Source organism: Globicephala melas, chromosome 9 (assembly GCF_963455315.2).
Source record: "Globicephala melas chromosome 9, mGloMel1.2, whole genome shotgun sequence".
In the NCBI taxonomy this organism is placed as follows: Eukaryota; Metazoa; Chordata; class Mammalia; order Artiodactyla; family Delphinidae; genus Globicephala; species Globicephala melas.
Genome location: NC_083322.1, coordinates 81,287,568 through 81,431,746, shown reverse-complemented (window position 1 = coordinate 81,431,746; position 144,179 = coordinate 81,287,568). Strand labels below are relative to the sequence as shown.

Here is a 144,179-nt window from a genome sequence, read left to right as displayed (position 1 = left end):
CTTATCTGTTGTTAGTAGAAAAGCTCATCTATTGGGTAAATAAAAAAAGTTCATTTTATGAGCATTAGCAATTGGCAGAACCCTGAGAAAACCATAATTCAAAAAGACATGTACCACAATGTTCATTGCAGCACTATTTACAATAGCCAGGACATGGAACCAACCTAAATGTCCATCCACAGATGAATGGTTAAAGAAGATGTGGCACATATATACAATGGAGTATTACTCAGCCATAAAAAGAAACGAAATTGAGTTATTTGTAGTGAGGTGGATAGACCTAGAGCCTGTCCTGCAGAGTGAAGTAAGTCAGAAAGAGAAAAGCAAATACCGTATGCTAATGCATATATATGGAATCTAAAAAATAAAAAATGGTACTGATGAACCTAGTTGCAGGGCAGGAATAAAGAGGTAGACATAGAGAATGGACTTGAGGACATGTGGTGGAAGGGGGAAGCTGGGGCGAAGTGAGAGTAGCATCGACATATATACACACACTACCAAATGTAAAATAGTTGGATAGTGGGAAGCAGCAGCATAGCACAGGGTGATCGGCTCCGGTGCTTTGTGATACCCTAGAGGTGTGGGAGAGGGAGGATGAGAGGGAGGCTCAAGAGGGAGGGGAAATGGGGATATATCTATGCATATGGCTGATTCGCTTTGTTGTGCAACAGAAACTAACACAGTATTATGAAGCAGTTATACTCCAATAAATGTCTTTTAAATTAAGAAATAAGACATATACATGCATGTAACCAAATTTGGAAAAAGAAGGGAAAGAGGAGAAGAGTAAGTAAAGTAAAATAACTTTAAATTCATTGAAGGATCTCATTGGATATGGGTTAAATTTAATCAACTATGGTATAATAAAAGCATGCCATTTAGAGCTATACAGTTTAACTTCAGAAGAGCTATGAATAGAAATGTTCAAGTGCTGTTACCTCTTAAGACTTAAATTTTGTGCTGGTATTTTGTATATATGTAGAGAGAGAAGAGAAAAGGCAGAGATGGATATGGTGATTTGATTTTATAAACTTAAGATTTTGTTGTTTTGTCTACATATGCACATATTTACATAAAATAAAATTATACTACACAAAACCCACAACAAAAAAGAAAACTCTTAACCAATCTTAAGGAAATAATTTTAATGATAACGAAGTGCATCAAAGCTTTTTATTGGAGTAAAAGAAAAATGAAGGCAGAATAAGGGGGCACAAGAAAAAGGGACTAGATAAATAAATGATGATATAACTGTATGATGAATTCCTTTACAATTATGAAAAATGATGTTTTAAATACAAGTTTTATTGACTGGATATCAGTTAGAATTAGGTTTGGATCATGAAACAGAAGATGCCAAAAGAGCAGTGATTTAGTTATAGAAATTAAACTTTCTTATTCATAAAAGAACCCTGAGAACAGGCAGGCCAGTACTGGTGTGGACTTCAGTTTTCTCTCTTCCTGCTGTCATTCTAGGAACATGGCTGCCAGACTCAGAACATGACTGCACCTCAGAACACAGCTGCTAGTCTCTCTTTTTAAGAATGTTTTTAAGAAAGCAGGCTCAGAAGAAACAGTGTCTCCTTCCTAGGCAGAAGGTGTTTAGGCTTACTGACTGTTAATGAAAATTTCAGCTTCACGAGTGGCGGTATTGCCTGGCCCTCTTCTTGTAGCCCTGGGGAAGGGCTTAGAATTGGCTCTCGGAAAACTAGGAAAAGAAAACTGGTATTCTGACCACTGCTATTGCTGTGAGGAATAAGATCCTTTATTTCTGACACAGAAATCTCATATCTTCAGCTAGCTTCTAAGACACTATAGTAGGCTAACTTGCTTGCTTGCAGGAAGTTTAAAATCTCAGAAACTTTGCAGTTCTTGACAGTCTCACACAATCTTTTGGCTAATATCCCTTTGTACAAAGGAGCCTGGGAAATGTTATCATTTAGCTTAGTACTAAAATTGGTGTATCATTAGCAGTGGAGGGAAGATGATAGACTTAATACTAGGACGCAAAAACTCACTGCTGTAGCCTTACAATATTTGTTCACAATTTATTTTTATGTGGAAGAAAATACATACTGACAAACAAACATAAAGAGGTCACAGATTAAAGAATTTATAACAAATGTTTACAGAAATTATGTCTGGGTGATGAAGGTACATTAGGTTGCTAGGGCTGCTGTAGAAAGTACCAAACCTAGGTGGCTTAAACAGCAGAAGTTTATTGTCTTATAGTTTTGGAGGCTAGATGTCTGAGATCAAAATGTCAGTAGTGTTGGTTCATTCTGGCAGCTATGAGGGAAGGACCTGTTTCTGCTCTCTCACCTTGGCTTATAGATGGCCGTCTTCCACGTATGCCTCTTCATGTAATATTCTCCCTGTGTGCATGCCCCTGTGTCCAAAATTTGTTTTTTTTTTAATAAGAACACCAGTCACATTGGATTAGGACCCACTCTCATGATCCCATTTTACTATAACTAACTACATCTGCAAGGAATCTATTTCCAAATAAAGTCACATTGTAAGGGACTGACAGTTAGGATTTCAACTTATGAATTTTGAGGGGACATAACCCATAAGAGAACGTATGGATGATTTTGTTTCTTTTTTTTCCTTCCAAGTAATATTATATTGCTTTTATATTATTTTGATATTTTTAAAAGACACATTTTTTTGAAAACCGAAAGTCTGGAATGTTTTATGTATTCATTATGTAAGAATATTGTTAATAATCTCAAACTGTGGTTTAATGTTACCCACATATTTTTTAATCTTTAGTGAAAAATGTTTAGTAGCTGAATCAATAAATAGATAACTCCTTCCAGATTTGTCACAACAGGTTGTTATACCTCTCTTCCAGCACATTTTTATAATATGTGTTCTATTTTGCTTTGCCTTGCCTGTTTAAATCCTCAGGGCTCCATATATTCACAACATCATTGCATGCATATATACTTAGTCCTTGAACTTGTATCCTTCAATAGAAGTGGCTGCAAGCCTGAGACTTTTAAGCCATGCATTATATTTCTGACTTTAGTGCTGAATTGGTGGGAAATCATATCAACTATGCTTCATTCCCAGTGATACAGAGATACTGAGTGGGAGTTTGTGAAGTGATGACTTTTCCAGTAGAATGTGAAGGTAATTGTAACAGTTTGACATATAAGAACAGAGTGACTGCTTCAGGCATGAGGACATAGGGAACAAACCAAGATAAAAGGAAGGCTTGAAAACAAAGACTACATTCTGAACCAGTTATTCCTAAGTACTTTACTCTGGAAGAGAACTTGTAAATGAATAACCAACATTGAATAGCTAACATGAAAGCAAACACAGAGCTATTCTACTATTAGTTACATTTTCACGCAAAGGTTACTACTCATTTGTTCCTGAAAACTCAAATATTCCATATCACCAGAAGTAGGGAGCGGAGAGGAATGCTTAGGTAACCAACTTAGACCAAAAGATGAAGTAAGAAACAGGAATAATGAAGAAGAAAAATTGATCACAAATGAGGGAGTCTAAAACCAAGGAAAAGAAAGGAATGGAGGAGAGGCAAGCCCACATTGATGTGGGGAAATGTGTGGCTCATTTTACTAAGCCCCAGAATAAAACTTTAAAGTTAACCTGATAATCAAGGTCATGGAAAGTTGGATCATTATATTCTTAGAAGTATTACTCCCAAATAGCAATATTTGTGTGTGTGTTTTTAACTCTGGTTACCATAAAAGACTAGAGATTTACATAAATATTCTTTGTTTGACATCAGCAGTATAATGGGACTCAACATCAATCTCGTTTTAACAATTTAATACTGTATTCATTGTTCTATGCCTGATTTGTTTTTTATTTAGAAACAAATCTTAATTCTTTATTTTATAATTTATTTTAATTATTTTCTTAATTTTTTATCTCTCATAAATCTGATTTAATTTCTCTTCTCCAGTCACTTTCTAGTGTTCTTTTCTGCTTCCTATAAAACTTCCAATTACATCCACCACCAACCTCCTATGTGAAGTAACCCAGAAAATCACTGGATTCCACAGACATGTCATTTTAGTTAATAACATGTTAGATAAACAAATTCCAATTAACGGTTACATTTATTGAGTTGATTTTTTTTTTAAGATGTTGGGGATAGGAGTTTATTAATTAATTAATTAATTTTTGCTGTGTTGGGTCTTCATTTCTGTGCGAGGGCTTTCTTTAGTTGTGGCAAGCGGGGGCCACTCTTCATCGCGGTGCGCGGGCCTCTCACTGTCGCGGCCTCTCCTGTTGTGGAGCACAGGCTCCAGACGTGCAGGCTCAGTAGTTGTAGCTCACGGGCCTAGTTGCTCCGTGGCATGTGGGATCGTCCCAGACCAGGGCTCGAACCCGTGTCCCCTGCATTAGCGGGCAGACTCTCAACCACTGCGCCACCAGGGAAGCCCTTGAGTTGATATTTTAAATTCATTTTTTAAATTTATTGAGTTTTTCCATAATGGATGATTCAATATCAGTTTCTTAATGGCTCCTCTCAAATTTCAAAGACAAGTCAAAAGTTCAATAGAAACTTCAGCCTCAGGGGTTCATGTATGGAAATATATAATACTATTTATATTTAAAATATAGAGTAAATTGAATTTTATATAATAAGCAAGGTTTTACATTCTGTTGGCTTCCAAAAACCACAACTTACAGACAGTCTAAAAATGTGTCCTTTGTAGTCTAGTCTAAGTGTCAATTTGAAGACATGGTTCAATGTTAATAACTCAAGCCAGGAGGAATTTATTATTTCCCAAGCCTTGAAACAAGTACATCTGAAAAAATAAAACATTTTTAATCAAGCCTCATACATAATAATTACAGTCTGAATGAGATGCTTTAATCATGAAAAAAGAGGAAAAAGAAGCAACTATTTAAAAAAATACTAAAGAAATGGAAATGTTCTGATGTGATAGAAACTGTTAGGTACTATAACACCTTCTACATTTTCCACCCCAGCTTCTTCTCCCCTTTTGATTAAACAAAAGCATACATTGCATAATTGATACCCAAGCAGATAATTTTTAAATATCTCCTATATTTCCATAACAAAAGTCTATCAATAATAATCTTGTAACAGTCACTAATAATTTTAAATCATCTTTTAATTCAAAATCAATTTTAAAGAGAATAACATTTAAGCTTTAAAAATATTATTCACATTCAATAAATATTTTATATCATTTGAAATACATACTTTATTGCTACTCCCCAAAGCACATTACCCCTTTCATGTACACAGTCTATTTTATCTAAAAAATTTAAATATAAGTAAAAACTCAAGTGGTTACATAGAAAGATAGAATTCAAGTTACTCAAGTTATTTCTTCATTTTTACAGTCATTGTGCTTTCACCATTTATTTAGAATCTGCTCTTTTAAATACAAGACTATGTAAATACTATGGGAGATGGAGACAAGATCTTTACCCAGAAAGAACTTACATGATTCAGAACCATTAGGAACTTAGTATAGGAGTAAACACATGTCACAGAGTCTGTGTGTATGTTTATGTTGAAGAATACAGATATAAAAGAGGTGCTTTAAAAATCCTTGGGAAGAATCTCAAAGTTACTTTTGCAATAAACATGATTTGTATGCTCATATGATGTGAAACATTTATATTTAAAGAGACCCTTGATTTGCTAGGACTTTTTTTTCAGATCTGTTCAACATTAAAAGCCCGGACATAAAAGATTTTTCTTTTCAACCCTGAAAAAAATGATTTACTGAATTTGTATTAGGTTAGTTGCAAAAATAGATCAGAAGATGCTAATCCATGAGAAATGTGTCTCCTCCTCCTATTTTTTCCTTCCTTTAAAACCAAGAGATGTGTATAATTTAACCATGCTTGCTTTGGGTAACAACCAGCATGGGGTTGCAGTGCATTGAGTTTACTTTCTAAGGAAGTACAATACTTTACATTTTTAATGCATCACTGAGCAGAGGTCAAACAGAGTGGTTCTAACATAACACATCACAGCACATCAAACTACCCACACTATAGTAACTCAATATGCCCTATGTATATTTCTCCCACATTAACAAGCAGGTCATCAATCTCTCAGCCAACATAAGTCCAGCTGTAAATTTATGGTGTTATGCTTCCCAACATGTTCCTGCTCAGTTTTCATGATTGTCCCTAACATATGATCACCTGACAAATTAAAAAAAAAAGACTTAAGATATTTATTTTTGATTGCCAGATTAACCTAGAATGATTAATATTCTCTAATGAGAATTTGGAGAAGCTACATAAACTATCAAAAATAATAAGTGCTTATCCAACAGAAGAGTTAGAATTATCCATCTGGTTTCCTTTTAAATTTTTTAATAACTATTTAACTAAATTAGCAGCTGGGGCCATCACCTTGAGTACAAGTAATTAATGTCAGATAGTAGAGTTTACATAATCTCTAAATTACAAATTTTAAAATTGCACAAAAGCAAATAAGATAATTAGAAATTCTGTAACTGAGAAAGTAGAAATTTCACTTAATGTGGATGATTGATAACATATATAAATATACTAACTCCCACAAGTTAATATATTTTCCTTGCTGTTTAGTACTTGTTTGTGGAAGTTTTGATATATATATATATATATATATATTTGACATATATACTTCATTTTAAGGGCAATAATGATATCACAGTTCAACTACGAATGAGAAAAATGGAAGAGTTTGTGGCTTATTTGAACAATTCTTTCTTTATACGGTTATATGATCATATTTTCATACAACGAAGTTTAAGGTTTAGAAGATTTTTATACCATCTTCCTTTCAGTAAATCTAAGCATCTAACACATGTACATATACCTTTAATTTAAAAATACCTCCACTAGGCAATTATTTAATAATATTTGAGCATTATGCATGTTTCGGGGGTATGAAGTGAGTAGGATACAAATCCTGGTTTGAAGAGCTTTTAGTCTAGTGAGGAGAATATTGTTGGACAAGGTGTTTTGTTTCTCTTCTTAGATAACACAATTAGAAAGTGTGCAATTCAGACACCTTAAAAACTCATATTCTCTTAACCAATGAGGTATAGCTCAAATTGTTTATTTATATATATAATTGAAGTATAGTTAATTTACAATGTTGTGTTTCAAGTGCCAGGAAAGTGACTCAGTTATACATATATATACATATATATGTATTCTTTTTCAGATTCTTTTCCAATATAGGCTATTACAAGATACTGAGTATAGTTCCCTGTGCTATACAGCAGGTCCTTGTTGTTTACCTATTTTATATATAGCAATGTGTATATGTTACTCCTAAACTCCTAATTTATCTCTCCCACTCCCCGATCTCCCCTTTGGTAATCATAAGTTTGTTTTCTATATCTGTGAGTCTAATTCTGTTTAGTAACTAAGTTCATTTGTACCATTGTTTAAGATTCCACATATCATGTGATATCATGTGATATTTGTCTTTCTCTGTCTGACGTACTTCACTTAATATGATAATCTCTGGGCCCATCCATGTTGCTGCAAATGGCATTATTTCATTCTTTCTTTATGGCTGAGTAATATTCCATTGTATATATGTACCACATCCTCTTTATCCATTCATTCATATGTCAATAGACATTTAGGTCGCTTCCATGTCTTGGCTATTTTAAATAGTGCTGCTATGAACATTGGTGTGCATGTATCTTTTCAAATTAGAGTTTCCTCTGGATATATGCCCAGGAGTGGGATTGCTGGATCATATGATAAGTCTATTTTTAGTTTTTTAAGGAAACTCCATACTGCTCTCCACAGTGGTTGCATCAATCTAGCTCAGATTATTTTGACATGTTCTAAAGATTCATGGTGGAAACCTGACCTGGGCCACTGCAAATAATAAAAGTCATGCTATCTCTTGGAAAAAAGAGTCCACTTTCGGAGCAGGTGACTGACTTATCCTCCATGGCTGTCTAGGCTGGGACCTGTGAATCGAAGGTGAATGAGTAGAACACAGAGCCTGAGATTGCTTTTTAAGATGAAGTTACAAATTTATTTTTCAGAGAGGGTAGAACTGGGGCAAGTTGCCTTGTTTATTTACCTTGTTTATGGTCTTGAAAACATAAATTTGTATTCTCAAAATTACTTACTACATTATCTTCTCATACTGTTTTTAAAGGTGGAATGGGAATTCTTGCTAAGGATATTTAATAACTGGCAACTACAAAATGATAGAGCTTTGATTTTTTAAAAAGATGTTGATACAATGTCTTGGGGAAGCAATAGCCAAAAGCTCCAACTTAGTAGAAAATTAATTCTATAGAGAAAAAATATGGTTTTTGAAAACCTTGAAAATGATCTAAATGTTCAGAAGTGGGGTGTCAGTTAAAAAAAATTATACAATGTCTATATGAAAAAAATCAGGCCTTTCAAAGGATGTTTTAGATACAAACTACTGAAATGGAAAGATATTCTTTTTTTTTTTTTTTTTTTTTGTGGTACGCGGACCTCTCACTGCTGCGGCCTCTCCCATTGCGGAGCACAGGCTCCAGACGCGCAGGCCCAGCGGCCATGGCTCACGGGCCCAGGTGCTCCATGGCATGTGGGATCTTCCCGGACCGAGGCATGAACCCGTGTCCCCTGTATCGGCAGGTGGACTCTCAACCACTGCGCCACCAGGGAAGCCCGGAAAGATATTCTTGATGTAGTAAGTGGAAAATGCAGACATTGGTGGATTTCATGAAAATCTGTCAACCTGGAATAATTAAGACAGAAAATTATAAGATGTAACATATTTAATAATTTCCAACATAGTATTTTCTTGATTTAAATTTGATTAAAATGTATTAAAATTATTAACTTATTAAGCATGTCTTTCAAATTCTTCCAGGTTAAACAACAATTGATGGAAGAGTATGTACTCTATAAATCTTGTGTCATTTATAATAAAAAATTGCTAATTTTCCTAGTGTATTTATGGTCCATCAAGCAATATTTTAAGTATGTAATTGCATATTAACTCATAACAAATCTATGAGGTAGAAACTATTATTATTCACACTCTACAGATGAGGATACTAACATTCAGAAAGGTTAGGCTAATTGTCCAAGATCATAGGGCTAAGTGGCAGAGCTGGAATTTGAACCCAGGTATCATTGCTCCAGTGTATATTCTTTTAACACAATATCTCATTAAGAAGTGTAATAATTTAAAATATATGTATATAATTTCCACTTTTGTCAGTTTCTTAAGATTTGTCTGCTTTTTTAATTGTTTAAAAAATTTACATACAGTAAATTTCTTTTTTTTTCGTTATGCAGTTTTATGAATTTTAACATATTCATAGATTGGTATAACCACCACCAAAGAAGGGATACAGGGCAATTCTGTTACCCCTCATACTGTCCTTCATGGTCAAACACTTCCTCCATTGCTAACCCCTGGCAACCACTGATACTTCCCTGCCCCTTTAGTTTTTATTTAAGAGAATGTCATATGAATAGCATCATACATTATATAATCTTGAGACTGACATTTTCACTTAGCATAATGCATTTGAAATTCATTCATGTTGTTTCATGTATAAATAGTTCGTTCTTTTTTATTCTAAGTAGTATTTTATTATATGGATGAATCACAATTTGTGATTCTTACAATCACCAATTGTAAGATATTTGGGTTGTTTCCTGTTTTGGAGCAATAATGAATAATGCTATTCATATGCAGGTTTTTGTATAACAAACCTTTCATTTTTCTAGGACAGGGTTTCTCAACCTCAGCACTGATATACTTTGTACTGGATAATTCTTTGTTATAGGGGACTATCCTGGGGATTGTAGGATGTTTTGCAGCATCCCTGCCCTCTACCAACTAGATGCCAGTAATACCCACAGGTATGACGAACAAAAATATCTCAAAACTGATAAATATTCCATGAACATTATTCTAGGGTAAATATCTAAAAGTGGATTGCTGAGTCATATAAGTGTATATTTAACTTAATAAAAGTGGTACAACTGTATTTACTCCAGGATGGTTGTATCAATTTGCATTCCCACCAGCAAAAGGCATCCTCAGCAGCCCATATTATTGTTAACTTTTTTCTGTTTTCTCTGTTACTTAAAAAAAAAATTTAACTATTCTAATAGGGGTGTAGTGGTTCCTCATATTTTTAAATTTGCAATTCTCTATAACTATTTTTGTTGGACATCTTTTGCATATGAGCACTTGCCATATCTATCTTTGTAAAGAATCTATTTAGGTCTCTCACCCATTTAATTTTAATTTTTTTATTTTTGAGTTTATATATTCTAGATAGAAATCCTTTGTCAGATATTTGATTTGGATACTTTTGTCCCAATACTTGGCTAGAATTTTAAATCTTTTGTGGGGAAAACACTTTAAATATCAGTGAAATCCAACTTACCAATTATTTCTTTTTACAAATCATGCTTTTGTTGTCTTATTTAGGAACTCTTTGCCTAATCCAAGGCTATAAAGATTTCTCTTATGTTTTCTTTTAAGAATTTTTAGTTTTATGTTTTATATTTAAGCTTTTGTTCCCTTTTGAAGTAAATATTTTGTACTGAATGAAATATATAGGTTGAAGTTCTTTTGTTTGGATCCATTCATATGGATATTCAATTGTTTCAGCATCATTTGTTGAAAAAGTATCCTTTCTCTATTAAATTGTCTATGCAGCTTGGTAAAAATCAATTGATTCTATTTGTGTGGGTCTAACTCAGCATTATCTGTTCTGTCCTTTCTGTGTCTATCTTTTCACTAATGGCACAATGTTTTAAGAACTGTAGGTCAGCCGTCAGTCTTAAAATGAGTAATGTGATGCCTCAGACTTTTCTATTGGAAAAATAGTTTGGCTTTTCTCATACATTTGTTTTCCCATATAAATTGTAAAATTAGTTTGATTATATTTACAAAATCTGCTGAGATTTTAATTGGGTGGTGTGAAATCTCTAGATCAATTTAGGGAAAACTGACTTTTTTTTGGGTCTTATGACACTATCTAGAGCCACTAATACAGTGTTGAGGAGCAGTAAAAAGAATAAATATCCTTGCCTTATTCCTGCTCTTGGGTAAAAAACATTCAATTTTCACCATTAAGTATGAAGATAAATTTAGTTATTTGTAGATGCCCTTTATCAGGTTCAGAATTTTCCTTCTATACATAATATCCAGGGAGTTTTTATTGTGAATGGATATTGAATTTTATCAATTTCTGTTGGGATGGTTAGGTGTCTTCTCCTTGTTTAATCTGTTAATATGGTGATTTTAATATGCTGATTTATTTTTGAATGTTTAAGCAACTTTGCATTTTTGAGATAAACCCCATATGATCATGATGTAGCATTCTTTTTATATATTGTATTCATTTGGCTAATACTTTATAGAAGATGTTTGTGTTCATGAGAGATATTGGACTGCACTATTCTCATTTACTTTCTTTATCTAGTTTTGATATTAAAGTGGTTGCCTTATAGATGGTTGCCTTATAAAATGGTTTGGGAAATATCTTTTCTGTTTTCTGGAAGATATTTTGTAGACTTGGTATCATTTTTAAATTATTGGTAGAATTTACTAATAAAACAATCTGTGCCTGGAGTTTTATTTTTTCAGAGGGTTTTAAACTATGAATTCAATTTGTTCAATAGGGGATAATTCCAGTTATTTAAATTTTCTTGAAATCATTTTTGTAATTTGTGTCTTTCAAGGAACTGGTCCAGTTTATCTAATTTGTTGAACGTATGCTCACAGGGTGGTTTATAGTATTCTTTTAGTATCCTAATAATGTCTGTAATATTCACCCTTTTGTTTCTGATGATGCTAATTGAGTCATCTTTTTTTTCCTCATTTTTACTAGAGGCCTGTCACTTTTATTGATCCTATTGATCTTTTCAATCAAGCAGCTTTTGATTTAATAGCTTTTCCCTATGATTTAATCGTTTTAAATTTCATCAATTTCTGGCCTTACAGTTATTATTTCCTTCCTTCTGCATGAATTGAGTTTTGTTTGCTCTTTATATCTAGTTTCTGAAGTTGGAAGTTTAGGTTATTAATTTGATTTCTTTCTTCTTTCTAAAATAGAGTTTACAGTATAAATTTCCCTCTATGCAATTCTTTATCTGCATCCCTCAATTTTTGATATGTTGTATTTCCATTTTTATTCAGTACAATTTTTTTTTATTTTCCTTGTGACTTATTGTTTGACTAGGGATTATTTAGAAATATATTGTTTATTATCAAAGTGTTTGAGTTTTAACATATACCTTTCTGTTTTTTAAAATTTTGTTTTTATTTCCATTATGGTCAAGGAATATAACTTCAGTCTTTTAAATTGAATAAAGTTTTTTTTCTCATCCAAAATATGGTCTTTCTTGGTGAATGTTCCATGTGTACCTGAAAAGAAAGTGTATTCTTTCTGATGTTGGGTGGAGTGTTCTACAAATGACAAGTTGCTTGATAGTTTTCTTCAGGTCTTCCATATTCTTACTGATTTTCTGTCTACCTGTTCTATTGATTACTGAGAAATGAGCATTGAAATCCCTAACTGAAGTTGTGGTTTTGCCTATTTCTCCTTTTAGATGAATGGTTACTGCTTCACATATTTTGAAGCTCTGTTGTTAGTTGTAGGCACATTTAGTATTATTAGATTTTTCTGATGAATTGTCAGTTTTATCATTACATAATATCCTTTTTTATTTCTGCTAATTTCTCTGTTTTTTGAAACCTACTTTTCAGATATTAATATAACCACTCCAGCTTCCTTTTATTAGGGCTTGCGTGATGAATCTTTTCCTATTTTTTCCCTTGAACCTCTTATCATTATATTTCAAGTACTTATATTTGAAGGCGGCATATATTCTGGTCTTTTAAAATAATTCAACATGACAATCTCTTTTAATAAAGTGTGTTAGACCACTTACATTTAATAAAATTGTTGATTTGGTTAAATGTAAGTCTACCTTTTTATTATTAATTTTCTATTTGTACTATCTGTCTTTTTTTGTTCTTTCTTGTCTTCTTTTGATTATTTAAATTACTTTAGTATTGCATTTAATTTATCTATTGAATTTTTCATTATATTTCTTCTATGGTTTTTATGCACTGCTGTAGAGGATTACAGTATACACACCTAACTTCTATATTCTACTTGAGATAATATTTTACTTCAAGTAAAATATAGCCTTACAACCAAATAGGTCCCTTACCATTCTTCCTTTATGCTGCAGTTGTGATATGTAACATTTTAGGTATAAAACTACTGAAGACCCTCTGCGAAGGCTTTCCTCACTCTTTTCCTCACAAACACATTTCAGTTTGCTTTCTTCATTGGTGCCTGGAAATGTAACACTGTTTTAAGGACTATGAAAAAATTTGCAAGAGGAAAAAGTTAACATGCTACAGAAGAAACATGGAAGGAATACTTTTTCCCTTCTGTCCTTCCTTTCTTCCTTCCTTTCTTCCTTCCTTTCTTCCTTCCTTTCTTCCTTCCTTCCTTCCTTCCTTCCTTCCTTCCTTCCCTCCCTCCTTTTTTTTCTTAATGAGAAAATCCTTTCCAGGTAGTCTCCAGTAGGTTTCCTTTTACAAATTATTGGCCAGAATTAGGACAAAGTCACTTCCAAAAATAATCATCTAACCCTCATTCTTTTAAATTATTCCATCTTGCAAACACTCCAGTTCCATATTGTTATAAAGTGAAATTATTTATTATCTTACTAAGCTGCCCTTATGCCTTTTCTTGACTCCTAAAGCATCCTACCTTCTTATAATTTAGCTAAAATCAAAGGATGATGTCATTCACTTAGGCAAAATATTAGATTGGCACTAACCAATGTATTTCTTTACATTATCAGAAAAAGTGGGATTTTGTACAATGAGATTGTTAGGAATGGAAGGATAGCTTCAGAAATTTCTCTTTAAGAGGACATATATATAAAGAGAATAATTGTGTTTGCCTTCTGTGTGTGAAAAAGTTTGGATATGTAATTATAATTCCTTTGGGGTTAGAAAGAGGTATCTTATCTAAGTATTAAACATTATTACTTTGACACCCACTGACAATACATTTGTAATTTCTAAACTCTGTTGAAAAATATTTCCTCATTTGTTTCTAATAATCTTCAAGTATTATTCTATTATATTCAGGAGCAAGTCCTCTCAATTAGACTACACCAGGGCAAACTATTGCCTGAAAACCAAATCCTGTGCACCACAGGTTTTTTCTTTTCTTTTCTTTCTTTCTTCCTTTATTTTCTTATTAGTCATCCATTTTATACACATCAGTGTATACATGTGAATCCCAATCACCCAATACATCACCCCCCATCACTTTCCCCGCGTGGTGTCCATATGTTTGTTCTCTACTTCTGTGTCTCAATTTCTGCTCTGCAAACCAGTTCATCTGTACGATTTTCTAGGTTCCACATATATGCGTTAATATACGATATTTGTTTTTCTCTTTCTGACTTACTTCACTCTGTATGACAGTCTCTAGATTCATCCACGTCTCTACAAATGACCCAATTTCTTTCCTTTTTATGGCTGAGTAATATTCCATTGTATATATGTACCACATCTTCTTTATCCATTCGTCTGTTGATGGGCATTTAGGTTGCTTCCATGACCTGGCTGTTGTAAATAGTGCTGCAGTGAACATTGGGGTGCATGTGTCTTTTTTTTCTCTGGGTATACGCCCAGTAGTGAGATTGCTGGGTCATATGGTAATTCTGTTCTTAGTTCTTTAAGGAACCTCCATACTGTTCTCCATAGTGGCTGTATCAATTTACATTCCCACCAACAGTGCAAGAGGGTTCCCTTTTCTCCACACCCTCTCCAGCATTTGTTGTGTGTAGATTTTCTGATGATGCCCATTCTAACTGGTGTGAGGTGATAACTCATTGTAGTTTTGATTTACATTTCTCTAATAATTAGTGATATTGAGCAGCTTTTCATGTGCTTCTTGGCCATCTGTATGTCTTCTATGGAGAAATGTCTATTTAACTCTACTGCTCATTTTTGGATTGGGTTGTTTGTTTTTTTGATGTTGACCTGCATGAGCTTTTTGTGTATTTTGGAGATTAATCCTTTGTCAGTTGCTTCGTTTGCAAATATTTTCTCCCATTGTGAGGGTTGACTTTTCGTCTTGTTTATGTTTCCTTTGCTGTGCAAAAGTTTTAAGTTTCATTAGGTCCCATTTGTTTATTTTTGTTTTTATTTCCACTTGCTCTAGGAGGTGGGTCAAAAAGGATCTTGCTGTGATTTATGTCAAAGTGTTCTGTCTGTGTTTTCCTCTAAGAGTTTTATAGTGTCTGGCCTTACATTTAGGTCTTTGATCCACTTTGACTTTATTTTTGTGTATGGTGTTAGGGAGTGTTCTAATTTCATTCTTTTACATGTAGCTGTCCAGTTTTCCCAGCACCACTTATTGAAGAGGCTGTCTTTTCTCTATTGTATATCTTTGCCTCCTTTGCCATAGATTAGTTGACTATAGATGCGTGGGTTTATCTCTGGGCTTTCTATCCTGTTCCATTGATCTATATTTCTGTTTTTGTACCAGTATCATATTGTCTTGATTACTGTAGCTTTGTAGCATAGTCTGAAGTCAGGGAGTCTGATTCCTCCAGCTCCGTTTTTTTCCCTCAAGACTGCCTTGGCTATTCGAGGTCATTTTTTGTTCTAGTTCTGTAAAAAATGCCATTGGTGGGGCTTCCCTGGTGGTGCAGTAGTTGAGATCTGCCTGCCAATGCAGAGGACACAGGTTCGAGCCCTGGTCTGGGAAGATCCCACATGCCGCGGAGCAACTAGGCCCGTGAGCCACAGCTACTGAGCCTGCGTGTCTGGAGCCTGTGCTCCGCAACAAGAGAGGCCACGATAGTGAGAGGCCCGAGCACCGTGATGAAGAGTGGCCCCCACTTGCCCCAACTAGAGAAAGCCCTTGCACAGAAACGAAGACCCAGCACAGCCAAAAATAAATAAATAAAAACAACACAAACAAACAAACAAAAATGCCATTAGTAATTTGATAGGGATTGCATTGAATCTATAGACTGCTTTGGGTAGTATAGTCATTTTCACAATGTTGATTCTCCCAATCCAAGAACATGGTATATCTCTTCATCTGTTGGTATCGTCTTTAATTTCTTTCATCAGTGTCTTATAGTTTTCTGCATACAGGTCTTTTGTCTCCCTAGGTAGGTTTATTCCTAGGTATTTTATTCTTTTTGTTGCAGTGGTAAATGGGAGTGTTTCCTTAATTTCTCTTTCAGATTTTTCGTCATTAGTGTATAGGAATGCAGGAGATTTCTGTGCATTAATTTTGTATCCTGCAACTTTACCAAATTCATTGATTAGCTCTAGTAGTTTTCTGGTGGCATCTTTAGGATTCTCTATGTATAGTGTCATGTCATCTGCAAACAGTGACAGTTTTACTTCTCCTTTTCCAATTTGTATTCCTTTTATTTCTTTTTATTCTCTAATTGCTGTGACTAGGACTTCCAAAACTATGTTGAATAACAGTGGTGAGAGTGGACACCCTTGTCTTGTTCCTGATATTAGAGGAAATGCTTTCAGTTTTTCACCATTCAGAATGACGTTTGCTGTGTGTTTGTCGTATATGGCCCTTAGTATGTTGAAGTAAGTTCCCTCTATGCCCACTTTCTTAAGAGTTTTTATCATAAATGGGTGTTGAGTTTTGTCAAAAGCTTTTTCTGTATCTACTGAGATGATCATACGGTTTTTCTTCTTCGGTTTGTTAATATGGTGTATCATATTGATTGATTTGTGTATATTGAAGAATCCTTGCATCTCTGGGATAAATCCCACTTCATCATGATGTATGATCCTTTCAATGTGTTGTTGGATTCTGTTTGCTAGTATTTTGTTGAGAATTTTTGCATCTATATTCATCAGTGATACCGGTGTGTAATTTTCTTTTTTTGTGGTATCTTTGTCTGGTTTTTGTATCAGGGTGATGGTGACTTCATAGAATGAGTTTGGGAGTTTTCCTTCCTCAGCAGTTTTTTGCAAGGGTTTGAGAAGGATAGGTGTTAGCTCTTCTCTAAACGTTTAATAGAATTCACCTGTGAAGCCATCTGCCCTGGAGTTTTTTTGTTGGAAGATTTTTAAGCACAGTTTCAATTTCATTCCTTGTGATGGGTCTGTTCATATTTTCTATTTCTTCCTCGTTCAGTCTTGGAAGGTTATAGCTTTCTAAGAACTTGTCCATTTCTTCCAGATGGTCCATTTTATTGGCATAGAGTTGCTTGTAGTAGTCTCTTAGGATGCTTTCTATTTCTGCGACATCTGTTGTAACTTCTCCATTTTCATTTCTAACTTTATTGATTTGAGTCCTCTCCCTCTTTTTCTTGATGAGTCTGGCTAATGGTTTATCAATTTTGTTTATCTTCTCAAAGAACCAGGTTTTAGTTTTATTGATTTTTGCTATTGTTTTCTTTGTTTCTATTTCATTTATTTCTGCTCTGATCCTTATGATTTCTTTCCTTTTGCTAACGTTGGGTTTTGTTTGTTCTTCTTTCTCTAGTTTCTTTAGGTGTACGGTTAGATTGTTTATTTGATATTTTTCTTGTTTCTTGAGGTAGGCTTGTATAGCTATAAACTTCGCTCTTAGAACTGCTTTTGCTGCATCCTATAGGTTTTGAATCGTCGTGTTTTCATTGTCATTTGTCTCTAGGTATTTTTTTTAGAATTAATTAATTTATTTATTTTTGTGGTACACGGTCCTCTCACTGTTGTGGCATCTCCCGTTGCGGAGCACAGGCTCCGTATGCGCAGGCTCAGCGGCCATGGCTCACGGGCCTAGCTGCTCCGCGGCATGTGGGATCTTCCCAGACCAGGGCACGAACCCATGTCCCCTGCATCGGCAGGCGGACTCTCAACCACTGCGCCACCAGGGAAGCCCTGTCTCTTGGTATTTTTTTATTTCCTCTTGGATTTCTTCAGTGATCTCTTGGTTATTTAGTAACATATTGTTTAGCCTCCATGTGTTTATGTGTTTTTTTACATTTTTTTCCCTGTAATTCATTTCTATTCTCATAGCCTTGTGGTGAAAAGATGCTTGATATTATTTCAGTTTTGTTAAATTTACTGAGGTTTGATTTGTGACCCAAGATGTGATCTGTCCTGGAGAATGTTCCATGTGCACTTGAGAAGAAAGTGTAATCTGCTGTTTTTGGATGGAATGTCCTATAAATATCAATTAAATCTATCTGGTCTGTTGTGTCATTTAAATCTTGTGTTTCCTTATTAATTTTCTGTTTGGATGATCTCTCCATTGGTGTAAGTGAGGTGTTAAAGTCCCCCACAATTATTGTGTTACTGTCAATTTCCTCTTGTAGAGCTGTTAGCAGTTTCTTATGTATTGAGGTGCTCCTGTGTTGGGCACATATATATTTATAATTGTTATATCTTCTTCTTGGATTGATCCCTTGATCATTATGTAGTGTCCTTCCTTGTCTCTTGTAACAGTCTTTATTTTAAAGTCTATTTTATCTGATACGAGTATTGCTACTCCAGCTTTGTTTGTATTTCCATTTGCATGGAATATCTTTTTCTATCACCTAACTTTCACCCTGTATGTGTCCCTAGGTGTGCAATGGGTCTCTTCTGGCCAGCATATATATGGGTCTTGTTTTTGTATACATTTACCAAGGCTGTGTCTTTTGGTTGGAGCATTTAATCCATTCACGTTTAAGGTAATTATCGATATGTATGTGCCTGTTACCATATTCTTATTTGTTTTGGGTTTGTTTTTGTTGGTCGTTTTCTTCTCTTGTGTTTCCCCCTTAGAGAAGTTCCTTTAGCATTGGTTGTAGAGCTGGTTTGGTGGTGCTGAATTCTCTTAGCTTTTGCTTGTCTGTAAAGCTTTTGATTTCTCTATGGAATCTGAATGAGATTTTGCTGGGTAGAGTTATCTTGGTTGTAGGTTCTTCCCTTTCATCACTTTAAGTATATCATGCCACTCCCTTCTGGCTTGTAGAGTTTCCGCTGAGAAATCAGCTGTTAAGCTTATGGGAGTTCTTGTGTATGTTATTTGTCGTTTTTCCCTTGCTGCTTTCAATAATTATTCTTTGTCTTTAATTTTTGCCAATTTGATTACTATGTGTCTCGGCATGTTTCTCCTTGGGTTTATCCTGTATGGGACTCTGTGTGCTTCCTAGACTTGGGTGGCTATTTCCTTTCCCATGATATGGAAGTTTTTGACTATAATATCTTCAGATATTTTCTCGGGTCCTTTCTCTGTCTCTTCTCCTTCTGGGACCCCTATAATGTGAATGTTGTTGCACTTAATGTTGTCCCAGAGGTCTCTTAGGCTGTCTTCATTGCTTTTCATTCTTTTTTCTTTATTCTGTTCTTCAGCACTGAATTCCACCATTCTGTCTTCCAGGTCACTTATCTGTTCGTCTGCCTCAGTTATTCTGCTATTGTTTCCTTCTAGTGCATTTCTCATTTCAGTTATTGTATTGTTCATCTCTGTTTGTTTGTTCTTTAATTCTTCTAGATCTTTGTTAAGCATTTCTTGCATCTTCTCCATCTTTGCCTCCATTGTTTTTTTCTGAGGTCCTGGATCATCTTCACTATCATTATTCTGAATTCTTTTTCTGGAAGGTTGCCTATCTCCCTTTCTTTTAGTTTTTTTTCCAGGGTTTTACCTTGTTCTGTCATCTGGTACATAACCCTCTGCCTTTTCATCTTGTCTGTCTTTCTGTGAATGTGGTTTTTGTTCCACAGGCTGCAGGATTGTCATTCTTCTTGCTTCTGCTGTCTGCCCTCTGGTGGATGAGGCTCTCTAAGAGGCTTGTGGAAGTTTCCTGATGGGAGGGACTGGTGGATGGTAGAGCTGGCTGTTGCTCTGGTGGGCCGAGCTGAGTAAAACTTTAATCCACTTGTCTGCTGATGGGTGGGGCTGGGTTCCCTCCCTGTTGGTTGTTTGGCCTGAGGCGACCCAACAGTGGAGCCTACCTGTGCTCTTTGGTGAGGCTAATGGTGGACTCTGAGAGGGCTCATGGCAAGGAGCACTTCCCAGACCTTCCGCTGCCAGTGTCCTTGTCCCTTGGTGAGCCATAGTTGCCCCCCGCCTCTGCAGGAGACCCTCCAACACTAGCAGGTAGGTCTGGTTCCGTCTCCCATGGGGTCACTGCTCCTTCCCCTGGTCCTGATGCGCACACTACTTTGTGTGTGCCCTCCGAGAGTGGAGTCTGTGTTTACCCCAGTCCTGTCGAAGTCCTGCAGTCAAATCCCACTAGCCTTCAAAGTCTGATTCTCTAGGAATTCCTCCTCCCATTGCCAGGCCCCCAGGTTGGGAAGCCTGACGTGGGGCTCAGAACGTTCACTCCAGTGGGTGGACTTCTGTGGTGTAAGTGTTCTCCAGTTTGTGAGTCACCCACCCAGCAGTTATGGGATTTGATTTTATTGTGATTGCGCCCGTCCTACCATCTCATTGTGGCTTCTCCTTTGTCTTTGCATGTGGGGTATCTTTTTTTGTGAGTTCCATTGTCTTCCTGTCGATGATTGTTCAGCAGTTAGTTGTGATTCTGGTGTTCTCAAAAGAGGGAGTGAGAGCATGTCCTTCTACTCCACCATCTTGAACCAATCTCCCACCACCTGTTTTTGTAAATAAAATACTATTCAAGTACAGCCACACCTATTCATGTACCAGTTGTCTGTGGATGCTTTCTCATTACATTGGGAGTTGAGTAGTTGCACTAATGACCGTACAGCCCACAGGACCTAAAATATTTATTGTCTGGCCTTTTATAGAAAAAGTTTGCTGACCCCTGACCTAGTGTATCCAGTTGCCATTTTCCTGTATCCTACCTTACACTTATTTGGTGATGTGATACTCTACATGAATACCATCCCTGCAGCTGGTACTCAACTTAAATTCCCAATTCAGATATTGATGTTGCTCATAGGTCTAGAAGCCACTACATAGGGACCTTTTGAGTTACATGTTTACAGCCACTGCTGTCAGGGTGCCAGATATCTCTGGTTGTCATTGGCAAGGATATTTGTGGTCCTTTGAAATCCTTGATATGATAGAGCTGAGCTGTGTTCTCATGTGCCGTAAGTGTGCATAACCATACCAAGTGTATAAGCAGAAAATATCCAAATCTCCCATTTTTGTAATACAGTTTTAAAATTACTACTTTTGTTGTCCAATATATTCAAAATCTTAATGAAACAGTTTCTTGTCAGGTTTGGATTTTGTTTTCTTTTGTACATTATTTCAGGATTTACTCGTGAGTTCATTGGCTAGGACAGAAAATAGATTTTAGTGATGAACACTCTATTGGACCCAGAATTACCTTTCCTTCTAGGAAACAGATTTTTTCTTTGCAACTTTTGTGCATTTCTCTCTCTCCCTCTTTAGCATGAGTTTCTTCTCAGAAAGCTGCTTGTGCCTTTAGGTAAATGAACAGCTTGTAGTTCATCTTCACCACTCCTTCAGAGACTTAAATGCATATGTCTGCATTTCACCTGGGCATAATTTAAGTTCTAATTGTGAATCCTTTAACCATGAGTCCACTACACTCAATCCTTAAAACAATTCTGGAGGGAGATAGTGCCCACACTACTGTGTAATGAGAAAATGAATGCTTAGAGAGGTTATATAAATTGTTCTATTTTAAGCAGTATAAACCAGGTGAAAACCAGACTTCTAACTTGTGTTCTTGCTATCAGACCAGGGTGCCAACATCTGGGATAGTCACACATTTCTTTTTATATTTAATTGTTCTATTTCTATATTTAAAAATTAAAACTACTGGAGAAAAACTGAAAAGTAGTCCCAAGTCAAGGAGACACCAGAAAAGGACAGCTTTGGAATTGGGAAACAACAGTTTCATGATTTACATTTTGTGAATTAGCATATTAATTGACTGATTTATGTGAAAGAGCTTCAGATTTTTTCTTTAAGCACCATCTGACTAGAGCTCTTTCCTTCCCCCTGAAGTCTTCTTGAATCAATGATCATGTCCCAAGAGCTTGGGCCCACAACACATAGCCTTCACTAAATGAGTGCCTTGGTCTATTACATCAGTCATTAAATTTCACTGAATTTCAACCATTTAGAGTACCTGTAATGGGCAGAAGAAGGAACAAAGCACTGTAAATGCATGATCTATTTTTCTGGTTTTTAAATATGGTATCTTCCCAGACTGGGGAGACACAAATGGGCTGACACAGGCAGTCCATCAGACCATTTGTGATTAGCCTGTCACTCTCCAAAGAAAATTAGGATTCTGCAGGTGGGGGTGAAATATTTATTTAATGTTTAAAGATCTCTAGTCTTCTGATTGAAGCTTTTGAAAAGCTATGAGCAAACAATAAAATAGCTTGTCAAGTAAGTAGTATCTTGAAATGGTATTTAAAGAATATCATTTATAGAGACATAATATTCATATAAAATAGCAATAAATCTAGAATTATTCAGAATTTCATTTTAAACACCTTGTGAGGTTTACAAATTAGTAAACTTTGCCTCTCTCCTTTATTAACACCACATGAAGCTAAATAGAAATTTATTAAGCACTGGCTGATAGTTTTTATTTTGTCTTAAATAAACTGAACACAAGATTTTAAGATTTTATATATTTTCATGAAGTACGTGAAAAACATTAACAGTGCTTCTCCAAAATCTGTTATTCTGTCCAAGAACTATTAGCTTGGTTTGTAGCATGTCACCCTTTCTTTATCTGAACTGTATTATTTATGCTTCTGCTTTGCTGCATTTTTTTTTTGTTCTTAATTCTTACTTCCCTTTTTTTAAGAAGCAAAAAACAGGATGGTTTAACTTGTAGAGTCAAGAGTTGTTTGTTCTTGATTACAGCACTCAAGATGCAAATTGCGTTCACCTCTTGGAACAGAAATGGCATCATGCCACTTTCCTGGGATATTTAATCCAGACAGACTTTTTTCCTGAGTAACCTTTATCTATGTGTCTGCCACCAATTACCTTTTCTCCCTTTTTACAGTGATCTGTAAACTGTCTCATCCAGAATACTTGAGAAATGAGGTCTTTAGCTCAGCTGAGTAACCATAGATGGTGCAGAATCATTGATTTTTCAGTGGATTGATGTATTCTCAATTCCAGCTCAAGAGCCTAGCTTATTCAACTTGTCTTTTTATGATTTTGAAGACACTTGGAAAATGAAGGTTAAGTAGTTTGCACCATTATCAGTACGCAGCAGAGCATCAACTCAAATTCAAATGTGTCTGCTTCTAAAGCTTTTATTTTATCATAATTTGAGTTGAGAATTAATTACTTGTAGCATACTTATGAATAGAACATTAATTTTACCTTTGGTTTACCCCAAATTCTTTTATATCTTTCATTGCTTTTTATTATACTGCCCCACTTTGAACTCATACAATACCACAGTCCAAATGCTCTTAGAACCCTAATAAAATTTTAAAAGAAAAATTCCAAGTCTGAGTTCACAGATTCTTACATTCCAAGTCTACCTTGTAGTCTTATATTCAACAAAAGTTAAGGTCTGTCAAACTAGAGAATCCAAATAGGAAAAATTAACTATAATGTACCTGATAAGCATTGAACAATCTAATACATGGCTTATGATTTTTGTTTTCTAATCTGCTCTAGTCATTCAGAATGTTACTCTGAAAAGAAAAACCAGTGGGTTGTATTTGGAAAGTGTATGAGTCTAGTGTTGGCTTAGATTATAGACTCATCTTCATATACCACAAATATCCTTGTAGGAGTCATATTTCATCTGTCACTTTCAGTTCCTTACTGGTTAACAATAGTGTAGACTTGTTACTGTGCTTGAGGGAACTCCCTTCCAACACTTGTTTTGTGTCAGGTTTCCTCTTTTAATTAAGTGGTTTATGATACTGTACAAAGATATTATACTGAGAGTAAGTCCACTAGTTTATGAGCTCATCCAGAGCTCATTCAGAGCTCACAGTTTCAGATACATGGTTGACAATGAACAAGTATATTAAAATATGGGGAGGGGGAATGGTAAGCTGTGACAAAGTGAGAGAGAGGCACGGACATATATACACTACCAAACGTAAGGTAGATAGCTAGTGGGAAGCAGCTGCATAGCACAGGGAGATCAGCTCGGTGCTTTGTGACCGCCTGGAGGGGTGGGATGGGGAGGGTGGGAGGGAGGGAGACGCAAGAGGGAAGAGATATGGGAACATATGTATATGTATAACTGATTCACATTGTTATAAAGCAGAAACTAACACACCATTGTAAAGCAATTATACTCCAATAAAGATGTAAAAAAAAACACCTCACTTATAAATAAGAAAGCCTCTGGGTATTACTTTAGAAGTTCACTTATGTCTTATCATTTGAGTATCATTTGTTAAATGAGTGTCCAACTTGAATTTCCTGAAGGCAATACAATGGATGAATCATTTGTCCTTAGAAAGTAGACTTATTATGGATCAGAAACTGTACTCAGAGGCATTCAATGATTAGCAAAGGAGACAGGCTCCTGTACTATCATAAAGTTTTCATTCTAATGCAGGAAACTGTGAAAAAATCAGATTAAGCAATTACAAAGTATTAATGTCACTAAGAAAACAAATAAGGGACTAGAAAAGACAATAATAGAATGAGGATTTAGTTACGTAGGGTGGTCAGAAAAGCACCACCTTTGATTAGATAACAGTTGAGCTGAAAACTTGAGGATGAGAAGGAACTCATGCATGGAACTATGGAAGGACATTACAGACACACTGAGGAAGGAATATTTTGATGTGTTCAAAAGCTGAAGAAAGACCAGTGAGGCTAGAGTGTAGTAAATACAGAGAGAGAAGGATATACAGTGAAGTTAAAGAGATAGGCAATTGCTGCATAGTGGAGGGTCTGTAGCCATGGGAAAGAATTTCAGTATTATTCTAAGTATAGGAAGAAATAAAAGGCTTTTCTCAGAGAAATGACATGACTTAATAAACTGGAGGATGTAAAGATTATAAATGGGAAACTCAGTGTGAGGTTTTGGGTCTTGTAAGAGATAGTGGTAAAAGATAGTGGTGGCCTGTGTTTGGGAGGCGGCAGTGGAGAAGAATAGAATTAGACAAATTTGAAATGTATTTTGTAACTATTATAAAAAAGATCTTATGCTGTGAGGGATGTGGAGGATGAGGGGAAGTCTGGAATTTATGATGAGTTCTGTATGTTTAGTTTTAACAGATAGATGAATAGTGATGCCATTTACCGAAGTGTGGAAAAGTGGAAGTGGGTGAACACTTGGGCAGAGGGCTCTGTGAGACTATGTGAAGATGTCTAGCAGGCAACTAGATCGATGGAATACAACTCAGATACTAGCTCTGAGCTTGAGATAAAAATCTGTGAATTAAATTTTCAGTAATTTAAAGATGTGAGTATGGATGACATCACCTTAAAACAGGATTTTGGTTTTTTCTGGTTTCTTTGGTAAGAAGAAAACCCAGAACTGAATTTTGAAGAGCATCAAAATTAAGAACTCAAGTAAAAAAAGAACAACAACAAGGAGGAAGACCAACAAGGTATATTGTTAAAGAAATTAAGAGAAAATTGAGTTTCAAGAAAGGGAAAAGGGGATAGCCATATTAATGGTAACTGAGAGGTCCATTGTATGAGGAGAAGGCAGTATTCATTGGATTTGGCAACATGGAGGTTTTTGATGATGTTGATGTGTGCTTTTGAAAAAGTGGTGGAGATAGAAGACAGATTGAAGTGCATTAAAGGTGATTGGTAAGTGAACAAATGCAACATATTTTCTACAAAAACTGTCAGAAAATTGGAGTTGAAGACAGATATAAGGCCAATGGAAGGCTTTTATAATATGGCCTAGAGTATAACATGCTTGTGTGCTTGTTGGAATGCTTCAAAAGAGAAAAAATGTGATGATGCTGGAGTGAGAGGAGGCAAACTAAGGTTCATTCATTGGGAAGGCAAGAGTAGAGTGGGTCCTGGGAATGTGTGGATAGATTGTTCTTTGATAGAAGATGGTAGGTGTGGGGTATTTCCTCCATTGTTACAGTTGGGAAGAAAATGAAATGCCTGTTAATGCCGGTGGGTCTACAAGTTTACCGGTGATAAAGTGAAGCAGTTTGAGTTTAATGTCTTCCATTTTTTGGAGAATGATGAGTATAGATAATCTGATAGAGACCCTAAAGGAGAAAATGAAGGGGGGTTAATAATTGAAAAGGAGATGTGTACTCTCTTCTTGGTATGCAGAAAAGTGAGAAACATATTAAGTTTTCTGGATAGAACTGAATATTTATTTGAAGTTTGTGACAATATCTATATCTGCCTGTCTTCACATGGCTTTATCCTCTGTGTCTTCACATAGACTTCTCCTCTGAAACTCTGGTTTGGACTTCTATCTGTGTCTTCTCCTTTTCTTTCTTATAAGGATACCTGCCATTAGATTTTAGCCCCACCTGAATAAACATGGATGATCTCATCTTGAGATCCATAACTGCATTACATGTGCAAAGACCTTTTTTTCTAAATAAGGTCACATTCACAGGTTCTGGCAGACATATATTTTGGAGGGGGCCATCATTTGACCAACTGCATTAGGGTTCACTGAAGAGCTGCTATTTTATTTACTAAACCATCTGATACATTGTGAATACTTCAGACTGAACGCTCAAGTATCAAGTGTGCGTCAAGATATAATAGATTATCAGATATGTGGCTTTATTTTTGAATACTGCACAAAAGTCAGTGGACTGAACAGTTTACTTTTTAGGCTCCTCACTTTTAATATGGAAATAATGAAATTTATCTGCTTAACTAAACAAATACAGAGAGAGAAGTATATACAGTGAAGTTAAAGAGATAGGCAATATTGCTACATAGTGGAGGGTCCATAGCCATGGGAAAGAATTTCAGTATTATTCTAAGTATAAGAAGAAATAAAAGGGCTTCCCTGGTGGCACAGTGGTTGACAGTCCGCCTGCCGATGCAGGGGACATGGGTTCGTGCCCCGGTCCGGGAAGATCCCACATGCTGTGGAGCGGCTGGGCCCGTGAGCCATGGCCGCTGAACCTGCGCGTCCGGAGCCTGTGCTCTGCAATGGGAGAGGCCACAAGAGTGAGAGTCCCGCGTACTGCAAAAAAGAAAAAAAAAAAAAAAAGAAATAAAAGGATTTTATCAGAGAAATGACATGACTTAATGAACTGGAGGATGTAAAGATTATAAATGGGAAACTCGGTTTGAAGTTTTGGGTCTTGTTCTTCCATAGTTCTATGCATGAGTTCCCTCTCCATGCATGAGTAAATAAAAATAATCCTCTGTGCTCTCTTTTGCTTGGAAGACCTCTGGTCCTATATTTAGCTAAAGCATTTTGTTTTTTTAAATGATCTTGAGACATGAAGGTGTGGTACCAAATGATAAAATAGTACACATTTTTTTCCTTCTGAATCACACTATGAAAACATGGGACGCCTCCTACTAAAACCCACATTTTCACTTACAAGTAAAGACAGGGACTTCCCTGGTGGTACAGTGGTTAAGAATCTCCCTGCCAATACAGGGGACACAGGTTCGATCCCTGGTCTGGAAAGATCTCACATGCTGCGGAGCAACTAAGCCCATGCCCCACAACTACTGAAGCCCGTGCACCACAACTACTGAAGCCCTGTACTCTGCAACAAGAGAAGCCACCGCAATGAGAAACCCGCACACCACAACAGAGTAGCTCCTGGTGCGGCAACTAGAGAAAGCCTGCACGCAGGTGCAGCAATGAAGACCCAACACAGCCAAAAAATAAATAAAATTTTAAAAAAAAGAAGTAAAGACAAAGAAGTACTCATCATTTATCACTGAAAAATTATTTTAAACCCATGTTCTAGATTACGGGGATATTTTTCTCATAGTTGTCTGTCTCAAAGGGAAAGAAGAGCCATTCTCACGTAATTCAGTTAAAATGTATTAAACTCAATTTATATTTAAAGTAATAAAAAGATCATTAAAGTTTGTGTTAAACAGTTGTAAAACATATTGCAATTCTATATTATGGTCAGCTAAGAGAGATCAAGAGCCAGGGAAAGTGAGAAATAAATGTAAATAATCAAAAGGTAAGAAAAACAGAGAAATTCATCAGAAATGAATCTTGGTGAACTAAAGTCACTCAGCACAGCTTTTTCATTGCTATGTGCATTATCAGATTACTATCACCTGTTATCTGTGTTCCTTCAGGAATTAAAAGATACCGCTATTCAGGGCACAGTAGATATTGGGAATAACAGACTCCTATTCTCAGCTATTTATTCTTCATTCTTAAGTATGTAACTCTGGTGATGGATATAAACTAGACTTAAATTGTGGTGATCATTTCACAGTATATAGAAGTATCAAATCATTATGTGGTAAAGCCAATACTAATATAATGTTATATGTCAATTATACCTCAGAAAAATTTTTGAAAAGATTATAACTCTACAACACACATTTAAGGGAGAGAGAGGGAGAATTATTTTTGTACTTTTGAGGCAGTGGCTTGGAGAAATCAAGCCTAGGACTGTATTGGACCCCAGGCTTATGTCTTTTTCCTCTTACTTACCACATATGACAGCCAAATCCAGAATAAATTTTCATGTTAACAAAGGGAATTCAGAAACCACCACCACATTTTATAACAAAGAAAACAATTGATATAACAATTTAGCAGATTTATTAGATAAATAATAACAGTCACTAACATAATCTGAATTCATACCATGTACCAAAACTCATGTTTACTACTTATATAAATAAGTAAAAAATTACTTCATTTGTTCTTCACAAAAACTCAGTGAGTTAGTACTGCTGTTTTTTTTTACAAAGGAGAAAACAGGCTAAATGAGATTAAGCCACTTGCCCAAGGTAACAGATAACAAATGGGAGACATATTCAAAATCAGATCTATTTGATACACCATCTTTTCCATGGGAACATTTTGTAGCTTATTTTTCTTACCCAACAGTCAAAACAGCTAGTAGTTCAGGACATTTTCTTACAAACTGAAAAACTTCAGTAGTCTTCTAAGGCACCATAAAAATACACCATTTGTTACAAGTCAAAAGTCATCAGATAGTTGTTGTCATCAGAAGACTGGCCAGAAATACCGCCTTCCTTATTTGTACCTTGATTTAATTGTCAGTTTCCCTTACATTAGTGTTTCCACAGTTCTTACCTGGCAGTCCTGTCATCCTCTAAATTTGGAGAGGAGGGCCACAGGTAGTGATGTCTTATACAGCCACAACCATATCTCAAACAGATAATTCACACTACCATAGACAGAAATTTACAAAGTGCAGAACCCAAGTTTGATTTTCTAATTGCTCTCTACAATTAAGTTGTTTATTCAGGGCAGAACTCTAAAACTTTGTAATACATTAATCAGATTATACCAAACAACTTCCCATTTAAATTCTTGTCTGTGCCTGTCAATGTTATTCTCACATTTTACCTTCGCAACTAGCATTGATTAACATTATGTAAATAGTTATCACTATTATTCTCAGTACGAACTGAAAACTGAGAATAAGATGAAACCTCCTGCTCAAGGTCTGAAGTAAATCAAATGGAGGTACACTGAATATCTCCGAAACCTAAAAATACAGGAGCTTTTAAATGTTACCCAAACAAGTTAAGCTGTTACAGTTAAATATACCTATATAGAGAGTTTGAGATGTATCCAAACTTAAATTAGAACCCAGCCAACATATAGTCTATTTCAGTAATGTTCCACAACATGAATAATTATATTGATTTTTGAACATAACGAGGATTCTAGAGGAAACACGTTTTAATACTTGAGCTTTGCGCTTATTCATTTTGATACTGATATCTTTATATATATTAAAAACTAAGCAAATAAGGATTATATGAAATGAGAGTTTTTATTCCTAAAGAGATCATTGGTGATTTTTATTCAGGAAACAGATGAGGCTTAAGAAACTAGTCCTGGGAAAATTAGCCGTAACTTAGTGGTTCTCCTTTCCCAGTCCCTTTAGAAGTTTGATTTGGTTTAGAACCATGTTCTAAGTCAAGCAGCAGACATTACATGAAAACTGTAACAATGGAAAGCAGATCTCTGAGACTCGCCTCCTAGAGAAGATCAAAGAGCTCTCTTTTTAAAATTCTATTAAATTCCTAGATTCTTCAAGTCTTCCTATGTCATATTTCTTAAACAATTCAATTACCAATTCAAATTTGAACAAAGAAGATATTATAAAATATCAGAACTTCGTTTCCTATAAATGATGAAGGAAGTTTACCACATGAATAGTTAATATCACAATCCAAAGCCAAGGGACAAAACCTATTGACTCCTTCCAACATACATATTTTAACAAGACACATACATATCCATGATTCACTTGTAACCAATTTGTATGTTGCCCAGGTTGTTTTGTTTTCTAAACTTATCCTGCATATGGTATAATAATGAACACCACAAATGTGCCCCCCAGCTAACCCCTATGACTTGAAATACATTGTAAAATGAACTTTCTATATAAAAATATTTACTGAATGAAAGGATAATATTAACATAAGACTTTTATTATTACATTATGAAGCTTGTGATACGGTCTTCTTTTTAATGCTCATGGATAAGTCATCTTAAAATAGTTTGGCTTTGTCTCCTTTCCCATTTTCATACCTATGTATAATAATCACACACAAAATCCATATGGGGATTTATTTTACTCTAAAGGTTCCTTTTTCATATTCCTAATTTATAATGTATTTGAAATATTTTTATTATTATTGAGGCTTTTTCACATGAGGATATGTTTTGTGATCAAGAAAAACAATTTTTTCTTTAAAACCAGTCAAACACTCTGATATCTTACTTACTTTCACATGTTACCTATTTCAATGTCAGGCTATTTCCATTGTTAGCCTTTATATCATTTTTTGGGTTCATGATTAGTTCTAGTGGTTGCTAATTTTACTTTTAATAATTTAAACAATGTAATGTGATTTATAGGGAACGCATAAACTGAGGGAAAGTTGATTAAGTCAGTTACGGATAAGCTTAACTTCCCTATCTTCCTTTCATATTCACTAATACCCATGTCTTATCAAACACTCCTGAATGAATTTTTGGACTGACTGAGGTTTTACTAAGTTTCTGGGCAAGGATCCATGTCAGATGAAGTGATGCATTCCTCTATGATGGATTTCTGCATGCATCACTGGTGAAATGCTGGAAGGACCACTTGAACTGATGGATCATGTTCTTTATGTTCAAGGTGAAGGCTGCCTAGGAACTCTTGATTTGGCTTAAACTTGCTTTGAGCCAAATAGTCCCATATACATACAAGAAAGACAAACACTACCAAGGGATTTATTTTTCACAAGAAGCTGTGCACCACCAGCCAAAGAAAACAAACATCAAGGAAAAAAATTCTTATGATGTAATTAGAACTCACTCTGAAAATTCTTTTTCTCTCTCTCCCAGAGAATAATTGAAGGCAGTTTAGTGGTCAAAGGTCAATCTATGCCTAAAAGGATTTACTGCAGAATTTCTTGACTTCCTTTTCACCATATGTTTGAGCAATAAGGTAGAAACTCCTTATTTGCCTGAAACAAAAGGAGTTCCTGCATGAGGTCAATAATCCGTCTGTCTGTCCAGACGGATTATTCTTGTCCTTCACATTCTTCCCAAAAAGGAAATAGAAAAGCTGCTTTGTCTTTGGCACTGAGATTTTTTTTCTCCCTTTGAAATAGTCTTAGATCTATAAAAATATCTCTCAGATCTATAAAAATATGTTATAATTTGTTTTTCATTTATTATCAGTTTAATTATATTACTGTTTATTAGAAAAGTAACTTTAGTCTGAACTAAAATTGATTAATATTTTACAATAAATTAGAATATGAGTAGAATATGAGTAGTATAGTTATGCTGTACAGAACTCCAAGGAGTGCAATATATGTGGACTATTCACAAGGTGAATTCCCACCAAGAAATTATGTAACTAATGTAGCACTGTAGCAAATTAAATAACATAACAAATGACACTTTCATGGAATGGAAAAGAGAAAGGGAAGGAAGAAAGGAAGGTAGGAAGAAGGAAAGAAGGAAGGACAGACAAAGCTTTAAATTCTGTGTACATGTATCATAGTATCACTTCCCTCTCCTCAGAATAAAAAGCCTGTTTTGTTCAGATCAATGTATTATTTTCAGTCTAGAAAACTTCCTTGAACTAAATGCAATGTGAGCGTCAAACTAAATTCTGTAAGATAATATATAAATTTATTTTACAAATAAATTAATTGAAAGAACAAGGTATGTATGCTGTTTTGGATGATAATTTTTTTCTGATGAAATATTTTGGTGAGTTAAAGGCAAGTTATTCAGAAACATGTGGATTAAATTTTTTTCTTCAAATACACAAGGGTTTAAAGAAATACGAGTCTGAGCATTTGGTAAAATACTTGGCAAATTTTTTGAAAAGTTATCTGGCTTAAAGTATGACCGGGTTCACCCATCCCTTTAGGAGACCAGCTGTTGATGTGTCATTAAAAGAGAAAAAAAATAAAGGTCATTTCAGCTGTGTCTGCAAGCAGGCGTGTCAGATGTAGACACATACTGTAAGAGGTCACTTTATGTGTGTGTCTGAATGGACAAAAAGAAAGAATGAAAGAAAGAAAAGTGTTCAAACTCCAGTAGCAAAGATATAAACTTGTATTGGTAGGAGAGATTTTTACAGAACATAGCACATTCTTTTCAAAGCATACATTTTTGGAATGACAACAATGAAGAATTTCATCCCCATGGAGAACGCATTTGTATGTCTCGTGGGGCGGGCAAATGTGCCAAGCCTGCCACTATGAAGTAATTGGCAGCAAGGGTGGGAAGAAGAAAAACCTCATTTTAATGGTGAATTTAAATCTCAGAAGTCCACAGACTGCTTCTTCCTTAGGGGATGTGCAAACAGTGAGCAACTTGTTGTTGAATAGGAATTTTCAATGGCTGAGATCAAAAGCAAGCCTCAGCAATGTTGCCCAAGAGGCAGGGCTGTCTGTGGGAATAGGCAGCACAGGGTTGGTTGCTTAGGTGGTGTGTTTTATGAAGCTACTGACTGATGGCTTATCAGTCAGCCACCATCATTCATTATTGTCCTGAACATTGCTTCTAAAAAGTTTGTGGCTTAAGCTGTTATGAAACAACCTTTTAATTTTCCAGTTAATGACTTAACAGGGAATAAAGTATAGGATTGCAAATGAGTGGGAGCTCCCCATAGCAAACCCTGCTCAACTGACAATTTTTCCAAGATGTGGTCTAGATACAGGGTGATAGATAGAGCCACTGATGTGCTCTGTACTCTTTCATCAAGTGGACATTCAACAACTGTCAATGTATACTCAGAAAAACCTTAGTGGAGAAAGTAGAGTCAAGTGCTGAAGTGTGAAAAGTTAAGTAAGGGTCATTAAAAGAAAAGACAGTAACAGTAGTATGCCTTTTATTTGGAGGTTTATAGTTCTCCAGAACTTTCAAATGTATTCATAGATATGATCCTTACAGCAACGCTAGATTCCTGACTGAATTGAATAGCAATAATAACAGTATCAGCGCAAGTTGTTTATATGATTTACTATGATGTTGACTTGTAGACCCTGTCTCCATTCAGATTGTAATAGTCACTCATCCTTAGAGGTTGCTTGTTTACATCAAGGGTTATGGTATCAATTTCAGTTTCGGCTAAATAAGAATTAGTTTGAGAGATAGTTTGTTTCAAACTTCAAAGAAAGATCTAAAGTTTCTCTTCCTTGTATATGCCTTCTTCACCCTTAGAAAAATAACCATCAATATTTTTACACAACTTCCAAGCCATATTCCACTAGATGGCTGATTGCTGAGCATATCTTACAAATATTCCAGGCTGCAAGAGAGTGTGAGAAACGACTGTGGAGCTGGATTGGGAATATTTTGTTCAGCCAACCTACAGCATCTGTCACAGACCCAATTCTGAAATTCACTGGGACAGTGAGGAGGACAGTTATGTCCTATCCAGACTAGTGAGGACCACCAGGAGGCTTTCAAGCCCACCTAACTTCATGATATGACTGAAAATTTTATTTCTAATGCCATCTTTTGGTCATTCAAATTAGAGGGATTAGGAAAACTGAAAAAAAAAAAAAAAACCCTGCAGGGCAACCACATAGTTTTTTAATAAGCTCACTTACTTCCAGCTGAATAGGAATAGCTCAAAGGGCAGAGGGTGAGGATTGACAGAGGATATCACTTCATGGGAAGGACAGAATCTCACCTCTTCTAGAGCTGGGGCAAAAGTTCACGGCAGAATGAGGCCTCTGAATTCTAGGAACTGCTGTCAGGCCATGTTGGTGCTCCTTCTGATCTCACCCATTTTGAACCCCTCTGAAATGCTCAGAGAAAAAAAAACTCTACAGCCTTAGGAGATAAAGGTATAGCTTGGGTGCAGTAGATAGAATTGCATCTGATGTATCTCTCCTTTCACAGTATCTAGCAAAGTGTGCCAAATAATGTAGTGAAATCTTTCTTGCTTAAGCTCTGATGTTAACACCATGTCATGTCCTTGAACCTCAGTTTCCTCTTTAGTTTCTTTCAATGACAGATATATAATGTAGATAAACTCACTTTGAAATTTTAAAATACTACATATATGTTATGAATATATTAGAAATGCTACATAATATCTCCATTGCTGTTTCTTAATTATACAGACATAATATTTAATAGCTTCAAATACTACGATTATTCTCCTTGACATCTTTCCGTACCATAAACATGTAAAAATATACTTCTGTTTTCTCTATAAGACTTAATAAAAATAATTTCACTTTTAATTAAAAAAATGAGTTTTGAACATTTATGTTTTCTTAATTGGCATTTGTAGAAATGAAGTTTATTTATCAATGGCATAGAACAAGAGAAGAGCTTACAAACCTTCCGAAATAATGATATAAAAAATACCACTAGGAAAACTAATTATTTTGATAGAGACTGATGAAGCTTCAGCTGTAATTCTTAATATAGGTACACTTTACAAGCATTTGCCTTTTTGTTTGTATCAGGCATCTGAACATTTGTTTTGTTTTGGAGCAAATACTCTCCAGCGTGAGTCTTCGTGAGAAGAAGTATTCCCTATCTAAATATGTAAGACAAGCGAGACAAATACACCCTCTTCTCTCTTGACACACTGGGGCATGGACGTGTGTCCTATACTTGGCCAGTCGATCCTTATTGGAGACTTTGGATCTTAAATTTGTGACACTAAATGTAGAAACAGTAGCAGAATCGTTCATGGAGAGTGGGGAGTGGTAGCAGCATACAGTCATGGTAGCCTTGTGAGCCCAGCAATAGCACTGCGTACCCAGTGGCAGAAATGTCACCTCTGTTGCTACTGATAGCTTAATAATTAGACTATTCCTGGGCCTGGCCTTGGCTGTACTCCCTTTTCTCTAGCCTCTATTAGTGCCTGCCTGTTTGCTAAAACATTGTCAAGTCTCTCCATCAATTTGGTGAGCTACTTATTATATTTGTTTTGTTTGTGGGTATCAGTTTCTGTTCCTCACAATAAGACTCCTGCCTGATCCTTACACAGATTTCTATATGAATGTATCTATTTGCTAGCATCTTAATGCCATATGTAAAACAAATTCATACTTTATTAATGATTACCTCCCATGTACTTTAGTATCTACTCTGTGGTTGTTTTAAAACACTAAGAAGCCCTTGAACAGATGAAGAGCTGTATCTTCCAAAGGTAAAAAAACAAACAAACAAAAACCCATGAATTATGTATCATTTAGTGAATAATCTCCGTACTTTGGCAAAATCAAGTAATATAAGTTAGCTATTTGGTTATAACTTTTGCTTTACAACAGTTAAATATTTACAAATAAATAACACCATTACCTTTAGGAAAGAATTGGTAAATCATTCAAACTGAAATATAGATAAATAGAGCCAATAGAAATATTTAGACTGGCATTTCTAACTACCTTTTTATGTTACATTACTTTTGAAATGTTCATATTTTACAGGTGCTATGTCTAGGTGGAATGCTTTCTTTTAAAAAATATACCGTTATTATTGAAATATTCATACATTTTAAATAATTTTTATATTTTGATTATTTTTCATCTTGATTTTTTTCTAACTAAGAAATACTTATATAGCAGAATATAATTTAACTGTCAGGAAATAGCTTAATGAAAGAAATAATAAACAAACACAAACAAAACAAAAATAATTTGGTCAGCAGACTTGCCTTTAAGTTCCCATTTGGCAGTTGTTTGCCTTGGTTAAACCACCTTATACATCTGAATCTGGTAATTTACCTGATAAAAACATAGAAGTTATAACCATACTCCCAGGATTTTAAAGACTAACTGAGGTAACATTCTTGAATGAACATTATAAATAGCTGAACATATATGTTACTGCTATCGTAAATCTTTGATTGAACCCAGCTTCACTTAATTATGCATTTCACACATTATCTTAAAATTATTATTTTCAAAATTTCTAATCTTTTTTTATTGAAGTGTAATTGACTTATATTAGTTTCAGATGTATAAAAGTTATTCGATATTTCTATCCATTATAAAATGATGACCACTGATAAGTCTAGTTACCATCTGTCACCATACAAAGTTGTTGCAGTATTATTGACTATATTCCCTACGCTGTACATTACATTACCTTTATTTATTTATTTTATAACTGGAAGTTTGTACCTCTTAATTTCCTTCACAAATTTCACTCATCTCCCCATCCCCTCCTCTCTGGCAACCACTAGTTTGTTCTCTATCTATGACTCTGTTTCTAATTTGTTATGTTTGTTTGTTTTGTTTTTTAGGTTACTCATGTAGGTGAAATCATATGGTATTTGTCTTTGTCTGACTTACTTTACTTAGCAAAATACTCTCTAGGTCCATCCGTGTTGTCACAGTTGGCAAGTTTTCATTCTTTTTTATGGCTGAGTAATATTGCATTGTATTTATGTACCACATCATCTTTATTCATTCATCTGTTGGTGGACACTTGAGGTTGATTCAGTATGTTGGCTGTTGTAAATAATGCTGCAATGAACATAAAGGTGCGTGCATCCTTTCAAATTAGTGTTTTGGTTTTCTTCAGAAAACTACCCATAAGTAGAATTGTTGGATTGTAAGGTTCTTCTATTTTTAATTATTTGAGGAACTTCCATACTTTTTCCAAAGTGGCTGCATCATTTTACCTTCCCACCAACAGTGCATGAGGTTTCTTTTTTCACCACATCCTGGCCAACACTTGTTATTTGTTGTCTTTTTGATGATAGCCGTCTGACTGGTGTGAGGTGATATTGTAGTTTTGATTTGCTATAATGAGAACCAGCACTAAAATTCAAGTGATCCATTTCATGTATTAACTCTGCACCTGATGCTTCCTGTTTGCTTGGGAGATGTATTTCTCTGAGTGGGCGATGGTTGTTTAATTTTAAAAAGTAGGTGGTGGATTTAAAGGTTCTTAAATTTTCTTTCAATTTGGAAATTCTATGAATGTGATATATATGTAGCAGTTACTTAGCAAAACAACTATTTCATTCTCTTCTTCGAAGGACATATATTGAAATTGATGGTATAGAAATATGTGTAGAAATGTAATTACATAGGAGTGATCCTATGTAGAAAGCCGTGATCATCACGATGGACAAGCTAGGGTGCATCAATTGCAGCATGATTTGTAAGGAATGGAACATTTCCACCTGGCCAGAATAGGTTTCTTCCCTCTATCTCCCCAACTGAACTGCTGGCTTAAAACTCTCACAATAAAACTAATGATAATAAACACATTTGAAGGAACATTTTCCCAAGAATGGGCATTATTAAAATGCAGATTTGGAATCCTATATAAGAATGAAGACAAGAATTTGGGGTTCCTCTCTTTAAAACTTGACCATTCATTAACATTACTATTCCTGTGAAAATATTATTCATATTACTAGACATTAATTATTAATAATTATAATGCCTGACATTGTGAGGCTAGAAAATAGTGCACAAAGATAAAAGAGGTGAAGTACCAGTTCTCAGGAAATGTGTAGTATCCGCTGCACGCAAAGAAGAATGTTTAGAATATTATAGAGCAATATAATTGTATGGTAAATAACTTCTAGATACAGTAGTTGGACTTTTTGCCACTAACTCAGAAATTTCCTAAATATGTACTTTGCTTTTGAAAAGAAAAAAAAAAGAAACTGTGTAATGTGATATCAACAATTCTCATTTAATTTTAAAGCAAAAAAAAAAAGGTTGTTTACCTCCTAGACTGTTAGTAACTCAGTGAAGCTGGCAGATACTGGAGGTCTTGGATCATGTAGCTCAGAGTGAAGTCAGATTTTGAATTTTTATTATCTAATTCTGGCCTTAAGGGTTGGATGCAGGAGCTGCCCCAGAAGAGGTGTTAGAGAAAACAACTTCCCTTACAGAAAATCTCCACCCTTGTTCAGTGAGTCAGGATTACTGGGCAGATCTTTGGCAAATAAACCCAGAGCCATCTGTTGAAATGAAATTAAAAAGAACTGTCCTTCCTAAATTATTATTTTTCAGCTGAAGCAATTTGAGAAAATAGAACAAAAAGTGTGTTAAAGGAAAGAAGTAGATGCTGCTCAACTTTTAAAAAAAATTTTTCTATAAATTTATTTATTTATTTATTTTTGGCTGCCTTGGGTCTGTAGCTGCACACGGGTTTTCTCTAGTTGCGGTGAGTGGGGGCTACTCTTCCTTGCGGTGGGATGGCTTCTCATTGTGGTGGTAGTGAAGTGGTATTGTGACAACTCCTGGCATGCTTCAGCTTCACATTTCCTAAGACTCTCACTTGTATTGGGTTGGAATGAGATACAGATGGAAGAAGCAGCACTGATTATATCAACTATTCTCAAAGTGTGGTTCCTGGAGCAGCAGCATTGGCATCACCTGGGAACTGCTTAGGAACACAAATTATTGTGCCCTGCCCCAAACCTGTGAACAGATTTGGGGGCTGAAGTCCAGAAGGCAGTGATTTAAGAAGGCTTCTAGGTGATTCTGATGTATGCTAAAGTTTGAGAACCACAATTCTTCTGGAATGGCTCTTTAAAATTTGGACATGATGATGTACTAGTAAAAATGAGGTGAAAATGCTGAGAGTGATTTATTAAAGTATTAAGGTACATGTCAGAAGGCCCAGAGAAGTGGGCATGTTAGAGGGGAATTATTATATGATACCAGGAACTGAGAATGTTACCCACCTGGCCCAAAGGTCATTTTCTTTCCTAAGATAATTAAAATGCATTAGTGAGAGGACGTCAGCATCTTTGAAAAGTTCAGTGTTGTCATCTACAATATAGGGTTGATAGTAAGAGGTGCTATCCTAGAACTGAACTTCTTATTAACAGTAAAGCTGATAGGTTCCCATAATAGGAAAAAACAAATGATAATACATAGCCATCAGAGACAAAGTGAATGTAATTAACCATAAGGGCAAGAAAGGTGTGGCAGTCCTGGTCCTTCAATCTGTAAGAACCTATAGTGATGACTAATAGATCATGTTATCCCCAGTAGTGAGAGAGATGGGCTGCCAACTGGAGTATTGTTTGACTTGTGCAACCAGAAAGAAATAAAAAGTAAAAAAATTGTGTAACTAGAAAAATATCTAAATAAATAAATTAAAGGCCTATATCCACTGCCACAATGGAAACTCATAATCTCTTGCCCAGTTTCTACATTTGAGCCAAGTAACAAACTCAGAACTTACTATTCTCAAAGTAACATGTGTTCTTTTGAAGAACTTTATAATCTTAGTTCAAAACTGTAAACATATACAATATTCCCATGAAACCTTTCCTAAAGGAACTAGAGTGAAGGTATCTTGAGCATGTAGAAACTCATCCTTTGAGGGTTGTGTCCTACAAGCTTTGTGCTGACACTGCCTGTGGACCTAACATACCTATATGTACCTCAGTTAGAGTGGAGTACAGTAAGTCCTCTATGTGAACGAGTTCTGTTCCAAGAGCACATTTGTCCAACAGTTAGCCTAAGAACCCAACTAACACAATTGACTATATAGTACTGTACGGTAATAGGTTTATAATACTTTTCACACAAATAATACATAAAAAACAAACACAAAAAATAAAACATTTTTAATCTTACAATATAATACCTTGAAAAATACAGTAATACAGTACAACAGCTGGCATACAGGGGCTGGCATCAAGTGAACAGTCAAGAAGAGTTAGTGACTGGAGGAGGGAGAGGAGGTGGGAGATGGTAGAGCTGAAGGATCGTCAGCATTAGGACACGGAGGGCAAGCTGCAGTGTCACTCATGCCTGATGTTGATGGAGCTCACATTTGCATTTTTGAAAGTTTGCAACTTGAAGGTTTGTGTGTAGGACACTTAATGTAGTATTATAAAGGCCAGGTGATAAATGAAGTTCTGTTCTAAATTCATTTCATAGTGGCGTCAATGGGATGGTGGACTCATCCTATGGTCATTTTCCCAGACCGAAAGTATATGTTATAATTGGGAGGGTTATGCTAAGAAGCAGGCAAAACACTCACATTGCATCTCTAGCCTGTGGAGTAGGAGCCATTAGGATAGTAAAAAAAAAATTCAACTGAAAGCCCTTAAAATTTCTCTTCTCTCCACCTCCACTCAAGATACTAAATCAGAAGCAAAAGTCGGGAGGAATTGTAAAGATTGGTGCCATCCTCAAAGAATTATAAGAGTGGTTGTTCTTACCATATTGACCAATTCACCTATTGTATCCTGGAAGAAATCAGATTGATATGAAAAATGATAATAGATTACCCTAAACTTCATAAAGTATTAGCTCCAGTTGCAGTTGCTATGCCAGATGTAATATCATTTCTGGGCTATATTAACATAGCATCTTGCACTTGGTTTATTTGATCTCATAAATCATAAAATATGATCTGAAGCAGTTTGCTTTTATATGAGAAGGGCAGCAGTACACATTTTTTGTCTTTGTCCAAGGGTTGTGTTAATCCTTGTTCTATCACTGTATCATCTAGAGAAGTTAATTAGTTTTATGTTTTGTAGAATATTATGCTGATCAACTATCTTGATGACACTAGGCTAATTTAACTTGGCAGACCAGAAATGCCAAGTACTCTGAGTATGCTAATAAGCTAATGTCACCGTGTAGGAGCTAAACCCTAGAAATATCTAAGGGCCTGCCATATCAATGAATTTTTTAGGGATCAAATGATCATGAGCATACCAAGGTAAATGACAAGTTACTATATCTTGAATGTCCTACCACTAAAAAAGAGACACAGTGCTTTTGTATCTCTTTGAGTTTTAGAGAAGTATATCCTCTAATTGAGAATCCTTCTGTGACCTATTTATTCTATGACTGAAGACTATACTGATTTTGAATGAAACTCTAAACAGGGCAGGGCTCTGCAACAGGTCCAGGATGCAGTGTAAACTTCCCTGCCACTTGACAGATCTAATAGAGCTAGAGGTATCCTTGGAAGACAGAGATAGGTTGATAAGAATCCTACAAGGGTCCATGACCAACTGCTATAGGAAATGGAAGTATAGACCTCTAGTGTTCTGGAACAAGGACAGCTGTCTGTTCCAGAGAACTACTGACCATTTGAAATTAGCTATGTGCATGCTATTGAACTCTATTAGACACTGAGTGCCTGACCATCTGACATCAAGTGACTGAAAACAGAGCAGTGCCTCATAACTTAAATATTGTCCAACCCACCAAGTTATAAAGAGCAGGAATCCATTTAATGATGGAAATAATTCATTTGAGATCAGGCCCAAGCTCTTTGGTTGAGGGCATAAGTAAATTGCATGAGTAGGTAGTCTAAAGCCTTAAATCACCTACTTTTGTTTCACCTTTGCCTCTCACTCAGCTTATAGCAATGATCTTAGGGAATAAGCCCCTTTAATAAACTGTCAGAGAGGGAAAAATCTCAGGTTTTATTTAGCGTATGGATCAGTCTACTGATACATTGGACTGCTACAGCCTTACGACCACTCATGGGGACCCCTAGAAGATGGTATACCATAAACCTTAAGGCAATGATAAAAATAACAAAATATTAGTGTTAATAAACAAACAATGGAGATAAACGGAACCAGTTGAAAATACTCATTAATACAGAAGAAAGTAGAAAAAAGGGGGGAATAGACAGCAAAAAATATGGCACAGGTAGAAAAGAAATAGTAAGATGATAGATTTAGACCATACTGTATCAATCGTTGCAATTCATATATAGTCCAAGTATTCCTATTTAGAGGCAGATATTATAGGCTGGATTAAAAATATATCAAACTTAACTATATACTGCTTACAATAAACCCACTTCAAATCACACCAATAAGTCCAAACTAAAAAAGATAGAGACAGATTTAGGCTAACAGCTAACACTATTAAAGTGTAATAATACCAAAGTAGATTTTATAGCAAAAAATATGATAGATAAAAAGGTTCCTTTTTAGTGATGAAGAGGTCAATTTTTAAAGATAATATAATTCCAAATGTTTATATACCGAATAACAGTGCTGCAAAATATACTAAGTAAAAACTGATAAAACCACAAGGAATAATGGGCAAATATACAATATAGTTGGAGATATAAACAACCTACTCTAGGGACTTTCCTGGCAATCGGGGTTAAGACTTCGCCTTCCAATGAAGTGCTGTTTGATCCCTGGTCAGGGAGCTAAGATCCTACATGCCTCCCAAAACACCAAAACGTAACACAGAAGCAACACTGTAACAAATTTGATAAAGACTTTAAAAATGGTCCAGGTCAAAAAAAACATCTTAAAAAAACCAAAACACAACAAAAAACAACCTACTCTAGGGGCTTCCCTGGTGGCGCAGTGGTTGAGAGTCCGCCTGCTGATGCAAGGGACACGGGTTCGTGCCCCGGTTTGGGAGGATCCCACGTGCCGCGGAGAGGCTGGGCCTGTGAGCCATGGCCGCTGAGCCTGCGAGTCCGGAGCCTGTGCTCCACAACGGGAGAGGCCACGGCAGTGAGAGGCCCGCGTACTGCAAAACCAAACAAACAAACAAAAGCCAACCTATTCTAAATAGGTGATAGAAAAAGTAAATAATCAGTAAGGATATAGAGACTTGAAAAACGCTATTAACTTGAATTAATTGGCATTTATTGAACTGCCATTTCAAAAAGGTTGTACATTTTTTCTCAGTTGTGCACAGAACATTTACCAGAATACACTATATTTGGGGCCATAAAACAAGTCTAAATTAATTTGAAATAACTTAAATAATAAAACATACTGTGTGATCACAATGAAATTAACTTAGAAAACAGTAACAAAGATAATCTGGAAAACCACCCAAAATTTGAAAATTAAAAAACATACTACTTAATACTTAAAGGCCAAAGAAGAATTCAAAGGGGATATTAGAAAATATTTTGAACTAAATGAAAATTAAAACACATAAAAATTTTTGGGATACAGGTAAGTAGTATTTGGAGGAAATTTTAAAGTGCCAAATGCTTATATAGAAGAAAATGAAGGTCTCAGAACAGTGACATTACCTTCTGCCTTAAAAGCCCAGAAAGAGAAGAACAAGTTAAACAAAGTGAAAGGAAGGAGATAAAGATGAGAGTAGAAAACAAATAATTAGAAAACAAAATAACAGAGAAAAATCAGTGAACCAAAAGCCATTTCTTTGAAAATATCAATAATATTGATAAACATTTAGTCAGGTAAGTAGACTAATAAAGGAGAAACGTTAGGCGGATACACAAATTACCGATATCACAAATGAGGATGGTGACATCACTACAGATTTTAGAGGTGTTAAAATAATAATAAGGGAAAGTTAGAAATAAATTTTTGCCAATAAATTTGACAACTTAGATGAAATTGACAAATTGCTAGAAATATACAAATTAAGAAAGCTCTCTGGAGAATGAATCAATAACCTGAATTAGCCCTATGTCTATTTAAGAAGTGAATCTGAACATTTATGGAGAAATAAATATATATTTTTGTTGACTGTCCTTAGAGAAGAGCTATATAGATGGATATTTACTTTGTATATGTGTGTAAGAAGATTCAACATTTTTATAATGTTAATTTTCTTTAAAATTATATATTGAGTCAATGCAGTTCCAATCAAAATTCAGATATTTTAGAAGCTTGATGAACTTATTTAAAAAACACGTGAAAAAATAACAAGTGTATAAATACATAAATTAAAAATGAAACATCTTTTTGTTTATCAAGTAGCAAAGATTTTTTTCTTTTTTTTTTTTTAAAACACTGCACTCAGTGTGGATGGTATCTACAGTGTGACAGATGCTTTTAATGCTACTGGAGTATAAACTGTTATCACCATTCTGGAAATATCCTATGAAAATCCTTTTAATATCTTTGAATAGCTAATGTTTCATTAATTTAAAGACTGTATATAACAGATACGTAAGTTATGAAACATAAAAATAAAACATACACCCATGAATCTAGTACTCTATTTTAGAACTAGTCCATTATTATTAATGTTCTAGGTACTGATTCAGTCTGCCTATATTCCATCCCCTTGTCCCCATACTGTTCCCTTCAAGAAGAATTTAAATTTTGGATTTTTCTCTATTATGTAGTTTTTAAAGATTTAGGTTTAACAGAATAGAAATATATATTGAAATTATGTTACCTATATTACTGTTTTTTATGGGAAACCGTATGCAGTATGAGTCAATAATGAGAGATATTAAGAGAGAGAAAGATTGAAACCTTTAATTCTTTAAAACTTTAAATTCTTATAGTGGATTGAATGGTGGACCCAAAAGATAGTTCTAGATCTTAATTTCCAGAATCTGTAAATGTTGCCATTTTTGGAAAAAGGATCTCTGCAGATATAATTAAGGATCTTGAGAGAGCCCCTTCCAGATTATCCTGTTGGGCCCCAAATCCAGTGCCAAGAGTCTTAATGAGAGTGAAACAGAGGGAGATTAGACACACAAGAGAGGCCATGTGACCACCAAAACAGAGATTGGAATGATGAGGTCATAGAGAAATTCCTGGAGCCAGCAAAATCTGGAAGAGGAAGGAAAGGAATTCTCTCTTAAAGCCTCTGGAGGGAGCAGTGCCTTGCCGAATTTCAGACTTCTAGCCTTCAGGACTGTGAGAGAATAAATTTCTATTGTTTTAAGCCATTACATTTGTGGTTTGTTCCAGCGGTGTTAGAAAACTAGGTGCAGTGTTCCTAATTTAAAATTTTTTTCCATATACAGTTCTTTTTTGTCCAAAGTTTCTATAATCAATTTGTTGACAATAATTTTGGTAATAATGTAAAGTAATAAAATTGTTTAAAGACATTTAAGAAGATTCCGTAATGGCAAATACAGCATGCTAGGGTACTTTTTCTTCTATCTGTGGTTCAGAATGTGAAATCATGACTACTCAGAAATTCTAATCAGGAGTGTAAGGAAGACAACCTGAAACTGTTCTGGAGATTAACACAACTCTTAGCTGTGAGGGAAGTCATATAATTCTTTTTCTTCAAGCAATGTCAGAGCCCAGTATGGAATTGGAATAGTTTACAGTCAATAAAGAGCACAAAGGCAGATGATACAACACTAAATGGAAGTTGAAATGTCGGGAAAGCAGACTAGAAACTTGATGCTAACCTGGGCTGAGATATAACAGGCTTTTCTTGACTTTAAGAATGATTTAGAGAAAGCCAGTTTTACTCAAGCCTGAGACAATCTCACAGTTAAATTACAGAGATTTAGAATAGTTGAAAAAAACTGTGAATGGAGCCTAACTTTAGCTAGTTTATACTTTTTTTCTAAATTGTTTAGCTAATATTTAAATAAGCAATCAGATACTGTACTTTGTTTTACTTTGCTGTTCTAATAGAAAATTCTGTTTGTATAGGAGAAGCCCAAGTGAGGTGGAAAGATTTGAAACCTAAAACTAAAACCAAGGCATCCCCATGCATTTGTTGGTTGCAAACGAAAATCTAGATCAATATATTTATGAAATAATAGTCTCTGGAGTGCTGTCTTTACAATTTCAAGTCTGTTGTTGGTAAACATCACCAACTCTAAGTTTGTTAACTAAGGAATGTAAGATGTGGTCACTGTCCTCTGGATGACAAGAATATAGGAAGATGGGGACTCTAACTTATTTTAAAACTACATTACTTGGTATGTTGCATATAAATGTGATTTTGATAAAGAATTTCAGAAAAGAAAATATATAGGCCACTTTATTAACTTGGCATTCATTTTACCTCATGAAAAATTCATGAAATTATAATAAGCAAGCAAATTCTAAGGTAAATTAATGTAAGCTGATTAATTTCTAGATATACGCAATTCTAAACTCTTTTCATATGAAATGTTTTTCTTATACTTTCATATTCTCTTCAAAATTAAGCTAAAATACCTTATTTATGTAAATCAGAGATGTGTTAAGTGTGATTGAGGCCATATTTTTTTTTTTCAGAGGGCTATTTTTGGCACTCATTTTTGTATACAACATTTTATTATATATGAGGTAAAGGACATGTGGTGAAAATATTTCAATTATGTCCATCTTTCCTTATTGAATTTTATACTCAGGTTCCATTTATTTGTGCAGGTATTGAATAGAACCTAATGAAAGGAAATATTCAAATGTTTCATCTCATATCAGATTTTCATATCATGCCTCCTCCTTGTTGACAATAGCCTTCAGATGAAGATGTACATGTGTAATTTGTAAATTGGCTATCATCACTAGCCCTAAAGGTTTAAATTGCTTTGTATGCATTTCTTTCCTCACATCTCTGAAAATCCCAAGAGGAACTTTAAATCACCATGGTCCCTTTGGGCTCTATTTTTCTACTTCTGCTTAATTTGTTTAGTTTATAGGTTATCTTACTTTTCCCCATATATAGTTCATATTCGGCCTCACATGGACCCAGATGTGGAACCCGGACCATTTTCTTAATGTTCACAAAGATAACCTCTTTCACTTAAAACTATGTTTCTGTGTAGACTTATGCATGATTCAGTGGAGGGAAGAAGGGAGGTATTACATCTCAGAAACACAAACAACTTAGAAATAAGGATTGAACATCCTGTCCACAGCAGTGGGAACCTTTTTTTCGCCCCATTCTTGTTATCTAGTGCCATCTAACCAGTTTCTATCTCCCTTTCTTCTTTTACAGTTCTCTTCTCCCCATTCTTCAACCCTTCCAAGCCAACCAAGTAGAAACTTGAATATTCATGTCTGGACCTAGGGGGTGACTTAATTTGGGGGCTCCAAATTTAGGAGTTTTGTAAAGTCATTGCATTGCATAAAAATGAGTAGATAGAGAATACACTGTGACAGAGGAAAATCCAGCATTTCAAAGTAGAAGAGAGAGTAGAATTAGCAAAGGGGACTGAAAAAGTAAACATTGCTGTGGGAGGAAACCCAGTAGAGTATGGAATCATAGAAATCAATTTATAAAATCATTCAGAAAAGGAGGAAATTATCAACAGTGTCAAATGGTGGTGATAGGTTAAAGAAGAAAATAATTTAGAATTGACACTCCAATAAGACAAGGAAAAGGTCATTGATAACCTTATCAAGACCAGTTTTAGTAAAATGTTTTGAATAAAACTTTAGGATTAGGCAGAGGAGAAATTTGGAGGTGAGAAATTATAGATAAGAAGCATAGACAACTCCTTTACGAGTTCTATTCTAATGCAGTTTTAACTAAAAGGAGATATAGGTTATAGGAGACTATATTATATTAAGATAGAGAAATTTCAGAATGATTGTAGCCTGATGGTAATGATAGATCAGAGAAGGAAAAATTATGATCCAAGTGAAAGAAGAATTAAATAAGAGAAGATGTGAGCTATAGAAAGGGTTGGGTTTAGATAGAAGCTGAGAGAGTTTATCTGTTTTGCCCAGAGGCAGTAGGTGCAGACAAATCTCTAGATTGTGATATGGGATACTTTTTGTTTGATCATCTACATTTTCTCAGTGAAATAAGAACAAATATTATTTGTTGAGCTGGGAGATGGGAGATACTATACTTCCCAAATTGCTTGCTATAGTGTAAATTATTTGCAGCAATATATGTGGCAGCAATTTACCTGAATATCACCCTCAACAGTGTTAGGCTTTTTGTATGATTTTTCAAAATTTAGGAAAAATTGTAACTTGCTGTCAATTAGATTTTCGTGTCTTGATAATCTGAAAGTGACCTTTTAAAAAAAACTACAGATCCTTATTGAAAAAATTAAAGAGAGATTAGAAATAGGGAAGGATCAGTTTAATCCAAGATATGACTGCTCAAGAAATTTGTGTTTAAGTTCTTTGCATTATTGGTAACTGTGTCTGCTGTGCTTTGGAATAGAATCCAAGGTTCAAAAATTACTGGATCAAAAGTAAGCATAGAGGGAACCTACCGCAACATAATAAAGGCCATATATAACAAACCTACAGCCAACATCATTCTCAGTGGTGAAAAACACAAACCATTTCCTCTAAGACCAGGAACAAGACAAGTGTGCCCACTCTCACAGCTACTATTCAATATACTTTTGGAAGTTTTAGCCATGGCAATCAGAGAAGAAAAAGAAATAAAAGGAATCCAAATGGGAAAAGAAGTAAACCTGTCACTGTTTGCACATGACATGATACTATAGATAGAGAATCCTAAAGATGCTACCAGAAGACTACTAGAGCTAATCAATGAATTTGGTAAAGTAGCAGAATACAAAATTAATGCACAGGAATCTCTTGCATTCCTATACACTAATGATGAAAAATCTGAAAGAGAAATTAAGGAAACACTCCCATTTACCATTGCAGCAAAAAGAATACAATACCTAGGAATAAACCTACCTAGGGAGACAAAAGACCTGTATGCAGAAAAGTATAAGATGCTGATGAAAGAAATTAAAGATGATACAACCAGATGGAGAGATATACCATGTTCTTGGATTGGAAGAATCAACATTGTGAAAATGACTATACTACCCAAAGCAATCTACAATTTCAGTGCAATCCCTATCAAACTACCAGTGGCATTTTTCACAAAACTAGAACAAAAAATTGCACAATTTGTATGGAAATACAAAAGACCCCAAATAGCCCGAGCAATCTTGAGAGAGAAAAACAGAGCTGGAGGAATCAGGCTCCCTGACTTCAGACTATACTACAAAGCTAGAGTAATCAAGACAGTATGGTACTGGCACAAAAACAGAAATATAAATCAGTGGAACAGGATAGAAAGCCCAGAGATAAATCCATGCACATATGGTCACCTTATCTTTGATAAAGCAGGCAAGAATATACAATGGAGAAAAGACAGCCTCTTCAATAAGTGGTGCTGGGAAAACTGGAAAGCTACATGTAAAAGAATGAAATTAGAACACTCCCTAACACCATACACAAAAATAAACTTAAAATGGATTAAAGACCTAAATGTAAGGCCAGACACTATAAAACTCTTGGACGAAAGCATAGGCAGAACACTCTATGACGTAAATCACAGCAAGATCCTTTTTGACCCACCTCCTAGAGAAATGGAAATAAAAACAAAAATAAACAAATGGGACCTAATGAAACTTAAAACTTTTGCACAGCAAAGGAAACATAAACAAGATGAAAAGACAACCCTCAGAATGGGAGAAAATATTTGCAAACGAAGCAAAGGATTAATCTCCAAAATACACAAGAAGCTCATGCAGGTCAGCATCAAAAAAACAAACAACCCAATCCAAAAATGGGCAGAACACCTAAATAGACATTTCTCCAAAGAAGATATACAAATTGCCAACAAACACATGAAAGGATGCTCAACATCACTAATCATTAGAGAAATGCAAATCAAAACTACAGTGAGGTATCACCTCACACTAGTCGGAATGACCATCATCAAAAAATCTACAAACAATAAATGCTGGAGAGGGTGTGGAGAAAAGGGAACCCTCTTAAACTGTTGGTGGGAATGTAAATTGATACAGCCACTATGGAGAACAGTATGGAGTTTCCTTAAAACACTAAAAATAGAACTACCATATGACCCAGCAATCCCACTACTGGGCATTTACCCTGAGAAAACCATAATTCAAAAGGAGACATGTACCACAATATTCATTGCAGCACTATTTACAATAGCCAGGACATGGAAGCGACATAAGTGTCCATATTAGGTTGATGGACAGATGAATGGACAAAGAAGATGTGGCACATATATACAATGGAATATTGCTCAGCCATAAAAAGAAACGAGGGACTTCCCTGATGGCGCAGTGGTTAAGAATCTGCCTGCCAACTCAGGGGACATGGGTTCAAGCCCTGGTCCAGGAAGATCCCACATGCTGCAGAGCAACTAAGCCCATGTGCCACAACTACTGAAGCCTGCACACCTAGAGCCCGTGGTCCACAACAAAAGAAGCCACCACAGTGAGCAGCCCACACACCGCAACGAAGAGTAGCCCCCTCTTGCTGCAACTAGAGAAAACCCACATGCAGCAATGAAGACCCAACACAGCCAAAAATAAATACATAAAAAATAAATAAATTTATAAAAAAAGAAAAGAAATGAAATTGAGTTATTTGTGGTGAGGTGGATGGACCTAGAGTCTGTCGTACAGAGTGAAGTAAGTCAGAAAGGCAAAAACAAATACTGTATGCTAACATATATATGGAATCTAAAAAAAAATGGTACTGACGAACCTAGTGACAGGGCAGGAATAAAGATGCAGATGTAGAGACTGGACTTGAGGACATGGGGGAGAAGGGGAGGCTGGGACATAGTGAGAGAGTAGCATTGACATACATACACTACCAAATGTAAAATAGCTAGTGGGAAGCTGCCGCATAGCACAGGGAGATCAGCTCAGTGCTTTGTGACCACCTAGAGGGGTGAGATAGGGTGGGTGGGAGGGAGTCGCCAGAGGGAGGGTATATGAGGATATGTATATATACATATAACTGATTCACTTTGTTATACAGCAGAAACTAACACAACATTGTAAAGCAATTATACTCCAAAAAAGATGTTTAAAAAAAAAAAACACTGAGCTATCATCTCACACCTCTTGGGATGACTATTATCAAAAAGAGAAAGGATAACAACTGTGGTCAACGATGTGCAGAAAAGAGAACCCTTGTACATTTTTGATGGGAATGTAAATTATTACAGACGTTATAGAAAAGAGCTTGGAGGTTCCACTGAAAATAAAACTACCATATGATACAGAAAAAAAAAAATTACTGGATCTTAAGATATTCCTCTTCCAAGAAATTCAGGATAAATAGCCATGTGGAGACAACATCAGGATAAGAGGCTGTACAGTCTGCCCTGATAAATGAACTTTTAGGACAATATTTCTGGTTTCCTTTTTTTAATTAATAAAAATACATTCTTAATATTATGATATGTTCTATCTCCACTCCATAAAATTAAAAGACTAATATAAATATTAAACCACATAACAATATACCAAGCTCATAACTAGTTTTCCAATATACAGTTATGGAAACTGGATTTATTTTTCCTCTAATTTTTGTATTGTGTTGCTTTGTTTAGACATTGAGACAAAGATCAGTAAAAGAGGGAAAATTAAAGCTGAATATATGTGCAGGTTTCTTTCTGCTTCTGTCACCATTTATTGGTTCAGTAAAGTATTTCCATGGTGACTTAAAATCACTCCCTGAAGATTAAGTTATAAAATTTAGATTGCATGAACACCACCAGAGGTTAAATCTCTCATGGGTAGGTGGGTAGCTGAGGCATATGTAGCCAAAGATAAAGTCTGTGTGTTTGAAATGAAGTGTGGTTTCCCAGAGATAATATTGCTGTAAGTAGCTTTGCCAAAATATTTTTGGAGTTAAAGTTAAGGTGTGTTCTCCTTAAAGATACAGTTACTTAGGTATATAAACTTTGTAATTCAAGATTTTAGGGTTTAGTTATGATTTACTTACTGCATAGTTACCTAGATTGCAAGGGGTGTTTAACCTTTGCACTGGGTTAAAGGGATTTAAATAAAATGACTTTAGGGAACATTGTCAACTTTATTAGGAATATATTATTAATGTATTTATTCTTTTTCAATATCCATGAATTAAAGTAATTTTCCATAATAATTTTTTAAAAACAGAACATACACACACATATATATATATTAAATGAAAACCTATATACATAGGTCCCTGAAGGAGTGTAAGGATTTGCTTTCCTTGTAGAGTTAGGGAAAGTGACTGTCTTATGCTGATTCTTGGGTCTGAGCTGTCTGTTGCTCATTGATCCATTCCTGAAAGCAATGTTGGCCTCTGATGCAGAAGTCCAAGTTGGATGAGCTAATAGTTTATTCATTTTGCTCAAGCAATGATACTAGGAAGTACTAGGCATTTCTCTCTCATTGATGTGGTTTTCACTCAATTCTTGCCAGCTGTGGACCCAGGCTCAACCACCCATCTCCACGCTCTGCCTTAAGGTCATCACACTCTTCCTTGGAGGCTCTAAAGCAGTTCTTCAGTATCCAGAGTTCATGTCACCTAGAAACTAAAAGTGGCTTAGGCAAGGTTATATGCTTCACATCCTTTATTTTTTTGGTCTGGCCAAGCTTACCAAGTTGCTGTGTGCCAGGTTGGTAATGTAATTGTTTTTTCCAGAATCCAGAAATGGATTTAAGTCCTTTTGCTTTACAGTACATATTATCCTCACTCATTTAAGAAATCTCCCCAATAAAGAACTTCAAAGACCCAGAGAAATTTCACAGATTTATTTTTCTCTCATTCTCTTTTTTTTCCTGTTTTAATCATCTCCTAGTGCTAGCAAAGGGATACCTTTTACTATGCTAGCTCCTTTCTGACTCATCGTAAGCCTTAAGTGAATGGAGATAATCCTTTTTACCCTATGAACAAATTCTAGGAGATCGGTCCTCCAGGCTTGTGCTTGATTTGATAAACAAGAAGAACAAAAAAGTTAGCAAATTTTCTCTACTTTGCCAATAGATCTAGTACCAGCCTTCTCCTGGCCTGGGTAGAGGTTGCCATGAAACCAGGAGCATGAATAAAGTATACACAACAATAGACTTATGAGCCTATTATTGGAATGTCCGTGGCAAAGAAACGTCCCGAGATAAGTACCAATCATGCATATGCTGTACTTCAACAGAAAGTCAGATGGAACAGACTTAGAGCACCATTGCCTTGAGAATAGCATCTGGTTTATTGCCTCAAGCAAAAGGATAGTGAGGCAGCCAGCTGAAAGGGGTGGTAGAGTCAGCAGCCCAAATATATGAGTGAGCATGTCTTGAGAATTTACAAAGGGCTACTAGTCTATGATTCTCAGCCTTGGCTGTACATTAGAATCTCTTGGGAGAGCTTTTAGTGATCCAGATGCCCAGGCAATTCCCTGTTATATTAGAATCTCTAGGTATAGGACTCATATTTTTAAAACTTTCTAGGTGATTCCAATGTGCAGCCAAGTTTGAGAACCATTGCACTGGAGGATGAAACCTTAAAGGAGACTGGAAGTCATGCTGTTGTAAAATTAGGGGCTATTATGCTGTCATAATCTCTTTTCAATGTGGACACACATTTTTTACAAACTTTAAGATGTTATTATGCTTATTATTTCTCTAAAGCTTGTGAGTAGTAGGAGGAATGGCCCTTTGCTAGGGTTCTCCAGTATTGTTCTAGACCCATGATTCCTTTCCATACTATTTTCCAGACTGCATTAGTGAGAAAAGAGAAACTGTCTGTTAAAAAAAAAAAATGAAAGTAAGTCTGAAGAATTAAATCACATGGTAGAGGATTCATGGTTCTTGAAAGAGTTATTTTTGACAGAACTCACAACTAAACTTTTTACCTTTATCACTTAAAGAAAACCCAAAAAACAAAACTCAGTTTCCAGATGCCAACTACCAAAGCTCTAAGTGGTGAGTTTAAGGAAATTAAATGATGTGCAAAATTTCTCCAGCCATCGATTAGCCAAAAAATTATCATTCAGAAGTTATGGAAAAGAATTTACTAATGTTTGCAAATCAAACCAGTATTTCAGTGCAAAGACAAATGTGATATAGTTCACTTAATCAGTATATTCTCCAAGGAAACTAGAAAAGCCTTTATGTTATTTGATTTCCAACACAGGCCCATACATTGTTTATCATTGCATACTCTCCTTTTTAAAATGATATTTTTATAATGCAAAATTCATGTTAGCTTATGTTAGTATTAATTCACATGTTTCACTGTTGGTGTCAGCCTGACAGTGTGCATGGTAAGAAAACATTACACATTGCCTAATGTGAATGTTAGCTCTGGAGGAGATAGCTGGAGATAAATTCCACTCTTCTGGGTCCATACCAACCATCACTAGGAAAGTGGTTATGATTAACAAACTTTGGAGAGGTTAATAAGCCTTATGTGTCTAAGAATTTTAAGAAGACATGATAAAATACAGGTGCTGTATACAAAATTAGAGGTATGAAGAGGAGAGAAGACCTCTGGTAAGGTGAATGGGTTAGCAAGCATCCAGTTTTATTACCCAAAATAATGTTTTCCAACAAATCACAGTTTATATATATATATATATATATACACATATATATACACACACACACATACATACACACACATATATCTATTATCTAATCAGGAAATATTATACTGGAATAGTACATAGCTTCTTTCAATTGTAATTTTGCCAGTTAATTCCTTTAAGACCTTAGACAAGTTACTTACACTTTCTGACTGTGCTAAAATTGTGATAATTGAACAAATAGTATATATTAAGTGTCCAACCCATACATGATGCTCCAGAAGTGTTAGTTGGGTAATTCACAGACTAAGATTTGAGTGATCAGTTCTTGGCAGCACAACTAATCATTGGCAGAGTTGAGACCAGAACCACAGGATTCTGGCTCCTCTCAAATATTTTTACTTTTCCTCCTACCTCTTAAAAAGCAGAAGAGAGGTTATGATTCTCTAGGTTTCTTAGAATTTGTATCAGGACCCCCAAGCTGTTTTAAAAAGAAGAGACTACAAGTGGCTTTTATATTAGAAGTCTGGAGATAACTATAGAGATTATTCTCAAATTCTTTAAAATTAGAGCTTTAAGGTCATGATGGGAAAGTATTTTGAAGTATTCATCAATGTGTTTTTAATTTTGAATTTTTTCCCCCTTCTCCCCATGTCAGGGAGAGTGAGAGTATTTTAGGCTTACTGTCTCAAGAAAGGGAAGATACAGTGAGAAGAAGATTTAAGAAATAAGTCATCTTTTGTGTTCCAAATTTCAAAATATACTTTTGTATTCAAGGGAGACACAACAGTCGACAAAAAAGGCTTTTGAGTTGTATGATGAGTCTTTAAAGCTTTGAAACTAAATAACTGACATAGAAAAGTAAATATTCTGTTAGAATGAGTTTTTCTCACCTGGCAAATCTTCATAAAGAATCTGGGAGGAGACTAAGCGAGATAGTGAGAAAAGAAAGATAGCCATGGACCAGTGCCTTCTCTATGTAAAAATTATTCAGGCAGCTGCACTCCTGGACAGAATGAGAGAACATTTAGCTTCCTGTTTGGGAAACTATTAACACTTAGGAAATTCCTCAAACCAGGTTTTGAGAATATGGAAGTGATGTTTAAATGGAGTTTTTGGCTGATAGACATGAGGCCCAGAGCCCCTTTGAGCCCCAATAAGTCCTAGAAGTGAGCATTCACATCATTTTATTTCCCTTGTATTCCCCTGAGTGGACAGCTGTGATCTGGAAAGCGAGCAGTCTGGAAGGACAGAGATGAGGAGCCATTGTGGAATGTGGAACAGAAACTTCCAAATACAACATGGAAGCCTTGGCTGGTGTGGAAATGGAGGATTGATTATACCCAAGGAGTAGACAGCAGTGAGAGGCTGCAGAGCAATGAGATCTGAAGCTCCAGTTCTGGAGCTCCACTGTTGTGTTTAGACTCCAGCTCTGTCTCTTAACTGCTGCCTAAACTTGGCCCAATTTTTTAACTGCTCTGTGCATCAGTTTTCCTATTTATAAAACATGGATAGTAATAGTAGTACTTTATTGGGCTGTTATAAAGGTTAGATGGATTCATATATATATATATATATATATATGTACACACACACATATATATGCCTAGAATAGGGCTATATAAATATTCCATAAATGTTAGCTATTTTTATTTTTAATGATTGTTCTAGCAGGTGCCTGCTATGGACAAAAAGGACCAGATTCTTAATCCCCACTTTCACAACATTCCCTTTGACTACTTATACTCCCTGAATTTTAGAACTTATACCAGGTTGAGGGTTGGGTAGCGACAGGAAGGAACCCTACATTTACTGGAGAAAGATCAAAGGGACTATTTGATAAGGTTCAGCTTTCTGCAAACAGGTAGAATTATAAATTAAGTTTCATATATCTAATTCTATATTCATATATATGTGTGTGTATATTCATATATATATACATATATATATATTCATTTCTTTGACATCTAAGTATGTGGTCTATGAAATTCATGCCGCCAAAAATTAAAGGCTATTTAACTGAAAATTCCTTTTTGTATGACAGTAAGACAATTGTTACTGACATCTATATATCTATATATGTATACATCTCATGTTTGAAAGTTGATGTTATTATTGCAAAATAAAATTTCTGCTAAGTGATTAAGTGGTATAATAGTATATATTTAGGACTAGCATTATCTCAATAATAATGTTTTAAAAATAATCTGTTTCATAGCTATCTTAATTTACTAGCAGGTAATAATAAATGAATATTGTCTATCTATTGGCAACTCACCAGAGAATAAGCTCCTTTTCAATTTGTCCCATAAATATTATCATTACTTTTCGATTTCTGATTAAAGAAAGGCAAAATAATATTCTTTGACAAAATATTGGTATGTGTTAAATAAATCAAGGAAGACTAGAAGCCAAAATATCAGAAGTTAATCATGTTTTACTGAGCATGCTTACCATTTTAAGGATCTAAAACTTGTAACTGGAAAATTCCTGAAACTTTCAGGCTAAATAAAGGAGCATAAAGAATGTCAAGTTGCTTTTAATCTTTATGAGTGGAAAGCATGAGTGCCTCTATTCATTCATGTGTCTAAGTGTGCAATTCTGTGAGCACCTCAACTCACAAAGACAGATGTCAGTACTTAAAAGCTTGGCTTTGAGGCTATAGGAATTACTGCTTTCTGTGGCATTCAAAGTGGGAAAAAAATATGTTCATAGGAACTCAGAAAATGAAATAGTTTTAAAGAGAAGAGGGCAGGGCAACAAAATTCATGTTTCACATAATGTATTCAAAATTGTAACTTTGTTCACCAAAGAACCTTCTCTGTCCCCACTCCCCTCTTCATCTCCTTTCTCCTTTTCCTTCCCTTTCTCAGCAGTCTGGTTTTAGAGTCCATCTGGGCTAACAGGTATACTGTACTACACCAAGATGGCATGCTTTAATGGGCAAATAACTTCTAGGTTACATACCAGGAATTTTATAGCTTCAGTTCATTCTACAGCTAGACGTGAGAAAGGAAATGTGGTATAAAAATATTGGGTCACTTTAAATCAGAGAAAATTATGGTCTATAACTAAGAGGCAGTGTTCAACACCTGCAAATGACTGTAAGCGTTCGTTCATTCTATAGATAAATATTGATCACTGAGTGCCAGACACAGTTCCATTACGTAATGGTGTTAAATCTTTTCAGCTAAATTTTTCCAAGGTCAGTCTTAGTGCATATGCATAAATGTCAAGATTATCCATCAGTTTCATGGGATGCTATAAAAACTCAGTAATTCATATATATTTCTTGTTTCATATTCCATGTATGTGCCACAGGGAGTGTGAAAAAAAATAGAATGTAGTGGCTGCTAGCTCTCCTTAACACAAATAAATATTGGATGATAGTTGTAATCAGAAGAACATGGGAAGAAAGGTCACAGGAAAGCCCCTTGGTATAAACAGAGCAGGCAGTACTGGATTTCACTAACCTGGGTGGAGACAGTACACTTTTGAAGAGCAAGGGTCAGAATTTATTAGCTGCATCACTCTTCTGCTCAAAACGTGCCAATGATTAGGATACAAGGGTGTAATAGGGCCTTATCCTCCTTTCATAAACAACTAGAACTGGACAAATTATATGAAACAATCATTTTTAGATGTTACAGGAGGTGCAGGACTATTATACCTGGAATTGGGAAAACAAATCACAGTAGCTTTATGCTTGGAGAAAATTTCTGGAATGCAGTAGTGAGGGGAACCTAAACTGTTATCAGTGGTTTTGTTATGTTGACACCATGAGACTTGAACTTATAGAATACTAGAATGGCTCGAATTTACAATGTAGAAAACATGAAATGAGAGAGATACACAGAAATAGTTCCAGAATCTACCTAGGGATCTTCCTCAGTTTTTAGTGAAATTCAGCCTGCACACATTAAGAGTAAAACCCCAAAGGGCAGGCAAAGAACATCTTTGAAGGAAAGAACAGTTAACAAGGAGTAACAAGCCAAACAGTTCCCAAGATCACACAGAACTAGGCATTATTCAAGTCTAATCATCCAGAGTGGAGACTCATTAATACATGGGACATTGCGTGGAGAGACTCCAGAAGGATCGTACTTTAGCTGTAGGGCAAAATTAGCACTAGAGGAAATACTACTCTAGACCTGCTCTTAAAAAAAAAAAAAATGTAGAAAAAGCTTTAAAAGGATCAAACTAATAAATAACTGCCTACTAAAACAATGTCTATCAATCTTTAAAGAAAGACGCAAATGTCAGCACTTCATAACATTCACAAGCATCTAATGAAAAAGTTAGGCACATGTGAAGAATCAGGAGAACGAGTCTGGTATTGAGCAGATATATCCATCAATGTAAACATTCTCAAAAATGACAGGAATGGGGGAATTTGCCAACAAAGACTATAAAATCAATTACAAACATGCTCAGAGATTTAAAGGAAAATATGAACATAATGAGAGGATAAATGGAAAAATATGGAATAACCAAATGGAATATCTGACAAAAATATAAATATAATATAAATCTGAAATGGAAAATTCACTGGATGGGGTTAGTGTCAGATTAGACTCTCCAGAAAAGCAGTATTAATAAACTTGTAAACAGTATCACCAACTATCCAAAATGAAGTAGAGAGATATTAAAAAATGAATAAAATAAAGAGATCCATGGAGAAAGATTAAACAGGCTAATATATGTGAAAATGGAGTCTAATGGGGGGTAGAGTCAGAAAAACATTTTTTTAAATTATGGCCAAATTTTCCAAATCTGATGAATATAAGCCCAAAGACCCAAGAGAGTCAGCAAACACCAAGAGGAAATGTGAAGAAAACTACACAAGGCAATTCATAATTAAATTATTTTTAACATTAATAACAATAAAGAGAAAACCTAAAAAGCTGCAAGAGGAAAAGATACAAAGCAAGAGTAAATAAAGTATGATCCATGTGCCAAAATTGTCATGAAGGCTGTTTTTTGTATGTCCCAAAAGCTAAGAATTTTTTTACACTTTTTTGTTTTTAAAGTAGAATATGCAACAGAGACAGTATGTGGTCCACAAAACATAAAATATTTACCCCTGGTATGGAACAAAGGTAAGTATTATTGTAGACCTTTCTCCAGAAATTGCTGAAGCCAGAAGACAATGGGAAAAGCACCATTAAAGAGCTGAAAGAATAAAACTGTCAACCTAAAATTCTTTGCCCATTGAAACTATCTTTCATAAGTGAAGACCACATAAAACCTTCGCAATAACAAAACTGAACAAATTTGTTGTGTGCAGAACTGCAGTGTAAGGGATGTTAAAAGATTTCCTTCAAGCAGAAGAAAAACTATTTCAGGTGGAAATGTTGATCTATGCAAAACAGAGAGTACCCAAATCGCTGAACATGGCAGGGGGGACATTTTTTTTTCTTACTGTTTTAATTTATTTAAAAATAATAGGGAGGGTAAGGGATAACTCTTCCTTACAGAAGAATTTCATTTAATAAATGTAAACATGTGAGGGAAATAGAATATCACCATTAGAGCGCTACAATAATTGTTGCAGACCAATGCATGCTAAAATAGTAGGACAAAAGTTTAAGGTGAAACGTGGTATTTTATAGCTTCAAATTATATCATCCCAAATATTTATTTGTTACAGAGGGAAAAACACTAACTTTATAGTGAAGAAACTTGGCAGACATCACCTTAAACAAGTGGTAAATGTTAACATAAATAGTACTAAGCCATATACACATCGTATTTCCCTGATTTGATGCCTAAACAGGGACTTTTCCCCTCAAAGTCCATAACCTCAATCTAGTCACGAGAAAACATCAGATACGCACAAACTGAAGGACATTCTACAACATACCTGGCCATTACTGTCTCGAAGTGTTAAAGTCATTAAGGATCAGGAAAGGCAGAAGAACTGTCACTGATTAGAAGAGATTAAGAAGACAAAACTAAATGCAATGTGGGATCCTGGACTGGATCTCAGAATAGAAAAAGGATATTTAGTGGAAAAACTGGTGAAATGTGAAAAAACAAAAACTATATTTTAGTCAATAAATTATACCAAAGTTAATTTCTTAGTTTCAATAATTGTATAATAGTTATGCAAGATGTTAACATTATGGGAAGCTGGGTGAAATGTGTAAGAGAACTCTCCATACTATATCTTAGCAACTCTCTGTGTCTGAAATTATTTCAAGATATAAAATTAAAAATGTTAAATGACAGTTTAAAACAAAGTAACAACAATATATTGTGAACAGCTCAAAGAACAACAGGAGAAAAAAATGTATCTCAAGCCAATTTATATCCTGCTTCAATTTATATCCCTCCTGTCCCATTGAGTTGCAGTATAACCTGGGGAAGATTATTTAACTGAGCCTCAATTTCCCCATGGATGGAATTCTCTCCATTGGGAGGATTAAGTTTATTGCTATATGTAAATGTCTTGATATATGACTTCCTAGTACTTAGTATACATACTGCCTGACAAATACTAAATAACACTGTTAGGGTAAATATGTGAGAAAAAAATAACAGGAATATAAAACTAAAAGAAAATCTATAGCCTGGTACTACTAGATCCTTCAAAATAAATTAACCAAATAACATTCTGTTACTATTCTGTTTGCTGGTCAAATTGTTATCTGAGGCAGGCAAAATCAAAACCAAAAACAATGACAACAAAAATATCTACTAAGTTTGGCAAATAAATTATGAAATTTAATTCTAAAATTTCCTGTATGAAGGGTCTTGTTAGACATAAAAATCTATCAAATATAGTGTACTAATACAAATAAATAGAAGTGGAAATTTCATTTATAGTAATTTGTAACTGAATAGTCCCCTCATTTTAAAACTGTCACAAAGCTGGCAAGAATAGGTTTCCTTTAGACTACCTTAATTTCGTTAAATTAGACTACTGAAATGTCAAAATTTTATCAGTGAAGTATATTTGAAAGCATTATTGATATCAATAGTTTTTTTCCTTTTTGTTAATTATTTTTAAATTTCCTATAAGATTTTTGTACATGGGCTTTTTTTTAATAAATTAGAATAATCCAGTAAGAAAATTACATGTAAATAAGGAAAGATTTTGTTTTAATTTTCAGAAACAATAGCAACATTTTTCAATACAGTAACTAAATTTTAATTAATGTATATGATTGCCTGAAGTTTTTGGCCAAAGTTTACATACTCTAGAAAAATAATCTTGATTTTTATCTACCAAATTCAGTACTCTTCTTATTAATTCAAACATTTTTATAGAAATATTCTCAAATATTTTCAAGAACTCATCAAAGTAAAGCAAGAGTAGATGGAATAGGAAGACATTTTTTTTTTCAAAATAATCTTTTATTTTATTTAGTTTTGAATTTTATTTTTTTATACAGCAGGTTCTTATTAGTTATCCATTTTATATATACTAGTGTATATATGTCAATCCCAGTCTCCCAATTCATCACAGCCCCACCACCACCCCGTGCCGCTTTCCCCCCTTGGGGTCCATACGTTTATCCTCTACATCTGTGTCTCTATTTCTGCCCTGCAAACCGGTTCATCTGTACCGTTTTTCTAGGTTCCACATATATGCGTTAATACACGATATTTGTTTTTCTCTTTCTGACTTCCTTCACTCTGTATGACAGTCTATAGATTCATCCACGTCTCTACAAATGACCCAATTTCTTTCCTTTTTTGGCTGAGTGATATTGCATGGTATACATATACCACATCTTTATCCATTCGTCTGTCAATGGGGATTTAGGTTGCTTCCATGAACTGGCTATTGTAAATAGTGCTGCAGTGAACATTGGGGTGCATGTGTCTTTTTGAATTACGGTTTTCTCTGGGTATATGCCCACTAATGGGATTGCTGGGTCATATGGTAATTCTATTTTTTAATTTTTTAAGGAACCTCCATACTGTTCTCCAGAGTGGCTGTATCAATTTACATTCCCACCAACAGTGCAAAAGGGTTCCCTTCTCTCCACACCCTCTCCAGCATTTGTTGTTTGTAGATTTTCTAATGATGCCCATTCTAACTGGTGTGAGGTGATACCTCATTGTAGTTTTGATTTGCATTTCTCTAATAATAAGTGATGTTGAGCAGCTTTTCATGTGCTTCTTGGTCATCTGTATGTCTTCTTTGGAGAAATGTCTATTTAGGTCTTCTGCCCATTTTTGGATTGGGTTGTTTGTTTTTTTGATATTGAGCTGCATGAGCTGTTTATATATTTTGGAGATTAATCCTTTGTCCATTGATTTGTTTGCAATTATTTTCTCCCATTCTGAGGGTTGTCTTTTCATCTTGTGTGTAGTTTCCTTTGCTTTGCAAAAGCATTTAAGCTTCATTAGGTCCCATTCGTTTATTTTTATTTCCATTACTCTAGGAGGTGGATCAAAAAATATCTTGCCGGGGCTTCCCTGGTGGTGCAGTGGTTGAGAGTCCGACTGCCGATGCAGGGGACACAGGTTCGCACCCCGGCCTGGGAAGATCCCACATGGCGTGGAGCGGCTGGGCCCATGAGCCATGGCCGCTGAGCCTGCGTGTCCGGAGCCTGTGCTCCGCAACGGGAGAGGCCACAACAGTGAGAGGCCCGCGTACCGCAAAACAAAACAAAACAAAACAAACAAAGAAATCTTGCTGTGATTTATGCCAAAGAGTGTTCTTCCTGTGTTTCCTCTAAGAGTTTTATAGTGTCTGGTCTTACATTTAGGTCTTTAACCCCTTTTGAGTTTATTTTTGTGTATGGTGTTAGGGAGCATTCTAATTTCATTCTTTTACATGTAGCTGTCCAGTTTTCCCAGCACCACTTATTGAAGAGACTGTCTTTTCTCCATTGTATAACCTTCCCTCCTTTGTCATATATTAGTTGACCATATGTGCTTGGGTTTATCTCTGGGCTTGCTATCCTGTTGCACTGATCTATATTTCTGTTTTTCTGCCAGTACCAATTACTGTAGCTTTGTAGTATATTCTGAAGTCAGGGAGTCTGATTCCTCCAGCTCCTTTTTTTTCCCTCAAGACTGCCTTGGCTATTTGGGATCTTTTGTGTCTCCATACAAATTTTCAGATTTTTTGTCCTAGTTCTGTAAAAAAATGCCACTAGTAATTTGATAGGGATTTCATTGAATCTGTAGATTTCTTTGGGTAGTTTAGTCATTTTCACAATATTAATTCCTCCTATCCAAGAACATGGTATATCTCTCCATCTGTTGGCATCATCTTTAATTTCTTTCATCAGCATATTACACTTTTCTGCATACAGGTCTTTTGTCTCCCTAGGTAGGTTTATTCCTAGGTATTGTATTCTTTTTGTTACAATGATAAATGGGAGAGTTTCCTTAATTTCTCTTTCACATAGTTCATCATTAGTGTATAGGAATGCAAGAGATTTCTGTGCATTAGTTTTGTATCCTGCAACATTACCAAATTCATTAATTAGCTCTAGTAGTTTTCTGGTGGCATTTTTAGGATTCTGTATGTATAGAATCATGTCATCTGCAAAGAGTGCCAGTTTTACTTCTTCTTCCAATTTGTATTCCTTTTATTTCTTTTTCTTCTCTGATTACTGTGGCTAGGACTTCCAAAACTATGTTGATTAATAGTGGTGAGAGTGGACATCCTTGTCTTGTTCCTGATCTTAGAGGAAATAGTTTCAGTTTTTCACCATTGAGAATGATGTTTGCTGTGGGTTTGTCATATATGACCTTTATTATGTTGAAGTAAGTTCCCTCTCTGCCCACTTTCTGGAGAGTTTTTATCATAAATGGGTGCTGAATTTTGTCAAAAGCTTTTTCTGCATCTATTGAGATGATCATATTGTTTTTCTTCAATTTGTTAATATGGTGTATCACGTTGATTGATTTGTGTATATTGAAGAATCCTTGCATCCCTGAGATAAATCCCACTTGATCATGGTGTATGATCCTTTTAATGTGTTGTTGGATTCTGTTTGCTAGTATTTTGTTGAGGATTTTCGCATCTATATTCATCAGTGATATTGGTCTGTAATTTTTTTTTTTTTTTTTTTGTAGTATCTTTGCCTGGTTTTGGTATCAGGGTGATGGTGGCCTCATAGAATGAGTTTGGGAGTGTTCCTTCCTCTGCAATTTTTTGGAAGAGTTTGAGAAGGATGGGTATTAGCTCTTCTCTAAATGTTTGATAGATTTCACCTGTGAAGCCATCTGGTCCTGGAGTTTTGTTTGTTGGAAGATTTTTAATCACACTTTAAATTTCATTACTTGTGATTGGTCTATTCATATTTTCTATTTCTTGCTGGTTCAGTCTTCGAAGGCTATACCTTTCTAAGAATTTGTCTGTTTCTTCAAGGTGGTCCATTTTATTGCCGTAGAGTTGCTTGTAGTAGTCTCTTAGGCTGCTTTTTATTTCTGTGGGATCTGTTGTAACTTCTCCTTTTTCATTTCTAATTTTATTGATTTGCATCCTCTCCCTCTTTTTCTTGATGAGTCTGGCTAATGGTTTATCAATTTTGTTTATCTTCTCAAAGAACCAGCTTTTAATTTTTTTGATCTTTGCTATTGTTTTCTTTGTTTCATTTTCATTTATTTCTGCACTGATCTTTCTGATTTCTTTTCTTCTACTAACTTTGGGTTTTGTTTTTTCTTCTTTCTCTACTTCCTTTAGGTGTAAGGTTAAATTGTTTATTTGAGATTTTTCTTGTTTCTTGAGGTAGGCTTGTATAGCTATAAACTTCGCTCTTAGAACTGCTTTTGCTGCATCCCATAGGTTTTGGATCGTCGTGTTTTCATTGTCATTTGTCTCTAGGTATTTTTTGATTTCCTCTTTGATTTCTTCAGTGATCTCTTGGTTATTTAGTAACATATTGTTTAGCATCTATGTGTTCGTGTTTTTTGCATTTTTTTCCCTGTAATTGATTTCTAATCTCATAGCGTTGTGGTCAGAAAAGATGCTTGATATTTTTTCATTTTTCTTAAATTTACTGAGGAGTGATTTGTGGCCCTAGATGTGATCTATCCTGGAGAATGTTCCGTGCACACTTGAGAAGAATGTGTAATCTGCTGTTTTTGGATGGAATGCCCTGTAAATATCATTTAAATCTATCTGGTCTATTGTGTCATTTAAAGCTTCTGTTTCCTTATTAATTTTCTGTTCGGATGATCTGTGCATTGGTGTAAGTGAGGTGTTAAAGTCCCCCACTATTATTGTGTTACTGTCAATTTCCTCTTTTATAGCTGTTTGCAGTTGCCTTATGTATTGAGGTGCTCCTGTGTTGGGTGCATATATGTTTATAATTGTTATATCTTCTTGGATTGTTACCTTGATCATTATGTAGTGTCCTTGCTTGTCTCTTGTAACAATCTTTGTTTTAAAATATATTTTGTCTGATATGAGAATTGCTACGCCAGCTTTCTTTTGATTTCCATTTGCATGGAATATCTTTTTCCATCCCCTCACTTTCAGTCTGTATGTGTCCCTAGGTCTGAAGTGAGTCTCTTGTAGACAGCATATATATGGGTCTTGTTTTTCTATCCATTCAGTGAGCCTGCGTCTTTTATTTAGAGCATTTAATCCATTCACGTTTTAGGTAATTATCGATATGTATGTTCCTATGACCATTTTCTTCATTGTTTTGGGTTTGTTTTTGTAGGTCCTTTTCTTCTCTTGTGTTTCCCACTTAGAGAAGTTCCTTTAGCATTTGTTGTAGAACTGGTTTGGTGGTGCTGAATTCTCTTAGCTTTTGCTTGTCTGTAAAACTTTTGATTTCTCCATCGAATCTGAATGAGATCCTTGCTGGGTAGAGTAATCTTGGTTTTAGGTTCTTCCCTTTCATGACTTTAAATATGTCATGCCACTCCCTTCTGGCTTGTAGAGTTTCTGCTGAAAAATCAGCTGTTAATCTTATGGGAGTTGCCTTGTATGTTATTGGCCTTTTTCCTTTGCTGCTTTCAATAATTTTTCTTTGTCTTTAATTTTTGCCAGTATGATTACTCTGTGTTTTGGTGTGTTTCTTATTGGGTTTTTCCTGTCTGGGACTCTCTGTGCTTCCTGAACTTGGATGGCTATTTCCTTTCCCTTGTTAGGGAAGTTTTCGACTGTAATCTCTTCAAATATTTTCTCTGGTCCTTTCTCTCTCTTTTCTCCTTCAGGGACCCCTATAATGTGAATGTTGTTGTGTTTAATGTTGTCCCAGAAGTCTCTTAGGCTGTCTTCATTTCTTTTCATTCTTTTTTCTTTGTTCTGTTCCGCAGCAGCGAATTCCACCATTCTGTCTTCCAGGTCACTTATCCGTTCTTCTGCCTCGGTTATTCTGCTATTGATTCCTTCTACTGTGTTTTTCATTTCAGTTATTGAATTGTTCATCTCTGTTTGTTTGTTCTTTAATTCTTCTAGGTCTTTGTTAAACATTTCTTGCATCTTCTCCATGTTTGCCTCCATTCTTTTTCCAGGGTCCTGTATCATCTTCACTATCATTAGTCTGAATTCTTTTTCTGCAGGGTTGCCTATCTCCACTTCATTTGGTTGTTTTTCTGGGGTTTTATCTTGTTCCTTCATCTGGTACATAGCCCTCTGCTTTTTCATCTTGTGTATCTTTCTGTGAATGTGCTTTTTGTTCCATAGGCTGCAGGATTGTAGTTCTTCTTGCTCCTGCTGTCTGCCCTCTAGGAAGACATTTCTTTGTTTACTTTTACCCTAGGATGAGAGAAGTCAGAGGGAAGAAAAATAAATTCACATAATACAATATACTCATAAAGAGTGTTATTTTAATTAATTAATGAGCTTTTCTTAAAGGAGGAGATTTGACAAGATCTTTTTTGGAGAGGTTATTTGTAAAACTGACAGGTTAAAACAATCACTCTCCAAAGTAAAGAAAACTATTTCCAAGAAAAATCAGGGTTATGTGCAGTTGTTAAATCCCATACTCTCCAAGTTTTCACTTTGTGGAATACTTTGTGAACTTTCTCCCACTGTAAATTTGTTGCTTTTGGTATTAAGCCTTTACATTTTGATGTTCATTATCCTGATTTCCCTTTCTATTTATTCCTCCAATTCACTGACTCACTTCCTCATTCTCTTCTGCCCCTTATTTTCTTGTTCCCTGTATTCATACATTTGGTAGAGTATTAGTTATTATCATGTTCATAGTAGAATATAGCCTATAAAGTCATTAGAAATCTGAGCTAAACAGAGTGAGGAAGGTATAAACAAACATTTCTAGCACTATAAAGTCTTCTACCTTCGAAGGAAGAATTATGAATTACCATAGAAAGAAAATTGAATGATAAGTAAACACTGGTTTCCATAATAGTCTCAAGAATTTCCAGTACAAAATATGGGAGTCAAAAAAGTGTATACAGGGGCGTGTACATATGTCTTTTCTTTGTGCATGTTTTCATTTATGTGTATACATGCATTTGTACAGGCATATGTATGTACGTGTGTGCACATGTGTATGTTCTCATGCACACACATGTATGCACACACATATCTGTACACACATGTGTTTTCTTATCCATGTACATGTATAGGTATACAAAGATATAAGCACATGTATGCATGAATATGCCTATGTTTTCAAATGATGTGCACACATGAACTTAAGCAAAACAAACTGTGAATTTTGTGGCAGTAATCAGCATGAATGACCAGTTGTGGTCACTGAAAACACTTAAGGAAGACTATGAAAAAATATCAAGAATAATATTGGCCACATTGTATCGGCCATGAGATAACCTTCCTTGGTTGGTGAAATGTTCTCTTGAATCTTGAAAATATTTGGATAGTTTCTCATTGAAATAGAGAGCAGGGCTTCCCTGGTGGCGCAGTGGTTGAGAGTCTGCCTGCCGATGCAGGCGACGCAGGGTCGTGCCCTGGTCCAGGAAGATCCCACATGCCACGGAGTTGCTGGGCCTGTGAGCCATGGCCGCTGGGCCTGCGTGTCTGGAGCCTGTGCTCCGCAGCAGGATAGGCTCCAACAGTGAGAGGCCCACGTACCGCAAAAAAAAAAAAAAGAAGTAGAGAGCAATTTGTTTTGAGGACATTTTGTTGTACCTTGAAATGATCGCAGAAACAAAAGTTACAATTGTAAATGTATATACCTGGTTGAACAAAACTGATATAGAGTCTCTAGCAAGCATTTCTAACTCAAGTTTCTCAAACTGCTGTACACTTTAAAATAACCTGGCACAGGTAAAAATGTTGATTCTTAGACTCTAACCCTAGGGATTCAATAAATATTGAGTGGGTTCCACAGGTCTAAAATTTTATGATGTACCCTGGGTAATTTTTGCAGTTGGCTCATGGATCACACTTAGAGAAAGAGTACAATGCTGCAACTTGAATTTCATAATTTTTCTCCAATATAAGGAATTAAATAGAGGAGAAAAATATGAATTTCTGTTTAGAGTTTGCCAAGTAGACATAAATCCTACAAAGTTACTTCTTGCATTACAAATGTTAACATTTGTGGGCCTGTCTGTAACTACATGATTTTGGCTAGTGTAGGGATTTGCATATGTTACATGTTTTAGTGTTAAGCAAGGAGGTAGGCTATATCAGACTTAAGTAGTACACTTCATGTGGACCTATAGAGATTCAGTACTCTTTTGATGTATGTTAATTAAACAGCTGTATGCTTGTGAGGTACTAGGGCCAAAGGTAAGAGACAAATTTATTTATTTATTTATTTATTTGATTTTTATTGGAGGATAGTTGCTTTACAATGTTATGTTAGTTGCTATTGTACAGCAAAGTGAGTCAGCTGTATGTATACATATATTCTCCTTTTTTTTGGATTTCCTTCCCATTTAGGTCACCAGAGAACACTGAGTAGAGTTCCCTGTGCTATACAGCAGGTTCTCATTAGTTTTCTGTTTTATTCGTAGTATCAATAGTGTATATATGTCAATCCCAATCTCCCAATTCATCCCACACTCCCTTTCCCCCTTGGTATCCATATGTTTGTTCTCTACATCTGTGTCTCTATTTCTGCTTTATAAATAAGATCATCTATACCATTTTTTTCAGATTCCACATATATGCATTAATATACAATATTCATTTTTCTCTTTCTGACTTACTTCACTCTGTATGACAGTCTCTAGGTCCATCCACATCTCTACAAATGAACCAATTTCTTTCCTTTTTATGGCTGAGTAATATTCCATTGTATATATGTACCACATCTTCTTTATCCATTCCTCTGTTGATCGACATTTAGGTTGTTTCCATGTCCTGGCTATTTTAAATAGCGCTGCAATGAACATTGGGGTGCGTGTATCTTTTTGAATTATGGTTTTCTCTGGGTATATGCCCAGTAGTGGGATTGCTGGGTCACATGGTAGTTCTATTTTTAGATTTTAAGGAACCTCCATACTTTTCTCCATAGACGCTGTATCAATTTACATTCCCACCAACAGTGCAAGAGGGTTCCCTTTTCTCCACACCCTCTCTAATATTTATTGTTTGTAGATTTTGTGATGATGGCAATTCTGACCAGTGTGAGGTGATATCTCACTGTAGTTTTGATTTGTATTTCTGTAATAGTTAGTAAGCTTTTATACAACAAAGGAAACCATAAACAAGATGAAAAGACAACCCTCAGAAAGGGAGAAAGTATTTGCAAATGAAGCAACTGGCAAAGGATTAATCTCCAAAATATGCAAACAGCTCATGCAGCTCAATATCAAAAAAACAAACCCAATCAAAAAATGGGCAGACATTTCTCCAAAGAAGACATACAGATGGCCAACAAACACATGAGTCAAATTTATTTAAAACACATATTTAAAGCCATTTGGGAATCCAATCATTAATCATTCATCTATTGATGAATGTATGGTAACAGTCAAGTGGAACCCCAGAAAAGTCCATCCTGAGGTTTCACTGACTCCAGTGGAATGTTGATGGCAACATCAGCTAGGCAGATGTGGCAGGAGAGTGGCACTGGCTGCAGCTGTCTAAAGAATCCAGAGCTAAAAACTGAAAATGCATGTTAAATAACACATTAGACCAAATCAGATGGTTTGGAGCCTTCATAGTCTTTGAAACACTACATTATTATTTATTATTCTTCAAGGACAGTATATGGAAGTGGGGATATAGATGTCCTGTGCTTCCAGTTCTTTGTGTCATTTGCTGTAAACATGAATTCAAACAAGCTATTACTCAACTAAATTATGTTTCAACAAAACCTAGAAACCCTGTTGCTCTGTGTACTTGCCTTTTGTGGAACGGAGTAAAGAGCAGGATTTGTACTAATGAAATATACTGGACTCCTTTGGCCCTGCCATGACGGTCTGTTGATATATAGCAGGTTGTAGGCAAAAGATGAACCCCATATGTTCATTACGAGGAAGAAAAGAAAGGTGGTCAGTCTCTATTCTGCTAAGGGCACTAACAGACATATTAATCTTGTCAAATCATATTAAAAATATCCAAATTCATGTATGGCCAATTTTACTTAAGTAATTTGGTGACATTCAGATTAGTGGAAAATCATGATACAGTATCTGATTAAATTATTTATTTTGCTTTTGCATAAAACCATTTTAGTAAAATGCCTTTTAATTAGAAGAAATTAAGTATAAGTAAATTAGACTTTCAAAAATAAAGGCAGCAATACCATGAATCAATATCAGATAGTGATACTCATTAAAAATGTATTCTAACATGATATAAGTAAACCACATGAATAAAATTATTTCTTCCATCTCACTGTGACCTATAGATAATAGAAAATAGACATAAAACTTTCTAGTGAAATTAAAATAATAAATAGTAGAAACTGTAGTCAAACAGGAGGCATAAATTGTGTTTAAAAGTAAATATTATTAAAAGTATAAAGAATATATATATTTTATATTTATTTATTGTTATTCATTTATTCAACAAGGCCAAACATATTCTAGATACTGGGGATATAACAGTGAATAAAAAGGGACAAAATCCACTGCTTTCATGGAGCTTACATTTTAGAGGAGGTAAGAAAATATATAAAATAAGAGACACAAGCATCTAATAATTAGAGGTTTATAATTGTTAGGGAGGAAAATAAATCAGGGACATTGCATATATTTATGTGGCCTTTTGGTGAGGACAAGTTGCAGTTTTAAAAGTGGGCTGGGGACTTCCCTGGTGGCGCAGTGGTTGGGAGTCCGCCTGCCGATGCAGGGGACGTGGGTTCGTGCCCTGGTCCGGGAGGATTCCACGTGCCACGGAGCGGCTGGCCCCGTGAGCCGTGGCCGCTGGGCCTGCCCGTCCGGAGCCTGTGCTCCGCAACGGGAGAGGCCACAACAGTGACAGGCCCGCGTACTGCAAAAAAAAAAAAAAAAAAAAAGTGGGCTGGGAAATACCTCATTGAGAAGCTGAGATTTCACTAGAGATCTTAAGTTGTTGAGGGAGAAATTTATGTGGATATCTCTGGGAACAGCGTTCCAGTCAGAGGGAACAGTAACAGATAAGGCCATCGTAAAGTCAATGCCTGGTGTATTTAAGAAAGGCAAGGAGAGTGCTCTGGGGACAAGCAGAGTAAAAAATAGTAGGAAAATAATTCAAGAAAAGCAAAAAGTAAACAATAGAAGAGCTAAGTCATGTAGTCATGTAAGGTAATGTAAATTAAGGACTTTGGCTTTTGCTTCCTCAGTAAGAAGTGAGGACTTTTCAAGGCTGTCAAATAAATCTTAATCATTTGAGAAGTTTTATCAATTCTTCTGTTTATAATATTTATATTATTAACTATTCAAAGTGTCTGTAAATGAGCTAGAAACCAGAAACATGAGAGTGAAGAAATGTGACATAGTACCCTCCCTCACTGAGCTGACAATCTGGTTGGAAGATAATCATTTAACACAAGTACACCTATTTAAATAAGTAAGGGACCAGGGAGCACTGTGGGGTCTCTTAAAAGAGCACTGTGATGTCCAATTCTCATGTCTAATCACTTCCTAAAGGCCCCACCTCCTAGATATCATCATATTGGACATTAATATTTAAACATATTAATTTTGAGGGGCGGGTCACAAACAGACCATAGCAGAGAGAATGGCTAATGTTTATAAATACTCCTGTGAAGTCAAGTAATTTAAGAACTACAAACTATCTATTATATTTTCTGAGAAAGCATTATTAGAGCCTTGTGGAAAGCACTTTCATTGAAATGGCATGGACTGCAAAGCTGAATGGGTAAATGCGAAGAAAAAAAGAGAGATATAAAAGTTGTCATAAAGTGGTGTGGTGCTCATTTATTAAAATTTTAGAAAGGAGCTTTGTCCATCAGTCAGCGTACAGATTCTGAATTAAGTTTTCAAAAAAAAAAATGGCGTAAAGTTTTTCTTTGCTAGATGGTAGGCATCAGATCACATCCTAATGAGTTTGGCCCAGAAATAAAAACAGTGTCAACTGAAGAGGAAAACATCCAACACCAGAAGGTCACTGGACTGCTGCATGGTTTGCCAGTAGCATATCTTACTGAGGGCAAGTTCTTCAGATAATTGCAAACACAAAGTCTGCAACTCAAGCCAGGGTTATATTTCAGAAAAGCCATCTATAGAGAGCAAGAAACTCAAGTTTGCCAAACACATGGGCCAAGAGTGAAGCCAGTGTTGTTCCAATTGAGTTATTGCCAAGGAAGACAAACTATAAGGGAAGTGGGAGAATTTGAGGATCCTAAATTGTCAGGGCAATAGATTACATCCAAATGGGTGAACCAGGGAAGAAGGCTACATAATATCAAACATGATGCTAAAGAATAGAACAGCAGGAAACTAGGAGACAAATTGTGTCTGACAAGAGAGGAGTAGAAGCTCCATGTGGGTTCTGAGTCATGAGCCAGAGCCTTAGTTTTGCCTTCTAAAATGTTAAAGCAACATGTCAGAAAATAAGCTCAGAAAAATGAATGAGCAAGTACTAGCTTTCCTGAGACCCAGTACCCTGATATACCCTCTCTAGGGTTCTTAATATTTAGATACTCAAGGCCAGAGGATTTACCATAAACACAGAGCATAGGGGAAGGGATTTATTACATCTTCTACAAGTTAGTGACATGATTTGTTGAAAAATACAAATGTACTTGACATGTAGAAAAATCAGACAGATGAATTCAAACAGTCATATATTTAAGAATTACACAAGTAGAGGAAAATGTGAAAACCAACCTATACATGTTCGCAGAGGCAAAAATCTGCCTCCTAAAGAAATAAAGTACTGTAAAAGTTGTCATAACTCTGTCCTCTTGGTTGATTCCATTGACATCTTGTCACCAACGAAGTGATGCCGGGCAAAATTTTAATTCTCAGATAAAGTTCTTCTTGGAAGCTGCAAAGTTACATGTACTTCACATAATTGATTGTTAAATCAATTTTAAAATCATATTAAAGCCAGCAAGATTAATAGCATTATTCTTCCAGTGGGGGAGGAAGTCATATTTTAAATTTAATTATATTATTCTTGGTAAATAATGAGGTTATATTCAATTTGGAACTACTATATTACTTATTATAAAATAGGAAAACATTCTAAAGTGAAGCATGGGGGTTATGTATGTCAAAATAAGTCAAAATGTTATTCTCTGGAAATGAGAACATTTCATAGCAGATGCATAATGTATTTTCCCTAAGATCTATCAAGACAACATGCATAATAAAATACAGGTGACGAATATTCTTGGTAACAAGTGTTTTAAATTGAAACAAGAAACTCCTAAACCTTGAGGGAAAAAAATCAAAAGCATCAATGAGGATATTTCTTCAAGATAAACTCATCAAGATGAAAGTAACCATGAATGACTTGTCAGTGTATGGCGTGACAGGCAATGAGGCGAATATTTGACCATTTTGCTTGGTACAGCATTAATATGCTTCTGTTATGACAAAGACATGTAGTTGCCAAGGGTTATTGATCTTTGTAAATGTTTTAGGTAATAAATATATATGTACATATCTATACATAGTTTTGACAAGCCAGAAAAAAATTGGAGTAGAAATATCAATTAATAGCTAAAATTTTCCTTTATTAATAGAAAGGAAGTGTCTCTCTCTTGAGATTTTCACTCACCCCACAGAATTCCACAGCTTTGCCCAACAACAGGTGGTCTGACCAGTCTATCACAAAGCTTGATTCTGCCGTGCATATTAACTGTTAAAGCTAGCCATTGGAAGGTACTATAGACTGTTACATTTATGAGCACATGCTCCTGCTGTTCCAGATCTCTGACTACAGTACAGAGGTGCTTCAGTCTTCCCACCAAAGCTACATCTGTTTTATACCACTGTGCACTGGACTTTGTTTTTCAACCATTGACCTCAGAGCCACAAAGCGTTCTCCATAACATTCCATCTCCTCATCTTGAAACATTGCCATCAGATTGAGGTTTACATATTAACTCTTAACCTCTCAACCTTCTTATTTATGTCATCTACCAATGTTCATTGTTATTTCACTCATTAATAAGTTTTTGTCTTATAAACATGCTCTCCCTGCCTAGATAGCATCGTTCTTGGCAGTATAAACATCCATGTGGCTGGCGCATCCAGCACCTGGTCTTTAATTTTTTTTAAACCTTTTCCATTTCAGTGGCTTTTTCTTCTGCTCTGTCTTTCAACCACTCCAATGGTTATTACCTTCTGGAGCTTGTGATTACCAAAAGCCACATTATAACTTAATTTTCTAAAACTGAGATCCCGCTTTCTGATCAGTTACTAAAATTTGTTCTGTTTTTTTGTCCATTGAATTCAAACTCCTTATCCTGTTGTACTAAGTCTTGTTTGACCAAGGATAAACTTCTGTGCTAAGGTTAAACCCACCCCTTGCCAAGTGGAACCCATCCTGTCTCACCTGCTTAAGGACTTTGTTCCACTTAGCTTGTCTGTCCTTGTCCTGTATCCCCTTCTACAAGATCATATCTATCAACATGTCATATTTCCATCTTAAAAAGCAAAAACAACTACAGCAAAAAACTCTTGATCCTGCATTCCCTTTGCTGCTATTGAAAGCAAAACTCTTCAAAAGATGTCTGTAATCATTGACTCTACCTCCTCTTCTCCTGTTTCTTCTGATCGCTCTCCAATTAGGCTTCACTTGCACTGCTCTACTGAAACTTCTGCTGACAAATTCCCCAATGTGGAAAAGATTTGTATAAGTTCTGTGATATTAAATTATCCTTGACTAGAAATTATAATTGAAGCCACAAACAACAGACTTCAGTTTTAATGAGGAACCTTGAATAGAATTAGAAATATCTTGACCCAGATGCTAGGAGAAAACAAAGCCATTACTTAGCCTATATATTATTAAATTTACATACATAAGGAAAAAAAATTAGCAAACCATTGCGTACTTTTTTTTCCCATAAATTTTAACTTAAATTTATGTCTTTTGTATCTTCATAGAGTTGAGTTTCTGTCTAAGAGTATTTGCCAAGGAAGACAAAGATTTCTCAAGTAATGCTAAAAGGGTTATTTTAATGTTTCTAAAGACTATACATGTAAACTTAGAAACTGTTAAGGTCTGTTACAAGAAATTACTTTTGTTAAAATATGTCCTGTAAAAAATATTTTGCTCATCTGGATTGTAAGTAGGTTTGTTATAGGAAATTTTAATAGTTAACTCACAATCTGTATACTGACTTTTTTCTCTAACTTCATTCATAGTTAAGTGGATTGGCTTTATTTATGAGTCAGCAAGCATTTGAATACTCTTTGTCTTCACTTTCTCCCTAAGAGGGCATTGCTGATAAAACTCATGACTCAAAAAGCAATAAAATTGAATTTTTCTCTCTCAACAATGACTTGTACTTTGTCAAATCTAATGAATGATTTTCAATTCTCACATTACATGACTTCTTAGATAATCGTTTCTACCTTCCCCAAAGGCTTTCTTCATTTGCTTGATGCTCTTTGATTTTTCACTGACCATATTGGCTGCTGCTTCTCAGGCTTCTTTGTGGAGCTTCTTCATCCTCCCCAGTTTCCCTCAGGGCTTTTCTACTAATGAAATGAATTCAATACTTTGTGTATTTTAAATTTACAACTCTGGGACTCTCCTCTGCTCTGGGCTTCTGAATCATTCCCCAGTCACTAGTCACTACCTCCTCTCAGCACCTTGGGCAGACCTCCTGTTCCCTATCTGCACATACACTAAAATTGAACCTCCAATCGAAATGACACTTTCTTCCTTCCTTTCAGTTACTCAAGCCTAAAATTTAAGTGATATCACCTACTTTATCTCTCACTTAATATCAATATGTCAAAATATCTTATCTCCCCCACCCCCACCCCATGCATCTAAAATATATACACAGTATGACCACTCTTTCTAACTTTCACTCTGTCACCATGGTTAAGCTGCCATCATCTGCTGGCCGGATTTATGTGCTCCCTTTCAATTCATCTTCAACCACACAACCTGAGTCATCCTTTTCAAAAAATAAATCAGATTATTTCACTACTCTGCTTAAAACCATCCAGAGGCATCCAGACACATTGAAAATAAAAATGCCTTGCTATGGTCTTGGCTATCTCTTAGATTCTAGCTCCAGTAGTCTTCTTGTTGCTTCTCAATGAGGCTGTACTTACCTTATTTCCTTTGCACTTGCTGTACTCTATGTTGTGAAATCTACTTTCATAGATATTTTCATGAATGATTCTCCCAATTTTGTTTCTCTTTAAACATGATCTCCTTAAGATTCCTCAAAAAACTAAAAATAGGACTACCATGTGACCCAGCAATTCTACTCCTGGGTATATATCCAGAAAAAATGAAAACATGAATTCAAAAAGATATATGCACCCCAGTGTTCAATGTTCATATGCACCCCAATGTTCACAGTATATATACCACACAATGGCATATTACTGAGACATAAAAAAGACTGAAATTCTGCCATTTGCAGTAACATGGATGGACGTAGAGAATATTAACCTTAATGAAATAGCAGACAAACACAAATACTGTATAATATCACTTAAATGTGGAATCTTAAAAATAATACAAATGAATGTATTTAGCAAAGCAGAAACAGAAACAGATATAGAAAACAAACTATGGTTACCTGTGGGGAGAGGAAAGAGGGGAGGGGCACATTAGGAGTATGGGATTAAGAGATTCAAACTACTATGTATAAAATAAGCAACAAGGATATATTATATAGCACACGATATAGCCATTACCTTGTAATAACTTTTAATGGAGAATAAACTGTAAAAATACTGAATCATTATGCTGTATACCTGAAACTACTATAATATTGTAAATCAACTATACTTCAATACAAACAAACAAACAAACAAACATAACCTCCTTAGAGTGGCCTGCTCCAAACATTTCGTAAGCAAAACCATATTGCTCTTTACCTTTAGAACCTGCTTTATTTCCTTAAATGCAATTATTACTCCTTGAAATTACAATTCACATTATTTTGTTTATTTATTTTATATACTTCTCTTATCAAAAGAACCTTAGGAACTTTATCTTTTGGTTCACTGCTGTATCTTCACACTTAAACACCTATTGAATTCATGGCTTTGTCACCGTCAACCTCCAGGCATTCTTATCTCTCCCTCTCAGTTGCAGCCACACATGTCTCATTTTAATTCTCCTGCCTCATTAGTCTTGTGATCTCAGAACCTTTTCCCATATACTCTTCTCTACCTGGAACAATCTACCTTATCCCAATTTTTTTCCTTTTCATGGTTGGTTTCATATAAATGAAATTCTTGGCTTAGATATTACTTCTTTAGAAAGGTCAAGCAAGACTACTAATATAACACTCATTCCTTCCACTATCCTATTATTAATTCTTTTGTTTTTCTTCCTGTATTTGTTACTATTCGCTTTTTCAGTTTTTCAATGTCTATATCCTCTAAACTAGAATAAGCTCCTTATAAGCAGGGATTGTATCTGCATTATTCATCAATGTGAATAGCATAGTGCCAGGGCAGAACTAACCAATATGCATGAGCATGGAGGGGCCAAAGGTACTTCTAACAATAACCTGCTATGCCAAGATCAGCTTACCCCATTCGCTCTTAGGCATTTTTTTTTTCTTTTTGAACCCAGTTTACTAGTCTCCAGTCTTCATTCTTATTTTCTTCAACTGATTTTAGTTTTTGTCCTTCACTGTCCTGCCTCGTCACTGGGCTTGAAGCCACCCCAAATTTAGGAAACAGAATTTAAAGTTCTGTCAAGTCCCACACAGAAGAATGACATTGTGCAATGGACCTATCTCCCTTCCTAGAACTCTGCATGTAAAAAAAAAGACAGAAATGAAAAGTTTCTATTACTAATGAGTTCATTATCCATGAATGCCTTTCCTTATTTATACGTAACTAAAAATACGGCTAAAATGGTCCTTTAGAACAGTGTTTTTCAATTAGTTTTAGAGGGTATCTCACATCTTTTAATACATTTTACATCACATTTAAAATGTGGTTAGAATCTGCTAAATTAATTTCATGACCTACTATTGCGTTCCCCACTTCCCTTCCTTTACATTTTAAAAATATTGCTTTTGAAGGTGCAGAAGATCCACTCCTAAATCTGATTTGAACATGCACAAAAACACATTTAGCTCATAAACACAGGCATAAATATTTATCTTTTTTTTTTTTTTTGCGCTACGCGGCCTCTCACTGTTGTGGCCTCTCTCGTTGCGGAGCACAGGCTCCGGACGCGCAGGCTCAGCGGCCATGGCTCACGGGCCTAGCCACCCCGTGGCATGTGGGATTTGGGATCTTCCCGGACCGGGGCACGAACCCATGTCCCCTGCATCGGCAGGCGGACTCTCAACCACTGCGCCACCAGGGAAGCCCCATAAATATTTATCTTAATACCAGTCCTTGGAGATCATCTTTAAAAGGGAAGGTGATGGTGTTTCCAGCATAAAGCCGTGTTAGACTGCACTTAATATTATTTAAATGGCAGCGTTTTTTATGGCAAAAAGGATTTCATAGTAGCAGTAAGAATTTTGGGAATGAGCCATGTGGTCTGCCAAGCAATTTCTGGTGAAGACATCAACCATTAAGTTGTTTATAGTTATTTTACCCCAAATTGTTATGAAGTCGGCATATAAAATTCAAATACATCAGCTAGAGTTGATGACCTGACCCCTAGGCAAAACCAATAATAAAATAGTTTTTTCTTCTGTAATTCTTCCAACTACTCAAACTACATTTTCCTCAAAATGTAAGAACCAACTCTAAAGAAATCAACAGAAAAAAGAATACATTACAAATTTTATTTTTAAAGAATGATGATTGTTTATTCCAGAACAAAAGTAAAACACATTATCAAAAATTTAACCACAAGTAACACCACTGAACTATGAAATAAATTCATTTATTAGCCAGATTTAATTTTATATTCAAGATTTCACCTTGAAAACATTGCCACTAATATATATATATATATATTGTTTAACATCTTTGCTCAGGCTCTTTCCCAATTCTGAAAAGTTTTGTTATTTATTTACTATATTATTCTGCCATTCTTAGGGCATATTGTGATCTGATATGTTTAATTACAGTGAGCTGTAATTTTAGGGTACAAATTCAAGACCTGTTAAAAAGTTCTTCCCCTGATCTTTATTCCTTCTGTATTACAACCTCCAAACACTATGTGGATGTTAACTTTAAGCCACGTGCCTCACAGTTCAAAATGTTTGTTGTCTCAAGTGTCAAGGGCCTGAGCTGGCATTGGTTTTCTGTGATGGGAAGTAGATGTCATAGGTGAGTGCCCACCATTTATGGCCAAAATGCTGCAGCATTTTCTGAGCTCCCTCTCCAACAAATGGAGTGAATGGAATAATCTTGGTCCTTTTTAAAAGTAGTCTTTTATTAAAAAAAGAGCTTGCTTAGAATCAAGATAAAATTTATGTATAAACAGTCTCATGACACAATTGCATTTGGCCTCCTAAAGTGGCAAGTGTCATTAGATCTTTTGATTTTTCTTTTGCAAATTTCGGAAAACAAAGGAACACAATTCTCCCTAAATATGTAAGGAAGACATACATATCAAAAGGTGAAGTTGGTAGGATTCCTAAATTAAAAATCTTTGAGTAGGGGTTTGTTTATGTTGCTAAATCTCCCTCAGTACTTAGGGAGATGTAAACAGAAACTAAGCAAACAGCTCTTAGGAACAAGAGTTCAAGTCTTTAACACTATTTTTTAAGGAGGAAAATCATTAAAGGATCAGGAAATTCAGTTTATAACTGGATATTTTTCTCTGGGACCTCACCTCCCAATTTTCTCAAAATGTCTTCCCTGGTAGAACAATACCTTGGTATGTTCATAGGAGTATTAATGAAAGAGTTGGTCGATGTAATACAGTAATTCTCAGCGAATGCTCCATAGACCTCTGGAGTTTCATGGGTACAGTCAGGAGATTCATTAGGTTAAAACTGTTTTCATAACAATCCTAGCATGTTATTTCCTTTTTTTCCCTCTGTATTGCTATCTACGCTGGTGATATTCAAGATATGGTAGTTAAAACTACAGTGGCATCAACCTCAACTTGTTGGTTGGTTGTGAATGCGTAAGTGCCATGCATTCACAGTAAAAAAAAAAATGTTTTAACTTAAAAAAATCTTTGATGAAGCAATAAAATATATTAAATCATTAAATCTCAATGTTGGAGTATAAGTTTTTACAATGTTCTGTGTGAGAATAAGAAGTACATATAGGTACTTCCCTGGTGGTCCAGTGGTTAATAGTTCACCTTCTAATGCAGGGGATGCAGTTTCGATTCTCTGTCAGGGATCTAGGATTCCACATGCCTTGCGGCCAAAAAACAAAACAAAAACCCCATAAAACAGAAGCAATATTGTAACAGATTCAATAAAGACTTTAAAAGTGGTCCAATTCAAAAAAAATCTAAAAAAAAAAAAGAAGTACATATAGAGCCTTTCTCCAGCATAGTGAAGTGCAATGTTTGTATTGAGGAAAAGCACTTTTGTGATTGAGTTGCCATCTAAACTAGCCATTTTTTCACTGAACACAATTTTTACTTGAAAAAAAAATGACATAGGCATACTTGGAGATTTGGCATACCTTTTGGCAAAATTAAAAAATGAACAAAGTATGCCTGTCTTTTCAAGGAAAACAACTGCCATTGTTGACAGTGATAACATTTAAGCTTTAAAGTGGAAAATTAGAATTTTGGAAAACATATTTCTGTCACCTTGTGCTCTAGAACTTCACAAAAATTAGTCTTTTCTAATGTGATTAGTGGCGATTTAGTAGTATGGCTATTTTTTTTATGTTGTATAATGAAATGTTTCAACATTGAAAGGATAACTCAGTAACTCAGTATTTTTCAACTGTTTAGTAAATGGTATTGCAAAAGCATGTGCTAATGGTCTGAATGTTTGTGTCCCCCAAATTCATATGTTGAAATCCCAATGCCCAATGTGACGGTATTAGGAGGTGAGGCCTTTGGAAGATGCTTAGGTCCTGAGGGTGGATCCTTCATGAATGAGATAAATATTCTTATAAAAGGAACCCCATAGATCTCCCTAGCCCCTCCTACTATGACAAGACACCAGCTGCGAACCAGGAAGGGGACCCTCAGTAGAATGTGACCATGTTGGCAACTTGATCTTGAACTTCTCAGCCTCCAGAACTCTGAGAATTAAATTTCTGTCGTTTGTAAGCTACCCAGTCCGTGGTGTTTTGTTCTAGCAGCCCACATGGACTAAGATAGCATCCAAGATGCTAATTCAAGATCCATTTAAGATAGTCCAGTGCATATTAATATATAAGTAGGAAATAATTCAGGAATTCCAGCTTACTGTAGATGATGAACAAACAGTTCATAGAAGAGAAAATCTGAAAGATAATTAACATGAAAAATGTTCAACAAAACACTTTACACTCATTAGGTTTTCAAAAGTCAGATAAAGCAAGGATGGGGAAACACGACGTTCCTACACTGCACATGGTGGTACTGTGGGCATCGGTTTGGCTTTACCTATAGATGCTGAAAATGTACACACTCTGTGATCCAGCAATCCCAGTTCTTGGTTTATATCCAAGAGAAATTCTGGCATATGTGCATGAATTATTGCAAGCTTGTTGCACATAATAGTGAAAAATGGGAAACATTTCAAATGCCATCAGTAAGACAGTGCTTGTATAATTTATAGTATATTTGTGTGGTGGAATACTTTAAAGCAATTTAAATGAATAAATAAGATTTATATTTAAAAACATGGCTAGAGCTCAAATAATAATGTTGAGTGAAAAGGAAACAGAAAACAGGTTAAAGAATGTTGTATAAACATATGGACACCAAGGGGGGAAAGTGGCGGGGCGGGGGTGGTGGTGGTGTGATGAATTGAGAGATTGAGATTGACATATACACACTAATATGTATAAAATGGATAACTAATAAGAACCTGCTGTATAAAAAAATAAAATAAAATTCAAAAAAAGAGAGAATGCTGTATAGTATGTGATATTTATAAAACACAATGCCAAATATTTATGGATATGCTTATATAAAGTAAAAAAAAATGGTCTGGATAGATATCAAATTAATGATAGTAGCTGTTCTGAAAGTGGAGGATGGAGACTGGTCCTGTGAGGGTCATATTAGGGATTACAAATTGGCCTGTGTTATATACTTCTTAAAAATAAAAGAAATTGATATTATGATTCTTTAAGACATGCATTTTGATACTGGTTTCATGAAAATTGTTATACTGTTTTGGTAATTTAGTATTTTTTTCAAAAACACCTAAAAGAATAGTAATAAAGTAGATTTGAGTTTATGGTTGTAAGTAAAGATTCTTGAAATATAAGTGAAAAACTAATTGTAAGGGAAAACTACTTGCAAGGGGAGAACTAATAAATGATAAGACCTTAATGTATTAAACTCCAAGCAACAACTAATAGGGTGGGGAAGTAAAAAGGGGGAGAAGAATAAGAGAGAAGGCAGGAGTCAGGATAGCTTTGAAGCATTTTGTGAGTATAATCTTATTTAAATCTTATTAAAATCATCAGATAGGTGGCAAGATTGTAATCTTCACTAAGCCTAAATGTCAGGATAAACAGAAACTCAGAGAGTTAAAACAAGCCCCAGTGCACAAAAAGTTCTTTTGGTTCTAGGGCATTTAAATATGTACCTTAGTTTTGACTGACTCAAGGAGTCGGGGACAGAAGTAAAGACTTAGGGAGAGACAAGTAAGAGATCCTCTACAGAATAAGCTGATACTACAAAGGGCAAGGGTGAATCCATGCTTGGGGTAGTATGACTCGGGGAGTACTGTTTATATAGTGTTCTGTGTCTATGTTGTTTGCTGCGGTTGTGCAAAGTGATGATATTGGGAGAAGAGAAGTAAAAATACCCTCACCATCCTCCCCTGAGGAAGATTGTAGAGATGCAAGAAGGAATAAAAATCCCAGAAAACTGGGATTTAAATTTTTTTAAAAAATGAACTTTTACTTATTTATTTTTATTGAATATAATTGATATGTAACATTATATTAGTTTCAGGTGTAGAACATAATGATTCAGTATTTATATACACTGAATATGTATTTGTAGATACACGTAAAACATTAGCATGTAGTGGGAATAAGTAGAGAAAAACCTAAATGAAGTTACAGTGTTCTAAGTTCTTTGTGTTGTTTGAGAAGAGAGCGAAAGTACTGATTAACTTTTGGTTTTGATACATTAAAAGGGGAAAAGAAAAGCTGAGACTCCTATTAATAGAAAGTGGTTTTGTTAAGCAATCATATCCCTCATTGTGTGGGTATAAATACACAACCAGAACACCATAATGTTCTCTAGGTGCTAGGTGCAATGGGAAATAGGAACAATATGTTGGGAGGCAAAAAGTCATCCAAGCAAATATTTTTAAAAGTATCTGTTATAAATTCTGTGTATATATATGTATATATTGAGAGATCTAGAAAAGAATGTTCACTAAAATTAATGTTATTTATTCCTTTGGCAAATATCATTGGATGCCATGTTCCAGGCATTGTTCTAGGTGTTGAATTTACAAATGTCATCAATGAAAGACATACTTCCCTGGAGAAAACATTCTAGAGTTATTGTAGGAAGGTAGAATTTCAGATCATTTCCCCTTTTCTTTCTTTTATTTTTAATTTATGAGAAGAGATTTAAATAATAATAAAGCTTTTTTCTGAGAAATAAACAGAAATTACTTGTTTTTATAAATAGCATTTAAATTTAAAATAAAAATGATTAATACTCATTCATTTGATTTTAAAGAACTAAATAATGGTAAATTAGCAAATTTTGAATATGTAAGAAAATCCTCTTCCCCCCCAAAAAAATATATCCACTGTAGGCAAGGGTATTAGAAAGGTGATCCTCTCAAGCACTGTGGTGTTTAGTGTACCTTGGTACAGATTTTCTATATGCCAAGGTGTACAGAATGAAAGTTTTCATGTATATGTAAAAGTTAACCTAAAGAAATAATCTACTTAACCTAAAGAAATACTCTAGAATGGGCATGGTTGATTGTGAAAGCAGATTTGGGGGGAAAAAAAATCTACACATTCAAAAATTGGATGTTGACTAAACAAATTACAGTATTATATTGCATAGCCATAAAATGATATTCCACATCAGAGATCAGCAAACTACAGCCTGTGGACCTAATCTGGGCCACTACCTACTTTTATAAATAAAGTTTTATTTGAAAACAGTCATGTAAATACATATAAGTATTATCAATGGCTGGTTTCATGCTAAAATGGCAAAGTTGAGTACCTTCCATAGAGACTTCTAGGCACTTAAAGCCTAAAATAATTATTCTCTGGCTTTGTGTAGAAAAAGTTGCCAATCCTTTGTCTTGATGATTGTAGAAATAAAAATATATTTGTAGTTTAATGGACTGTCTGTATTATATGATGCCACCTTTTATCCTGTGACCTATGCATATATACTAAAACATACACATTCATAAACAAAATAACTAACCTCTATTGAGTAGTATGTGCCAAGTGTCAGTTTGATAAGTTTATGTGTATAATTCATTTAATTCTTACAGCACTCTTATGCACCATTATTCTATTTTACAAATAAACTGAGGCTCTGGGAAATTACGGAATTTGCAAAAGATGACACAGCTAGTTGGTGACAGAGGTAGGATTTAAAAAGTTCCACATACTTTTTCTTCTTTATAACTGGCAGGCTATACCTCAAAATGTTAAGTGTTCTCTGGATTCTTAGACTATGAGTGTTTTATTCTTACTCTTTTAATCTATATATTTTTCTTTTCCTATAATGAACCTTTATTATTTATTTTATTTGTTATTTTTTATTAAATTTATTATTAAAAAAGAAAAATCCAAATATTCAATAGTTGTGAATTTGAAAACTGTCAAATTTAACTCCTATCATTTGACTGTTTCTTCATTTTATCCTATAGGAAACCACAGTTAATGTTTTTAGGGTCCTTGGTGCTGGAGAAATGATACACTAACTATCAAACCAAAGCACCAGTTGCTTTTTGTCATCAATGAAACTGGTAGGGCTGAGAGATATAATTTAATGTTGTTTTGTTGCAAAGGACACTGGTACTTCTTGACAAAAATCCATTAGCAGAATATTAAGAAATGAAGAAATACAAGGTTTAGCCTTTTTCCTTTTCCTTCTCAAAACTTCTTGCAAGAGTGATTTATTTTCCCTCTTGGTGGTTTCTCTTTCACCCCTTGAAGTAAAAAATTCACAATCCATTATGCTGTCAGAGGACATTGACATTGTAAGCCAGTAACCTTTTGTCAAACATGTTTAGCCTCACCTTTTTCTTTAGCGTTTGGCATGGTAGTCTTCCTCTCCTTCAGATAATCCTCTCCTTTGACATATTTTATCTTGCATTATCCCAACAATTCTCCTACTCATCTGCAGTGTTGCTCTTCTCTGCCATGCCAGTTCCTTACCCTCTCATGCAGGGCCTCTGTGACACGTTTTTATCACCATTTCATCGTCCTTTTCACAGAACCAGCATTCTGGTATCATCTTTGTGTTGCTGCTCACAGTTTGTGTCCTTCTAGCGAAGATTTTCTCCCTTCTTTCTATGTTTAGTGTCTGCTCATTTTTTAAACCTTTGCTGAAATATCCCAACCTCCAGATATGATTTCTACCTTGTTTGGACCTTGATTTTAGATTTTTATAACTTTATATTTTGAGAGGTGTATTCTACTGATCTTATGCCATTTATGTACAGTGGGCAACGTGAGTGCTTACAATGACTGCCTCTTATCCATTTTTAAGAAGTTTCTGTAGCACATGCTACATTGAGCATGATAATGTGTACAATAACAATTTGTTGTTAATATTTAAGCAAAAATTATGAGAAGGGAATAGCACATGTTTTTTTGTCATGTTCTGTGAGTAAATGTGTCTATTATAAATTTGCTGTTAAGCATACCTGAGAAAAGTCTTTGATTTCCCTGTGTAGCTAGTATGAAAGGGTAGAGGTATATAAGAAAATGTGCAAGGCTTAGGAATTTATGCTTCTTACACATAACTCATAATTTACTCATGCTCTTATCATGATGAAACCTGTGTTTGATTATGACGTATATAAATGTGCTTTAAAATCTGTGTTCTATTACTATATAAAATTAAAGTATTTTGAATTGTGTATCACTCCTGTATCCCATTAATTGGAGATACTGGTTGTAATATATGTCAGAGATTAAGTACAATTTTGGCATTTAGAAAGGTGAGAATAACAGGTTATTGCAGCTGGTTTTAACATTTTTATGTTAACAGGAATTTTATAAGCAAAGAGTAATTTGAATAGATAGTTCTCAGAGATCTTCAATTTACTGTAAACTGTTGTATCTACCTTTGTCTTAAAAAGAAAAAAAAAAGACTTTTTCTTTATTTACCATGATTAATCAAATCTAAGATACTACCTGTCTTACTTTGGGTTATTCTGAAAATAGAGCCTAGGATCTTTAGGTTGGACATTGTCAATGAGCACAGGAACAGCTACTATAGCTACAGCTGAAATCACAGGTAGGTCTGGAGGTTGTGGGGATGAGCACTTTGTTTCTGCTATACCAAAGACACACCACTATTTTATTTCTTAGTAAGAAAGAAAAAAAAATGCTGTCAATTATACTATGGTATAATGCTTTCTTATCACTTAGACATTTTATTTTATATTTATTTTAAAAGGTCTTTTAGATTTTATACATATATTTTTAAAATGCCCCCTACATATGTGTGTGTGTATGCGTCTGTGCAAAATAACTTAGATAATGTATTTGTAAAATTTAACATTCAGTCTGGCAATTATGAATGATATTTTGACTCAGAGTTGTCGATGTTTTTGTTTTTCTACATAAATTATAATGTGTGGCATTAAGAGTTTTGGTGGTACAGCATTTCTTAAACATGTGCTCCTCTGTTTTCTTTGGGACTTTCAAGCCTCAATATTCTTTCTGCTTGTTTTGATTCACATGGGCAGGCAATGACAACTATGTCACAACTGCTTCCTGGTTGGAGTCATTTTAGGACACATCCTGATTTCAGAGATGTTAAAATGTGGGAAAAAAATCTGAATCTTAGATAAGATGAAACATGGCATTTAGGCTATATTAAGTAATCATTGAAAACATTCATAAATTAGTTAACATATCCAATTGCTGTCTATATATTTGTAATATATATTTTTATATATTAGCATATATATTTTATTATTAAGGTAAATACTGATCAAAGATTAACTAGATCAAAGGTTAATTTATTGAATATTATTCTTCTCGTATACTAAATTTTAAAATAGTGTAGTGTATCACAGAAATGCCAGAGGGAGCTTTCTAGGCTATTTTGATTAAATTTTTTAAAAAAAATTATTATTGTGTAATTTTAAAGTTGAACAATTAAAATTTCATTGTTTTTTTTCTTTAACAAAGTAATTTGTCATGCATTGGTCCAAAATAGTGATTAAACAATTAAAATTAATAAATATTAGAGGTATACCATTTTATGCTTTTGATCTTCAGTTCCTAGGTATGTTCATATTTCATAAGCATAGAAGTATTTATGAAACTGAGGGAAGAAAGGGAAAACAGATGCCATTTATTAAAACTGTATGTTTAATGTTGAGTCCTTAGGAAGAAAAAGAAGTGTTGGTTACATGGAATGGAGACAGAGCTAAAATATAGTCAAGATTGAAAAGTCAATAATCTATGCTGCAAGAATCTCGTTGTTTTTGTACTCTTGCAGTATTGTTTCTAGTTCATATTTTTATATGCAACCGGACTTAGGAACATGAATTGCGAAGGTTATAAATTTGATATATTCATTATTTTAAACACACATACCATCCTGATATGTTATATATTTCTTCATAACTTTGATAAAAAGCAATAAATCCAGAAAGGTAGAAGAAAAAGAAAACTTTGAAATATGATCATTAAATACTTCTACACAAATATTTTAAGGCTTTGAAAGTTGTTTTCAAATTTTTGCATACATTTTGAGGAGTTTTATGAAATTTGTACTAAGACCATTGAAGCTGCCCTTGGCAGATAGTCTTGAATATTTTCATTATGACAATTCCTTCTGTGTGGGACTAAACCCTCATTTTAGAATATTGAAAAGCTCATTAGAAGCCGTTCTCACTTTTCTTTAGTTATACTGTTTCTTAATTTTTCTGCTTAAATAGGGTTGGATTTCTGTACCTTTTCGTTGTAGCTTTGGTGAGAGCAGTATATTTCCTCTTTAAGATACGTGAGGACTAACTGTTCCAATACATCCCAGAGGATTAATAAGAAATTCTGCTTTCATTTAAGCTTACAGCTGCCTATATTATAAGCCATTGGATCTAACAAGCATTTCTGTACTGTTTATGCATAAAGAAGGTGATTTTTGACTAAGCCCATGTCATAGTTATATAATTATCCTTTCCAATAATCAAATATCAATTTAATTTTTGAAATTACAAATTGAACTAATTTTTAAACCACACATCTTCTAAAATGTATTTAAGTTATAAATCTATTCAAGCTTTCATATACATTATATATACATATATACATCAATTATATATATTGATTATAATTATATATATTTATGTATACAGTATATATAATATATATATTTCAATAGGGCATAACATGGGGTTAGTTGGTGTCAGAGTATGCCAAAATAGGACAGAATATTTGATTTGGTTTTTAAACTTCTTGTAATTCATGCCTTAACCCACTTAACTCACTTGATTAGTGTGTGAGCAAGTGAAAACAAAACAAAAATTTTATATCTTGCTTCATTTCTTTATCTACCCATCCATTTCAGACCATTATTTACCACGTTAGAGGCAGGACCAAACCTCAGTGGAAGCATCAGGGACATAGGGAAGGAACATTGGATTGAGAGTCAGAAGAACTGCATTGTGACGTCAGTGTTGTCCTTTATCACTCAAGTAACTTTGGAAGTGTCACATCTCAACAGACCTGAGTCTCCTCAATTTTGAAATGAGAACAATGGACCAGTGATCTCTTCTATTACTTAAATATAAAATATGATTCATAACCCAATGCAGATCTTTCATTGTTACTGAAAAATCAAAGGTACATCCTAGAAAATAAATGTTATCTTAATTTTAATTATTGAAGTCTACATTTGCACTTCATTTTCAAATGTAATCTACTCAATTCCCAAATTTTCTGTTATTCTGGAAAGTTATAAATTATATGCATTTTATGAAATTAACGTTAGGAGAAAGTGACACTATTATAATCAAGGAATTCTAAATATAGTCAGATTTAATCACAAAATTTGGAAAAATTCAAAGACAAATGACTTGTAATGAAAAAAATCAAGAGATACCTACTCAGAAATAATATTCTGATAATACAATCACAAAAGATGCCAGTAGAAATGAGGGGACATCTAAAGTTCAGCACAGCTGTGTTTTGAAAGAACACATAAAACCTGAAAGAGTGAAATCCAGAGATGAGTAAAAGCTTGAAAAATTATGTCTTTAGAAATCAAATGAGGGAAAGACTTTAAAAATAATTGGGCATCTTTGAAGGGCTTTTCTAGGCCTAATTTGGTGAATGCAGAAGTCCACTGGTGGACTAGATTTATAGATGACAAAGAGGAAATGCTTAAAATTCCTTCAGTGCCTTCCCATTTTTTTAAGAAACGAATAAAAACCTTTACATTGCCCCTCTTGCTGTTGCTCCCACTAACCTTATTTAAGTTCTTGGGTAAATCAAATTTATTTTCTTCTCAAATCTTTAATGTATTCTGTTCTCTCTGTGTGGATGGTTTTCCCTCTCTTCTCTAGCTAATTTTACTCTTCCTTCAAGACTCTATGAAATCTTCCTGTTATAATCTTCACATATCCAATTTAGTCTATAATATAATTTATTTGCATTCTTATTTTGAATAATATTTGTTTAACTGACCAGACAGAAGCAATGTCTATTTGGAAATAGGAACCTTATTTTGTGATAACTGTTTTTCAGCTATCTGGCACTGTACAGGCACATAAGAGAAAAGAATATTTGACAAATTTAAGCAAATGAAGAAAAGACGTATGGCTATTATACTAGAGATTGCATGTTGTCTCCCTATATCCACATATCCCCTCATCCTTTAGTATAGAATATTTTCAATTTTTCTGTCCACTTGGCTGCCAAACTAAAGACATTTCCAGACTCCCTTATAACTAGGTTGTCCACATAACTAAGTTCTGGCAATCATATGTGAGCAGTAAAGCTATAACTTCAGAGCTGAGCCCTTAAAATGAAAAGACATGTCCTCCCCTTGCCATGATCTATATATGATGGTGGGAGTTGGTACAGCTCTTCTGGAACAGAAAATGAAAGCTACTTGTTGAGAATGATAGAACAAACAGTAAAGGAGCTGGACTTCTTAATGTTGTGGAGTTAAATATTAGGCATGGTCCAGTTACCTCAGATTTAGACGTAAGAAAAAAATAAAATTTTCTTAAGCTATTGTAATATTTACATTTTTGTTACAGTATTCAATAGTTAAAACCTGTATCCTAACATGAAAATCTTAACAATTACTTTAGCATTAGCAGCAAATAGTATTAATCTTTTTGATATCTGTGTTTATTCTAATCAGGACCCCTCAAAGATCTAGTTCTTAAAATGGCTTATTTGGGACATTAATAAAGAGTTTGTTTTAGTTTCATTCTGAAGCACATATACTGAGATTCTTTAATTCCACTTGAAACAAACATTACTGAGGGGTCTAAACATGTGCTATAACTAGGTGTCACTCTAATTACTGCAATAAATTTAAAGAAATGTTTAACTTCTGAAATTCCTAGAAACATACTTCTCACTGGAGGAGACTGTTATCCTACTAGCTAGGTTTAGAAATAAAAATAAAGAGCACCCATTTAGATTTGACTTTCAGATAAACAATTGAAAATTTTAAAATGTTGGTACGTCCCATACAGTATTTGCGTTATACTTCAATTTTTAAAAATATTCATTGCTTATATGAAATTCAAATTTAGGTAGACCTCCTATATCTGGCCACCCTAGTCATTGCTCATCCTACAATGCTGGGACTGATCATGAGGGCGTTTGTCCACAGAAGTTTTACATGAAGGAGGGCCAAGGACCAATTCCAAATGGCAGGCAGTAGTGTGTCAGTCTGATGAGAGATTAAATAGTCATTTGAAGAATAACTCTAATTAGGCTCCTGGCTTCGGACTAGGTAATTGCAACAATTCTCTCTTTAAAATGTTTCTTGAAGACACGAAAGAGGTAATCAGACAGCAAGGAACCACTGGACTGAGATCAGATGGGGTTCAATATGATGACAGGTTAGGACTCAACCCTTTTTCTTCCCATACTGGCCAGCTACTCCTAAGAGCTCCCTACCCCATCCCCCATTCCTCCAATACCTGCTTTTGTTCCAGGAGCCTTTGGCAATGTAGAGATGGAGCTACCCTTTCCGCAAACTAACAGGCTGGAAGGACATGAATTAAAGTCAGCTGCTACCAATGAGAGGGCCCCTGGTAAAACAGTCTTCTTATACTCTGAAAGTGTGACCTGGTAAGTCGGAGTACAGGAATCAAAGTTCCATCTTGGTCCTGGACTGCTAGCACCCTCTGGCGCCTGACAAAAGAAAACAAAAATCCTCTCAGAGGAAAAAAAGCATCAGTCCTTAAATTGTCACAACATAATTTTTTGAAGACTATATCCAGCGAACAATCAAATACAATCAAATCCATGAGAAGAACAAGATGTAAGTCAGGCTCAGCAGAAACAAGAGCCAACAGAAATACACTTCCAATAATTTCAGATATTTGAATTACTTTAATAGACACATTGTAAAAAAAAATGCTTTTCATGTTTATAGAGGTGAAAGCCAAATTTAAATTTTTAGATGGAAATTATAAAAATAAACATTGCATATTTTAATGAAAAGCAAATAAAATTATGTTGAAAATACAATAAAAAGATGGTTTATCCCAGCTGAAAAGAAAATTAGTGAATTGGAAGACATGTCAAACTATGTGCAAAACAAAATGATGTACAAGATACAAGAGAAGATAGACATCAATGATACATCAAGAATATATAATATATATTTAATGGATTATAGATTCTGGGGGCAGAGTCAATATTTGCTTACATAATGACTTAAAACATCCCAAACTGATGAAAAGCATCATGCCCACAAATATTCAAGAGGCAAAAAAAAAAATCCCTAAGCAGGTTATAGAAGAAGAAATTCATATCTACAGACAATATAATAAAATTGCAAAAAATTAACACAAAGAAAAGATATTTATCTTACAAGGACCAGAAAAAAAAGATTATTTCAGAGGAGGATAAGCTGGCAAACAGTTTTGAAAGCAATAATGGAGGATAAAAACAATATAAAGCTAGCTTCAAGTTACAGAAATAAAAGAATACCCAACCTATAATTTAAAATCACAAAAATATTTTTTAAATGAAAACAAAGTAAAATAATTCAAGACAAACAAAAGCTGAGAGATTTTACCACTAGCAAGCCATCACTACAGAAATTCTAAAGAATTTTCTTAGACATAAGCAAACTATTCAGAATAGGAAGGTAGAGATGTATGAAGAAAAAAAACAGCAAAGAAGATGATAAATATGTATAAATGTAAACAAATATTGACTGTATAAATTAATGTTTGTTATGTATTGGTTAAACTATGTCAAATAAAATTCCTACAGTCATACCACATATATCAGTAAAGTGATAAATGGAATTAAAATGTTTCTATGGATCCTACATTTTCTGGAAAAAAAGTGAAGATTAGCAGTAGACCTTTATAAGTCAGCAATACATCTATATATGTGTTATGATCACAAAGATTATTGCTAAAAGTGCTTATAACTTCCAAACAAAAAAGGAAAGAAAATGAAATGATTCTAAAAAATACTTTATCAATTAATAATAAAGACAGAACATATAGGGTGGAAGATACAATGCACATATAGTGATGCTATATTTAAATTAAATACACAGTAATTATGGTAAATACAGAACTGCTCCGATTAAAGTATTTCAAGCTTAATAAAAATATCTACTGTTTATATTAAAAATATGTGCCAATTTAAATGTAAGGATACAGTAATGTTGGTAGTAAAAGGAGGAAAAAGCTGGATCATGTAAACACCAGTTTTAAAAAGTGGCTATATTAATATCAGACAAAATAGTCTTTAAGATGAAAGGCATTATGAAAATAAGGAATGTCTCATTATAATGATAAAGGTTGAATTTTCTAGAAAGAAAAAATAATTTTTAATTAGTATGTAGCCAAACATACGGCAAAAGACAAACTAATCAACTTAGACAGAATCGTGAGTTGAAACCAAGATATGCACAATCATATTGAGAGATTTGAAAACACATTTGGTGAGGTTGTTTCATACATTTGGAGTAAAGTGAGATTGTTCTGTCACATTCTGCATTTTGTCCTAGATTTCCCTAACCTCTTAAATAATTCCTAAAACTTTGCATATATTATATGCGAAGCATATACTCTTGGAGCTATAAAGTTTTAAAGGTTTTGACAAATACAGTGTCAAGTATCTACCATTACAGTATAATACAGGATAATAGTTTCTTCATCCTAAGAAATACCATTTTTCAGCTGTTCAACCCCTTTCCACTTCCTGAGTCCCTGGAAACCACTGATCCTTTACTTCTCTTTTAATTTTGCTTTGTCCAGAATGTCATATGATTAGAATCATACAGTATGTAGCCCTTTTAATCTGGCTTTTTCACGTAGTAATATTTATTTAAGGTTCATCCATGTCTTTTGTGGCTTGATAGCTTATTTCTTTTTTATTGCTGAATAATATTCCACTGTTTGGATGTGCTAAAGTTTGTTTATCCATTCATTTATTGAAGACATATTGGTTGCTGTCAGTTTTTGGTGATTTTAAATAAAGTTGTTAGAAACATTCATGTGCAGGTTTTGTATGGACGTAAGTTTTCAAATCAGTTGGGGAAATGCCTAGGAGTGTAATTGCTGGATTATATGACAAGACTTCTAAGAAGCTGTCATCTCGATTTTTTAATGTTTTCTTCTAGAATTCTGTAGTTTTGTGTTTACATTTAGGCATATGTTTGAATTTGACTCGTGTTTTATTGTGTTTTCTGTGTTTAAAGTGTCTAAATTTTTAATTTTTCTTTTCTTCTTCTCCTCCTTCTCTTCCTTCCCCCCTCCCTATATCTCTCCTTCCTCTTCTCCTTCTCCTGCCCTCTCTCTCCTCCTTCTTCTTTTTGGGTATCTGGACACCCAATTATTCCAGTACTATTTGTTGAAAATATATCATTTTTTCACTGAATTGCCTTTGCTCCTTAGTCAATGATGAGTTGACTGTATTTGTATAAGTCTATTTCTGGCCTATTTCTTGTCTTCCATTGATCTGTTATTCTGTCACCACCAATACCACGCTGTCTTGACTACAACAGCGTTGAATAGTCTTGAAACTGAATGGTGTGAGTACTTCAATTTTGTTGTTTTTCTTCAGTATTTTTAAAAAAGATTTATTTATTATTTATTTATTTATTTTATTTATCTTTGGCTGCATCGGGTCTTAGTTGCGGCATGCAGGATCTTTGTTGAAGCATGTGGGCTCTTTGTTGCAGCGTGCGGGCTTCTCTCTAGTTGTGGTGTGCCGGCTCCAGGGTGCATGGGCTCTGTAGTTGTGGCAAGCAGGCTCCAGAGTGCGTGGGTCAGGCTCTCTAGTAGAGGTGCGTGAGCTCAGTAGTTGTGGCGCACAGGCTTAGTTGACCCATTGCATGTGGGATCTTAGTTCCCCAACCAGGGATCGAACCCACATCCCCTGCATTCTAAGGAAGATTCTTTACCATTAGACCATCAGGAAAGTCCCTTTCTTCAGTATTGTGTTAGCTACTCTGGGCCTTTTGCCTTTCCATGTAAACTTCCCAATTTGTTGATATTTACAAAGGTGGGATAAATTTCAAGTAGATCCAGCTGGTGGCTAGTGCTGGTCAGGTTAACTATATCTTTACTGATTTTCTTCCTGATTGATCTATTAATTACTGAAAGAGAATGTTGAATATTTTATTTATAATAGTGGGTTTACCTGTTTCTCCTTTTAGTTCTATGAGATTTTTCTCACATATTTTGACATTCTGTTGTTAGCTGCATACATGTTAAAGATTTGCTGTGTTCTTAGAAAATTAACTCCTTTCTCATTATGTGATTTTCCTCTCTATCCATGATAAATTTTTTTGTTATAAAGTATGCTTTGTCTGAAATTAATATAGCTGCTCCTGTTTTCTTTAGATTAATGTTAGCATAGTATGTCTTTCTTCATCCATTTGTTATTGATCTATCAGAATCTTTATATTTAAAGTGGGTTTCTTGGAGACAATGTATAACTAGGTCTTATTTTTATCCACTCTGCTTGTCTTTCAATTTTGCTCAACTTATGCCATTCACACTTAAAATGATTATTGTTATATTTAAATAAATGTCATCCATATTTGTAACAATTTTCTATTCATTGCATTTATTTCTTTTTTGTTCCTCTTTTTCTGCCTCCTCTGGTTTTAACTGAGCATTTTATGTGATCCAATTTTATCTACTCTCTTAGCATGTCAAGTATACTTTTTTAAAAACAGTTTTATGATTTCCCTGGAGTTTACGATATATATTTTAAAATAATGTATTAATCTAAGTCTACCTTCAAATAACACTATACCACTTTACACATTTCCAATTCCTCCTTCTCATCCCTTATGACGTTGTATTCATTTCACTTATCTATATATTATAAACACACAAAATATTATTACTATTACTGCTTTAAAAGTTATCATTTTTCTTCTCTTTAAAGGACTTCTTTTAATGTTTCTTGCAAGAGAGACATGCTGGTAATGAATTCACTCTTTTTATTTCTCTGAAAAGGCCTTTATTTATCCATCACTTTTAAAAAGCAGTTTTACTGCATACAGAATTATAGATCTTTTTTTTTCTTTCAACACTTTAAATGTTTCACTCCATTTTCTTCTTGCTTGCATGCTTTCTGATAAGAAGTCTGCTGTAATTCTTGCCTTTGTTCTTCTACAGGTAATGCATTCCTTTCTCCCTTGTCCTGCCCTCAGCCCTGACTTCTTTCGAGATTATCTCTTTGTCTTTAGTTTTCTGATGTGTGAATATAATAAGCCTAGGTATAATTTTTAAGGGTATTTATTCTGCTTTATGTTCTTTGAGCTTCTTAGATCAGTGGTTTTGTATCTGTCACTAATTTTGCAAAGTTTAGGCCATTATAAATTTACATATTTCTTTGTTCCCTCCTCTCTTTTCCTTCTAGTTTTCCAATTACATGTTACACCTTCTGAAATTATGCTTGCTTCTTTTAGTATTTCATTCTTTTTTTTCCTTTGCAATTCAGTTTGAGTAGTCTCTGTTGATATATCTTCAAGCTTACTGATTCTTTCCTCAGCCATGTCCACTCTGCTGATGAACCCATCAAAGGCATTCTTAATTTCTGAACAATGTTTTTGTTCCTAGCATTTCCTACGATACCTTCTTACAGTCTCCATCACTCTGCTGATGTTACCTACCTACTTTTTTCATTGGATCCTTTAACATATAGTTAATATGTTAATTGTTTAATTAGAATTTATTTTTTAGAATGCTTTAAAGTTCACAGCAAAACTGAGAGGAAAATACTAAGATTTTCCACATATCCTCTGATCCCACATGTGCACAGCATCCCCTACTATCAAAATCTCACACCAGAGTTGTGCATTTGTTTCAACTGAGGAACCTACACTGGCACATCATTATCACCCAAAGACCATAGTTTACATTAGAGTTCATTGTTTGTGTTGTACATTCTGTTCGTTTGGACAAATGATATGTATCCACCATTATACTATAATACAGAACAGTTTCACTGCCCTAAAAACTCTTTGTGCTCTGACTATTCATTGCCCTCTACCCCTTAACCCTTAGCAATCATTGCTCCTTTTACCATCTCCAGTGTTTTTTCTTTTCCAGCATGTCGTATAGTTGGAATTATACAGTATGTAGACTTTTCAGATTAGACTCTTGCATTTAGTAATATGCATTTAAGTTTCTTCCGTGTCTTTTTATGACTAGGTAGCTTATTTATTTTCAATAATGAGTAATATCCCATTGTCTATATGTTCCACATTTTATTGTTCTGTTCACCTTCTGAAGGACATCTTGGTTGTTTCCAAGTTTTGGCTATTATGAATAAAGCCGCTATAAACATATGTGCACAGTTTTTTTGTGTGAACGTAGTTTTCAACTTCTTTGGACAAATACCAAGGAGCAAACTATCCTCCAAAGTGGTTGTATCATTTTGCATTCCATCCAGCTGTAAATGAGAATTCCTGTTGTTTCTCATGCTGGTCAGCATTTGGTAGTGTTAGTGTCTTGCATTTTGGCCATTCCAATAGGTATGCAGTGGTATCTCCTTGTTTTAATTGGCAATTCCCTCATAACATATGATATTAGGTATCTTTTAATGTGCTTATTTGCTGTCTGTGTGTATTTCCTCTCCAGTGTACTGAGGTATAATCGGCAAATAAAAATTGTATATATCTGCTATGGTCTGAATGTTTATGCCTCACCCAGAGTCTTATGTTGAAATCCTAATGCCTGATGAAGTATTAAAAGGTGGGGCCTTTAGCAGGGGCTTACACCATGAGGGTGGAACCTTCATGAATGGGAATAATGCCTTATAAAAGTGGCTCCAAGAGAGATCTCTAGCCACTTTTGCCCTGTGAAGACACAGTGATAAATTTGTAACCCAGAATAGGGCCCTCACCAGACCATACCAATGCTATGATCTTGGACTTCCAGCCTCAGAAAGTATGAGCAATATGTTGTTTATAAGCTACCTGTATTTTGTTACAGTAGCCCAAACAGACTAAGACACTATTTAAAGTATATAATGTGATGATTTGATATACATACACTGTGTATCTTCTTTAGCCACATATATATTCAAATCTTTTTCCCATTTTCTAGTTGAGTTATTTGTTTCCTTACTGTTGAGTTTTAAGAGTTCTTCATATACTTTGGATAGCAATTTTTTATCTGATATGTCTTTTGCAAATACGCTGTCCCAGTGTGATTTGTCTTATTCACTTGACAGCATCTTTGAAGAGCAGAAGTTTTTAATTTTAATGCAATCCAGTGTATCAATTTTTTTCTTTCATAAATTATCCCTTACTGTTGTATCTTATCAAGGTTTTCTCCTATGTTATCTTCTAGGAGATCTACAGTTTTTCATTTTACATTTAGGTCTGTGATTCATTTGTGAAGAATGTGAAGTCTTGGTCTAAATTATCTCTTTGTCTCTCTCTTTTTTTGGTATGTGAATGTCCAGTTGTTCCAGCACCATTTGTTGAAAAGATTATTATTGCTCCACAGTATGTCTTTGCTCTTTTGTCAAAGATCAGTTAACTATATTTTCATGGGCTTATTTCTTCTTTTCCATTGACCTGTTTATTTATACTTTTGCTAATATGACACTATCCTAATTACTGTAGCTTTATAGTAAATCTTTAAGTTGGGTAGTGCTAGTCTTCCAGTTTTGTCCTTCTTTGGTATTGTGTTGGTTATTCTGGGTATTTTCCCTTTCCCTGTAAACTTTAGCATCAGTTTGTTGATATCCACAAAATACCTTGCTGAAATTTTGATTGGGTTTGTGTTAAACTTATAGATCAACTCAGAAGAACTGATATCTTGGCAATCTTGAGTCTCCCTGTCCGTGACCATGGAATGTTTCTCCATTTATTCAGGTTTTTAAAAAAAATTTTCTTCATCAGAGTTTTGTAGTATTCCTCACATAGGTCTTGTATATATTTTGTTAGATTTATAACTAAGTATTTAATTTGGGGGGGTGCTAACATAATTTATATTTTTAAAAATTTCAAATTCTGTTTGTTCATTGCTTGTACATGGTAAAGTGACTGACTTTTGTATATTAACCTAGTGTTCTGCAAACTTTCTATGATTGTTTATTAGTTCCAGGAGGGTTGTTTTGGTCAGTTTTTTTCAGATTTTCTACATAGGCAAACATGCGATCTGTGAAAAAGACAGTTTTATCACCTCCTTCCAAATATGTACACCTTTTATTTCCTTTTCTTGTCTTCTTGAATTTGCTAGAAATTCCAGTACAATGTTGAAAAGAAATAATGAGAGGGGACATTCTCACCTTGTTCCTGATCTCAGCATGAAAGTTTCTAGTTTGTCAGCATTAAGTACAATGTTAGCTGTATGCTTTTTTGTGGACGTTCTTTATCAAGTTGAGAAAGTTCCCCTCTATTCCTAGTTTACTGAGAGTTATTATGAATAGGTGTAGGATATTGTCAGCTGTTTTTCTGCATCCATTGGTATGATCATGTGAGTTTTCTTCTTTAGCCTGATGTGATGGACTGCATTAATTGATTTTTGAATGTTGAACCAGATTTGCATACCAGGGTCGTGGTGTATAATTAGTTTTATACTTTGTTAGATTTAATTTGCTAATATTTTGTTGAGGATTTTTGCATCTATGTTCATGAGAGATAATGGTTGATAGCTTTGTTGTTGTTGTTATTGTTACTGTGTTTTTATGTAATGCCTTTGTCTAGTTTTGGTATTAAGGTGATACTGGCCTCATTGAGTAAGTTAGAAGGTATCCCCTCTACTTCCATCTTCTATAAGATATTATGAAGGATTGATATAATTTCTTCCTTAAATGTTTAGTAGATTTTGCCAGTGAACCCATCTGGGTCTGGTGCTTTCTCTTTTGGAAGATTATTAATTATTGATTCAATTTACTTAATAGATGTAGGCCCATTTCAAAGGCCTGTCTTTTCGTGGGTGAAGTTTGGCAGATTTTGTCTTTGAAGCAATTGGTCCATTTCATCTAGGTAATCAAATTTGTGGACATATAGTTGTTCATAATATTCTTGTATTATCCTTTTAATGTCCATGGAATCTGTAGTGATGTCTTCCTACTTTCATCTCATATTAATAATTTGTGTCATAATAGTTATTTTAATTTTCTTGTCAGATAATTCTAAAAGTTGGGTAATATCTAAGTCTGGTTCATGTGTTTACTTTGTCTTTTGAGACTGCTTTTTTTCTTGTCTTTCAGCATGCCTTGTAATATTTCATTGAAAATCAGAAATGTTATATTAAGTACTAGAGACTGCAGTACATAGGTCTTAGTGTGAGGTCTTATGTTAATCATATTAGCAGTCGGACTGTGTTTGCTTTAGTGTCCTCCTGTTGTCCTTGTTTTTATCTGCCTTTGTGCTTTGGGGCTTCTATAGGTACTCATCTTGAAAGAGTGTCTTTGCATCTCTTTTATCTGTAATAACAGTGTATGTTATTGCACTGTATACCTGTTGGTGTGATGATAAGGTATGGGTAGGAGAAGTGTTCTATGATTGCGATTAAACTTCATTCTTCTGGTGGACCTGTGTCCTTGAGCTGTGATCTTCACTGGTGTTTCTAAGCGTCCCCCATCCCCACCCTCAAGGTGAGGAAGGAATGTTAGAAAGTGCTGGAGTGGAAGAAATGCCATTCCCCCAGGTAGAATAAAAATATGGTAAAATTATTTTCCCCTGCAGAGGACACCTTTGTTATGGAAAATGCTCTGGTATAATCATAATGCTTACTTTTCCCTTTTTCCCTGCCAAACCTACCAGGGGATTTTTTTTTTTTTAGTTATTCACTGTGAGAACCTGATTAAGTTCCTGAAGGGAGAACTTATGAAAGTGTGGGAACACACTTATAACCATGTTCCCCAGGAGTTTCTCACTCTCATAAGAGTCTAAACTCAGCCTCCAGCAATTCACCAAAATTACCATTGTGTCCCTCCCAGTGTACAGCTCTGGTGCCTTCTGCCCCAGATAAGCAGATCCTAACTGTGACTTTCTGGGTTTGCCTGAACTCTCCAGATTGTGGGGTGTAGGTTTGCCTTGTAAACTCAGTTCTCTGATGGGTCCAAGAAGAGTCATTGACTTTCAGTTTGTTTAATTTTTACCTGTAAGAACTGGAATGATGACTTTTTTAAGCTCTTTACATTGTCTGATTGAAACTAAAAGTCCCTAATGAGGTCTTTATTTCTCTTTAGCATAGGGGATCCTGGAAAATATGTTTTAAAAATTACTAAATGTTTACTGTGTATCAGATACTATTCTAGGCTTTGGCAGTATAGTCTTGAACAAAACTGGATTAAAATCAAGTGCTGCTTCCTTAATAATTTTCACTCTCTGGTCCTGTTTGCCTGACAGACTCTAAAAAGGAAAAATCATAACAGCAGACACCTTTGATTGCACATAATTTAGTAGCCATTTTTAAACATGACCTCCTTAGAGTTGGAGATAGGACATAATGGAGATACTATGGAGCGCCTTTATTTTATACTAAGATTTTAAGCCCACACTTTATTTAGTTAGCCCACTGCTTATTCCTATTTTCATTTCCCTTTCTACTTTTAACTGTGAGTCATCCCCAAAGGGAAGATTAGAATTAGGGAATCCCCAAAGGGAAGATTGCATTAGAAAATGAGCTCTATTAAGAGATAAGAAATAGAAAATCTGCCAAAGTTTCACGTATACTGAAATCTGTGATACCAATCATTTAGGACAGCAGATAATTTTGTTTTTCCATTGAAGCATTTACTCATTTATTCAGCAAGCACTTCTAAATAGCAGCTTTACTTCAGGTTCTGTTTTAGTCATAATAATTAAAGCATGTTCATTACTGCTGAAGAAATCAAAGTCTATTAATGGAAATGCACATACTAACAAATTAATATAGTACATAATGGTAAAGTCTGTGTTAGATCTGTCTACCAACAGACCAAACATTTGCAAGAACCACATATGAAAAGCAAACATTAATGCCTAAATTCAATTTAAAAAGTATTGTTCACTTATTATAAAAGTTCACTCATAAATATATTTCCCAACTTAAAAAATGTCCCTTTCAATTGATTCTTTCCAGTTTACTTAAATGTTTAAACATAACCTTATTCTGAAGAACCTAGGGGCAGGACAGGAAGACAGAGTCGTAGAGAATGGACTTGAGGACACGGGGAGGGGGATGGGTAAGCTGGGATGAAGTGAGAGAGTGGCATGGACATATATACACTACCAAATGTAAAATAGATAGCTAGTGGGAAGCAGCCACATAGCACAGGGAGATCAGCTCGGTGCTTTGTGACCACCTAGAGGGTGGGATAGGGAGGGTGGGAGGGAAACGCAAGAAGGAGGAGATATGGAGATATATGTATATGTATAGCTGATTGACTTTGTTATAAAGCAGAAACTAACATACCATTGTAAAGCAGTTATACTCCAATAAAGATGTTAAAAACAAACAAACAAACAACCTAACCTTAATGAGCACAGGGTAACATTTCTGAAAGTCATGCTGGTCCTTGGGGATGAAGATAGAAAATGGGCAATTTTATCTAATTTGCTCATGGATAGTGTTCCACTTTGTAATTTATTAGATTTTGCCTGGTTAATTCTAATGCTAGAAAGAGCCAATACTCCCATATTACTGGGTCTTCAATCAGAGTTATTTTTTCCAGATGGAAACAACGTGTATATTACTAATGTGTGTATATGAGCTTGCATATGAGTATGTTGGAAAGAATCAAAATTGGAAGATGAAAAAGTGGAAAACATTTCCATGAGTTAATTTCAATAACCTGTTGATTCTGTGTTTTCAAACATTGGATCTTGTCACTGACAATATTAATGAAATTATAAAAGAGAAACTTGTAGCTAGATATAGTTACACATGTTTCAAAACCATCTGGTTTAAATCTCACTAGACCTCTGAAGATCTTAATATGTTTTAATAATTTATTCTTGAAGAGATTATTGTTTTAATCTGATTTTAAGAACATGAAAGAATATTTGAAAAACCTATGGTTCTTAATTTCACTGGCTTACAAAGCAAAAAAATGATACACATAAATATTGTAATCTAGATAGACCATTTACAATTTAGTTCAGGTTTTTGGTGTCAAGAATATGATCTTTCTATTGTATAAAATAATATGAGGAAGGGAAAGTCATGGTTAGATTGATTTTCTTTTAAAAAAAGAATAATGTAAAAAATACTGAAAATATGTGTTGATAGGGTAGAAATAATTATAAGAAGAAAATTTAGAAATAGATTTTAATAATTGTTCAGGAGACAGATAATGAGAATCATATTATATTTGTGATAATGGAAGTAGAGTGAAAGACATATCGCACTTCAAGTCACACAAGCAATAAAGTGAAATTGAAGACAAAAATGGCTACTGTTTAAGTGTCGGGCACTGTGCCAAAATGTTTTCAAACATCATTTTACTTAAGGCTAAAAACAAAAATTATATAAATGTTATCATTCCATTTTCGTAGAAGTGGATTTTGACTATGAACATTATATGATCTGCTCACTATTTAACAGTGGTATTGTTGGGAGTCCACCCTGGTCTAACTCCAAAAATTCTCAAATAGTGTTTGCCACTGTTGCTGCTGTACTATTTCAAGCCTAAATGACAGTAACGCTATTATCTCTGGCAAGTGGTAAGTGAAGAATAGCATGTGTACAGTGGATGATAGTAAGTTTCACCTTGAGCTCATTTGAGTCTGAGGAGCTTATAGAATGTAGCTGGCAGTTCCGTTCATACAGAGAAATTCTGTCTGTTCTTTTACAATGAATTTCTGTAATGCAAATTAACTTTCACCCTGTTGCTTAAGTAGGATATATGTGATTATAATGCAGAATTTGCTTCGATTCATAAGCACATTTTCCCAGAACATTAAGGTTTTCCAAAACAGAGAAAATGCACCTGAATACAATGTGCATTAACTTAGCTAAATACTCACTCACTCCATGCTCCTTTGGGTCGTATGGTCTTCCTAAGAATTGCTTTTCTCCTCTCTTTGTTTAGTTTGAAATGTCTCATATAATTTGGACTCAATCTTTCTTAAACTATCATAAAATTACCTTTATGTTTTAAAGTCAAATCTTGTGTTTTCTGGAATAGTTCTCCATTTATTGGGAATTTTACATCTCTTTTAAACTGCTAGCTATTTTTATTGGAATTATTATTGTTCTGTTAGTGCTCTGGTACAAACTAACATAGTTCTTAGTGATACTTTCCAGCCATAGTTTTTCCCTTAAGCCTGTTATTTTTAGGGCATGATTTTGCAGGATCTGAAGTTTGTTCAGTCGCACGTATATTGTGGTATATTGTGTTATAATAGAAACACTGGAATGAGTTTCACATGTAAGAGAAAAGTTAAGATCGATACTGATATATAAATTTGGGAGAAATCACCATATAAGAGGAAGTTGAAGTAAGGGAAATAAATAAAGTCACTCATGGAGAGAACTAAGAGAGAAAAGACCTGATGACAGAACTCTGGAGACATCTGCAGGAGAGGTTTAAGGAAGAAAGGGTCAATGAGAGAACTGGTGGTTCTTGGCTTCTTCGTTCCTTGTACTATTTATTCGTTTATTCAAGTTATTTTCTAGGCTCCGTTCTCATGGAGGAGGAGATTGTGAGAGTGGCCTGGTTTCTTCTTTAATGTAGTTGTAAATTTTAAAAGAAGCACAGATTACATAAATGCTATCATTAAATCAGATCATCCTGAATTTTACACCAGTCCCTTGTGAAATCCATTTCCTATTCAAAAGGGACCAGAAGCTCTGCTTTGATTTCCTATAGGATTTGAAAAACAAGTACAACTGGCTCCCAGTTGGCTTGAATTTCACTGGTTCCAAGGACATAAATTGGGCTACTTTGCTTGCCTTATTCATTTTCCAGTCTGTATTTCCCAGGTGTAAACACCTTAAAGGAAGTCATCATTCCTTTGTGAATTAACCAAGAGACACAACAGAGCAACAGGAACTAATTAATTCTGTTCTCTTGATTTTCTTCTGTGTAGCAAGTCGTTAAAGGAAATGTTAAGTGTATTGCATGCATTGATTTTGAGCTTGATAGGATCATGCTATCTGGCAACGAATATATTTATTTGCATTTAGTTTTTAGTCAGTTACTTATACGTTTCACTAGAGTTTCCAGCCATAATCACTGTGGTGTTAGAATAGAGAATTTCTCTTTTTCAGTCAGGCTGGTCTCTTCACATAAATTTTTCAGGATATACAGCTGCCAACTTCAAGCTATAGGGTATCTTTTTAAAATTTTAACTAAGGATATTAAAGCATATTGGATGAAAGATCCAGATTTATAAAGTAAATTGGTGATAAATATATTCTGTTTGAAATTTCTTAACTTTGGTTTTTAAATTATGGTATCAGTTTGGTTAGTTTAAAATATATATTTTTATCCTCCAGAGCACTCCTCTCTCAATATCAGTCTATCATAAATCTGGTATAGATTGGTTCCCAGCCATAGCATTGAAAATTATCTTAGAGTTTTTAATAATAGCAAGATAATTAATCATTAATAGCATAAGAGAAATAACTTGGTAAACCTAAAAGAGCTTTATTTATTTTATCCCAGAATACATAAAATATAAATATTTAATGAAGTTATATATTTTATATAGATACATGTTTATAGCAATGTATAATACATATTATATACACCAATATGTAATATATACCAGAATATATATGTGTATGCTTCCGTGTATGTGTATATGTACATATAATGTATATATAATGTAATGTGTATGTGTGTGTATATATATATATATATATATAAAGAGAGAGAGAGACTGGTTTACATATTGGCAAGATTTACTTATTAGCTATATATTATAAGATATCACAACTATGAATTCATGCTGAACAATTACATTGATTATATACTATCCAAAATAATTAGTATTTTCCATGCCTAGAATATTGAGAATATTATACATTTGATTTGTTTTAGTTATAAAATTCAACTTTTATACTGGTTGTCATTGAAAATAGTTTTTTAAGTACCATCTTTATGTATAAAGAGCCAGTGAAATCAGTGACATTTCATTCAGTTTGAAATTGGTCTGCTTGGTGAGTGATTTTGTATACATTCCCACGTCATTTAATATACTTCAAATTCACTATGTAGCCTTATTCAAATGGACAATACTACAGAAAGTACTCTTATCATTAGGGTCATATCAAATGGCATCTGTAAGTAGTGGGGAGTTTTTTAAGTGATGTAAGAAAAATATTGAAATATTTCATAGACATAATCAAATGTGTTTCCCTTATAGTAATTCAAATTAGTATACAGAAAATAGACCATTTTATATTTTAATTAATAAAAACAAATGAGAACTACCCCTAATCAATAACTGCAAAAAAAAAAGTAAAAGAAAACCCTTTTTCATGTTCTTGATCACAGTTCACTTTTTTTTTTACATCTTTATTGGAATATAATTGCTTTATAATGGTGTGTTAGTTTCTGCTTTATAATAAAGTGACTCAGCTATGCATATACATATATCCCCATATCTCCTCCCTCTTGCGTCTCCCTTCTACCCTCCCTATCCCACCCCTTCAGGCTATCACAAAGCACCGAGCTGATCTCCCTGTGTTATGTGGCTGCTTCCCACTAGCTATCTATTTTACATTTGGTAGTATATATAAGTCCATGCCACTCTCTCACTTTTATCCCAGCTTACACTTCCCCCTCCCGATGTCCTCAAGTCCATTCTCTACTGTCTGCATCTTTATTCCTGCCCTGCTCCTAGGTTCTTCATGACCATTTTTTTTTAATTCCATATATATGTGTTAGCATAACTTCTAATAGGATTTATAAAACTCAGGGATGACTCAACATGTTAGAACATTGAAGGCTCTATAATGTAAGTTCATAAAAATTAGAGATTTTTTAAGGATCTATGAAAGAATTAAATACCTTTTCTTTCAAGAAAAAAAGAAGCTTGCACTGCTTAATAACTCTTTCATTGAAAAGACCAAAGAAGTTTTCATGTGATGTAAATATTTGGCAGTGTAAGCTAAGCATATCTTCACCAACGGATTGTAAGGCAGAAATAAACCTATTCAATTATAAAAAATAAAACTGTGTGATAAATTAATTAATTGAATGGATTTAGAGTCAAATTGTGTGAAGAAATGAAAATAGTATATGTTTAATGTTATGGCATACCTACAATAAAGTAAAGGTAGTTACAATATTAAGAACATTGATAAAGAATTGGAGTGTTCTTATACATTACTTTTAATATTCCACCATCTGTGGTCTTAATTAGTATTTTATTAAATTAATTATTTGGCTTTCATAAATTAAATATTACACAAAAGTGTATTTTCATGCAGCTTTATATGGTATATCAAAAAGATATGGAGAAACTGAATAGAGAGATCACATTTCTTAGATATATAAGCTGCTTTGCTTAAATAGCTTGAATGTACTGGTTAAAAGAAAATGTTAGATTTATAACAGTTGCAGAAATACATATTGGAGTGATTTGATTTGAGGCATAGACCTGTCATCACACTTCCCCATTCACTCTTTTACCTGCTCATGTGGTGTGCATATGTGGAGTGAAATTAAACCTTTAGATCCTATTCAAAGAGATATTGTGTATAAACAAATATTAAACATACTATGTAACTGATTTCTTTTTTATAATGCCACAGTTTGACATACAGTAGCTCTTTCACTGCCTTTCACATATTTTTTGCAGTTATATTTACTGTGATATGTAGCTACATATCAAAGTGTGTTTGTCAAACTGGATTTGAATATTTCATTGTTGAGTAAAATGGTTTTAAAAAATGTCATGTAAAATATTTATCAGAAAATATAAGTACAGGTTCTGTAGAATATTGTAAGCATTCAAATATATCAACATTGTAAAATATAATCTTTTCATGTAAAATTGAGAAGAATAGCATCATCTAATTTCATTGCTTCTGATTGATAAACTTCGTGATATAATTTTTATTTGTAATCTTTTTATTTTATATTAGAGTATAGTTGATTAACAATGTTGTGATAGTTTCAGGTTAAATAGACTCATTAAGTAACAATTTAACGTCAAATACATTTTTTACAATACTTTCACTTTTTTCTGTCTAATGTATTTATATATTTAATTTATTTATCATCAACCTACAGAATATTTAAAACTGTAAATTTTCAGACGTAGAAACTCATTCTACTCTCATTTCTTTTTTTGGATGCCATATATTTCATTAGTGAGAGTAAGTACAGGAGAACTGTGGACTTTTGATCTTTATTCAGGATTATTATGACAAAGTCTTTTTATTGTGTGATAACTTCGTATGGTATTAAGATGCTAACAAAATTTTTGTAATCTTTTCCTTGTCAGTAATATTTAAATATCCAGGTACTCATGGCATTTCACTTGCTAAAGTAGTCATTCTCAGTAGGGTGCATCACCCTCCAGGGGGGCTTTTTAATACATACGGAGTTTGTGGTGGTTACAATGAACAGAGTCATCATGGCATTTAAAGATTAGAGGGGCTAGATTAGTTAATCTCCCTAAAATGTTTGGCATAGTCCTTATGTTCACATTTCCTTTGTAATCATATGTAATCATATGTAGGTAAATAATTTACTTATATAAGTAAATTCTTTTTTACTTTTCCATTTAAACACAAAATAGGTTTTACACGTTTTGTATGTACACTGAAATTTCCAGAAATGTAATTGTCATGTATAATGAAGGGAGGACCATCCTTTTTTTTCCCTTTGACTTAGCCAGCATTAACCATTGCATAAATCACATCACTAAAGACAGTGCCATGCATGGTATTTACCTGTCTACGCAGCTGAATCAGTTGACATTGATAGTGTTTGCAGTTATGGTGATTAGACATAAAAGTTCAAGCGTTTAACTACTTCAGTATGTCTTCCAGTTAATCATCACCAAACACTAACATTTTGAAATATCTTACTTTTATTTATTTCTTTCTTATATTAAATTAAACTAGCTTTTTTTCTGAAATTTTGCATTTAGGTTTACTATCTAAGAATCTCATAGTAGAATAGTAAATATTTTACTATAGAGAAAGTGGATGTTTCTTTTGAAAGGTCTGTGAGATAACAGTGGAAAGTTATAATTCACATGTGAAGTCTTTTCTGTAAAATGTTTATCTTGAGGTATAATATACATACAATAATGTGCATATTTCTTAAGTGTGTACTTTGATCAATTTTAATATATAAATGTGTATGCAGCAGCTAGAATGACATAGGATACTTCCAGCATCTCATTCAATATACCCCTGTAAGAGATAAACTCTTGCCTTAATTCTTAATTCTACTGCCAGCACATTAGTGATATTAGTATTAGGTATATATTAGTATTGCCTGTTCTTAAACTTTACAGAAATGGACTCATGGATTATTGAAAAACATTTCTTGTATTACCAGGTTTGGGCAGTGAATGAATCTGACATGAGCATTTTTGTCTTTGTACATTGGTAGGTATTATGCACTCATTTTTATTTGGTGTAAATCTAGGCGTGCCACTTCCAGGTCATAGGATACATATGTTCAGGTTTAGTAGGTATGGCCAGATAGTTTTTCAAAGTGTCTGTACTATGTTATATTATCACCAACAAAGCCTCAACATTCTAGTTATTCCACATCCTCATCAAAACTTAGTGTTATCATTCTTTTAGGTTTTATGCCTTCTGTTGTATATGGAATAGTATAGTAATGATTTTTAGTTTTTAATTTCTTGATGGTAATAAATGGCAAGCACATGTTTGTATATTGATTTTCCATTTTGAAACGCTTTTCTTTTTTTTTCCAAAATCAATGTTTTAATTTATTTTCCTTCTGAAATAGAGTCTATTTATTTTATTTTTTAACATTAATTTTTATTGGAGTATAGTTGCTTTACCATGTTGTGTTAGTTTCTGCTATACAGCAAAGTGAATCAGTTATATGTATACAAATATCCCTTCTTTTTTAGATTTCCTTCCATTTAGGTCACCACAGAGCACTGAGTAGAGTTCCCTGTGCTATACAGTAGGTTCTCATTAGTTATCTGTTTTATACATAGTAGTGTATATATGTCAATCCCAATCTCCCAATTCATCCCACCCCCCCGCTTTCCGCCTTGGTGTCCATAAGTTCATTCTCATCTGTCTCTGTTTCTTCTTTGCAAATAAGTTCATCTGTACCATTTTTCTAGATTCCACATGTAAGTGGAATTTATTTACTTTATTCCACATATAAGTGGAATTTATTTACAATATTTATTTTTCTCTTTCTGACTTACTTCACTCTGTATGACAGTCTCTAGTTCCATCCACATCTCTGCAAATGGCATTATTTTTGCCTTTTTATGGCTGAGTAATATTCCATTATATATATGTACCACATCTTCTTTATCCATTCCTCTGTTGATGGACATTTAGGTTGCTTCCATTTCCTGGCTATTGTAAATACTGCTGCATTGAACATTGGGGTGCATGTATCTTTTTGAATTATGGTTTTCTTTGGGTATATGCCCAGGAGTGGGATTGCTGGATCATATGGTAGTTCTCTTTTTAGATTTTTAAGGAACCTCCATACTTTTCTCCATAGTGGCTGTACCAATTTACATTCCCATCAACAGTGTAGGAGGGTGCCCTTTTCTTCACACCCTTTCCAGCATTTATTGTTTGTAGATTTTCTGATGATGGCCATTCTGATCAGTGTGAAGTGATACCTCATTGTAGCTTTGATTTGCATTTCTCTAATAATTAGTGATGTTGAACATCTTTTCATGTGTTTGTTGGCCATCTGTATGTCTTCAGTGGAGAAATGTCTATTTAGTTCTTCTGCCCATTTTTTCATTGGGTTGTTTTTTTTTTATATTGAGCTGCATGAGCTCTTTGTATATTTTGGAGATTAATGCTTTGTGGGTTGCTTCATTTGCAAATATTTTCTCCCATTCTGAGGGTTGTCATTTCGTTTTCTTTATGGTTTCCTTTGCTGTGCAAGCTTTTAAGTTTCATTAGATCCCATTTGTTTATTTTTGTTTTTATATTTATTACTCTAGGAGGTGTGTCAAAAAAGATCTTGCTGTGATTTATGTCAAAAAATGTTTTTCCTATGTTTTCCTCTAAGAGTTTTGTAGTGTCCGGGCTTATATTTAGCTCTTTAATCCATTTTGAGTTTAGTTTTGTGTATGGTGTTAGGGAGTGTTCTGATTTCATTCTTTTATATGTAGCTGTTCAGTTTTCCTAGCACCACTTATTGAAGAGACTGTATTTTCTCCGTTGTATATGCTTACCTCCTTTGTCATAGATGAGGTGACCATAGGTGCATGGGTTTATCTCTGGGCTTTCTATCCTGTTCAGTTGATCTATATTTCTGTTTTTATGCAAGTACCATACTGTGTTGATTACTGTAGCTTTGTAGTATCAGTAATCAAGAAGTCAGGGAGCCTGATTCCTCCAGCTCTGTTTTTCTTTCTCAAGATTGCTTAGGCTATTTGGGGTCTTTGGTGTTTACATACAAATTGTAAATTGTTTGTTCTAATTCTGTAAAAAATTCTATCGTTTATTTGATAGGGATTGCATTGAATCTGTAGATTGCTTTGGGTAGTATAGTCATTTTCACAATATTGATTCTTTCAATCCAAGAACATGGTATATCTCTCCATCTGTTTGTGTCATCTTTGATTTCTTTCATCAGTATCTTATAGAGGTGTTTTGCCTCCTTAGGTAGGTTTATTACTAGGTATTTTATTATTTTTGTTGTGATGGTAAATGTGAGTGTTTCCTTAATTTCACTTTCTGATTTTTCATTGTTAGTGTATAGGAATACAAGAGATTTCTGTGTATTAATTTTGTATTCAGCCTGCTAGTTTACCACATTCATTGATGAGCTCTAGTAGTTTTCTGGTTGCATCTTTAGGATTTTCTGTGTATAGTGTCATGTCATCTGCAAACAGTGACAGTGTTATTTCTTCTTTTCCAATTTGGATTCCTTTTATTTCTTTTTCTTCTCTGATTGCCGTGGCTAGGACTTTCAAAACTATGTTGAATAACAGTGGTGAGAGTGGACATCCTTGTCTTGTTCCTGATCTTAGAGGAAATGCTTTCAGTTTTCAACCATTGAGAATGATATTTGCTGTGGGTTTGTTGTATATGCCTTTATTATGTTGAGGTAAGTTCCCTCTATGCCCACTTTCTGGAGAGTTTTTATCATAAATAGGTGTTGAATTTTATTAAAAGCTTTTTCTGCATCTCTTGATATGGTCATATGGTTTTTATTTTTCAATTTGTTAATATGGTGTATCACATTGATTGATTTGCATGTATTGAAGAATCCTTGCATCCCTGGGATAAATCCCACTTGGTCATGGTGTGTGATCCTTTTAATGTGCTGTTGATTCTGCTTGCTAGTATTTTGTTGAAGATTTTTATGTCTGTGTTCATCAGTGATATTGGTCTGTACTTTCTATTTTTTGTGATATCATTGTCTGGTTTTGGTATCAGGGTGATGATTGCCTCATAGAATGAGCTTGGAAGTGTTCCTCCCTCTGCAATATTTTGGAAGAGTTTGAGAAATATAGGTGTTAGCTCTTCTCCAAATGTTTGATAGAATTCGCCTGTGAAGACATCTGGTCCTAGACTTTTGTTTGTTGGAAGATTTTTAATCACGGTTTCAATTCCATTACTTGTAATTGTTCTGTTCATATTTCCTATTTCTTCCTGCTTTAGTGTTGGGAAGTTGTACCTTTCTAAGAATTTGTCCATTTTCTTCCGGGTTGTCCATTTTATTGGCATATATTTGCTTGTAGTAGTCTCTTAGGATCCTTTGTATTTCTGTGGTGTCAGTTGTAGCTTCTCCTTTTTCGTTTCTAATTTCCCTGATATGAGTCCTCTCCCTTTTTTTCTTGATGAGTCTGGCTAAAGGTTTATCAATTTTGTTTATCTTCTCAGAGAACCAGCTTTTAGTTTCATTTATCTTTGCTATTGTTTTTTCTATTTCATTTATTTCTGCTCTGATCTTTATGATTGCTTTCCTTCTACTGACTTTTGGGTTTTGTTTATTCTTCTTTCTCCAGTTGCTTTAGGTTTAAGTTTAGGTTGTTTATTTGAGAATTTTCTTGTTTCTTGAGGTAAGATTGTACTGCCATAAACTTCCCTCTTAGAACTGCTTTTGCTGCTTCCCATAAGTTTTGGGTCATCCTATTTTTTTTGTCATTTGTTTCTAGGTGTTTTTTGATTTCGTTTTTGATTTCTTCAGTGATCCATTGGTTATTTAGTAGCATATTGTTTAGTTTCCATATGTTTGTGTTTTTTACAGTTTTTTTTTCCTGTAATTGATTTCTTATCTCATAGCATTGTGGTCAGAAAAGATGCTTGATATGATTTCAGTTTTCTTAGATTTAACGAGGCTTGAATGTGATCCAAGATGTGGTCTGTTCTGGAGAGTGTTCCATGTGCAATTGAAAAGAGAGAGTATTCCACTGCTTTCGATGGAATGTCTTATAAATATCAAATAAGTCTATCTGGTCTAATGTGTCATTTAAGGATGTGTTTCCTTATTAATTTTCTGTCTGGATGATGTGTCCATTGTTGTAAGTGGGGTGTTAAAGTCCACCACTATTATTGTGTTACTGTCGATTTCCCCTTTTATGGCTGTTAGCATTTGCCTTATGTATTGAGGTGCTTCTATGTTGGGTGCATAAATATATACAATTGTTATATCTTCTTCTTGGATTGATCCCTTGATCATTATGTAGTGTCCTTCCTTGTCTCTTGTAACATGCTTTATTTTAAAATCTATTTTATCTGATATGAGTATTTCTACTCCAGCTTTTTTTTTTTTTTTTTGATTTCCATTTGCATGGGATATCTTTGTCCACCCCCTCACTTTCAGTCTGTATGTGTCCCTAGATCTGAAGTGGGTCTCTTCCAGACAGCATATATATGAATCCTGTTTTTGTATCCATGTATCCAGACTATGTCTTTCGGTTGGAGCATTTAGTCCATTTACATTCAAGGTAATTATCGATATGTATGTTCCTACTACCATTTTCTTAATTGTTTTGGGTTAGTTATTGTAGGTCTTTTCCTTCTCTGTGTTTCCTGCCTAGAGAAGCTCCTTTAGCATTTGTTGTAAAGCTGGTTTGGTGGTGCTGAATTGTCTTAGCTTTTGCTTGTCTGTAAAGGGTTTAATTTCTCCATTGAATCTGAATGAGATCCTTGCTGGGTAGAGTACTCTTGGTTGTAGGTTTTTCTCCTTCATCACTTTAAATATGTCCTGCCACTCCCTTCTGGCTTGCAGAGTTTCTGCTGAGAAATAAGCTGTTAACCTTATGGGGATTCCCTTGTATGTTATTTGTTGCTTTTCCTTTGCTACTTTTAATATTTTTCTTTGTATTTAATTTTTGATAGTTTGATTAATATGTGTCTTCACATGTTTCTCCTTGGATTTATCCTGTATGGGACTCTCTGCACTTCCTGGACTTGATTGACTATTTCCTTTCCCATATTAGGGAAGTTTTCAGCTATAATCTTTTCAAATATTTTCTCAATCCCTTTTTTTTTTCTTCTTCCTCTGGGACCCCTATAATCCAAATGTTGGTTTGTTTAATATTGTCCCAGAGGTCTCTGAAACTGTCCTCAATTCTTTTCATTTTTTTTTCTTTATTCTGCTCTGTGGTAGTTATTTCTAATATTTTATCTTCCAGGTCACTTGTGCATTCGTCTGCCTCAGTTATTCTGCTATTGATTCCTTCTAGAGAATTTTTAATTTCATTTATTGTTTTGTTCATTACTGTTTGTTTGCTGTTTAGTTCTTCTAGGTCCTTTTTAAACATTTCTTGTATTTTCTACATTCTATTTCCACGATTTTGGATCATCTTTACTGTCATTACGCTGAATTCTTTTTTAGGTAGACTGCCTGTTTCCTCTTCATTTGTTTGGTTTGGTTGGTTTTTACCTTGCTCCTTCATCCTCTGTGTGTTTCTCTGTTTTCTCAATTTGTTTAACTTAATGTGTATGGGATCTGTTTTCGCAGGTTGCAGGTTCATAGTTCCCATTGTTTTTTGGTGTCTGCCCCCAGTGGCTGTGGTTGGTTTAGTGCATTGTGTAGACTTCCTGGTGGTGGGGACTGGTGCCTGTGTTCTGGTGGATGAGGCTGGATCTTGTCTTTCTGGTGGAGAGGACTGCGTCCAGTGGTGTGTTTTGGAGTGTCTGTGAACTTACTATGATTTTAGGCAGCCTCTCTGCTAATGGGTGGGGTTGTATTCCTGTATTTCTAGTTTTTTGGCATGGGGTGCTAGTTGTTTGGCATGGGGTGTCTAGCACTGTAGCTTGCTGGTCGTTGAGTGGAGCTGGGTTTTAGCGTTGAGATGGAGATCTCTGGGAGAGCTTTTGCCATTTGATATTATGTGGGGCTGGCAGTTCTCTGGTGGACCAATGTCCTGAACTCAGCTCTCTCACCTAATAGGCTCAGGCCTGCCACCTGGCCAGAGCACCAAGACCCTCTCAGCCACACTGCTCAGAAGAAAGAGAGTAAAAAAAAGAAAGAAAGAAAAAATAAAGTTATTAAAATAAAATTTTTTTTAAATTATTAATAATAAAAAAATAAAGAGAAGGAAGAGAGCAACAAAACCAATGAACAAATCCACCAATGATAACAAACACTAAAAAGTATACAAAAAAAAAGGACAGACAGGACCCTAGGAGAAATGGTAAAAGCATAGCTATACAGACAAAATCACACAAAGAATCATACACACTCACAAAAAGAGAAAAAGGAAAAAAAAAAGTATATACATATATAAAAAGGAAGAGAGCAACCAAATCAATAAACAAATCTACCAGTGATAATAAGCTCTAAATAGTAAACTAAGATAAACATAAAACCAGAAACAAATTAGATGCAGAAAGCAAACCCCAAGTCTACAGTTGCTCCCAAAGTCCACTGCCTCAGTTTTGGGATGATTCATTGTCTATTCAGGTATTTCACAGATGCAGGGTACATCAAGTTGATTGTGGAGATTTAATCCTCTGCTCCTAAGGCTGCTGGGAGAAATTTCCCTTTCTCTTCTTTGTTCGCACAGCTCCTGGGGTTCAGCTTTGGATTTGGCCCCGCCTCTGCATGTAGGTCGCCTGAGCGTGTCAGTTCACAGCCCAGGCAGGACAGGGTTAAAGTAGCAGCTGCTTAGGGGGCTCTGGCTCACTCAGGGCAGGGAGAGGGAGGGGGTATGGAATGAGGGGCGAGCCTGCGGCTACAGAATCCGGTATGACGTTGCAACAGCCTGAGGCGTGCTGTGTGTTCTCCGGGGGAGGTTGTCCGTGGATTATGGGACCCTGGCAGTGGCAGGCTGCACAGCCTCCTGGGAGGGGAGGTGTGGATAGTGACCTGTGCTTGCACACAGGCTTCTTGGTGGCTGCAGCAATAGCCTTAGCATTTCATTCTGGTCTCTGGTGTCTGCACTGATAGCCGCAGCTCACGCCTGTCTCTGAAGCTCGTTTAGGCAGTGTTCTGAATCCCCTCTCCTCATGCACCCTGAAACAATGGTCTCTTGCCTCTTAGGCAGTTCCAGACCTTTGCCCAGACTCCCTCCCGGCTAGCTGTGGCGCACTAGCCCCCTTCAGGCTGTGTTCACGCAGCCAACCCCAGTCCTCTCGCTGGGATCTGACCTCTGAAGCCTGAGCCTCAGCTCCCAGCCCGCGCCTGCCCCAGCGGGTGAGCAGACAAGCCTCTCATACTGGTGAGTGCTGGTCGGCACCGATCCTCTGTGAGGGAATCTTTCTGCTTTGCCCTCTGCACCCCTGTTGCTGTGCTCTCCTCCGTGGCTCCGAAGCTTCGCCCCGCCCATCCCCCATCTCCGCCAGCGAAGGGGCTTCTTAGTGTGTGGAAACGTTTCCTCCTTGACAGCTCCCCCCCAGAGGTGCAGGTCCCATCCCTATTCTTTAGTCTCTGTTTTTTTTTCTTTTTCCTTTTGCCCTACCCAGGTACGTGGGGAGTTTCTTGCCTTTTGGGAAGTCTGAGGTCTTCTGCCAGCATTCAGTAGGTGTTCTGTAGGAGTTGTTCCACATGTAGATGTATTTTTGATGTATTTGTGGGGAGGAAGGTGATCTCCACATCTTACTCCTCTGCCATCTTGAAGGTTCCCCAAACTAGAGCACTTTAAACTAAAAACACAAGTTGTGCTGTCCTCAGTACACCTGATATACACAGTGGTGGAACAGAGACAGAGAAAATTCAACAAATACTCCTCTGGAGAATTGTGAATGGGAAAAATCAGAGAAACATAGCATAAACTGATCATTGAAAATTCTGAAATCTTTTGGGGAAGATATTTCAAGGGCTAGCCCTCCTAGGAATGGGGAATGTCCCTTGTTAAGCCTCTAAATCTGTTCCGCAGGAGTAGCTTCCTTGTTCATCATTCACTCTCAGAGATTCTTCCTTTTCCATTTTCATCATTAGCCACCTGTGAAGTGACTATTTGCTCCTTGGAGGCTGACCAGCTTTCTTAGCCTGCTTTTGGCTCTTAGAAGATTTTCCCAGTGGTTATTTAAGGCATAAATGCTTATGGTCTCAGCTGGTGGTTCTGTTGACAGTACAGTTCTGTAAAAAATTTAGTAGATTTATCTGTTTAATTCTCAGTTCCATATGCAGTAAGCCTACCATTACTCTTTTCATAATATAATTCTCTAATCTGCTATATTTCTTTGTCCACTCCTTCAGATCCTCTCTTTCCATTTAAGAGCATACTTATCAGGCTTTGGGAAGAACACACTTCTGTCTTTCACAAACTGCCCCCCTTCAGCCATTTTGTCCAATTGAAACCTTCTACTATGTGCCACCATATCTATTCAAAGTTTTAACAATGACTGTATTTTTTAAAAATTAATTAATTAATTAATTATTTTTTGGCTGTGTTGGGTCTTCATTGCTGCACGTGGGCTTTCTCTAGTTGAGACAAGTGGGGGCTACTCTTCATTGCAATGCGCGGGCTGCTCATTGCAGTGTTTTCTCTTGTTGTGGAGCACAGACTATAGGCACACAGGCTTCAGTAGTTGTGGCTCATGGCCTCTAGAGTGCAGGCTCAGTAGTTGTGGCACATGGGCTTAGTTGTTCCATGGCATGTGGGATCTTACCAGACCAGGGCTCAAACCCATGTCCCTGCATTGGCAGGCAGATTCTTAACCACTGCGCCACCAGGGAAGTAAGTCCCTGTAGTTCTTTTGATAGTTGAAGAAATTGAGAGATTAAGTAATTTCCTAAGACCACAGAAGCTGGTAAGTGACAGATCTGGACATTGAACCTGGGCAGTGTGGCTCTACATACTACACAGTTAAACACTGTGCTCCACCACTTTCTGGATGATGGTGATCATTTACTTTTCATAGAGCAGCACAAATGTGAGCTATGTGGGCATCTTTACATTAGGTACAGCTAAGCACAACAATCCATCAAGGATGTTACTCAAATGCTTTTACTTGAGATCATTATATTGTGAATTATTTTAAATATATTCCTGCTGGAATGTTACTGTTGTTTGTCTTTTTTAATTTCTTCACCTCCGGGGGACATAAACCTATTTTTTAAATGTTAACCCTGTGTACTCTAGAGTTCTTAAAATCTAGTTCAGACAGGGAAATGATTTTCTCTTACCAGATTGCCATGAATATCAGAGGATATGCTGCTCGTTTAAACAAAAGCAAAGGTTGTTTTCATTTTACAAGGTGTTACAAAGATATGTTGAAATATGAACTATATTTGAGGCGATGTCAACCCTTGCAAATGAACTTTTCTATATAAGTGCTCAAGACTAGGTTTCTGCTTTCCCATCTGTGCATAAATGAGTCTAATATCACAGAAGATCTAATTTGAGAAAAGTTATTAACGAAACTTAAAAGTCAAGTACAATATAGTGCAACTTATATTGCAGCTTATTTTTAATATTCTTTACTGTCTCCTTTGGGATGGATCATCCTCACCAGTTTCCAGACTATTGCTGGTACTTCTTATCTAACCCTTCAGCAAAGAAACCACACATACTTCAAATTTTTCTTCTCCTCAGCAAAATGCAGTGGTCTCATGTTTTGTTTTCCAGCTTTGTTCTCTTCTGGGTTATAAATAAGAAGTTTAGCAGTGTATGCTAATGGGTAAACGGACACTGATGGCTAAATATATGTTCTCTTTCAAGTGATCTAATTGCATTTTAACAGGGATTTCTAATTTTCTAGGATTTCTAATGTCACAACCCAAGATATTGAGATAAAAGCAGTAGTAATTTCAGACAACTTTCAGACAACCCATTTCAAGTTAATGGGATAAATAACTTCCAAAAATTAGACTGAATACTGCCCAAATCATCCGATGCAAGGACACTTTTATGGTCATTATTAGGTCTAATTATTAGCTCTCCTAGAAAGTCATCAGCTTCAATATTTTTAATAATATACACTACTCTTTAAACAAACAGATTAAACCATGTATGTATGAAAGGTTGAAATAAATTTAAAGTTATTAATTTATGATTTACTTTGATTGTCTTTCACCGTAAATAAGAATATACAACAATCTTTGAACAATTAATGTTTGCTTTCTACCTTTTTCAAGAGAAAATGTACAATATTTTTAACATGCAATAAAGAGGTATGTGGAATTAAAAGTAGGCTTTTGTTGTGTGTGTGTGTGTGTGTGTGAGAGAGAGAGAAAGAGACAGAGACAGAGACACAGAGAGACAGAGAGATAGATTGTGTTTTAATGGGGGTGATCCTGAAAAAGTGGCTCAGTCTTTTCTACAAGTTTTACAATAGAAGATGCCATTTACTGTTTAAGACCAAATTATTTGGAGAGCTCATTATTTTATCTCATCCTCCCTTAAGTGTCACTGAAATGGAAATTGTTGCAGTGAGACTGACTAGTGATGACAACTCTGGTCAAAACTGACCTTTACTCTCTTGATTCATGACATCTCAGCAAGGCTTTGTCATCATTAAAGGCAATGTATTCAGACAGATTCTCTAAAATAGGGCCCCAAGGCTTTACTTTATTGAATTATAATTGATTTCTCATATCTTGGTTTCACGTAGAGAGAAAGAGAACGAAAAGAAGAAAAGAGAGAAGAAAAAGTTAAAAAAAAATCTTTATAGCTTTCTTTTAATGACTTTCTTAAGTTTAGATTAGAAGTACTTATTTTTGAAATATTAAATTTGAAAATTAAGTCACATAACAAATATTAAGTCTCTGTTATGTTTTAACAACAAAGCACACAGCTAAAAAGATTATATTGTCAATTTGTAGGGTGACCAACTGTCCCGTTTTGCCCAAGACTGTCTTCCTTTTATTTTTTTAATTTTTGTTTATTTTTATTTATTATTATTATTATTTTTGCGGTACACGGGCCTCTCACTGTTGTGGCCTCTTCCGTTGCGGAGCACAGACTCCGGACGCGCAGGCTCAGCAGCCATGGCCACGGGCCCAGCCGCTCCGCAGCATGTGGGATCTTCCTGGACTGGGGCATGAACCTGTGTCCCCTGCATCGGCAGGTGGACTCTCAACCACTGCGCCACCAGGGAAGCCCTATCTTGCTTTTAAAACGGAAAGACCCACATCATGGGAAACTCCTTAGTCCAAGGCAAACTCAAAGTATGACTATTTGTACACATACATCTAACAATCATAACATAAGTGCAAGAAAAAGCACTTCAAATAATCTGCTTTATACCATTATATACTTTTCAGGTATCCAGAACTGGTAGATCATTGGGTAACTTGGCTTAAAGACTTGTTTTGCTTGATGTATTGTTTATTGCAACATAACAAATTGCCCCGACACATCTTAAAACAACATACTTATTATCTCAGTTTCTATGGGTCATGGATCTGTGCATAGTTTAGGTGTTTGGGACTGACAGCTTCATTCCTCCCTTGCAGTTGGTTGGAGGACACCATCCTCAGTTCCTTGCCAGTGGGCCTCTCCAACATGCCAATTTGCTTTATCAAGGTCAGCAAAAGAATGAGTCTGCTAGCAAGACAAAAGTCATAATCTTATGTAACAAACACAAAAGTGGTTTGCTGTATTTTATTCATTAAAGACATGTCAATAGGTTAAATCCATATTCAAGGGGAGAAAGTTACATAAGAACATAAATAGCAGAAGGTGGAGACCAAAGGAGGACATCTTAAAGTCTGTCTGCCTTACTTGGCTGTCAGAGTACTTAAGATAAATTAGTTTTATACACACACACACACATATGTGTGTGTGTGTGTGTGTGTGTGTATATATATATATAAAACTATGCATCATTATATATATATAGGATAACATTCTCTGCCCCTAACACACCACCCCTTCTAGTCATCATCCTCCCTCCCAAAGTTAATGATTTTTCTGAATTCAGGCACTACTGACTACTTTCATCTCTTTTTGATCTGCATATGAGTGAAAACATACAGTAAGTACTCTTTTGTTTCTAGCTTCTTTTATTCAACATCTTTTCTTTGAGATTCACATACATTACATATATATCATCAGCTTATTTTTCCCATTGTTATACAGTATTTCCTGTATTAATATCTCATGATTTATTGATGCATTGCACTGTCTCAAGGAATAGATGTTATAAAGAATAATCTTGCATTATAACCTTTTATACCTCAATTTCCTTTTCTAAACCTTTTCCCCATTTCAGTTTTTCTTCTCTTCTAGTCTTTCATGTTCTCATGGTGCCCTAGCCTTGACTCATATAAACTTATTGCCTAGTCTTTCTGCTTTAATGTTACCATTTTTTGGTAAGATATATACTCTCTAAAATTAAAAAGGAACTTTTAGAATAATATCTTCATTTTAATGGAAGACACTTCCTAGCTGAGAGGATAATTCAGGGGGAGGGGGATATCTGTTCAAACACACCTGACCAAACACATTCAGTCCATCTAACGTAAAGATACGTTAGACTTTCAAGATTATTATCCTATATTAGTTACTATTGAGAAATAATTTCTTTCACAGAATACCAAATATGATTGGAGGTGATAATGTGATATCAAATCCTTTATCATATGCTTATCTAAAGTAAGGTGTCCATTCTCTGAGTATAGTGAGGTGGTGTTGAAATAAAAGAGCAGAGATGCACAAATGCACTCTTGGAAAGGAGATGTTTTGCTTAGTGTAGGAGAAAAACAAATTAGCTACAAATTCAAGAGTTAGTTATTTGAAGCATTTAAAAAATTTTAAGCCCTTTATGCAATTCCTTAAAGCTTATTAGTATGTTAGAAGTATTACAGGAACTTCAAATTTATTCCTCTGGAGAAAACGAACATGTTTCCTAAATTCTCCCATTTAGTATTTGTAATTCTGAGTAAGCCTATTTGCACCAAATTCTGCATTTCACATTCATGTTTGGGGAGTGGTGTCTACTTTAATCTTAAAAGTCATGTACATGTGTGCTGATTTTCAGAAAAACAAACTGAATATTCAGTTATGGGTGTGGTAACTTCCATGTTTGCAGATTTGGAATTTTCCATGTGTTGAAAGAAATCCTTGCTTTACTTTCAGTTTTGGGCAGTAATCATATCTTCCGAATAATCTCAGTCGGCATGATGTATTGAGGAGGAGAGAGGGGCACTCCCCTAAAGTTATGCGCCACGAGGAAATTTCAACACTTTCATCATCTAGGTTATTTCAAATAAACAAAAAATGGAAGTGGTTCATGCATAATAAATCCCTGCTGTGCTATGCTGTGTTTTCATGACTAATTTCTTCACTAACCACAACTTTGCAGCCCACAACTTTAAAACACCAGGCATCCTTTATAAAAACGTGGGCTTACTGTTAGGGTTGTGCTTTTTCCTGTCCACAAACTCCCTAGTGACTTGTTAACTGTCCAAACATAAATGTCTTCAAAAGACTTATGGAAAATGCAGTTGTAAGATATTTTTAGAACCATAGAGGAGACTTCCTATTATAGAGTCAAAATTTAAATTATAGTAAAGAGTAAGTTGTTACTCTAAGAATTGATTTGATACTTTAAATTTTTCCTCACAGAAATAACAGTTCTGGTAGAAACATTGAGGAATTATCTAGTCATTTCCTCATGATTGAACAGAATGACAAACCACCTCAGCTGAGATTTCTGAGTGACTTACCTGAGGCTAATGGGAATTTGAAGTGCTTGAACTTTATAAAGTCTGCTTTATGACTTCTTAAAAAACATAGTCTCCAGTCCAAAACACTTGTCTAAAATTTTATACTTGCTTCATTTTCTGTTAGCTCCACTAGATATTGTTACTATCTCTTGAATATATTTTTGATCTTATAGGAAAAAAAAAATCTTTTTTTCAAGTGAAATCTACTTATATAGATAACAGTGAGGTTCAGGTCAAAACCAGGAATCTTCCCTGTCAAGCTTCTCATTCCCAAGAACAGAACCAAGATTGTTCTCAAGTTTCAAATAAATATCTTAAAATTTGTAATTTGTTTTTTTACTTCAGCATTCTCCATGATTCAGGCACAACATCTTTTCATTCTCAAGGGCTGAAGATCTCCTTAGGAGTCTGCTGATTGTGCAAGTGGGCAGCAGAATTGAGCTAGGGTACTGACTGAATAAGTAATGAATACAGTTTTGTTTCGTTTTTTTTCCGGTACGCGGGCCTCTCACCGTTTTGGCCTCTCCCGTTGCGGAGCACAGGCTCCGGACGCGCAGGCCCAGCGGCCATGGCTCACGGGCCCAGCCGCTCCGGGGCATGTGGGAACTTCCCGGACCGGGGCATGAACCCGTGTCCCCTGCATTGGCAGGCGGACTCTCAACCACTGCGCCACCAGGGAAGCCCATGAATACAGATTTTTTAAAGTGTCCATTAAGGGAGAAAAAGCAAGCAAATGGTTTGAATTCTTGCAGTTCTTGTCTCTTCTCTTCAGCATTCATAGATAATACATAAAAGCACTTTTTCAAGCTTCAATATTCTTGGGGTTTGCTTTGCTCATACTTCTCTCTGGGAGAATTGCACACCATCCACCTTCAGGAACTTACTTCTGTGAGCATGCTATTTTGTGTTATTCTTCCCTTCCTTACTCATTGCTAATTGGAGCAGAGCTGGACAGTAGGAATCCAATCCTTTTGCTTAATGGAAACAATCTGTTTCTTCCCGTGGTAGTTAGGATTAAGGGCATGGGGATGATAATGGTATGACTGATTGTGCTGGAGCTAAGAGGAAGATCACATATTAATGATCTCATTCATAATTATTTTTTCCCACTGTGTTCCTATTGTTTGCACTCCTCTAGTTCAGCACTTATGGACATTTTGAACTTGCAGTTTGCATTTTATTTTGGTGTTTCTTTCTGCCTCCTTGCAATGGAAAAGAAGATTTGAGGCTAGGTGCCATGGCTTACTCATTTCTTATTCTATTCTTTGTCTAGGATAGTGGCTAATAAATAAAGTACAAATTAAACAATTTTGCTGCTTTTTAAAAATTATATTTCTGTCCTCTTTTATTCAGTTTTTTTGTTCACCCTAAGATGTACTACAATGATCTTGTAACTTAATTCTGTTATATTTATTTATGATCCTATTTCCAGATAATGAAGACCAATTTAAATTTTGAACATGTGTTCTGCCAACCATTGCTTCTATCTCTGAAACTCAATTGTGTATGATGTCTAATCTATCAATGATGAAACAGCCTTTGTGAAATATTATTTATGCCTTCAGGTTGGGGCATTGGTTCACTGGTATTTACTTTTTGGTATAGTCCCACAACTTTGTACACCGACCTAATAGTTTTATAGTTTAGATGGTGTTTATTAGTTTAGGACTAATATATAATATTGAGATAAGATGAAAATTCCTCTAAAGATATTTTATATGATAAAAATATAAATATACTATACATATTGAGAAAAATAAGTTACTTACAAATTAATTTTTTTGTAGAGGTCTCCTTTAAGATTATTTCCACAAAATACTTAATGGCAGATAGTTTGGTATGAAAATACAGTGGGAAAATAAACTAATAGATGTGTAAATATCTACGTTATTTCATAAATTAATTTTTTTCTAATTATTTAAAAAGGGTAATGTGTTCCAAGAATACTTTTTCATTATCTACTACTGGGCAAGTACTATTCTATGACATGGAGATATAGCAGTTAAAAAGTAGACAAAAATCCCTGCCCTTACAGAACTTTACATCCTAGAAAGAGAAGGAAATAAAATAAATACTTAAGTATAGTACTAATGACTCAGGAGAAAATTTAAAGCAGAGATTAGGGGACTGTGGTGCCTCAATTTCAAACAAGGAGGTGGGGCAAGGGTCGTCTCACAGGGAAGCAAGTATCTGCTGAAGGAGAGGCAAGGTACTATGTAATCATCTGGGGAAGAGCTTTCTAAGATTAGGTAAAGGCAACTCAAAAGCCCTGAAGTCCTAAGCCTGGGGATTTTAAAGGAGGGAAATGAGGCCAGAGCAGCTGGAGTTGAGTAGGTTAACAGGAAGAGCACACAGGAGACTGAGGGGTGATGGTGGCTTGGAAGAGGTTATTAGCAGTGGAGGTGGTGAGGTGGGTATGACCTTATTATGGATGTACATTTGACCCTTGAACAAGAAGTGTTCGAACTGCACAGGTCCACTTATACTAGGATTTCTTTCACTAAATATATACTTTACTACTCCAGGATCTGTGGTTGTTTGAATCCAGGGATGCAGAAGTGGGGGTAGAGGGCCAATTGTAAAGTTATATCCAGATTTTCAACAGTGCATAAGGCAGTGCCCTTAACCCCAGAGTTGTTCAAGGATCAACTGAACTTTGAAGTTACACCTGACAGGATTTGCTGACAATTAAATGGAAGTTATGAGAAAAAAAGAAGAATTCAGGGTGACCAGGATTTTGGTAGAGAACCTGGATTATTTATCTGTGTAAATCATGAGTAAAATACAATTGAGGTCTAGCTTTACATATTTTTCTTGTCCCATTGAATTTCTGGAAAGTCTGACTGAAGGTGTCAGAAAAAATTATTGAGATGAAATAACTCACTTGGCAGTATATGATTTTTCCCTTTATTACTCATGTATTTTAATATTTGAGTTGTTTAGCTTATCTTTTCTTTCCTGCATTGCAATTTTGTTAGTTCTACATTTACTTTTCAAGTTCTCAATTTAAAATTTTCATTGTTCTATACTCTCCTTCCTGATTGACTCACCATTTATATGAATGAAATAGGGCAGAGTCTTCAAAATATTCCAGTTAAGGCTAAACCAGTATGACCACTGTGGTGTGCCTGGGGATCCAAATTGAAACACATTTATTGATAAACATTTTTAACTAACATTGTACTTATTTTTCAATATTTAATTCTTATTTGCATCCATGTTTTGTAGTAGATAAAACTTGCCCTAATTTAACGATTAGAAAATTGAGTCAATATTAGTTAATGCACCCAGAGCTATGCAGGTATTAAATTGTGAAATAGTGTGGAAACGGGTGGTAGAGAAATCTTTCAAGTCTGTATTATTAATACACAAACCCAAAGTGCCCTGTTAACTACTTAGGCAGCCATAGTCTGTCTTCCAGAGTGGAAAACAAGAGCACAGTAACTTTAATTGATATATCATTTTAGTTTGTTGGTAAGATGAATAGCTACAAGTTCAACATAATTAAATTTTGGACATAGTGTCCCTATGTAACTTTTACCAATTGATATATAAATTTTGCAATTTCTTGGCAGTCTTCCATTTCTCAGTTATGACTTACAACTTCATTTAGTGAAAACAGTGCTAGACTTATAATCGGGGCACCTGGTCTCAATCCCAGTTCTACAATTTGCTGGTTTTGTGATCTTGAACAAATGTTATGTATTCTTTGTGTCTCATTTCCTCATTAGTAAAATGGAAAAAATAAAAATTTGCTTGTTTCACAGTTTGTCATGGGGATCAAATAGGATAGATTATGTGAAAACCCTTGGAAAGTTAAAAAGCTCTACTATTAATCTGTAGAATTAAAATTTTCCATTGAATTTTCTCTGGGGACTTAAAAAATTCTGTGGAACTACATTAGCCTCTGATATTTCCAGCTTCTAGCACAATTGCACCGTGCAACTTCGACCTGATTTCTTCCTGCAGGTATAGTTGCTCTTTGTTAGTCACTTTACTTTATAAGGTTAAAGTCTCAGAAAAACTTTTTTGCCTTAATGAGATTTTGCCCCAAATTCCCTCTCAGAAAAAGAATTTCCAGTCAGGAATTGACTCCCAAGCTGATTTAATTTCCTTCAGGATTTACCTACCTGCAGATTCTGCTACCTCTGAGCTTGGCAAAGAGGGATCTAAGGGCATAGTTTTCTGTTCCCTTTCACATCAACACCCATTGAAAGAATTATCTACACTCCTTGTCTCCAACTTCCCTCCTACCATTGTCTCTTAAGTCTAGTCTAATTACACTTTCACCCCCTAGCACTTACCCAGGCTGACCTTGATGAAGAGACTGATGATTTCTATGTCGATAAATCCAGTGCTCAATTATCTGTCCTCATCATATTTGACCTATAAGCATAATTTGATAAAGTGCTTGAAAATCTTTATTCACTTGGCTTTTTTTGGTACACAGCCCTAAACTGTTTTTCTCTAGCCCCCTCTCCTCAGATCTCTCCTTTTCTGCTCTTCCTCTTAATCCCAAATATTGATATGACACAGGATTCAGTCCTTGAAACTCAACTCTTTTCTATCATCATTCACTCAGTAACTCATCTCACTTAGTCTTATGGCTTTCAATATTATCTATAGGCTTATAAATCTCAAATATTTCCTGCTGAATTTCTCTCATGCATTTTGAGCTCAGATTTCCGACTGCTGACTTTACATCTTCATGTAAATGTCTGATATCTCAAACTTACCACATCTAAAACCAAAACCAAAACTTTAGTCTTTCTCCCCAACTTGCTCTTCCCGAATTTCTTCTTCATCTTAATAAATGTCAACTGTATTCTTCTCCTGATTACTTAAACCGAAAACAGTATCAGTCTTCATTTTCTCTTTCTGGCATCAGACTTCACATTTGAAATCGTGAAAGTTTGAAGACAATGAATAGCATCTTCACACTATTGCAAACCAAGAATCATATACCAGGCAAATTATTTTTCCTTGTAAACGTGGACATATTTAAGGAAATTTTAAAAAATTCAGAAAACATATATCTCACATATTTCATTTGAAAATTATTTTTTAAATTACTCTAAAAAAACTAGGGGACTCTAGATGGGGAAGAGTTTAAGAAGATAGGAAATCTCAACTACTAACTAATCTCAACTCTGTCTACCTATCTATCTATCTACGCATACACACTTATCTCTTTACAGATATTCATAGATTCAAGAAATGCCCATTAGTCAGGGAAATAGTAGGATTTGTCTCAGAAAAGTTTCTAGAACTGGGTCCCTGAATCCTAGACCACTTAGTGAAATCAAGAATATGTGAAACCTGGATTAGATCATGTAGAAGAGAGTGAATTTCCTGAAGTTTTTCTATAAGCTATATTCCTCCTCCACCCAAAGAGGTAGTTGCCAGCTTTGCCACATGAAGCCTAGCAGGTGGTGGTGCTTTAAGTGGATCACTTAAGAACTTAATGTGTGACCACTGTAATTTGGGGATTATCTGATCCAGGAAATCTTGAGGATAAAGAGAGCAAATCAGTTCTGTGGTTTCAGGGCCAGGTCAGTTGCATTAAGGCTGGAATCAGACTGTACTCTGAGTTTGTTGGAGAAGAGGTTGTATATTTCCTATAAACCAGAAGTGAGCTATGCACTAGAAGACCAATGCCACTGTGGAGTCTTCTCGGGACCTGGCTGATGGGTCACTTACGTACAGGGACAAAGAGACTCAAGCAGCAAGAAGCCAGAAGTATATAAGGGCTTTCTAGGGGCTTCTGAAGGATTGCAAACCACCTTCTGAACATATATGAGTCAAAAGAAGCACAGGTGGGAGAAAACCCCAGGAATCTCAGAAGAACTTTTAGTGTCCCAGTAGAAAAAGAGATAATTCTAAACATTTGCTAGGCCCAGTACTAATTTATAACAGGAAAAAACAGTGATCAGTTCAAGTGAAAAATGTTTTGTTTCCCTTATCCTTCTCTCTGCCATACTTAGAGGTAGGCAGAGCAGGAAGATAAAAAAGCCAAGCACTTCTTCCAAATGTCAGAGAACGCCAACTTTTGGCAAGGTGGAAAAGAAGTCTTAGTTTATAGTGAAGATTTATGTTAAATGACATCTTGGACTAGATATTTTTAATTTTTGATTTAGTCTTTGTTTTCAGAGACTAAAAATCAATATAGGACCCTTGATGACCAAAAAGTTAACAGAAAAGTCAATGAGACCTACCTAAATTTCTCCCAGTGGCACAGCAAAAGATTTATCAATTAAATAAATTTGAAGGGAATATGGGAGACAAAAATATGTTACATTTTGATTACAATTTACATTCTACACATTATGTTTCTATTAGATTTATGCACAAGTACATACTTCTAACTACTATATATATGTGTATATATGTATTTCTTTCTGACTTTGACCTTTTTAAAATAAGAATCTGACAATATAATGTAGAATAACATAAAGCCACAGCTTTAAACTAAAAGATGACTATGATATTTTAATTCTGAACATTCTCTATTATTTTTATGCTTGTTGTTTTTAAAATGTTACAAAATTTTAGTTAAATGATGAAGAACCAGTCCTAGCTCTTCGTGTGCTTTCTTTGTATTTATCAGAATGTTTAGGTTAGAAACACATTGTTTTTATGTTTATTTGCATGTAGAGAATAAAGTGCTCTAGGGAGGAGTGCAACTATATTTAGTAGTCAGTAGTAAATAATAGTTGCATGCAAGTAAAGGACTGTAAATTTTTTTTTTTTTTTTTTTTTTTTTTTTGCGGTAAGCGGGCCTCTCACTGCTGTGGCCTCTCCCGTTGCGGAGCACAGGCTCCGGACGCGCAGGCTCAGCGGCCATGGCCCACGGGCCCAGCCGCTCCGTGGCATGTGGGATCTTCCCAGACCGGGGCACAAACCTGTATCCCTTGCATCGGCAGGTGGACTCTCAACCACTGCGCCACCAGGGAAGCCCAGGACTGTAAATTTTGAAGGTTGCCATAATGACTTGATGCTTTTAAAAAATCTAATTCATTGTTCACATTTATTTTAATGTATTTTTAGACATTATAATAGATATTATTTTATGTACATTTATTGTAATGTCATTAAAATGAGTATGTTTTAGCTAACAAATATTCATAGTTTTATTTTTTATGGAATCTTCTGTAAGTGTTCTTATGGCCAAGTGGAAGAACATTTTTAAATTAAACAAATATGGACATGAGCTGAGATTTTGCCATTTAATGGCTGTTTGACTTTGAACTTTAGTTTATTCATCAGTAAAATATTAGAAAAAATAACATCGGCTCTTTAGGATTGCATACAAATATCTTTAAACTTCCTTATACTTAAAATTCCTTTCCCATATCTCTTTATTCATTAGGTAAGAAGCAAAGTAACAGTAACTGACTATTCTAAAACAAGTAGATTATAAACTGGCATCTCTTCCTGTGTTATGCAGGCTTCTTTTGTAGGGTTTTCTTGCCTTATTCTTAGGTTTCTATTTAAGAATATGCATGTGGTCATAACCAAGTATTTAGCTCTCTCTGCTCTTCTCCACTATAACATTATTTTTAAACAACTGTTCATTTTTTCCAGTTGTAGAAAATGATATGAAGCATCAAATCTATTAAATCATTTAAAATTTGCTTCATCACTAGAAAAGGTTGGGGATAAAGTTGTTTACTTACATTTTTCTTATTTATGAGCTTAAAATTATCAGCTTTTCTGACATTTATCTGTGCAATTGCCTAGATGGATAATAAAACCCTTTTCACTCACTGCAAATTCCCATGGGGCTGAAATTCATCTGCTTTGCATTATTGTATATCCCTGCCATGTGGATAGCTTACATCACGTTAACTTTAAAAGGTACTGAAATGGTGCTTTGCAGATACAAAGGAGAAAGGAATTGGATCAGCAGTCTCCAATAAACAAATGATATCCTAGTATTTAACACTGACTTATTTTATTTCTTAAAATTACCTATGTTCATTGAGAGTAAAGGGTCAAAACTGAATTTGGCTTTCTCAGAATGGTGTATTCTAGGTAAATTAATAAAGTCATTAATGCTTCCATACTTGCTGATTTAACAAATCTTATTTGCTTACAAACTATGCACTATAGAATAATAGGCTCTATGCAAAATCTGCCCTCCAAATTTTACTATATTCTTTTAATAATTGTGTTTATGGTAAATTATCACACAATGGGGGAACATTCTTTCTTATTTGATAATTTATTGGCAGATTTATTTGGTTAATGTTAAAAATTAGTGTGGAACTTTAGGCGTATGGCATTCAAGGCAATTCCTTATGTTTGGTGGGAAGAATTAGAGTGTTAGACTAAAAAAAAAGACTTAACTGAATAAATTATAGCATACATCATTAGAATTATTTTACTTATTTATTCATCCATTTATAGCTTTTTTTAAAAATTCCTAAAACAGCTTTAAAAAGCAGTATTTAATTGTTTTTAACAAAACACAGTTAAATACACTAGATATCAAAACTTCTTTCAACTATTTAAATTATTTAATCTGATTCTGTGCTTCCTTATTTGTGAAATGGAATTTTACTGCATACTTCATAGTTTATGGAGATTTTTAATTGAATTTAGAGCAATTTTGAACCTGGTTCAATGTAAGTGTTCAATAAATAAATAGTTTCAATAAAAGCTATAATAATGTGATGTTCAGTATCCAGCAAGATTGTACATATTAGGAGTAAGTAAACAGTTAAAAGAATGGCAACATTGTGTATGGAAAAATTTAGTTGAACTTACGCCAGATGATTGAAGAGAGTATTTATGATTAAGCAAAATTAATATTATATATATATGACCTTTTAAGGAATAACTGCATAAGTAGACAAGTAATGGAAAATAATAGTTTTCCATTAAGGAAAACACTAATTGTTTTAACTACATAAAAATTAACATTAGTTGTCTGTGTGCAAAAAAATTACAAACAGTATAAAATCAAAACAATTAACTAGAAAAATCATTTGCTTAATTTATTGTAAACAATAAATTTCTGTCTCTGAAAACGCTCACAAAGCAAAACCAAAAAAAATGACAAATATTCCAGGTTAAAATTGAGTGAAAGGCCCCGCCCCTCGGCCCACCGCCCGACTGGCCTGGTGAGACATGGCGGAGAAGCTGGAGCTGAGGCTCAAGTCGCCCATGGGGGCCGAGCCCGCCGTCTACCCGTGGCCGCTGCCGGTCTATGACAAATCCCACGATGCCGCTCACGAAATCATCGCGACCATCCGGCTCAGAGATTTGGAAAGAGATAGTTTAACAGAAAAGGAATGCGTGAAGGAGAAATGGAATCTCTTGCCTGAGTTTCTGCAGACAGAAATAAAGAATCAGTTATGTGACTTGGAAACCAAATTACATAAAGAAGAATTATCAGAGGAGGGCTACCGGGCTAAAGTCAAATCCCGTTTAAATAAAGATTTGTCCTTGAGAACGGAGCTCATGATTTCATTCGGGAAGTGAATGGATGTCTAGAAAACGGGAGCCAGACAAGTGGTGAGGATCGCAGAGTGGAAATAGCAGAGAAAAACTAGTCCCCCAGACCTGTTTCCAAACTTTGCATGCCCAGGAGAAGCAAGTCCGATGGAGAAACAAAATCAGCTGAAGTCTCATGTAGCCCCAGGATTACAAGGCAAACTACCAGGCAGACCACCATCACATCTCATTTCACAAGGGGCCCTGCCAAACAGAAACCTGAGGAAGACCCTGAAAAAGCAAAATCAGATTATTCTGTCGATGAAGACGAAAAAGACCAGGAGGAAGAGAGACGTAGAGTTACATCCAGAGAGCGAGTTGCTGGACTGCTCCCTGCAGAAGAACCGGGAAGAGTAAGACCAGGGACACACGTGGAAGAAGAAAGAGATGATAAAGTAAAGCCTGGTAACCTCCAGGAAAAAAAGAGACTCAGAAGTCAAACCGAAGGACTAACACCTAAACAGAAATCTAAGGAGGAGCCAGACGGAGATGCGAGGCCCGAAGGAGCTCAGGCTGAAACGAATGAAGGAGAAGACTAAGTTGAAAAGAGGCACAGAAGTGAACCCAAAGATTTAGCTAGCAAACAGACACCAGAAGGAAAAGAACCTGAAAGAGTAAAACCACAACTTTCTGATGAGAAAGATGAGGATGAAAAGATAAACAGATCCCAGATATATTACTGAAATATCTACAGAAGTGCTTCTAAAAGGAGAGGAGTCCCTTCCTAAACATCACCACTGGGCTTCCCTGGTGGCGCAGTGGCAAAGAATCCGCCTGCCAGGCCATTTTGTGGACGATGGGTGTGCAAGAGCATCTGCGGGTGCCACGCGGGAGGGGATTTGAGCCTCTGCGTTTCTAACCCGAGATCTCGAAATGCATCGTGATTCCTGTCCATTGGAGTGTAAAGTTTATGTAGGTAATCTTGGAAACAATGGTAACAAGACTGAATTGGAATGAGCTGTAGGCTATTATGGACCACTCCGAAGTGTGTGGGTTGCTAGAAACCCTCCTGACTTCGCTTTTGTTGAATTTGAAGATCCCCAAGATGCAGCCAATGCTGTCCGAGAACTAGACGGGAGAACACTATGTGGCTGCCGAGTAAGAGTGGACCTGTCGAATGGGGAAAAGAGAAGTTGAAATCGTGGCCGCCTCCTTCTTGGGGGTCGTTGACCTCGAGATGATTACCGGAGGAGGAGTCCTCCACCTCGCCACAGATCTCCAAGACGGAGAAGCTTCTCCCGCAGCTGGAGCAGGTCCCTTTCTAGATATACGAGAAAAGAGAGATCACTGTCCCAGGATAGAAATCACAAGCCATCCCGATCTTTCTGTAGGTCTCCTAGCTGATCTAGGTCAAATGAAAGGGAACAGAAGACCACTTTGCAAGAGGAGTGGTGCACAGGAAATAACTTCATTTGACAGGTGTATGTACAGAAAATTCAAGTTTTGTTTGAGACTTCATAAGCTTGGTGCATTTTTAAAATGTTTTAGCTGTTCACATTTGTTTGTCTCTTGGAACAGTGACACATAAAGGTGTAATTCTCTGTGGTTTGAAATGGATCACGTGAGGCATGTAATATGAAGAATTGTTACTTTACAATGTTCCCTTAAGCAAAATTGAATTTGCTTTGAATTTTTAGTCTTGCCTAGACTGATAATAAAACTCGAATAACTCCTGACCAGCTTAAAAAAAAAAAAAAATTTTGAGTGAAAGACACTAATAAACACACCAAAAAAAGAACAGCAAGGTCAATAAATTCTTGAAAAGATATAATAAAAATATGAGTTAAAGTAAAATATTTTATTTGTATTATATTGGCAAAATTGTTACGAGTTATTACGGATGCAGAGGAAAGATTATCCTGCTACACCTTCCGTGAGGGGATAAGATGGAGGGCAAATTCTTTCAAGAAGCAAAAAAAACCAAAAAGTGTGCAGAAAGCCATAAAAACCCCTTGATCTAACAATTCTAATTTCACTTAATTATTCTGAGAACATGTTTAATAATAGGAATAGTTTGTACACTATTGTTTATAAGCTATTAAAGAATAAAACTTTTGATTTGTATTTATTATCATGAAAATATGAGCATGTTATGCTGTTCATTTTTAAATGATCAAAAATGTATTCAGAATGATCTCCTTGTTAGAAATAAGACTATGCATACATACATACACACATATATACATACCTTCTTATAGTAGCAACTCATATACATACACACGCACATATATATAAACATATATATGTGCCTATATAACAGGTTGTTAACTAAAAATAATTATCTTTAGGTGGTAACATTGATGGGTTTAATATATTCTTTATTTATTGCATCTCGTCATTGTTTTATTGAGTCTCTATAGCTTTTAATAAGAAAATAATACAAACTATAATAAATTATGTTAAGCAAAGGAGTAGGTGAGGATAAAGAAGACAAGCTACAAACAAACAAAACAAAAATGTAGTCAGTTAATTTATATCATGAAGTCTAAATACCTGAACACCAGTCATCACTGGTATTGTATTCTACATTTATGTTTGCTAATGTTAAGGGTAGTAGAGGCTTGTCTGTTGGAAAGTATTGATGAAACAAATTTAGGTTAAAAGTTTTAATAAATCTATCTGCAGCTTCCCATAATTACAAACACATATGTGAATCTTTTGTACATAGGGATTGTATAAAAGATGACACGGGCTTCCCTGGTGGCGCAGTGGTTGAGAGTCCGCCTGCCGATGCAGGGCACACGGGTTTGTGCCCCGGTCTGGGAAGATCCCACATGCCGCGGAGCGGCTGGGCCCGTGAGCCATGGCCGCTGAGCCTGCGCGTCCGGAGCCTGTGCTCCGCAACGGGAGAGGCCACAACAGTGAGAGGCCCGCGTAACTCAAAAAAAAAAAAAAAAAAAAAAAGATGACACATGCCAAACAATTTTTCCATCACTGTTGAACTTGAAAAGGTTCCTTTGCATCTGAAGTTTAAAGAACCTCTGATATGTGATTATGCATTTTTGCTTCATGAAGTACATCCCTACTTCTACTTTCTGCACCCTTCAGTTGATGCACTGACTGCTCAGTTCCCCATATTCCTTTGGACAATTAAGTGATGTTAAGGTTAATGTCTGCTATAGCATTCCTTTTGAGCCTCTGTAAACATCTTGCTCCAAACTATTTCCCATAAATATTTATTTAAGATTCTAATAGCAGGCCTTTCCCATTTTACTATATCCTTGATTTCTTGCTTGGGAGGTTGGTTAGGTTATGTGACTGCATTTTGGGTTATCCTTTTTGATATTCAGCATTGACATATGACTCATAGGTGGCCTGGTTTTGTAAAGACATGTGCAAAATATATGAAAGGAGTATTTTGAAAGTGTTTCATAGTATGACATAATAACAATAGAAAAAGGGTTATATGGCATGACATAAAAAGAAAAAATAATATTTGTTAAGATACAAAAGAAAGTAGAATTATATTGGTGATAATACTCTTAACAGAAGGACATACCAATCAGTGTTTTCAGTTATATAAAATTCTTCCATCTGGTACAATTCTAGCAAGAAAATAAATATTAAGGTGGAGTCCTGAATCTCATTTTACAGGGTTAATAACAATAATAAAATAGAGTGGAGAAAATCTATTCTCGTGTGCTCATTTCTTTTGCAGCAGCATACAGCTGGGTTCTATCTTTTATTGTGTATATTATTTAAGAATTCTATTTCTTTAAACTTTGATCATGTAATTTTCTTACATCTGGTTTTATTTGACACTTGCTAGAGAGTGTGTATAAAAGGTTAGTTGAACATGTACACTCAACTATAGTAAAAAGAGTGTAGATCTTTCATAAAATATACATGTATAATATTTATATGCAATTTAATTGCTATTTATATTGACAATAAATATCTGTCAGTGTGGTTTAAAATGGTTTAAACTAGTTAAAATTATAAGATGTTATTTTAATTCTGAATCTTACTTTTGGTTGTTGCTACCAATCTATTCCATATATATTTAATCTGCTACCACATATATCTTAAAATATGTTTATTTTTTCTGTATCTTAGCATTGATCATTAAGCACTGTAATTACAGGTTGAGACTTCAGATTCTGGTCAACTCTGTGACCCTGAGCAAGTAACTAAACCTCTCATTACTTAGCTGAAAATGGGTTTAATCATAGCATTTACATCATAGCGTGATTGTAAGCATTCAAAGTGATAATGCACATAAACTATTTAGAATGCTGGGTGGTATGTAAACACTCAAAAATGTTACCTGTCATTATTATTTACCTTTATGATTACATTGCATGTGTCCTCTTGTGAAGTAAGAATTTACTATCTCCTTAGAATCAATTATTTTAGGTTAAAGTGAATCTGTAATAATTATCAAAACTGTCTTATTCAGCAAAATTTATGAATATTGAATTCCAGAAGTTGCCCAAATGCTGTATTATTTTTTCCAAAGTAATTGTTCTAATCTTTACTCATTGAAAGGGCATTTATTTGAATAAAACATAAGATACACAAGAACAGAAAAAAGTAGAATGGTATCTTTCTGTTATAAAAAGGAAAAATAAGATTATTCATATATGAATATTGAAATATGATATTGGAGATGAAAATAAGACTCTTAAGAGAGTCTTAAGAGTCTTAAAAATAAGAATATTCTTAATAGAATTTTTACTTTAGAACCATGTAAATTTTATATATTTGATTTATAAAAATTAAAAAGAAAAAAATGGGGCTAACACATAATGTAAACATGCACGAGAATGCATTATTTCAGATAACTTTGAAATACAGTATGGTGACTGTGCCTTAAGGCAGCTAGTCTCCAGGGAGATATATTCCATTGCTTGAAATAATAGGTACTATATAGGTTAGAGATATGTTCAATAATTTGATACCTGAATCTTTCACTTCAGTACCACAATATTATGTTTTTAACTTCAGGATAACCCCCGTGAGATCTTAAGAATTAAATGATGTGTAAATGAATGTTTCACAACACTTGATTTTCTTCACTTTTCAGAAAAAGATATTAATGATAAATATTTTAAAATATGTTAAAACCACATGAAATGTCACCACACAACATGACAAAAATCATTTTCAAGTGCCAAAGGCAACTGAAACAACATACCACGAAGAAAATGAAAAGGCAAGTCACTGACTAGGAGAAAATATTCACAACACATACATCTGAGAAAGAACTTATATCTAGAATATATAAAGAACTCTTACAGCTCAATAATAAAAGGAAAAAACAATTTTAAAATGGTCACGAGATTCTAACAGACACTTCATAAAAAAGATGTACAAGTAAGCACATGGAAAAGTGTTTGACATCATGGAATGCAAATGAAGCTGCAATGGGATACCAGCGCATATTCACTAGAATGGCTAAAATGTGTTGACCAGTATGTATGACTCTCGCACGTTGCTGCTGGTGATGTAAAATGGTACAACCACTTTGCAAATTTATTTGCAAGTTTCTCCTAGAGTTAAACATTCACTCTTATAATGCAAGAGTATTAAATACATATGTTCATAGAAAGACTTTACACAAATAGAGCAGCTTTACTTGTAACGGCCAAAAACTGGAAAGAACTCAAAAGTCCATCAGCAGGTAAATGGATAAACAAAAGCTGGTATATCCATACAAAAGAATACCAACCAGCAATGAAAATGTTTGAACTACACACAACAGTGATGAATCTCAAAATCATTATGCTAAGTGAGAGAAGCCAGATATAAAAGAGTACATATAATATGCTTCAATAACGTGAAATTCTAGAAAAAGCAACTCTAGTTTATAGGAACAGAAAGCAGGTCAGTGCATGCCTAGGACTGAGAATGTAGGGGATTGACAGGCAAAGAGCACAAGGAAACCTATAGAGTGATGGAAATGTTATATGTATATCTTGATTGTGGTAAAGAATACCAGAAATATACATTTGATGAAACTCTTCAAGCTGTGCATTTAAAATGGGTACATTTTATTATATGTAAATTAGAGTTCAGTAAAGTTGATTAACATCTTCTGCACCTTATGAAAGGGGGGTTGAATTCCCTTTGACACTATTTCCCATGTTGAAAGTTAGTTTTATTCTTTTGCATATAATATGTGTTGACTTTGAATCTAAAATAGCACTGGAAATATTTTCAGAGAAATTTCTCCTATTTCTCAATCTATCTATATCCACAGCTATCTTGTAGACATCATAAATATCTGCAGCCATTTCCAAGGACCTAAATGTTTGAATTAAAGTTCTAAATTTGAAAAATTATGGATTTCTGATTAAACTGGCATTTTAAGATCACACATCATCTTATTTCACACAGAGCAATAATAGGCTAAAAATTAAAAAGAAAAATAAGAACTGCCTAGAGTTCCTTTGAAAAAGAAAAGACAGTTTCACGGGCAAACAAGAAGCAAATGAAATACAAAGTGTGTGTGTGTGTGTGTGTGTGTGTGTGTGTATTTATATTACAGATCACAGAATATACTGATGTGGTAATTCACAAAGCCAGTCACAATCATCACAGTTTTTCTATATTAAGCATCCTTTTGGTGGCATGGGACTTTTACTTTCTGTCCATGTCTTTATTATCTGTCCATGTCTTAAAGTAAAGAGCATACCCTTGGACTCTTTTTTGAAAACAGCATCTTTGATTAATGAGTCTACTGTACTCATTAATCAAAGTGATGTATTACTTTTTATTTATTTTAAAATTATTGGGAAAATAATTTTTCATAGGATCTGAAAGAAATAATTCAGAGAGAGTTTATATTTGTGAATGACAATAAAGACAATAAAGAGTTTATATTTGTGAATGACAATAATGACAGTAAAGACAATGACAATGACAATTTTATTTTTTTTAAATTTCTAAACATCTTGTAAAATCTACAAAATAAAGAAAAAGGATACTTCTTGGGCTTCCCTGGTGGTGCAGTGGTTGAGAGTCCACCTGCCGATGCAGGGGACACGGGTTCGTGCCCCGGTCCGGGAAGATCCCACATGCCGAGGAGTGGCTAGGCCCGTAAGCCATGGCCGCTGAGCCTGCATGTCTGGAGCCTGTGCTCCGCAACGGGAGAGGCCACAACAGTGAGAGGCCCGCTTACTGCAAAAAAAACAAAACAAAGAAAAAGGATACTTCTTTTGATTACACAAAAATTCCAATTTTAAAAGTAACATACTCCCTTTACAGAAAAAATTAAGAATTACAAAATGATTTAAAACAGAAAAAAGCCACTATAAATATTTCATTTTATCTTTTAAAACTATTTTACATGCTTAGTTGTGATATTCCTCATATATAAATTTATATCCTACTTCTTACCTTAACATGACAAAATAACATTTCTATGTTAACTCTATTTTAATTCTTTTAAAATAGTTACATAATGTCACAGTACAATTTCTTACTTAAAAATTCTTGTACTAATGTACATTTAAGAATTTCCAAATTTAGCTCTAATGGGTAACTTGACCTTTTATTTTTGTATTTTAAGCACTTTCATAAGAACAAATTTCCAGAAGTGAAAATACTGGATCAAATGGAACATTTTTGAAAAAACAAGTGGAATACAAAACTGACATTTAGATGTTGCCGTTTACTATTCTCCAAATTACTTAAGTATCACAGCTCAAATGTTGTAGTGTTAAAAAGGTTTTCTATCCTTTCCACATCTGTACAGCTTTCTCTTTGTCATCAAATTCTACTTTTATATCCACTCATAATTTCAGCCTCTCATGAAGATGGCCATCAAAAGAAACATATATAAATGCAACTAACCAGTTAGTAATTGGATCATGTTGTAAAGGTTTTTGGAAGGCAGCTGCAGAAACTGTCCTGAGTTAATTATTTAACTTTACTTTCCTCACTTGAAAAATGAGGCTAATAATATGTCCCATAGGGTAATTGCTTAGATTAAATAATATTAGACAAAGCTGCTCTTGTGCAAATGTCATTGCCTTCTCATCCCCTTCTCAAAATAAGAGAAGGCGGCTAGTCTACATGTGTATTAAACATGAACTTTGGCTCTTTTCTTTATTGAAGAAGCACTCAGGAAGGGTTTCTATATTAAGGACCAGGCTTCATAATTTAGAACATGGATAAGTGATTCAGTTACCAGTGTGTCCAGTCAGACTTCAGAGGATTCATTTGGTAATGTTTACATGTGGTCCTTTTCATGAATTGACTGGATAATGAAATTGTTGAAAATGAAGATTAAGTTTAGTTTCTCACAATTTAAAATTGCTAAGGCAATTTTCTCTATTTTTTAAACGGAATTACCTTTATTCCACACTAATTTTTGTTGTTGTTTTTCTGGAACTGAGGGGACTTGGATTTTTAAACATTTTCATGTATATCCAGTTATCTTAAAATAGCATATGGTTATCTAGAAAAATAATTGAATTACAATGTCAGTATGAATATAACACAAAATTGAAATAAATGTTTACTTTTGAACTAAATATTATTTTGTAGTATTTCTGTTACATACACACGTTTAAAAAATCAGTGCAAATCATTATTTAAGGAGTCTTTATATTTTGCTGTTTACATCTAGGAAAATAACTTCTGTTAAAAGTAATGCACTACTACCTGAAACTAACACAACATTGTAAATCAACTATACTTCAATAAAAAAATAAAGTAAATTAAAAACAACTAAATAAATAAGATTTGTTTAGCTACTTAAAAAAAGTAATACACTACTTAATGCTTTAGTTAAATAGAAAATTTTTATATTTTCTGTAATTTGAGCCATGAAATTTAATAAAACAGAATAATATTGGGGATTACTTAGGTTTATTTTTAGACTACTCAGTTGTGTTTTAGAACTATGAATCAAAAGGCCTGAGTTCTCAAAACTGCTATCACTTTATTATAATATGATCTTACTTAATTCTCACCCAAAGTCCTGACATTGTTTTAATACAAAATTCACTGATAAGACAGCATAGACTCCCAGAGATTAATTTTGTCTAAACAAATCCTTTATTCTTCTATCGTGCTATTTTGCCTCAGATTAAATATTGGGTACAAAAGGAGTAATATACTGAGCCCTAGACTGAAATATGAGGTTTTATCATGTATATTAATCTTGATACTTCACTGTGTCCTATCATGCTCTTCTCTATATGGACCTTTTAATATTGTCTTGGAAGAAAAAAAATCAGAGCAAAGGAAATGGAGGAAGGAAGAAAAGGAGGAAGAAAGGAATGAAGGAAGGGCTAGAGTGAGACTATGGACACACCTGTCAGTACTTGAGAGCATTATGGAAAAAAACATGACTGGGGTAAATTATAAATAAAATGATAAAAGGCAGTTGACAAGAGAAATATGAAGAATAAAGAAAATATAGGAAGAAATTATTTTTAACATACTTGATATTTTGTAAGAGGTTATGAAAAGACTGTGTATTCCACTACACACAGACTTAATGAGCTGGACCTCATATGCTGGATTCCTTCACTCCCACAAAATTCAGGCTTTCTTTATAATACTGTCATTGTCTGTCTAGATGTCTATGTCCTATCACTGACTCTGGGAAAATTTGAATTTCCTGGGATATTGAAAAAGATTGTTGTCTAGAAAGAATAATTTGAGCAAAATATTGGGCCAGTGGTAATCATCAGTCCTATTGGATAATCACTGGGCAACTGCCAAAGAGAGATCCTCCCCCAGTGCCTATAGAACTACAGACCCACTCAAAGGCCCTGGAGATGGATGGTGCTCATTGGTTGCTGAATGCACAGTCTGCAGGTTCTAGAAAAAATTCTAGGCTTCTTGTGCTTGGGGACAATAAAATTTACTTGGATAGAGATAGCGTCAGTAGTTACTACACTTCTTTCCATGAGATATAATCAGGTCTGGATTCCTAGTCCTATATAACTCTAGCCCTTCTCTCTATTTATTTATAATCTCAGAGCTTGGAAATTTCTTCTTAGCAAGATACCAAAATTCAGAAAACATTTTGGAAAAAATTGACCAATTCAACTAAAATGCAAACAAACAAACCAAAAAAACCTCTGTATATCAAACAATAAAAATAATAACAAAAACCCTTTGTAATGCTAAAGATTGGCAAGAAACTCAGTTAATAGTTTATGAAGCAAAAATCTCATATAACTTGATACAACAAAAACAAATAATCCAATAGCGTAAGTGAATGATGAAATGGTCAGGCACTTTATAGAAAAAGAGATTCCAGTGGCTTATACATATAAAAGAAAATACTAATTCCACTAATAATTAAATAGAAATTAAAATAGGTTCTATCTATCAGATTGGCAAGTATGCTAAGAGTTTTGGTAAGTGATAGCAAAACTATAGAGAAATTGTCACTCTCACTGTAATTGGAATATGAATTGGTACAGTCCTTCTACATGGCATTTTGACAATATTCATATTTTATAAACCATATACATTTGTTCACAGCAAAGCACAGCTGGGTATTTGCCCAATGAATATATTCCCAAAAGATAAATATTTAAGAAGGACTTTTGCGGTATTGTTTCTATCAGCAAAATTCCAGAAAAAAATCAAAATATTCAATATAAGATAATAATGTTAAATAATATATATTGCATTCTTATGATTAAACATTTTGCTCTTTTTAAAAGAAAG

The 144,179-nt window shown here is 34.9% G+C and overlaps 2 pseudogenes; both read left to right on the top strand.

Annotated features, from left to right (window-relative positions):
- The first annotated feature begins 133,175 nt into the window (after window positions 1-133,175).
- On the top strand, window positions 133,176-134,224 carry LOC132597817 (DNA (cytosine-5)-methyltransferase 1 pseudogene; annotated as a pseudogene).
- Window positions 134,225-134,382: 158 nt separating this feature from the next.
- LOC115840842 (serine/arginine-rich splicing factor 3 pseudogene) lies at window positions 134,383-135,132 on the top strand (annotated as a pseudogene).
- Window positions 135,133-144,179: the final 9,047 nt, after the last annotated feature.